The sequence below is a fragment of the Neovison vison genome, chromosome 12 (assembly GCF_020171115.1).
Source record: "Neovison vison isolate M4711 chromosome 12, ASM_NN_V1, whole genome shotgun sequence".
In the NCBI taxonomy this organism is placed as follows: Eukaryota; Metazoa; Chordata; class Mammalia; order Carnivora; family Mustelidae; genus Neogale; species Neogale vison.
In genome coordinates this window covers 104,623,078-104,761,201 of record NC_058102.1, presented here as the reverse complement: position 1 = coordinate 104,761,201, position 138,124 = coordinate 104,623,078, and the positions used below count along the sequence as shown (strand labels likewise).

General features: G+C 48.9%; 1 protein-coding gene and 1 pseudogene across 1 annotated transcript; both read right to left on the bottom strand.

Annotated features, from left to right (window-relative positions):
• Nucleotides 1-18,814: 18,814 nt before the first annotated feature.
• Nucleotides 18,815-121,133, bottom strand: CRACR2A (calcium release activated channel regulator 2A). Its single transcript, XM_044226772.1, has 18 exons — nucleotides 121,001-121,133; nucleotides 88,338-88,546; nucleotides 79,877-79,988; nucleotides 78,545-78,728; nucleotides 74,998-75,144; nucleotides 60,978-61,068; nucleotides 57,252-57,347; nucleotides 55,099-55,286; nucleotides 49,908-49,979; nucleotides 47,119-47,164; nucleotides 45,096-45,202; nucleotides 41,154-41,472; nucleotides 37,105-37,237; nucleotides 31,539-31,620; nucleotides 31,326-31,440; nucleotides 23,202-23,303; nucleotides 20,926-21,002; nucleotides 18,815-19,568 (listed from the first exon to the last, which is right to left on the bottom strand). Exons 2-18 carry the CDS (start codon nucleotides 88,509-88,511, stop codon nucleotides 19,484-19,486), a joined length of 2,130 nt encoding a protein of 709 aa, XP_044082707.1. The 5' UTR covers nucleotides 88,512-88,546; nucleotides 121,001-121,133; the 3' UTR covers nucleotides 18,815-19,483.
• Nucleotides 111,745-111,850, bottom strand: LOC122892697 (annotated as a pseudogene).
• Nucleotides 121,134-138,124: the final 16,991 nt, after the last annotated feature.

Below are 138,124 nucleotides of genomic sequence, written 5' to 3'. Positions count from 1 at the left end.
GAATCGAAGTCAGTGTGTGAGATGAGGTCTTCGCATGACAATAGGGACACTGCAAAGATGACTTCATGTATGAAACCTCTTCTGTCCCTGACTGTGCTTTTTAAAATTTTTTCTTAGAGACTGTACAAAACCTATCAGTGGTACTCCTGTCTTTTTTCTTCCCTTCTTCCTCTTTGGGGGAACTCCTCCCTTCCACTCCCAGCCGACTTCTCCCCAGACCCACAGCCCTGGGGCCTCTTTGGAGGTCTTATCCAGGCTGAATCACTTTGAGGGCCGTTGTGTGCATGATCCCTTTTCCCCACAGAACGAAGGATCTAGGCACGGGAACCGGCCTCTCTCTGTCCATCCCCTTGAACAGCATGGGGCTGCAGGTGGGAAAAGACAGGGCGACAGCTGGCCAGCTAGACATCATGGAATGTGTCCAGCGGCCGTTCAAGGCCTTCCTGTCCTTCTATCTGTGCCCCTGGGGAGAGGCAGACATTTTCCTTACTCGTAAAAACCACCCCATGGAGGCTCTCTGCCCTGTGCCAGGCCCTCCCTTCTTCCCTGTCTCTGCTGCCTTCCTCCCTCTTGGCATCACAACTGGCACCTCACCCCAAAGCCCAGCCTGATCCGGACCTCTGGCACACAGTGAAATTAAGCTGGACGTCTCAGCCCATTCTCGTGCCTACGATGGGTCACCCGGTTAAGAGTCTGTCGTCGGCCTAGTGGCCAGCAGTGATCATGGGGTAATTTCCTGCCTTCCATCTTTGATCTATCTGATTCTCGCCCCCCACCCCATCCCCGCCCCTGCACAGAGGGAGGGGGCCCACCCTGGGTTCTGGAGCCCTGTTCCTGAAGACAGATTTTTTTCTAGGTCCCTGCCTGGAGTCTTGAATGGCACCCCCTGCCCACCCGGCTCCGCACACCACCCCATCCACGTGGCCCTCTAGCTTGCCTTTGACCCTCGGGTCGCCACAGGCTGTGCCCCAATCCTCAGCCTATGGTCTTGGGGCTGCCAGGATAAGCCTGCTTGAGGATGGGTGATCTCCTCACACCTATCTAACCACATCTGGAGCCTTCCAGGCTACCCGGGGCCCAACCCATGGGAAGTGATGAACTCCTATTCAACTAAGGCTCAGACACATCATGTTCGATGACCAGAGGGTTGGCCAATAAGCGTCTATCAGCTTCTCAATGGGCTCCATCCTACCACATCCATAGTCTGAGCCCAGCTCTCTGTCAGGGAGGATGGTGAAGTTTTAGCCTCCTTATTATCTCTCCGTTCTCAAGCCTGTGAAATGGAAGGAAAATGTGCTCTCTGTGAATCCCATAGAAAGATCCAACTGCCCTTTTCAGAGAATGGAGCATTCAAGTAAGTCCTTTTCGATCCTAACCATAAGTAATTTATCACAGCAGAAGTGAAAAAGGTTTCCCAAATTCTAGGCACCAGCTAGCGTCTCGGCCTCAAGGGCCGAGAGAACTGGCCAGAAAAAACTCCCGGGGTGCTGGGTCACTTGGCCCAGGCCCTGTTGTCCCCACTTCCAAAGGGAAGCATCAGTCACTGGACAACTCGGCAGTACACCGTAAGGGTTGGAGCCAAAGAGGGAGGCAAACCCCAGGGGGGCTGCTTCCTGACTGTGTGACTTTGGGCAAGTCACTCCACCTCTGTGAGACTCAGGAAGAGATGACCCGGATGGAATGAGGTTAATATAAAGCATGTTTGGAACTGTAAAGTACCATTGGAATTCCAGTTATAATTGCTATTTTAATCATATTTCTGCCCTGTACGCTAACTGCATTATTGAGAAGACTGTCTGGATGCCAGTGCCTGCGGGCCTTGGAAGGTTCTGGGGCGGTAGGCTCTGTGGTCAGAGCCAAGGTCAGCAGCTGGAGCGGCCCCCTGCCTGCAGGCTTGTCACTGCAGGTGACACACATGTAGGGTTTCTGCCAAAAGCCCTGGGCAGAGTGGTCCGCTTGGTGGCTCCTGTCTGTTAGCCCTTTAAAGGCCTCACAGGTGGTTTGCGGAGATCTCCCAGACCCCCAGCAGGAGGTGACTGACTGACACCAACAGCACATGTCCTTCCATTAGAACGAGAAGATCCTCGATCAGTGAGATGCCATAACCCCACCCAGGGCACTCCGGGCAGGCCCCCTGTCCTTCCGGCTCTCTCCACCCACATTTCCAGACACAAGGACATCCTAGTGACCTTGAGACAGAGCCTAGAGCCTACATCTAAAGCCTGGCTCGTGTCCTGTGGAGAACAGCCATAGCTAATCCAAGAGGTTCTCTCCCCTCTACAATCTGACACATGGTGCCATTCCCAGGAGAGTTTTCCTCTAGCGGTATTTGGTTTGGATCAATAAGGTATTGAGTTTGTGTACTCAGAGGACCTATTCTTTTTGAGGGCAGTGTGGTAGCTCGGAAGCATCCTCTGGGCCTGGCAAGAAGGTTAAGGTGGGGACCCAGCTGGCAACCTCATCTGGACACACCACAGACATGCTTCGATGAGAGCTGTCTGGCTCCACTTAATCGGCAATAACCAGCCACCTCCCCAGTGTCACAGATTGTCATTTACGTGGCCGAGGCACATGCCACTGTGGCATTGCAAGTCAGAAGGCAATAGAAGAACAGAACAATAGGAAGCCTTCTCTGTGCCCAGGGCAAGGATGGAGCCTCCCAAGAGAACATCTGTGCAGGGAGGAAGGAGCAAATCTAGAGATGCAGAAATATTTGTTGCACATACTGTTGCGTGTTGCCACGAGACGTGGAAGATCTACCTTCGCCACCTGTTGTCTGGAGACTGGGCATGGCTTTTGGATCAACCACGAGAAGCTACTTCGTCAGCAGCACGAGGGCTGTGGGTCCAGTCCCAGCTGGAAGGAGAAGAGCCAAGCAGGTAGTCGTTCCTAACTTCCCCCGTTCCACAGAGACTTCTCCAGTCCCTCCCACGTAGCAGCCACGACACTAGGTGCTGGGAACACAGGAGTGAGCACCACAGATGCGTCTGCCCCCCCAGAATGGACAGGCGACCGGAGGAGCAGAGCCTGAATGAGGATGACAGATACGATGGAAGAGGAAAAGCAGAGGCTGCGGGAGGCTGTGGTCATGGTCATGATCTCACGGTCATGGGATCCAGCCCCATGGGGGCTCCACGCTCAGTGGGAGTCTGCCTGTCTCTCTCTCTCCTCTGCCCTCTGCCCCTACCCTTGTTGCACTCTCTCTCCCTCTGAAACAGAAAAATCTTTTTTTTTTTTTAAGAGAGTCTCTCTGAAGATATGACTTTAAGCAGGAACTTGCAAAAACAGAGACAGGGGCAAGGCAAGGGAGGGAGGAATGGGGAAGCATCTATGTCAAGGCCCAGCTCAAAGGCAGCCAGAGAGCTGGACACATTTGGAAAAAGAGGAAAAGAGAAGAGCAAAGGCCAGGCAGGCCAGGGTAGAGCAGTGAGAAGATCCGGGGCCCAGGGTCAAGAGCCCCAGGGACCACCGTGTCAGAAAGGTGTTTGTCTTGGACACTGAGAAGCCGCTGAGGGTTTAATCAGGAAACCGACAGGATAAGATTTGCACCCCACACATGCTCGCCATTTAATGAGCTCGAGTTGGCAGTTCTTTCTGGAATCTGGTAATAGACTTAACCCACTGCCTACTTCAGAAAACCACAGACGACCACAGACAAGGTCAACGTAAATCAGGCAGAGCCTCTAGGAGCCACGAGCGGAGGGTGGAGATTGAGGCTTTCTCTGGGACGCTGCTGTGGAAAATGGTTCGAATACAAATTGCTTCATTGTAGGATTGCCTTGTTCACCAATCAGGGATCCACAAAGGGGCAGTTTGTGCCACTCTGAGATTATTTGCGTTATCCTTTCTGGTGTCATGTCATACTGTTCTCCCCACAAGGATGGCTTCCCTCAGCTCAGAGGATGTAATTGTATGGGAGGCGAAAGGGGGTGGGTAGGGTTTGTACGAGGCAGGCTCTGCATCTCGGGTTGGTTCTGCGGCCTCCGAGCCCCAGCAGCAGTTTACAGGGGAGCAGAAAGCTCAGCATCGCTTCCAACTCACAGACGGATTCTCAAAGCGTCTTTCTGAGGCTTCATGGGTCATAATAGGTTTCTGATATTATGACAATTGCTTCCTGGCCACGGTTGGTTAGCTCAGTTGGATACAATCTTGTGCTTGAAGCCAAAGACGCAGGCTTCCCAGATTCCCCACTCAGTTTCATGGTCGTGGATGATGCCTTGAACTCCAGCCAGAGTTAGAGATAAACAGACCTGGGGCAGAAGGCTGACTCCTGCAGCCAGGGGCTCTGGGACCTGCTGCGAGTTACTGGGAGTCTTTGTTCCTGCGTGAATCCTTCCTCTGTTAAGTGCAGATGAGGGGACCACCTTTCTGCAGGGTTTACAAGTGTGGATAAGATAGTCTGAGATGGCCTGCTGACTCACCCCACATAGCACGCAGCCTGCGGCAGCTGCTTATAAACAGGGGTCCCTGTTCATTGAACCGAGGGCCCCAGATGAGGACATGCAGGTTCTCTTAGGAAAGGAGGAGGGAGAGAAAACTCCCAGCAGAGTCTCTACCCACAGTAGACGGGAATGCTTGCTTTGTGGGGCCAAAGAGAGAAGGCACGCGATCCTGTTGCTTGGAAACAATCCTGAAGGTGGTTTTGCAGAGGTCTGGATGAGAGACACCCTGGGAGGTCAGAACAGGGTCAGGGCTGGGGGAAGCTGAGGTCGTTAAATGTGACTCAGGCCTTAGGCCACCAGCTGCATGGGGCAGCGTCGGACCAGGAGCTCATAGTTGGCCGTAGCTGCAGGAGGCTGCCCACAGTGTCCTAACCGAGGATCCACAGTCACCTGGGAGCAGAGGAGCATGGGTCACGCTGGAGTGTGGCCTCTGGAGCGAGGACCCCAGTTCCTCTCCTGGCTGTGTAACCACAGACAAGACAACTGGCCTCTCCTTGCCTCAGTTTCCTTGACCTGTAAGCTGGTGGTACTATTCTCCACGGAGGAAGGTGGGAAGGATGAAACGAGCAGAGTGCCTAGGACGCAGTCAACAGGATGATGTCCTCTATCATGGTCGATTACAGGCTAAGGCTCAGACTCATGCCGGGCTCTGAGGGCCTCCGGGATTCAGACACGTTGGCCTCTGCGAGCCTCCCCACTTGGCTCCCTGTGTCTCTGGGCCACTCTCTGTGCCCACATCTACGATGCTGTCTGTATTAGCAGTATCTGGTTTCGTGCCTGGTCCCTCGGCCCCGAGACAGCAGTGTCCTGGAAGGAAGCTTCTAGAGCTCACTTAGCTTTGTGCGTCCACGTTGAGTAGAGTCCCGGGGCCCATCAGAGACCTGGGATCAGTACTTGCCGCAGAGACAGAGGATGACTTGCTCTTGTGACTCTCTTGCCCGTTGCCAGTTACACTTGTTGCTCCTGCTCTTGGGACCTCCTGTGTGGCCCCCTCTAGGCCTGAGGGTTCTCGTCTATGTAACCAAGGTGCTCTCTGGGCATGATCTCCTGGGGCCCCCCTCCCCGACCCTCCCAGGGGCCTGAAAATCTGACTATCCCTTTCTGCACTTCCACGGGTCTTATTTTGTGACCCTGGGCTCAGAGTTTTCTGAGAATATCCTGTGCCTGACCTTTCATTGGGGTAAAGGAGGAGGACTGCTGGCCTTTTTTGCGGGGTCCAGGGTCAGGGTGAGAAATAAAGCTCAAAGGGAAAAATGAAGGTCCCCTCAGGACTGCAGACAGACCGCACAGATGCTTTGCCGTTGAGCAGCCAAGGGAAACAGGACAAGAGGCCCGGGAGCGGGTCTTCTCCGGGCGCCTGACTGCACTTCATTAGTCTGTGACTTTCCTGCAGTGGGACTATCTCTTGGAAAATCATTTTAATAACAAAGAGGAAATGGAATTAGGGGTCCTGGCTGCCTGCTAGCTGGGGCTGACCAACTCTCATCCAGACGGGGACTTCCTCTGGCTCTGCTAATATTGCTTATTGACGATCTCTGATTAGATTTCGTGCATCGCTCCCCAGAGTGTCCCCAAACAAGGAGGCCTTGGAGAGAGGTGGGCTTCTGAGGAAGGTGAGGGAAGGGGTTGGAGGAGGAGGGCTGCAGAGGAGTTCGGGATCTGGATTGAATGGGCAGGGGGTTGGGGGGGCACTGGAATTGATAAGCAGCAGATGGAAGTGGAGGGCCAACAATGGGGTCACATCTAAGTGCGGTGACTCTGGCCCCTAACTTCAGAGTTGGGGGGCTGGACATGTCCTATAGCTCTCTGCTCACAGCCTGGTCCTGGAGGAGGTCCTCATGCTCACTAACTCCCCAGTTCCACAGACAGAAGATGATCCGCAGAGGGTGTCGTGGAAGAACCTGGTAAACTCAAAAATTCTGGGTACTCCTGGGTTTCCTGTTACTCCTGCCCAGTCCCCAGATCACATCTAGCTTTGACTATTTATGTGCGTAGGAGGAAATCTGGACCTGGAGAATTCAAAGTAGTGGATGACACAGGATCTACTTTTATTTGGTTTGAGGTTTGCAGGGTATAATCCCTAAGCTCCCACTTCCTTCCGAGAAACCACCTTTCCTAAAGCTCGCTGGATTTAATCGGAAAAAATCCGTGGTTGAGATTTAGTGACTCAGGGTATGGGGTTAAAGCAGGCTACCAGGGACCAAGGACACAGCCGGTAGGGTCCAAGGTCCTTGGCTAGGAGCAGAATAGAAATCAAATGCAAGCCAGCAGGAAGGAAGAACAGAGTTTACTGAAGTTACAGAGAGCAGATACAGACGGAGCATGTGGGAGACTCCAAGAAGAAAAGGAGAGAGTCTCATCTTTGCTTGGGGCCTGGGGTTTTTATTGTGGATTGTGGTCCAGTATAAGCGTCCTCTCAGGCATCCTGGAACTGGTTTGAACAAGGGCCCGGGTGTCCGCTGTAAGTCACTCATTCCTTGGAGCCACTCATCTTGGTGCCAAGATGTCCAGCACCCGTGGGCTGGAATATGCACATGATGGCTTCATGGAGGCATTCTCTCCCAGTTCTTCCTTAGATGTGATCTGTTGTGCTCCATGACTTCCAAAGAAATCATTAACTCCTTGTCCCTTACAAGGAGGACACACATTATTTGCACTAAGAGGCACGTGTACAGTGGGGGTGCAAGTCCTAGCAAGGGTAGAAGCAGGACAAGGAGCCAAAGTCAGATTTTGATGGAGCTCTTCAGTTTCCCTATCCCAGAAGGAAAAAGGAATGGCCAGCCTGGGACCACACTGGGCTGTGGGAAGGTAGAGAGGAAAGGCCAAGGTTGAAAATGTGGTCTGGCTCGTGGGCAAACACAGGTCATGTTGAAAGTTGAGGCGGTTGGTTATGAAGTTCTTTCTCCCTACTCCCCACACCCTGGTCCTCTCAGCACAGGGTCCTGGGACCAGCGCCAGAAAGCCTCACCTGTCTTCCTGCTCCGAGTCACAAATCTGACCCTGTCACTTCCCTGTTTAAAACCCTCCACAATTTCCTCATCACTGACCAGGTAGCATTTAAACTTCTCTGGTCCAGGCAGGCTCTCAAGGTTTGGCCTCATCCGCTTTCATCCCCAGATTCTTTCTCCACTCCTGACCCCAGAATCCTCCTCCCACATCTGCCCACAAGTCGGGCAGCCAGCCCTGCTGGATCCCCAAACTGCCTTCCCTCACTTTCTTCCTGTCATCACTATTCCCCACTGTTCCCCTTCCTTCTTTGCCTGAGGGCACAAAAGGCAGCTTCTCCCCCACTCCAAACCCAGGGACAACTTAGTCTCACTAACTTCCCGCGTCCCAGGGCATCCTGCCTTGTCCCTCTCATTTCCCGTCTCTCTACGAGGTAAGTCCCACTGACTTTGGGCTCCTTGATTTTTTTCTCCTTTTTTATGGTCCAAGGGCACAGTGTATTGCTTGGCACAATGGCACATATTCAAATTCTCATGGAAAGTATTTCAAGCCGTCAATGGTGGGAACTATTGGGGAAGGAGTTGGGATGAAACCAGAACGGGTAGAGTGTGAGGTTTCCTCAGTGTGTGTGGTGTATTTGTGTCGGATACAAGCATGAGTGTGTGGGGTCTGAGTCTATGGTATGTGTGGTACATGGGTGTTTAGTGGATGTGTAGTGTGTGGTTGTGAGGGTGAGCGTGTGGTGTGTCTGAGTGTGCAGTGTGTGTGGTACATGTGTGAGTGTGTGGTGTCTGAGTGTGTCCTGTAGGGTGTGTGGTATGTGTGTGGTGTGTGTGATGTGTCTGAGTGTGTGGTGTGGTGGTGTGTATGTGGCATGTGTGCTACAGGCATGAGTGTGTGTGTTTGAGTATCTGAGTGTGTGGTGGATGTGTATGGTTCTGTGTGTATCTGTACGTGTGTGAGGGCTCTATAGCACAATGGATTCGATGTCGCTCCTGAGCCCCAACTGTCCCTCTTGAGTGTCGAGCATCAGCACGTGGCTGCTCTCAAAGGTCTGGTCACTGAGAGGGTGTGTAATGCCACAGAGGCCTCAGAAACTCCTTAGGCCACTGGCCTCACTGAAGGCCTGCTGCGTGGCCATCAGCAAATCCTTTAAATTCTCTTCGAGAATCCAGCGAGAGGGGAACAGCATGGGCAAAGGCACGGAGGCACACCAGAGAGATCCAAGGTGAAGAAAATGTTCACACATAAGTAGAAGCTTTTTCACTATTATTCCATGCCATTATTTTTTTAAATGAGGGAGAGAGAGACCGGAAGAGAGGGAACACAAGCAGGGGGAGTGGGAGAGGGGAAAGCAGGCTTCCTGTTGAGCAGGGGTCCTGATGTGGGGGGTCGATCCCAGGACCCTGAGATCATGACCTGAGCCGAAGGCAGACGCTTAACAACTGAGCCACCCAGGCGCCCTTCCATTCCATAGTCTTTTACTGTTAATAATGGTAGTATTAAATTTTTTAAAGCTCTTTTAACTTCTACTTACATCGGAAATTTTGATGTGTGTGTAGGGGGAGCGAGGTTCGGCATTATTTTTTTTTAAATCCTAAAACAAGTAGAAGTAGCATAAATAAAAATAAATAAGCTAGTAAAGAAAAAGAAAAACTGCCCAGGGGATCCGAGTGGGCATCCAAGGTTGAGGACCTCCAGCCGGAACCACCGCATCTGCCTGAGCCATGGGCAGAGTGGTAGGGCCGTTTCCAGGTGAGGCAGCGCTCCTTGTCTCCCCACTGTAACCCCAGAGCCAGCTGCTGCCCCCCAGGCAGAAGACATGCGGGGGGTGGGAGGGCATTTATCAAGTCTCAAAGAGATGACACCCAGGGCCTAGAGGGACTATGACTTAAATTATAGCTGGAGAAAACTGGGCTAGGTCAACCAAAGTGAGACAAGGCCCCAGAGAGGGTCCCCAGTGAATAACGGGGGAGGGGCAGAGCAGGTACCCTGCTGTGACTGGAGCCTGAGAAACTCTCATGTGAGGATTACTGGGAGCCGTAGGGCTCTTGGGTAGCAAATATCTTTCCCGGAAAGCTGCCCCCAAACGCTTGGGAAGGCGGGCTGTGGACTCCCGGGGCAGTGGGCCAGGAGCCAGCACAGCTGCTCACGGACCTCTGAACCCAGCAGGTCACCCCTTTTGCCTGGGCCACAGCCTCCTCATCTGGGACAGGAGGGAGGTGGGTGAGCCCGTTCTGGGTTCCGTCTGGGGCCGCATTTGCACACAATGGCCCGTGCAGAAAACCACCCCCACCTGCCTCCCGCCAGCCACACTGGGAGTGAGGGTGCCAGTGTTCACTGCCCAGTGGCCTTATTTGTGTCCCACTGAGTTGAGGCAGGAACGTAGACCCTGGAGGCTCCCAGCCATTGCTCAGGCTGAAGACTGCAGTGCCAGCTAGAGAAGGGGAAGGATAGGGAGGGGGGAGATGGGCCTCGTGAATGAACACGGCCTTGGGAGGGGGCAGAAGAGAGTGGGAGGAAGGGAAGAGGGTGGGGTGGGCACAGAGGGAGGAAAACGCAGCCTCATCTGCTTGTTTGTGTTTCTTGTACTTAAGATGCTGACTTCTAGCATATTTTTAAATCCATCAGACATGAAAGCCTGATTTAAATAGACCCGCAGTGTGAAGCTGGTAATTTCACTTGCCACAATAAAGGAACTGGCAGGACGCGAGCAAAGACGCAGCACCTCTCCCCATGCCAGGCAAGCTGCAGAAGCATGGGGAGACTTTTGGGCCAGGTGCTTCCAGCTCCCTGCCCCAGGAGCCGGCTGGAGGAGGGGGTGGTGGAAAGAGAGGAAGATAAAGAAGATGGGAAAGGGAGGGAAAAGTAGGGCAGAAGTGGGACAGGGGAGAAAGTGGAGAAGGGTGAGTGGGAAGACGAAGTACAGAAATGGACAGGCTCAACATTCTCCTGGTCCATGGATGCATCCTGGTCAACTCATCTAGACTACCAGGCACGCCTTATCCCATATACTTTTACTCTAGTCTCGGTTCAAAACAATCTCAGACTCTCAGGTTTGGTGGGGTAGTGGTAGAGGGAATCTTAAGAGCAGAGTGTTCAACATCTGCTTGAATACCTCTAGTGTTAGGGAGCTCACTATCTGGTGAGGCAGCCTATTCCATTGCTGGGCAGTGCTCACAGGGACAAACTTCCTTAGGATAGGTTGCAATCCCCATGCTCGGTGCTGGCTGGTCCTAATCTGGCCTGTTAAGTCACTCAGAACAAGCGTAACACCCAAGTCAGCCCTTCATCATGGAACACAGTATTCGGGTTCTCTCCTACTTCAGTCCTCTTACGCTAGTTCCTAGTGTCCTTACTATAAAAGATTACTGCATCAATCTTGCTAAACCAAAGTATTTCTGGATGCTAATGGATGTATTTCCCACTGTAGTCAATGCAACAAAATTTCAGGAATAATAAAAGGCTTTTGCCATTCATTTTTTGTGTCATTCAACACATTCTTATTGAGCCCACACTCCGGGACCACGTTAGCCCTTCCTGTTGGCACAGAAGATATGGAAGTCCTTTCTCCAGGAGCTTATCTACAAGGAATGGAGCCAAATTCCTAAAGAGAAGGGTGAGCAGGGGCAGAAGTGTCAGCAGAATACAGGGTGGGGTGGGGCTGGTGGAGACCCTTAAGGGAAAGGGATCCGGGGGATTGTGGTCACGGCATTTTTATGAAATGCTACTGTATACTTGTGGCTTTCTAGGTATTTCTTCCCCTTGAGCACACTGAAGCATCAAGGATGTTAAGTAAGCTGGTCTTCCTTTCTTGCTCCCTTATCTCTGATAAAACCCTCATTGTTGGGCACTGAAGAGAGAATCAGTCCTATAGTCATTCATGGAACATAATTGTTTGTACAAGTGTTTTCTGAAAAAATACTTGGGCATTGAAGAGAGTGAATCCTATATTCATTCATGGAACATAATTGCTTGTGAAAGTGTTTTCTGAAAAAAAATGTATTATGGTAAAGTATACAAAACATAAAATTTGCAGTTTTAACCATTTACTACTTTACAGTGACATTGAGTACAGTCACAATATTGCATGGAACCATCATTCCCCTCCAACTCCAGAGCTTTTCATCATCCCAAAATGAAAGAGTCTATAAACCATATATGTAAAGTGGGTCAATTAGTGCACTATCTGAAGTCTGGACTGGGCAAGAAATCTACACACCTAGCATTTATGATGTAAATAGAAAACTGAATGACACCAGAACCATGCCAGTGAGAACCCTGTAGTCTGCTATGCTGAGTTCCTGTCCCATTTTAAGGCAGAGTGGAAAGATACAAAGCATTCTTAGACAGAAGTCTGTAGCCTGAAGGAATGCAAGTTTTCCTTATTCTGCTAGCCCAGAGAAATGGGAGATGCTCTCCCCTGAGGCCCCAGCTTCTCCTGGTTACCAAGAAGTGTGGAACTTTCTCTCTTGCTTATTCTGTTTTTATGTCTTTTGCACAGAGAGACAGATGATGTAATAGCTGACATTTGTCTACAGGTTTTCAGTTGACTTAATCCTTCCCCAGAGTTCTTGTTTGACCTTCACACTAGCAGACAGTAGGGCAGAGAACACTATTTTATGGATTTGGAAGCTAGGGCTCAGAGCACCAAGAAGTTCCAGGTTTTGCCCAAGGTCACACAACTGTGTTCATGTTCTTATTCTGAGCAGATCATTAGGGATTAGAGAAAACATCTGGGAGAGGCACAGCCTAGGTAAAGTTGGTCAGTTTCATACCAGGAAGGAAGAAAACCAGGCAGGGAAGCATCTTTTATGCACAGAAGCATGGAGCCTAAGTCAGATTAAGTTGTTGAGCCGCCTGGGGTAATGGATTGCTACTAGCAACAGCTGGGGAAACTGCTGGGGTGATGAGATGGAATGCTTTGATGGGCATCACACTGTCTGAAATGCAATTGAATCACAGCAGCTGGAATGCTTCTCAGAACTCTGTTTTAAGAGCCAGAAGTAGCAGCTCATTTTGAACCAGTGAGGCAACCCCATGGGTCTACCAGACCCCAGAAGCCCAGCCATCTAGCCTCTGGGAACTGGGGCTCCAATGGACTGCTCACCAAGTGGTGGGCCTTGTTCTTGAGAAATGATGCTCTGTTCTCAACTGCTTCTATAAGGCAACCATTGTTTGTCAGACACTGTACTAAGCATGAGGCAGAGATGAATGCTCCTGCCCTCGGGAGTTCAGTCCAGTGCATTTCACTCATTATAGCCCTGTGGGCACTGTGTATAAATAAGCACAATACAACACCATTACAGAATGGCCTTGGGGAGCCTATACACTGGATGTTAAATCATATACCCTGACACTCTGTCCTTGACCTGGTGCTGCACATACTCAATGAATTCTACTTCCATAGTCATCTTACTCAAATTCATTAGGAGGCTCCTTGAGCTGTACATGTTTCGATTCCAAGTTAAAAATAAAAAAATCCCATTTCTTCTGTCCATGTTCTTTGGACATTTTTGCTTAGTAGTGCAGGGTTTTTATGGGTAGTATTTACTTTTATAGGTCAGATGGATCCAGTCATAATTCATTATGATGGCACATGCCTCACTGACCCTAAGTGTCCTCATTTTCTGGGTGGAGAGTCTCCTGGTGGTACGTCAAGAGCCTGCAAGTACCACTTCCTAATCAGAGCCAAAGTGTTGATGAAGTTCCAGCCCTGACAGAGGCGTCTGTTCTTGGACTTGACTCAGTCCTGCCCCAGGATGATAAATGAACACAACCTCATTAATGAACAAGTGCTTCTCAGTTTCTACATTGAGTTCAGGTCCTCAGCCAAGCACCATATGGTTTCCCAACCCCCATCATTTCCAGGAAGTTTCTTCCTAAGTAGGACACTTTACTGAAACTGGCTCCACTGAATTGTGTGAAAGTTGGAGTTATGATGTTCTTTGTTACTGTTACTGTTTGTAATTAAAATATTTATTAATAGGGACATTAATGGAGGTAGGAAGTGGGGGAGCTTTTGAAAGATCCTATATCATGTTAACCATCATCATCCTTATCCCTCACTCTGACACACACACCCCCAAGGAAAGAAGGGAAGAAATAACAAATAAAGGGTAAAATCTTATTGATTTTGACTGAACTTTGTTGGGATTTGTGCAGTCAATTTCTTTTCCCACAGATAATAGGAGGAGAGGTGACAGTGCTCTTAAGCCCAGTCAGCAAGAAGTTACTTAAATCTTTGTTTCTGTATGTTTGCGTACTGTAATTTCATTATTTTGAAGTAATTAAATACTTCTGATCTGTAGTATTCTCCCATCTATCCCTTCTGAGTGAAACTTTGTGAAATATCTGACTTCCTGGCAGGAAAGGGAACACTGCCTGAGGGTTTTTGGCCTTCTTTCACTTCGTTAAAGAGGTGGATATTTTCTTGGGCAGCTCGTCTGCAGCAGGATATCCAGAGGCTCAAGGTGGAGGGGACAGTTCTCAGACCTGAAAGATTTCTTAGTTTCATATCCCTCCTCCAATCCAGAAGATAGGAAAGGCTTTAGGGAGGAGGTTAGAAGTGGAGCTAAGGCACGAGACAAATCCTGGGAATGTTGTGTGAAGTGTGAGGAAGGAAGCAAGAACTGGCAAGCAGAACTTGTTTTGTGCACAGTAGATATGGCTAGTAAAGTGAGGTTTTTGAAACTTTAAACCCGCTATGTTAAATATGTTCAAAGACCTAAAGGAAAGTCTGAAAACAAGGTCCCACCAAATACAGAGAATCAATAAAGATATAAAAATTATAAAAGGGACCAAACGGAAATTCTGGAGTTGAAAATACAATAATGGAAATGAAAATTTCACTAGAAATTCTCAATAGCATATTTGAGCAGGCAGAAGAAAAAAATCACTGAACTTAAAGATAGGGCTATTGAGATTATCCAGTTTGGGGAACACAAAAAATAAAGAAGGAAAGTGAACAAAACCTCAGAAAACCATCAAGCATATCAACATATGCATCCCAGGAGTTCTAGAAGGAAAGGAGAGGGAGGAAGGGATATAGAAAATATTTAAGGAAATAATGACTAAAACCTCCCTGAATTTGATGAAAGCCATCAATCTACCCATCCAAGAAGCTCAACAAACTCCAAGTAGGATAAACTCTAAGAGTTCTATAGCTAGACACATCAAAATCAAACTGCTGAAAGACAAAGACAAAGAATTTTGAAAGCAGCAAGACAGAAGCAACTCATCACATACAAAAGAACCTCAATAAGATTAACAGCTACTTTCTCATCAGAAACCATGGGGCCAGAAACAGCAGATGGTTATATTCAAAGTAGCAAGGGGAAAATAACCCTGTCAGGCAAAAGTTCAATATCTGATAAAACTATCTTTCAAAACTGAAAGATAAATCAAGACATTTTCATCTAAATGAAATTGACAGCAGTGTTCTTTAGCAGATCCTCCCTACAAGTAATACTAGTGAAGTGAAAGACCCTAGATAGTTACTTGAATCAACGTGAAGAAATAAAAAGCACTGGCAAAAGTAATTATGTAATTAAATATAGAAAATAGTATGAATGCATTTTTTGTAACTTCTTTTTAAATCTGATTTAAGAGAACTGCATAAAAATAAATCTATGTTGGTGGGAAGAAAATGTATAAAGATGTAATTTGTGACAATATCAACATACAGGAGAGGGGAATGGAACTATACAGGAGCAAAGTTTTGTGTGGTATTGAAATTAAGTTGATATTAATCCAAACTAGATTGTTATAAACTGAGGTATTAATGGTTACTTTCAGGGCACCAACCAAGAAAATAAATTAAAAAAAATACTAAATGAAACAAGAAGATAATTAAAATAGTACATTAGAAAATAACTAACAAAAGAAGGCAGTAATGGAGAAGCAGAAGAACAAAAAGACATACGAAATACAGAAAAGATATAGCAAAATGGCAGGCATAAATCTTACTTTACCCAATATATTAAATGTAAACAGAGTAAACTTCCTAGTGAAAGGGCAGAGATGGGAAGAATATATTAGAAGACATTATCATACTATATGTTGTCTACAAGAGATTCAGTTTAGATTCAAAAGCATAAATAGGGAGAAAGTACAAGAATAGAGAAGGTTATAGCAACAGCAGCCAAAAAAGAGCTGGAGTGTCTCTACTAATATCAGACAAAATAGACTGTAAGACAAAAATTGCTACCAAAAGCAAGAAGGACACCTTATAATAATAAAGGGTCAATTCATAAAGAAGACATAACAATTATAAACATATATGAACCCAGAAATAGAGTCCCAAAATCCTTGAAGTAAACCACTTTAGGAGAAGGCAGCTCTGTCCTAAATACTTGAACCCCATGACCACTAGGATTTATTCCCTTGAGCTAGAATTTTGCCTCCTTTAAAGTTCTTTCTTAAAGTATACATATAGCCCTTAAGCCACAATTTGCATTAATACTTTAGCTGAAATTGGTTTAAGATCCTTTAGAGCATTGGCTGCTAGTGACAGGACAAAGGGTTGTTATTTTTGATAGAACGTGCAGGTGTGACCTGGAATGGGCTCAAGTAGGGAAGAGTGGAGTCCAAGATTGGGTTGAAGTGTTAAGGAAAGACAAAGAGTATCAGATGGAGAGAGGTGGAAGAAAGCTAGTATATTACAGAGGAACAGAGAAGACCCCCCAAAAGACCATCAAGCAAATAAATGGTAGACAAATAGCAAAACAACTGGGGCAGGGCATCTGGGTGGCTCAGTTGGTTAAAGCATCTGATTCTCGGTGTTGGCTCCGGTCATGATCTCAGGTCGTGAGATCGAGCCCCACATATGGCTCATCAAGGAGTCTGCTTGAGTTTCCCTTTCCTTCTCCCTCTGCCCCTCCACCCTGTGCATGCTTGCTCTTTCTCTCTTGTGCTGTAAAATAAATAAATATATCTAAAAACAAATATCACAAAAAACAACCAGAGTTTTGGTTCGGTGCTGAAGCCCCTGGTTTGGCAACACAGGGCTCAGGGCAGCCACAAATGACAGAAGAAGTGAAAGGAGTCAGAATAGGGAAGAAAATGTGGAGCCAACGATGGTGGTGAGCAGAGTTCATTCTTAGGTAAATACCCTAACAGTAGGTCTCAGGTGCTGTCTGTGGACTGGAGAACCACAGACAGGGAGCAGAGTGAATTATGTGGATTATGCAGAAGCAGACCACATACACTGCATACATACACATACATATGGTACTGACTGGAAAACCAGGAAACCCACAGGAACAAAGGAGAGCAGAGCTAAGAGCAATGCCAGAAACAAGCTCATATGCCAAGGAAATGGGCTCAGCAATTGAGTACTCAAATAAGGTAGTGTTTATGAGAACACCCACTTATAGTACTTAGTAAGTGTTAGCTGGTTCTCAATCTGAAATTAGGGCAAGGTTAGTGGTCTGGGCAGTGACTCAATGTTGACAACAAAGGTAGCCCCTACCTGTTAGCACCTATGTGTACTGGGCACTGTGCTAAGTATTTCACATTCATTGCCTCATTTAATATTTAAAGTGTCCATGTGAGGTAGACATTGAAACCTCCAATCTACAGATGAACAGGAACCCTGGCCAGGTGACGACTTCAAGGTCATTACAGCTATGTAAATGGTTTGGAGCCAGAGGTTTCTCTGACAGCACTCTGCCAGGCCCTGGGACAGGCTCACAGTCACGGGGGTGACTTTGATCACCTTGATAGCTTAAGAGGAATTTGGAGAGAAGGGGAGGCTCTGACCTTGGCACACAGAACTTCTCAGAGGCTCTCTGAGGTCCCATCCTCCATACTTGTTTCAAGTGGGGTTAGAGAAGAAAGCAGCAGGGGCCTAAAGACCCTCGCTGCCCTCTCTTCTCTGCCTGGACTTTTGAGGTTTTGTGGGCTGTGGGGTCAGGCACTAGGATCACTCCACCCTGTTCTAAATGCTGAATGCTCTTCTCCTAAATGGAAAAATGTAGCCCCAAGCCAGGGACTTGGTATAGGGTATAAAACCATCTGCGGGTTTGGGAAACTCCAGGTATAGCCAACTTGCCCCATAAGTTCCAACCGTCATCTCTGCTTTTTTGTTTTCAGAAGCAGGAGATTCAGTTTACTTTCTTTATGGTGATCCCTACCTTCTATCTGCCCCTGCCCTGCTCAACAACACATATTCACACAACAACACACACCCACACAGATGCTGGAGGGCCACTTCTGGGTGACCCATCACCCCCTGCATCCCAGGAATGAGACAATTGCCATGGTCCTTTCTTAGAGAAAGGAGTTTCCTGTGAGTTCCCTTCAAATATGGACTGAAGGCAAGGCCAGCCTAAGTTAGAAGATAAAGTTATCATCACAAGGACCCTGAACAAGAAGAACCAGAACCATCAAAGAGCCCAACATTCATTTTACAGATGAGATGGGAGATCAGACAGGGAGCTGGCTTCCCCCAAGATCATGGGGCACCTCCTGGGGCTCAGTGCTGGCTTTTGTGCTATACCATCCATGGGCTCCCTGGTGCCTCCAAGCACCAAATGAGGGAGAGAAAAGCCTGAGAAAAGGAGGTAGGCACTTGCCTGGTGACCCATGGAACTCTGACACTTCTAGGAGTCTGGGGAGGAGGCTACAGGGAACACCCTTAGGAACTCTGACCAGCAGACACTCTACTACCAAGCTGGCTGTATACGGTTGTCTTGAATCTTCTTGGAGGCCTGTGGACACTTTGTGCTCCTCTCCCTTCCTATGTTGTGCCACTTAGGTATGGATACCACTCACTTTCCTGTAGGGCTGGGCCTGCAGCCCATGAATGGTAGGGGGCGGTGAGCTTTATGATCTTTTCATCCAGGCTCCCACCCAGGGTAAGAATGCCCTCCCCTCGCCAGCCCCCCTGAGGGCCAGCCAGGGATGCTGGAGCCCAGCTGGGGCTGGGAACTCATCACCACCCAGATGAAGGGACCACATACGGGCCCAGATCATGCCCCTAGTGCAACATCCCAGGGATGGTGAAGTCTGCAGCTACACTCTGCTCACTTCTGAAACGTCAGCTATATGTCCACAACATGGCCACACTTTCTTTTTTTAAATATAGTCTTCTGGAAATAAAATAATAAAATAAAATGAAGTCGGTAACTATGGACCCAGTGCTGGGCCTCACTGCCTGCATGTCAATCTACCCCATTAATCATCATGTACAATTTTTCGAAGAGTTATTTTGAGAAACATTGGAAAATGGCTTTTACAGAGCTATATATACCTTATTTATACACCAGAAATGGTCGCTCTGTTTAGCAGCAGATGGGTTTTTCCCCTCGTTTTCTTCTCATCTCTTAGTCAAAGTTAAGTAGGAACTAAGCCCACTCATTCACCCCAGGCACACATTTATCACCCACAGTCCACCTTGGAGTCAGGGCTGTGGGTGGGGGGTTGAGAGGATAGGGTGTGGGTTTCTCATAAGGCATGTTCCAGAGACTGCGAGGGGGCAAATACAGGAGGCATGGTGGCTGCTGAGACACGGGGTTCTGCAGCCCAGCAAGGAGCAGGATCCCTGCGGGTGGGGTGTGCAATAGAATGTGGATGCTTTTCTCAACACCACGTGGGCATCTCGAGGTCTATGAAGCATATGCCAAGAGCATCCCACTGATATCCAGAGAACAGGAGCCAAAGGAAGACCCACCGCCCTGGTCCTGTGTCTTTGGCCTACAGGAAGCAGCAAGTCTGCCCTTCGTGGTTGCCATGACAACCACGGTGCTGCATTTCCTAAGGGCAAGGGGAGCAGAAGGGAGGTGGGGAAGGCATGTGGTGATTTTTCTGGAAAAGCCCATCTGTTTCTTTTCCCCACAAAACTAAGCTGGGGGAAGGGGTGGGAAATGGGCACCTGGGTCTAGAGAGAGAAGATAAAGAAGATTCCAAAATGCTCCAGGAGCAGCTTTCCTGGCTGGATGTGCTTCCCCTCCTGTTGGTGGAGGCAAGTCGCTGACAGAAACAAGGGCTTAGGCAGGCTGTGGTGGCAGCATCCAAGCAGGAGCCCATGTGCAGGAATCAGGGTAAGTTCTGTGACCTCATGTCCACATGGAACAGGGCTGGGAGGACTCTTATCAGCCACAGCAAGATTTCTTTTTGGCAGGGCGGTCAACTTGTATTGTGTCCTCCCTGGCTGTATCTTCTTGTTTCTTGAGGATCCTGAAAGAAGGAAAGGTATAACATCAGTAGTGGAGAGCACTAGGTCCTGGGGTTACAGGCCATTTGGATGATAAGGAAGGAACTCAGCCTCACCAGAGCATCAGAGAATTCAAAGTGTCCCTCCGGGAAGTACAGGTATGTAACCATAATTTGTAAAGACAACGTTTAGGCAATATAGATCTTTCGTGACACCTCTTCCAAGAAGCCTCGCCTGATTCTCCAGGTGGTGTAAGTGTCCCTGACAGCATTCCAGCCATTTCTCTGTTATAACCCCATCACCCTGCATCAGAAGGTGCTTTCACCCTTCTGAGGGTGGCTCCCTCAGGTGAGAAATCCGCTTGAAGCCAGGACTGGATGTTTTGTCTCTGTGTCTCTGTAGCCTATCTAGTACCTGGCACACAGTAGAGACTCAGAAAGTATACTTTTGCGTTATTAACCCTATAGGAGGTCTGTCCCATGTCGCTACAGTTCCAGATTAAATGTAGGAGGTGAAGAATTAAAAATACTGCGAAGGATCTTATCCCTGCATGATAGCCTCAGTGTGTTTTCACCTTTAGCATCTCTCTGGATATTTACAACGACCTGAGTCAGCAGGGATGCTCTGATGGATGTTCCTACGTTAGACTTGGCCTAGGAATCAGTGTCAGAGAAAAGCCTATAGGGTCTTCCATGACTCCACAACCTCTCCAGTGCATAGATAAAGTGGTTCTGGATAGAGGGTCGGTGACTGGCTGGATGGGTGGTGTGGGTGGGTGGGTAGATGGAATGAAATGAATGCCTATAAATAAGTGAATACATGAATGAATGTCCAAGTATTGAGAATAGGGCCTTCTTCTATGGGATTTTCGGGATTTTTAAAATTTTGGTGTAGGGAGAGGCTTATGAAAACAGTCTTTAGATGGAACTGACCCTTTAAGCACTGTCCCCTTGGTGCCTCTAGTTCCTTCCAAACAGCGCCTCCCTCCCGGGCTTCTGCCCTCTCCCCTAGAGTCTGTATTATAACTGTTGTTGTTCCCAGCTAGATGCCAATGATTCCCTGCTAAGATACTGGCCAGTGTTCAGGGACCTGTGATGTGACCTTTCCCAGAAGGATTTGCATTTTAAAAGAAGATCCCTAGGGAAAAGGCAGCTTTTAAGCTGCAGAAGAAGGCGGCAGTGGGGGTGAGAGGCAGGGGAGCGTTTCCTTTTTGTCCCTATTGTATTTCAGAGGGCTGTCCCTGAACCCCACACAAAGGCCTAAGCCTCCAGCCCCTTTACCCAGAAGGCTCCAGAAGACAGAGGGCGGGTGTAGGGACCGCACAGAGGTGAACGCAGGTGCTTCCCACCAGACCACGTCTGCGGGGATGCACCTCTGTACCTGGCTAGATGGAGCAGGGACTCTTTGGTGTTGTGACCGGAATAGGCACTGCATTCATAGAAGATCAGATTGTTCTCCTGGAATCATAAAGCAGAGGGGACAGAAAGAGAATGCTCGGGGAGCTCGACGGAACCGTGGGAGATGGGAAAACATGCATCTCTCGGCATCCCTCACTTCCCCTCGAAGACTTCCCTATCCCTCCTCTCCCCATCCCTACTCTGTATAAGAAAATTGATTTCCCTCAATGCCCTAGGCTCCCTGTCTAAGGCAAGTTCTGTATCCATCTCCCAGGTGAGCTATAACAATTGTAAAACACAAAACAGCGTGCCACCTTAGTGCTTTACATGTTCCCATAATTGCTCTCAGGTATGTACATGCTTGTTTCCTTTTCACACCAGCCTGTGATGCAGGCAAAGATACGAAGGCTGGGATGGGCCACGTTCTTCCCACTGCACAGGCAGGGAAACTGAGGGCACAGTACAGACAGAGTCTGTTCATTCAGTGACTTATGTAGCTAATGGCGGGGCTTTTCGCAGGACGCTGGCCCTGGGGCAGGTGTCCCTAAGGCACTCCAGTAGAAAATCTCCTTCACACCAGTTAATGAATATTCCAGCTGCCTAGGCTGCCAGTGTTGGTGCCACAGGACAACTGTCCATCACCTCAGTAGGCAGAGGCCATCCTGCCTGCACGGTGGGGGCTCTTGGCCAAGGCTCATCATTATGCCCATTTATCAATCCTGTTAGTAGATTTCCTGCTTCCTTGGTAGGGACAGTGCTAATGGCAGGGAGGCTGATGCCCTGTGGGGATGCAGGCAGCCGAGGGAGGACACTTCTGCTGAGGTTTGCAAATCAGGGGACTTTACGGACACTGGGACACCGGCTCCCAGCTCAGCTTTCCTGAATCGCTACCCCAGGGACCCCTGCTCCATCCTTGGTTCTATTTACCCAGCCCCTGTAGGCACTGCTGTTGGTACAGTCTTCGGAAGAAAAAAACCTCCATGGTGGGGGGAGCGAGAGTTCACAGGATCTAGAATTCGAAGATGAGCTTTGCCTTGCCTTCCTGACTCCACCAGCAAGGACCCCTGTGAGAAACTGGATCAATACTAGTGGCTCAGAGCCTCGTTTTTGTTTGTTTGATTGCTTTCAACTGACCAAAAAGAGACAAAAGGGAAAAAAAATGGGGTGATAAGAACACAAGCCTGCTGTTCATTAATCAAAATCTTTGGATCCAGATGTATTTTGGGATGCAGAGATTCTGAGTCTCAGAGACACAGCAGATGTCTATACTGTGTCACTGTCCGTGGGTCTGGGACAGCACCTTATAATCAAACATATTAATACTTCTTTGGTAAAATATTTGAAAATTCATTCAAGCAAGGTAAATGAAGACCAGCTCCTCATCAGTTCTGGTCCGAGTTTTCTGCCAGATGAGACATGAGAAATCTGTAGGCAGAGTTCTTTCGAGTTTCAGTACTGGGGGTCAGGGAGGGCAGGCAGCTAACTACCTTGTCACCCTTCTTCCTCCTTTTTTCCTTGACCCTTAGCCTCTGTGCCCGTTTGCCCAGCCTCAGGGGCCGTGAGTCCCTGTTTAGAGCAAGCACACTAAAAAGTATGGAACCCTGGGCCTGGAAAGCACCCCCATTTTCCCAGACATAGAGTTTCCTGAAAACCACTCGGAGGCAGGAGAGACAGCTGAGGAACGAGCACTGTTTGCTGTCTGATTTCCATCGAGCCTTATAGGTCCCCAGCTTGGGCAAGAGGGCTGATGCTTATTTTAATGCTGTGTTTTCGAGTGCATGCTCTGAGTTTATCTCAAGTTCACAGCTCGGGGCTCAATCTTGATAGAATGGATAAGCTCTCTAACAGAGCTGTTCAAAGAAGAACAAGCTGTCTTACAGATAGTGAGTGTTTCATCCCTGGAGGTGATCAAGTGGAAATGCAAAAGAACGGATTTGAGTATCAGATAGGGGATTTAAGTAAGTAACCTATTACTATCTAACAATTTATCATTCTGAGTCCCAAGGAAGAGAGTCTGGGAAAACTCCCTCTACCCTAGTCATCCCTGGCCAACTCTATCTTGCAGTGTGTGGCTTTCTACAGAAAGTACCACGTGTGCAGGACATGGGCCATTCCCATGACGCCAGGACACCAACCCTGCCCGCTTGCTTCCTTCCCAGGGGGCTTCCAGAGAAAGTTCCTTCCCAGGTTCTTGGGGACAGGCCTGACTGCCCTCAGGGTCCCACCCTGTCCAGAGAGTCAGAAACGTTTGCTCTTTACCTTGGCAAGCCGCTCTCCGAGGCCTTGCGGGACTTCCCGCTCTTTCTCGTTGTCAATTTTATTGCCCAGCAGAAGAACAGGAATATAGTTTCCCACAGCTTCCTGCAGAACAGATAATCCCCTAAATGAGAGAAGCACCCATAAGGAAACCCCAGAAGGGCAGGCTTAAAATGCTGGTGGGAAAGTTACAGTCTGGCTTGAGAGTTCCCTGCTGCCCCAATAGACCAGGCAAGAATAGGGTCATTCCAAAAGCGGAAAGGGAACATCACCTTCTCTGATAGCCTCAGTTTACAAAGCTTCTGCAAGGTGCCTCAGGCCTGCCTCCCGGTGGCCCCCAGACTGGGCTGTACAGTGACTCCCTCCCTCCTCCCCCACTCATCATTGCTGGGTGGGACATGCAGGCTCCCCAGGTGTGCTGTGGGTAACAGGATGAGGGGACAGCAGACACGGGTGAACTATGTGTCCCTTTCCAGGGTTGACAGCATCCCTGAAAACATTCCTAAGTGACCAGACTCGTCAAAATGAACCAGAATGAAGCAAAGGAATTAAGACAATGTGGTTCGGAACAATTCTAGGGGCTGCTTATACTGGGGCCTTATACTGGGCACATAAGCTCCCTGAGGGTTGGGTCCAATTCTGATTCATGGTACTGGGTCCCCAGCACCCAGTCTATGATTGTTGTGTATGGAATCTGAGGTGACCGTGCAGTACAGACCCCCGCTGCCGGGCACTCTGGCTTGGATAGAAACCCGCGTGGGAAGAGCTCAGTGCCCTAGAAACTCCACTTCTGGGGCCACAAGTAACAGGTGTATTCACAGGGTCAACTTCCTTTACTCCCCCGGTGACCGTGATACACCAGCCATGGGCCTGCTCCCTGGAGTCCTGCATCCGGGGTGTCCTCCCTCGTGAAATGTGTGTACTTCATGCGCCTCTCAGGAGGGCAAACAAAGGGCCCTCGGCGCACAGCTATTAAGTGAGTTAATATGGTAATATTCACATGTAAGCAGGTTATTTTTACTTAGCGAGATATTTAATTAGGGGCTTTTAATAATAATTTGGTAACCAATAGTTATTCATTGTAGCTAAAATGTTTTACTGAATAGAGGGTTGGGGGATGGCAGAAGCCGACAACCGCTTATAGTTTTGCCAAGAGTTAAACCACTAGATTGCACCACTTCAAATACATGTCCCACGTCCATCTGAGAGGGGCGCGTGTTTTAAGTTTGAATGCAATTAGATTCGAAATTAAGCCTCCACGTTTTCTCAATGTACACGTTCCTTTTTACTGCAGTCCCGTAGTGGGAAAAAAAAAATTTCTCATTTCCTCCATGAGAACGTTAAGGCTCAGAGAATCCGAAAGAACAATAGCAAAGTCTACTGAGTTATGAGGACCCTACAGTATACAGGTCCACGATTCTCCAACGGTTTTCTCTAAATTCTGATTTCCAGGGAACTCTCTGCTATTTAGTGTCTTCTTAACTAGAACCCTCTCAAAGTGGTATCTCCATTTACCCATGGTCAGATGGTAACTCATGTGGCTGATGATGGCGCAAAGGCGCTGCCTGATCTGGAATGCGTCTTCCGACCCATCAGACATAGATCAGATTATGTACACTGTAGCTGAGGCGCTAAGGGGATCGCACTCTGTTCCAAGTATCTGCAAATGAGAAATGACTTCCGGCATGGAGACCTGCTGTGGCTCCCTATTACCAGAGTGTTCGGGAATGGGAATAGCCCCATTTTCGGACTGTGTGGTGCCGCAGAAACTTGTGCGAGGACTTTTTCAGAGAAAAGGAAAAAAAGAGGAGGAAGCAGGGAAATGGGCCAAAAGGCTTGCTGTTGTAGAGCACATGAGAGTTATTTGTAGATTTATGTGTGAGGGATGACTAAGGCTTGTGGGATTTCTTGACATGGAAACTCTGAAAATATGAGCATCGGACTTGAAACCCCCAGGCAGAATTCGAACCCGGATACAGGTATTTTAGAATGAGTGATGGTTTCAGTCTCCCCGCTGGCCAAGGTGGTGGTGGGTGCCAAATGGCCACATGGGGTCAGATAGGAAAGAATGACAAGCCCAGCATCTGAGCCCTGAGCACCACAAACACAGGGGTGCCCCTGAGGGAAAGGGGGACAGTCTTCTTTTTTAAAGCAATGCCTGGATATAAAGATAAAACACCTTAAAAGGAGTGGAAAAAAGCTACCTCTCTCCCCACTCCACCCCTACCACCTAGCTAGAGTTGTGGCTTCTGTTTTTCCTCATTGTTCCTCTCTAATGCGAATACTGTGGACAACTGGCTTCCCCCTCCACAGGCCCTGGCCCACCACTGATGAAGAATTAGGCATAGCTCCAAAGAGATGGCAAAAATAAGTAGGCACACGCACAAGGCCAGAGAGTGCTATCCATCTTGGGGGTCAGTCTTCATCACCAGGGTCCAACAACAGGCTTTGATACAAGGCCAGGGGGAGGATGGGGGCTGGGATAGATGTCTCGAGGTCCTCTCTGACTTGAAACTCAAGTCTTCAGCTCTCTGCCCAAACCTTATGCTTTTCACGTACCCAGCTAGTTGTTCTGCCTGTGCACCGCTTGGCACAAAGAGGCTCGATCTGACCCACCAGAAGAAGCAACGTTTCCTGTTCCAAGTCTAAAGTCCAAAGGGTTAGGGTTAGGGTTGAAGGTCCAACCTCCTGTTGAAGGTCCATCCCACCTCTGGTGACATTTCTATAGATGCCATTGGCAGGGCAGGGCAGAGGGAAGGCATCGAAGTTGTTTAGCTGGACACACAACCTCTGTGGTGAGGGGGGCCCCACCCCTTTTCAAAGACTCTATTGAATGAGCTATGAGACGGACCTATGCAGCAGGTTCCTACTGCTGACGCCCGGCACAGAAGCCTCCCCGTAACTCCAACCGTCTGAGTTGCCGTTCTTTGAACTTGAGCTTGTTGGAAGACAGACGTGTTGAAATTCACAAGATTACCCACCTCTGACTTTAAATAACATGAGCTGTCAACTTGGAGCCGAGGACTGGCATTCAGCTCAGAACGTGCAGCTGTTGGGTTTGCTTGGCTGTAGCGTGTGTCTGTGTGTGTGTGCATGTGTGCGCGCGTGTGTTAATATCCATTTGCTGGGAGGCAAGAAAAAGCACTTAGCCAGGAGAGTGCTGCTAGCTCCCTGGAGCCAGAACAAAAAAATTTCTCAGCACATTAAAGCATGTAGTTATGCTAAGAAAAAAATGACTGCAAAATTATATCTTGGGGGTTTCCATATTTATCCACCCCCTGGACTATGAGTCAAAACAAGATTTATTTGTGTAGTCGTTTTAAACTGCCAGCACTTCAAGCTCAACTTGGAACATGGGGGAAAAAAATCAAACTGCTATTTTTTGCTCTGTGCTGAACATGGCCACCAATGACAGAGATTCTCATTCGAGAATTAGCTCGTGGTCCGTGAAGGGAGAGGAGAGGGGGCCTGGCCCCTTTGAGCTATAACGGAGCATTGTGCTTTGAGGCGAAGTGGGAAGGATGGAAAAGAGAAATGAACACCTATTTTTTAGAAGCAGATTTCAACCACAGACCATGTGACTCTCTTGTCACATAATGTATAATGCAGCATAATGAAGTGGCAAGGCCCTAGATTCTAGCTCTGGCTGGGTGTCTGGCAAGCTGGGGGTACTTTTGGAGAAGTCACTTCCTCTCTCTGGATCTCAGGCCTTTTCATCTATAAAACAAGAGGCTGCATTAAATTAATCTCCTTTTTTTTTTTTTCCCCAGTTTGAAGATGCAGATTCTGTTGGCTTAATGACTTCTGTCATTTTCCACTTCCTTGACTTACAGGCCTAAGAATACAGGGGCACCAGAGTGACAAAAGATTGAAACAAGAAGTTCAACATGCCCGGACTGCAGACATTGGGGACCTACAAACTGGGTTTGAGGAAAATACCAGCCCATTCAGGCTTGTGCCAAATCTGATTTGCCCTGATCCAGGCCCCAAAGTCTCCAGATGTCCAGTTGGTCCTATGGTCTAAACACGGGACACTGAGAGTGCCACCTGTTTCTTCTCTAGATTAAACCAGTCCTCCCCAGCAGAGATGAGAAGGAAGTAGGGGAGGGCTGGGGATACCCAGGTGGCTGGAATGGCTACCTGTTTTGATTTGCTATAAGGTATATAGGGAATGTAAACCGACAGAAGGCCTGGGGGCAAGGTAGGGCTGCGTAGGGGGAGGAAAAAACGAGGGTAGGGGGGCAGGGGACCAGCCATGGGTGGGGAGGGGGGTAGGTAATTTTCTCCCACCTCATAAAGTAGCACAAGCCTTAGTCAGTTCTCTCTCACGGGAAAGGATATGGGTTCTGTAGGGACTGGAAGGATCTTCTAGGGTCCTTTCATCTATGCCTACTCCTCCTCCATCTTGACCCCCTCCCCCAGAGGATCAAAGGCCATACGCTGTAAGAATGTGGGGGTCAGGAGGAATCTTTCAGAGCCTCCGTTCCACTCTGTCATGGGTGACTGGCCAGTTTCCTGGGAGCTGGGATGATAAGAACTTCTTTTTCAGGGACCAAAGCGTCCCCCACCCCCACCCCAAGCATCTGTTCCCACCCCACACAACCTCTTCCAAGAGTGAGTCTTCGGCACGTATAATCTGTGGCAATTTAAGCCCTTTCTTCTTATACTGCTTTTCAGGTTGCGGGAGGAAGGGGCGCTGCGAACAGCTGGCCAGCATTCACTTAATAATAAGGCTTCAGGTTCTGAAGCCTGTTATTAAAGCTCCCCCTCCACCCCCCCTTCTCCGGGCGAGGGAGTTCGCAAAGTGCTTGGAGTTCTATGGAAAAATAAGGTGCTCCGCAAATACAAAGTACTTATTATTTTCAGTTCTCTCTGATCAAATGAGGTGTCAGGTTTTAATCTGTCACCTGACCCCCCTGATTGCTGGTTGCCAAGGCAGAATGACTTCAGCTTTTCAAGAATCTCGAGAATAATTGCATTCATGATCCCACTGTTCTGCACCTTCGACACACACTCCACTGTCTGACACTTGTTCACGTGTTCACACAACCGCCCCCCAACCCCCCACCACACTTGTCTCCAATCCTTGGGCCACTGGGCTGGGTCCCCACACTGGGTCCCCCCAGCACCTCCCGTGCCAGACCAGGTGGGGGATGTGCGGCAGAGTCTTGGGGGGACACGCGGCAGAGTCTTGGGGGAAGGCATGCAGACGTCTCTGCAATGATTCAGAGCCTCACTTCTCCAAGGGTGGTACCCGGCCTAGCTGGCCGCGCGGGCCTCCCTGAGAACTTGTTAGAACCTCGGGGCCTACCTAAGGTTTTGTCCCTGCGGAGTCAGATTCTGTATTTTAGTGAGGCGCCCAGGAGATTCCTGTGTATATTAAACTTCGAGAAGCACTTTTCAGGCTTGGATCATGGCAGTTGAGAAGCCAAATCACCCAAGGGACGGCTGCTTTTTTCTTTTTCTTTTTTTTTTTTTTCTCCCCCTTCAATGTATTTCCAGGCCCTGAATCATTCTATTTAGGAGATAAGGCCTGGCCTCTGTTTTGTCTGAAAGCACCCCAGGTGATCCTGACCATCCGGGTTTGGCATCGCCATATAGAGTTTACCCGAACCTTCTGCTTTTACTCCCGAGAAGGAACATTCAAAGTCCAAACGATACAGAAAAGTCCCACCCTCACCCTTTCCGTGTGGCTTCCCCAGGGGGCCATCGAGACACTAGGGTTTCCCTGAGGTCTCTTGCTGGGTACATGTTGACAGTGCTTTTCAGCCCTACCCCACTTGGGAACACGCCGGACAACCAGGGCTTGCCCGGTTTTCGGGAGAATGACCAAGCTTGTGCTTCCAGCTGCAACGGTGGCCCTCTGTGATTTCTTGGCCTCACTGCTGCCAAATTCAACCTGATATTCCACCTCTCCAGCGAGATCCTGGGCTCTGGGTGCACAACCAGGGCCTCAGAAGCAGCAGCCCCTACTGAGGGCAAAGAGCATGGTTCTGTAAGCTTGCCTCCTCTCTCCATCCCTATTCATCCCAGACTACTTAAACTGCCTCTACCAGGGTCCAGTCTGTCTCAAGATGTTGCTATCTGGGGACAATGGGTACATAGGTGGCTGGGGCGCCTGGGTGGCTCAGTGGCTTAAAGCCTCTGCCTTCGGCTCAGGTCATGATCCCAGGGTCCTGGGATCGAGCCTCACATCGGGCTCTCTGCTCGGCAGGGAGCCTGCTTCCTCCTCTCTCTCTGCCTGCCTCTCTGCCTACTTGAGATCTCTGTCTGTCAAATAAATTAAAAAAAAAAAAAAACTTAAAAAAAATGTACATAGCTGGGAAGAGAATGGGTGGTACAGAGGTCACGGCCTCGATGTCTTCCTTTGAGAATGAGGTGGCTGTTTTAGATCAGTAATTTTTCACAGGGAAACACTCTTGTCTAACAAAGTTGGGCCTGGACTTCCCGTTGAGAAAACTGAATGAAGCAGAAAGGGCTCTCAGTGATCTGGGGGATGAGCTCTCCCCAGTTCCTGGGGGGAGTCTCTATGTTCCCAGGGTTCCCAAGAAGAAAGTTTGAGAACCAGCAGATAGCTAATCCCCAGTGTCACTCCTGGGGCTTAGTTTCTGTGAGGAAGATAAATGGGCCGCACTATTAAAAAAAAAAAAAAATCATGTCCTATTACTTCCAGATTACCCATCCCATTTGCCTCCTTTGTTAGCTTGGCCTGAAGCCATTCGCTACATGTCAAAACTTCCATTTTCTCTACTGTAAGTTCCTCAAGCACCATCATTTTGAGAAATAATTTGTATGAAGTGAATTTCAGAGAAACCTTTGAATCTTGTTTCCACTCTTGTTCCTTCTTTTTCCTGGAAATGAGAAGGATGTGGATTCACAGAAGAAAGGAATGGCCCAGCCAATCCAAACTCCAAGAGAAACAGATTTTGGTGGGAGGAATCACAGATCTTAGGGCCAAAAGGATGAAGAAATGAACAACTCCAGGATTCTGCCCGCCCAAGGATACAGTATCCATTCATGCCTCCCACATCTGTTGAGCGCTAGTTCTGCGGGGCCCCATGCCAGGTGCCTGTTACACAGTGTGACAAAGGCACAGGGTCAGTTCTCAGGAGACCCAGAGGCAGGGAGCTGGGCTGGCAACTGTGTCCTTCACAGCGGTGTTACAGTGTGGTAAGCAGGTAAGGACTATGCCAGGTCTTCGGGGCTTGAACAGAGGGATGAAGGTAAACTCCACAAGGACCGGAACCTTGTCTCTTACCTGCTGCTATCATTCCCAGAGCCTAGAACAGTGCCTGGCTGTGCTTTAGACAAATGCATGAGCAGCGCATGGATACTGCAGGGGGAAGGAGGTGGGGCATCCTAGCTGATCGTTTTGTTAAAGAGTCCTTGGAGGCCCTCTCAAATAAGTATGTGCCTTGTCCACCCTAGCCTTGGCTTTGAGAAGACTACATCTGAGTGGTCGAGGAAGAACATGCAGATGGCCAGAAAGTACAAAACACTTGCAAAGCAACTTCCTGCGAGTATAAATCAAGGGAGTTGAGTTTTACAGCTAATCCAGAATTCAAAGAACAGGGCTGTTGCCTGTGGGTCCTGCCGAGGGTGGCCTTGCTGGTGAGGGCGGTGGGGGGGGGGAGACACGACTCACACTGTATGTAGATTAGCCTCCCCTCTTGCTGAGGGTTGTGACAGAGGCCCCAAGACATTGTGTGGAGCCCCTCCTGGGCTGGGCATAGCTGGGCCCACGGGAGCCAGAGCAACACAGAGGGCCGAGAGAGGGAAGAACATGGGTTGGACACCGCTTAAACACTGGCTTCTTGCCATTCTGAGCCCCTCCCCAATCCTAGCCCCTTCCCTCAAGGCACTGATGGCGACGGTAATGACACAGTCAGGGGTGTGATCTGTTTCTCAAGTCCCCACCTCTGTGAAAACAGGGATCGAGTCAGTCTCGTTCACCCCAGTACCAAGGGCTGGGCTTGGGTGAACGGCCATATGGACAGGGGAACCGGTGTGTTGCTGGAGAAAGTGGGTTTGGACTCAGGTTTTGGAAGTGCGGGGGGCTGGGCAGGAGATGGGCGGGGACAAGGGGGAGGCAGGAGTCCGCGTCAATGCTTTAGGTCACCAGCTCACCTCCACGCTGCTCAGCCACTGCCGGACCGACAGGAACGACTGTCTGGCGGTGACATCGTACATGACGATGACGCCATCGGCCTTCCTGAAGAACTGCTGGGTGATGCAGCGGTACCTGTCACCGAGGGCCACATGTCAGGGGCTGCAAGGCATCCCGGCGGCCCCCTCGGTGGGCGGTGGAGGAGGCAGGGTTGGGTCAGGGGCGCTCCTCACCTCTCCTGTCCCGCCGTGTCCCACAGCTGCAGGGCCACGTATGAGCCATCAACGTGCATCATTTTCACCTGATAGTCGATGCCTGCAAGGCGGAGGGAGCCTATCACTTCCAGATCAGAGAACTATGCCCAGACTCCCCGAATGTCCAGAAGCCCATGAGGCCAGGGGTGACAAACCGCCCTGAGCAGGTGCCCCCCGCCCCCAGGGAGGGGATGTGGGGACCTGGACAGGGAGGTGCAGAAGCTGAGCTCTGGTCCTGTCTCTGCCACTGAGCAGCTGCGGGGTGTGGATCAAATCGCTTAACCTCTCTGAACTGTAGTTTCCTCGCTGCAATGTAATTCACACCCTCTTTAGGGACTCTTTAATAAGGCTCAAGTGAGATCCCATATGTAGAAACGATACACCAAGGTGAAGGTATTTGTTATTTTTCATGAATTTACTCCCTCATTGCAAAGATGAAGGAGGAAGAGACCATCCTCCTATTTCTTTCTCCTGCTACTCCCTAAAATCCTTTTCAAAGTTCCCATAACAAAGTTCAATTATTCCTGGGGGATGGATCATACTTTCAGACTTCCATCAGCCAAAGCAAAGGATAGGAGTGGTGGAGCCGTGGCAGGTAGAGGGAGGGTCAGAAGAGAAGTGGCAAGGGAGGGAGTCAAAAGCAGCATTCACCCCTGAGATGGGTTTTGAGCTCCTAATCTGAGCCCCTGGGCCAGTCAAAACCATCTCTCTGTGGCCTTGACCTTACCCAGAGTCCTGCACCAGAGAGATGAGGTCTGTACCCCACAGTGGCCCTCAGAGAAAAGGACTTTAATGCAGTTTCTCTAAGAACACATTCCTCTTTCCTACATCGTGTAAGAGTGTTCATAAATGTTTAGCACTTTTCAAAAAGTCTTGCTCCCTCATGGTATCTGATCTGGGTTCTAGAGGGCATCCCCTGCCACCTTCAAAAAGAGCCAGGGGGAAGGAGTTGGACCATCCTAACAGATTGCTGTGGAAGGCTCAGTAAGGGACAGCAATAGAAGCTTGGACACAGAAACAAAAGAGATGACAGAGAGGCAGTAAATAGGAAAGGGCATCCCAGCAACTGTCTCCAGGAAAAGCCGAGGGCACTAGGGGCCCAGGAGTGGCAAGAAGGTGGGAGGGAGAGTCGTCTACTTCTAGAATGTCAGACCTAAGTCCCTAAGCAGGGACTCTGATCACCCTTTGCTTCACAGGCATTATCGAGTTACAAGCCCAGCTCTGAGGCTCATTCTTTTTGCAACGGTGCCCTGTACCCAGGGACACCTGGCAGCCTCATTTCACCTAGAAAGCCCAAGGCTTAGTGCTCCCAACAAAACAGATTATGACTAGCTGTGTTGATTCTAGGAGGCTTGCCCAGTCTGTGCTCTGGGGGACTGAAGGAGCTGCCTCCTTTCCTTTCCTTTCCTTTCCTTTCCTTTCCTTTCCTTTCCTTTCCTTTCCTTTCCTTTCCTTTCCTTTCCTTCCCTTCCCTTCCCTTCCCTTCCCTTCCCTTCCCTTCCCTTCCCTTCCCTTCCCTTTCCTTTTCTCTTTTTAAAGATTTTATTTATTTGACAGAGAGAGACACAGCAAGAGAGGGAACACAAGCAGGGGGAGTGGCTTCCTGCCAAGCAGAGAGCCCGATGTGGGGCTCAAACCCAGAACCCTGGGATCATGACCTGAGCTGAAGGCAAACACTTAACGACTGAGTCACCCAGACACCCCTTTCTGATAACAACTCAGGAGAAAGTCAACCATTGTTGACATACCTTCAGGGTCTGATCTGAAAGCAGGTGATGGTCCAAAGCCCCCAGGACAGAGCCCTCTCCTGAACAGAAAGGCAGGCAGGTGGAGGGGCAGGTGGTGCCCCATGGGTCTTGGCTGTGGTCATGATCTTGCTCTATCTCACTGGCCAAATACTTTGCTGGAGGACAGGGAGCTTGTCTTACGGAGCAAAGTGGTTTCTGTGCCCTGGGGAGCTTGCTGGGACTCCCAGCTGGGTACATGATGTACTTGTCTCCGCAATTTCAGACAGAGAGGCCCAGGAAACTGAGAAGCCCAAGGGGGAGCCCGGGGGCGGTGGCAGGAGACACAAGGAGTCCGAGACCAACAGAACAGGCAACACACAATGACGTAGGACCAGAGAGCCTAGAATAAACTGCTCTCTAAGACCACAGGCAGTTCTAACATTTCAGGAGCTGGACAACCCACACTGTGTGTCCCTGTCTCAGTTTTGCCTTGACTCGCTATGCGACCTCGATGACATTATGTCATTTTGGGGTGTCTTCACTCCTCATCTGCAAATGAGGGATGATGGAGGGTATAGAGGACTAGATCAGAGGTTCATAATCTTGAAGTTCAGCTGTAGCACTCAAGAAACACATGGCAATGACGCCCAACTTGCAACCTGTCTGGTTCCTGAATGACAGTTAGACGTCAGGGGTCCCCATCACTGAGAACTGCGTTGTGTCTTGTCGGGGGATAGTGTGGGTTATAGCTGGGCTGATGGACTCCAAGACTGATGTTAACCCTTCTGGACAGGACAGGCTCGAGATATTATTTAGAGTAGGGGGATTTAGTGGTGGTGGTGGTGGGGTGCTGAAAGTTGTGGTAGAGAAAAACTCCAGGATTTCTCTGCAGAGATGCAGAGTGGGATAGAAAGGCTGGTGGCCAAAAAGGGCGGAGTGCATTCTGTTAGGAAAAAACTTCTGGAAGAAACCTCTTGGGCAGTGGCCTGTGACTGACGGCAGGGGGCTATGAACCAATGTAGGGCAGTGGAAGGAGCACAGGACTTCAGGGAGAAGAGTTTCCAGGAGGGTTAGCTTCTATTAATCAGTCCTGTCACGTACAAAATGAGCTCCAGCGTTCTACAGAAACCATCATTTGACATCTCCAGGACACCCACGGGGCTCAAGCACTTGCCTTTGAAGGAATCCACTGGTCCTAAAGTGGGGTGGGCAGGGACCTCAAATCACACTGCCATATTAGAGCATTTACATTGTGTTCAAGCCAAGAGTCCAGGAGGGATCGTGTCCATATGAGGGAGTGGGAAACCTGAAGTCCCCTTTGATGGGGCTGGAAAGATTTAGGGAACTGCTGAGTCTCTCTTAGGACTCTGTTTATGCTGGTGGGGTTGCTCTTGACAGGGGGTGGATGGCCGGAGCCCCAGGCTAGGGCGAGACAGCTCTGTCCCCCTAGAGCAGAATTCTGTGGCTCCTCTGTCTCTTTAAAGGGAGCATCTTTCTGGTGGCTGGTGTGACATCTGTTACTGACATGTGTACCAGAACAAGGCACGTTGTGTGGCAGGGAGACTAATTTCAGCTGCTGTTCCAGCATGTTCTGCGCAGTGTGATGAAGGGCATTCCTGATTTGGAATCTTTGATATTTTTCCCTCCCTAAATTGTAGGTGTTTCCATAATTGGTCTCCTGGGAAGTGCAAATTAGTCTGATTTTTCATTTTTCAGAGGCTTCCAGCACAGGGGTACAGGTTGGAAATGTAGCGGCCCCTGATTCCTTGATTTCATCTACGGGGGAGGTGCGCCGTGCGCGTCGCTCAGAGGGACACTCCTGAGGGCCGAGGGGCTGGCACCCATCCCATTTCCCACAAACCAGTGCTGGAGGGTTTGACTTGTGGGGGCCTCCCCCACGGAACACCCCCAGGAAGGTGAGTCCTCCTCCGGCAGCCATTGGTTCCTGCAGGACACTGGGCCACTCAAGGCCAGCAAGGCCAGACTTCTCCAGGCTTGGGTCATAGGCTCCCCTTCTTCCTGTTAGGGGCCTGATTCTTCATCTGGGGAGGGGGGGGTCTCAGTCTTTGGGTGGAATGAGACAGGAGGGAGGGGGGACAGGAGAATGTTCCCCAGATGTGATACCAATGGAGGAAAAGACCCAGCAGTAAGGATGGGATGCCTGAAGCATGTGGAAAGAGACCCTCCTCCAGGTGCAAATTTGGAAGGAAGGGAAAGAACAGGAGCCTCCCCAGGCAGGGTTCTGGAACAGGGGAAGCCTGTCTTATAGAGCCAGCCTGTCAGACAGCCGAAGGTCCAAGATGGTCTGAACAGAGAACCAGGCTTGGAAGCTGTCTTCGGTGACCTAGTTCGAATCTTCCAGGAGGAAAAACTCGAAGCACCCACGGGTAACATGTCCTCCTAAGGTCACACAGCTGATCAGTGGCAGAACCAAGATGAAAGTCCCAGGCTCCTTAAGTCCCACTGAACCTCAATAGCCTCCCCTGCCTATACCAACCCGTGCCCACCTCTCAGCATGGGCAAGTGTCCTTACTCCTCCCCAGGTGCTGAGCACACACAACTCCGTATGCTCAGGAGATACTGCGGAGTGGTACAGAAGGGGCCAGTGAGGGACCAATATCAGCACTGAATGAGCTGAGGGAATGTGACAAGCTCTCAATCTCTCTGGGCCTCAGTTTCCCCATCTGTCTACTGGGCTGATAACAGTACCTTCTTTCCCCTCGGGGTTGTGCAAAGACAGACTGAAGTGATGAATACAAAAGCCCCATGGTAAATATGCTTATCACATCAGTATGTTTTCAAATTCTGGAACAGCTGCCTTATCACTGTGGTTAAATGGTACATAGTAATCTCTCAGTGGATTTATTTTTGGCTTGAGTGATTCAAGCAAAAGGTAGAAGCTAAAAAGTCAGTACGCCCTTGGGTCTTGTCACATCTTCTAATGCAATGAGCAACTTTGGGTGAAGAGAGCAAAGGCCTCTATCGGAATAAAATATTACTCGAGTGTGGGAACACATTAAGCCAGAATCATCCATTAATAGCTAAGCCTAATGAGCTTCCACGATGAAATCCAGCTGTCACCCAGCAGGCCTGGGCCGCAGATGGGTAACATGTGCTGGTAAAAGGAGTCACCCAGGGCACTGTCCTCCACCGCACCCCTCCACACACACGCACACATATGTGCACACTTAGGGAGGGGCAGGGCAGGAAGCTGCTGGCCCACTGGGGAGGCAGGGGTTGTGGTGTTGGGGTACACAGTTCAGGAAAAGCATAAAGCCGTGCTGAAAATGGAGGAAAAAAATGATAAAAAAAAAAAAAAAAAAGATGGTCTTAGAGGTGCCTGGTGGGCTCAGTCGTCAAGCGTCTGCCTTCAGCTCAGGTCATGATCCAGGGTCCTGGGATCGAGCCCCGCATCATCGGGCTCCCTGCTCAGCGGGAAGCCTGCTTCTCCCTCTCCCACTCCCCCTTGCTTGTGTTCCCTCTCTCACTGTGTCTCTCTCTGTCAAATAAATAAATAAAATCTTTTTAAAAAAGAGATGAGCTCAGAGGGGAACGTGGGCCCAAAATCCACCTTTGCTGGCTGCAGTTCCCCTCAGGCTGGACGAAGGAAGTGTTCAGGGGCTCCACTCCGTGTGGAATGAGCTTAGCAGCTGGCACTGTGCAGGAGGAGGACTTGACCTTGCCCTTTCGGCCTCGCTGGGGAATAAGGCGGGTGAGGGCCCTGTACCAGCAAGGCCCCATGGCTACTCCCACCGGACCCCCAGTCCCTTCCTGGGCTCTCTTCTCCTTCCCCTTCCCAGAATGGCGCGAGAACTCACCCACAGTGGCTGCCAAGCCGGGGGCAAACCGGTCCTCACAGAACCTCCTCAGGAAGGACGTCTTCCCCACAGCGGAGTTGCCCACAAGCACAATTTTGAAGAGCCGGTCTGGGATGGAGGGGGAGGCTTCCTCCTGTGGATGGCAGACAGTCCGGCCAACTGCTGGCATGGCCACCAGCCCCACCTCCTGCTACGACCTGTCCTTCGACCAGTCCCTACAGTGTCCGGGGGAAGGCGGGGATCTGGCCTGTGGACCAGCACAAGGAAGGGCACTCCAGTATTGGGTACAAGGAGCTTTGGGCTCTAGGCATAAGGTCTCCTTCTAGTATCAGCAGGAGGGAAGAGAGACACTCATTCAAACATTTGTGGTCTGCCTACAGTCCTGCAGACCCTGGGCAGAAGTTATGGGGACGGGGAGCCAGGCCTGGGTGGCCGTGGATGGATGGAGGCAGCCACAGAAACAAATAATTCAACACAAGCTTCCAATTGCTCTAGGAGCGTGGGGGGAGGGGGGTCCAGGGTCCATGGCCGAAGCGCGGGTAGACACACTGCGAGCGGAGGCTTAAAGAGAAGGCAGAGATTCTCTGTGCAGGGGAAGGACAGGTGGGATGTCTGCAGGGGGAAGAGGAGAAAGAAGACATAGGTAAATCACGGGGCAGAGATGGCCCAGGCTAGGGGGGCCTTTATCTCTGCCCTATCACTGAAAGCCTGGGCTGAATGGAGCACGGTCTTGCTTGCCTCCCTGCACAGTGCTCCTCCTTCCGCCTCATCAGCTTCCAGTTAGGGCCCCGTCTGCCGGGGAAACAGGCTCTCCACTCAGTAGGTTGGGAAATCCACCAGGCTGGATCAGACCCCTGGGCGGAGCTTTCCAGATTCAACAGTCCCTGGGCTCTTTCTCCTTGCCCTAGTGGCCCGCAGGGCCTGGGAGCATGTCGGCCGGTGAGTTAGTCTGGGACCCTAAAGCCCAGTGGGGAACGGACTTGTGCTAGGACAGCCGGAGCCGCAGAGCAACCAGAGTCCTCTTGCCCGCAGGATCGCTCCTTCCCCTGACTGCTTGTTGGCTCGCCCAAATCCTGCCTCCAGGCCCAGCCCAGCCCTGCCTGGCCAAATGAGGAAGCTCTTCTGGATCTATTTAAAAGCGGATTTGGGGGAATTAGCTCCTCTAGTTCAGCAAATACTATAATGGAGTGGCGGCAGATATTTGCAGTACTTGAGCCTTGGAGAAAAGCCATTAACAGCCTTTTGGGGAGAAATCAATTCCACACAGTACTTAAGAGGGAATTCAAGGTCAATTACAGGGGTTTAATCTGAACTTAAAAAAAAAGACCAAAAAACGGGCACCTGGGTGGCTCCGTGGGTTAAGCCTTTGTCTTCGGCTCAGGTCATGATCTTGAGGTCCTGGGATCGAGCCCCACATGGGGCTCTCTGCTCGGCAGGGAGCCTGCTTCCCCCTCTCTCTCTGCCTGCCTCTCTGCCTACTTGTGATCTCTGTCTATCAAATGAATAAATAAAATCTTTAAAAAAAAAAAAACCCACACTCGTAAACTATACCCTCTACCCCATTTTTTACATTCTTTTAATGCATAAGGGCATCGACTCTGCGGGTCCCTGCTCAGCCTCAAGCCTCCTGTTGTCATTTGTGTGACTAAATCTCAGGGCAGCAATCTGTGTATCCCTAGGCCTGTCACCAGAGGGAGAATTGAAGCCCAGAGCAGGAGGAGATGGTTCTGGCTGCAGAGGCTGTGTCAGCCCTGTTCTAGAAGGAGCAGGGGGTTTTGTAGGCCAGAGGAGATCAACACCCTGATGGTCCAGCTCTGGGCAGGCCCCACCCCCCAGGCACTGTGAACTCCAACTCATGTCCACTCATAGGCCCTGTGTCCCCTCTGGGGGACAATCCTCAGCGTCATAACCAGATTGGGGGGAGGGCGCTGGAATAAGATCTGTTCTCATTCTCTGTCCTGCCACTTTTAAAAGAAGTAATAATAAGCTTTAAAAAAATAAAAGTAACACATGGCAATTTTTTAAAATTAGGAGAAACAGAAAAGTACAGAAGAAACTAATAGTTACTCATAGTCTGTCTCGCCACCCAGAAGTGGGCACTATTCATATTTCGATGCATTTCTTCCAGGCTTTTTTCTATGTGGATGAATGAATATATGTTTTATTTAAAGCGATTTGAAATATTATACACAATTTTACTTTCTCATATATTATTAAATTATTAATATGTCTCCAAGTCAGAAAAGTTTCTTGAAAATGTGATTTTATATTTTTTAGATTTTATTTATTTATTAGAGAGAGAGAGTGTGTCCCTGTGCACACACGAGTGGAGGGGCAGAGGACAGAGGACAAGCAGATCGCCCACTGAGCACAGAACTGGACACGGGGCTCCATCCCAGGACCCTGGAATCATGACATGAGCTAAAGGCAGATACTTAACCGACTGAGCCACCCAGGTGCCCCTTGAAAATGTGATTTTTAACAGTGCTATAATATTCTATTGAATTTTTTCAAGTATTTGCTAATATACATGACCATTTTTGAGTTAAATTTTTGTCTGAACTTGGTTATTAGGAAAGATTGCTAGGAGTAGAAGTGCTGGTTTAAAGGATGTGGAATTTCTAAGTTCTCAATTCTTATTATCAGTCTACTGTCCAGAAAGGCTATACCAATTGATGCCCCGCAGCCTTGCAGGGGAGTGCCAGCCTCACAGAGCTCTTGCAAAGGGCAGACCCTCTGGGGAAGCTGCCCCGTGATTCTCTGAGAGCACACTTCCCGTCTGCGGCAGCTCCTGTCCTGGGCTAGTTGGTAGCACACGTGATCGAGTCAGCACCCATGTGAGAGCACAGGGCGAAGAGGCTGTGCTCCTGTCCCTGGGGGACCGGACCAGACCTCACTCCTCTGGGCTTCTACTTTCCCATCTGCCACAGGGGAAGACACTGCTGATACACCCCATCTGCTCATGTGGCCCAGCACCCCTGGAGGCTTCGTTCTCCGTTCACCCTATCTCTTACTGACCTCTCGACACTTTTACATTTGGGAGCAGAGCTTGGGTATTTAAAATCCCAGTGGGTCCCCTGCCCGCACGTGTAGGTCTGTGTGAAGGGAACGTGGAAGGGCGTGGAGGAGGGAGAGGTTGCTACCCATCACTGGTGCCATCCAGCTCTTACTCGTCCCCTGGCCCAGGGTCCTTTGGAGAAAGGATATGTAGGCATTTTAATCCAGGCCCAGGAATGGCAACTGGCGCCAAGAAGTCCCCGCAGTGGTTGGAAAGGAGTCCCGGTACACATGCCCCAGTAGGACAAGTTCTTGCCACATGAGTTGTTTGGAAATGCCCAAACACCCATTTGGGCCACCTGTGTACAGGGAGGAGTCTCCTTCACACTGTCATGGGTGTTTCTGTAGACTTTCAGAGCGCCCAGTGGGAGGTGAGGAACTGGAGGGGTCTATACCTGGGCCTGGGTCACAAACAAGGTGGGGAACATCATCACCATGAACCAGAAGAAGATGGTTACTATGGCCTCCTTCTCCCACAACACTGAGCAGGAAGCCCTGGTGGGGAGTGCAGGCGGGATGAGGGACAGGAGGAGCACCCTCTAGGGAGGAATAGGCAGGGCATTTGGGAATGAAAGGATCGTTAGCCAGTTGGGATGACGACGTAAGCTTTACAGAGCAATGATTGGCCTTGCTGAGAACAGTTACAAAATATAGGAAGATTTATAATTTTTAAAGCATGTGATATGTTATGCTAAGAGCCAGGCAAGGTGTCTGTCTAAACTAGTCACCCAATAAATGCTTCTGATCCGAATCAGAAAAAGAGAACACAAGGGCAAACAACAGAAGTTATAAAGAGAATTTACTAGGGCCCCTGAGCCTCCCTGGTGACACTCAGTTCCACAGGGCAAGCTGGTATCTGATGGAGGCAAATAGGGTGATTCATAAGACCAGCCACATCTGACTTCCTGAGCTGCCTTTGAGGCTCTTGAGTTCAAATGCAGGGGACAGGCATAAAAGTGACATCAAGAAACCAACATAGGATGCGTCTTTACCTTAGACAAGGCTTCTTTTCCAACAGGCTGCCTTCGGGGAGATGTAGGCATGGGTTCCAAGGGTCTGGCCTGCTGGCTTTGTGCTTCCACCCTCTGCTGGGAGACCTCCTCCTCTTTTGAGCATTTGCTCAATGGCTGCTCAAAGCTACCATCCAGGAGCTGGGGCAGGGGGTCTTCTTCAATGGAAATGATTCTGCGGAGTGCCCGGGGGAGCGGACCCTCAGCCCCTGGCTCCTCTTCTGGAAGGGGATATCCACCCAGGCCAAGGGAGCTTCTCCTCCTTGGGAGGCCAAACACATCTTCTTCCTCCTCTGACTGGCTATTACGGGGTAAGGAAGAAAGAGAAATGGGGAGAGTATCATAAAATATGTGCATATGGAAACTAGAGAGATGTCTAATAGCTCTGTGATAAACAACTAACAGAAAAGCATCACACCTTGAGGGTGGAAAGCTCCAGGGAAGGAAATAAAAACAGACTCTGCATTCTCTAGCTCATTCACCCAACACACTTCTGAAAGTGTTTAATGAATACGAAGGTGATAAGGTGGTGGTGATGATAATGATGGACGTGGTGGTGATGATAAGGAAGGTGGTGGTGATGATGATGAGGAATGTGGTGGTGATGATGATGATAGAGAGGGTGATGATGAGGAAGACGGTGGTGATGATGATGATGAAGATGGTGGTGATGATGATGATGGAGGTGGTGGTGATGAGGAAGGTGGTGGTGATGATGATAGAGAGGGTGATGATGAGGAAGGCGGTGGTGATGATGATGATGGAAGTGGTGATGTTGATGATGAAGATGGTGGTGATGATGGTGATGGAGGTGGTGGTGATGAGGAAGGTGGTGATGATGATGATGATAGAGAGGGTGATGATGAGGAAGGTGGTGGTGATGATGAGGAAGGTGGTGGTGATGATGATGATGAAGGTGGTGGTGATGATAATGATGGAGGTGGTGGTGATGAGGAAGGTGGTGGTGATGATGATGATGGGGGGGATGATGAGGAAGGTGGTGTTGATGATTACGACCAGGTATTTCGCTAATGACAGAGTCGAGCACAGATGGACAGAGTCCTGTCCTCACGGAATGCTCAGCTCAGTGGGGGGGCTGAAGCAGTAATGGCACAACTAAATACACTGCAACAAGCTGTGATAAGTGCCACAAAGGAGCAGTAAAGGATGTGACAAAAGGAGTATAAAAAATCTGGAAATAAAGCATCTTCAATTAACAATCAGGTGGCCTTGGCTGTGGTCCCAATACCAGCCCTTACTGACTATGCCACTAGGGAAAACACTTCAACTCTTCCAAGCTTCAATTTCCTCACAATAAAATGTGGCTCCTGTGGCCTGCCTACGTCACTCATAAGACATTGCACAAAAACAGATGTGTTCAAAGAACAGCCCTCAGCTAAGTGAGTGAGGGGGACTGCTGGTCCGGGAAGAGCTCAGAAGCAGCTGCCCATTTGTGAATGGGCGAAGAAGCCAGGCTGGGTACCTCTACCTGCCTTTCTTACCTTCCTCTTTCAATGTCCCTGCCGCAGGGTCAGTGTCAGGAGTAAGTGACCTCGGAGGCCTATGTGCATATTTGCTTCCAGAAGCATCTGACCATTAAGAACGAGGAAAAGCAGAAGGAGGTGGAGGGAACTGGGTAACCAGATGTGAGTCAATGCTCAGGCTGTATTTTCAGAAGGTTTTCAGGGCAAAAGCCTTGTAGCCCTTCCTGGCACAGGAGTTCAGGTCTCTGGAGACAATTAAAGCTGAGAAAGGTTTTAAATGTAACTCGAGTTCCCAACGGAAACACGCAGGCACACACACATGCAAGGATTAGAAAGGAGAACAGAAAGCAAATCAGGTGAGGAGGTGACAGGGCCAAAGGAGACAGAAAGGAGGTGAAGGTCACAGAATATGCAGAACAGGAGGCTCCCCTCATTTTGGCCCCTGGCTTAGACTGTTTACTCTTCCTAAGGAGCAGTAATAGGAAGGGAAAAGAAAAAAAACTGCATGTATCATTGTTCTGAAGTTAAGTGCAACTCTGAAAGATAAATTAAGATAGAGTGCTCACAAAAATGGTGACTTAATTTGGGTCCCTTGATACAAAATAAAGAATTCTGTAGCAATTCAGGGACCTTCCCACTTATTTATAAAAATCATGGTTTTTAATAGAAGCTGACTGTCTTCTTCCCAACACATTTCTTCTACAGTCTAACAAGCCTACGGACTGCTTATCCCCTGCAGACACAATTAGTATTCCAACAACTTCCACTCCGCGTACACACACGAGTGCATGTGTGCGTGCCCAAGCAGACAAGAGTGCACATACACACATACCATGTTTCTCGAAAGGCCTTGCAAACAGAAAAAAGAAACGGCCACTGAAACAGCCCTAAAATGAAGCATTTCTTGGAAAAAGCTTTGGATTTGGGAAATTCTCAAACACCGTTGACATCCCCTAGGACCCTTAGATCAGCACAACAGCATTTATTTTTGGTTTTGCCACCAAGTGCTACATATGAGCAGCAGAGAGCAGTGGCCTCTGCCAAAGTCTGTTCTGGAATCCAGGGTGCACGATTTGTAACCTACTTGCTTCTTGTCTGTTTCCTTTCCTCCACCCGAAGCTCTACAAAACCTAGGGTCTCTTTTGCTCACCACTGTATGCCTTGCATGTAGCATAATATCTTGCACATAGTAGGCACTCAATAATGGATGTTGATGGCAGAACTCATGTTTAATTTACTTTTGGAGACTTCACAGAATTCAAAGAATGTCTGGTACAGATTAAGCCATCAGTGAATGTTTGTTGAATGAATATTTTCTGTGCAGAGCAAGCAACAGGCCAACCATTACTGCAGAAAACTGGATCCCAAATTGTATCCTTCTGTTGAGGATACAATTTTTTTTTAGGATAGATTTTATTTTTAAGGTTGATTTTATTTATTTATTTATTTATTTGAGAGCGAGAGAAAGCAGTGGAAAAAGCAGAGTGAGAGGGATAAGCGGAGTGTGGAACCTGACACAGGGCTCGATCTCAGGACCCCAGGATCATGACCTAAACTGAAATCAAGAGTTGGATGTTCAACCAACTGAGCCACCCAGGCCCCCCTCTTTAGAGAAAGAATTCAGGATGATTGCTTCCAAAGACTTGACCAATGAGCCCATTGACATCTTCAGGGTCACTTTCCTTCCTTCCTCGTATTGTGTATTTCATGCCTACTGTCCTCAGGGTCTCCTGGATGAGCAAATTCATGCTCTTTCTCCCTGGCTTTGATACTTAGGGGTCTGGTTGCCTTTACCTTTCTGTGGCCACCTATGTGGATGGAACACATGCTAAAAAAGAAGGGACGGTGGAAGACTTGGCTCGTCTCTTTTAGGGACAATGAGCCACCCCCCTGGGGATTCAAACTCGATTACTGTGCTGTCTAATCACAACAAAAATTGTCATCTTTGAGATAATTAAATGTGAAGCCTTGAGGGGGATCTGCCAAATACAGGCCCCATTCCTGTTTGGAAAGGAGCTCAGTTTGCAGGGGTGGGGGGCCTTCCCACAATTCAGTTATGCTTCAGAGCCAGTCATGTCCCTGAAAAACCAGCTGCATCCATTCTGCCCAGCAGAGTCTCTTGCAGCCACGCTCCATTCCCCCCACCCCCTTACCCCCCTCCAACCACGTTCGTCCTGCCTGTCTCTCTCCTCTGCTGATCTACGGCACCTCCTCGGTTCCCATCTGCAAACACACACAAGAAGATGATGTCCTGTCCCAGGGGCCCGCCCTGCACAGTTCTCCTTCCACCTGGATGTCAGAATAAGAGGGAATGTGCCCTCTGAGACTTGAAGGGAATGAGTGCAACTGACTCTGGGCTTCCCCACCTTGGGCCACTTCCTGAGAGCTCCTGGACTCAGAGCCCAGTGAGAGCAAGACCAAGGAACACATGATGACTTACCTCCTCAGAATCCCTCTGCCATCCATGTATTTGCCTATCACAGAGCCAGATCTCTGTTTCCAGTTCGCCTTGGAAGCAGCTGTGTTTGCCTTGGCTGCCTTATCTTTCTGTAGAAACACAAAATGCCCTCAGACCCGCGCCTGCTGATCTCTCCCAATGTTTGAGCAGAGAGGGCTTCACTTTCCCACCTCAAAGCTCAGGCTCGAAACCAAATTCTGAAGCAAGAAGCAATGTTTCATCTCCCTGTTAGCATTATCTTACTCTTTCCTTTTGCTATTGTTTCTCATCAGGATCCCTCCATCTCCCACCCAATAATCCAATAGAACAAATCAATGCACAGTTTAGAGCTTGGGGTCCACCTTGTGACCCTTCATACCAGCACTGATGATTTGCAAGATGACAGGAAGAGATTACGTGGAATGCATTGGAAAGTATGTAGGGGTAGAAAAGATGGTGCATCTTTAAATCCCACTCATTTGTGTGGCTCCCACTTCTCTTTATTTCCAAAGCCCCAGAAATGAGAAAGGGACCAGCTCAGAAGATCAATTAGCCCGGTGCCCTGCGGCGGGTGGGGGCTTACAACCCAGCTCACAGCACTCCCCGGCAGGTGTCTTCCGGGAAATGAGGGGGAGTTAGATCATAGGCAGAATCTCTGGCTAACCAGCCTTCCCCATGATTCCCAATGATTCTTAATGAGAGAAGGAGGGGCTGCCGTGCTCCCGGGGCCCCTGAAGTCACGGCTATAATGATTCCAAATTAATCTTTAATTATTATTCAGCATGCACATGATGTTATCCCTCTTTCTTCTATTCCCCACTAGGGTTCTTAATTCCATTTCCTTTTCAAAGCAAAATGAGTTTGGCAGGTGAAGGGAAGTGAGGTTAAAGGATTAGGGTGACCTTTGGTTGGACGTTTTCAAATAAATTCAGTGTTACTTCTAAAACAATTATAACCATTATCATCATCAAACAAACATGTGTAGGCTGAAGCCTCGCTCTGACAGTACACGGAGGTGGGCGGTAGAGAAGTTTCCTGCCAGTCAGGGACAGGAAAAAAGTGGGGGTAGAACTCTTCCACACACCCCCCCACCCCCTCAGGGATTTGTAGTTGTAAAACAGCTGCCTTATGCTGACCACTGTCCAGCCCAGGGCTCAGAGCCTATGATCCTCCTCTTTCCAAGAGTTTTTCTCAAAAATCCCTATAATCTAGAAAAAGAGGATAGGAATTCCCTTTCCTTGTGTGAGAGCAGGGGGTATGTTTGGAGAGGCTAAGCACTTGCCCCGGGACACAGGAGAAATTCACAAGGTACTAGATCCTGATGATTAGGAAATCGCATTGGTGAATCCTACCCCCTTTCCCCATCCCTTCGAGCATCCAGTGGTTCCTGTCTAAAGGGGAAGATGAATAGAATATGGCAGCCTGGATTTTGTTTAGTGTGGCTCCACGTAAAGACCTGTAAGTCAGCAGAGGATTCTCCGCTCTCTGAGAGAGTATGTAAGTGCAGCATTCAGGCACGGAGGAACAGGGGTCCCCACAGAGTAAAAATGTATACTTAGATTCAACTATGTTAATAGCGAAATATACATTTTTAATTTGTTCTATGATGGTGTAAAAATGCAACATTTTTCATCAAGAGATTACAAATGTTAATGAAGAAAAAAACCCAAAAACGTGTGAGCATTTTGGTTAAAAGGGATTGCGGTATTTTGACTGCCATCTCCTCGATAACATCTACCATGTCCATGTCCACGTGATCTGCGACCTTCCCAAACATTTTAGTCTCTATACTCCAAGAGGAAAGTGCATTACTTCATGGAAATTTCACACACTGCTACTCAGAAGGCCACTCTGTGTTTTTATTATTCTCAAAAAAACCACAAAAAACAAAAAACAAACTATGCCATCGTCTGCTCCCCCAGAAGGGAGGAGCCAGACATCAAGACACTCTTGGGCCGGTCCCAGCATGGGCTCTGGGTGCCAGGGGACCCAAATCTTGTCCGGAAAAGGAGCACAGGGCAGTTACCTGAAAACGTATGTCCTGTTCATCCCGAAGATGTTTGTTTCTTTCCCTGCAAATGGAAAAGGGGAATCTCTTTAGACATGGTGTTTGGGGTTGGTAGATCCAATAGCTGCCGGTTTGCCAGGGAGGAGGGTGCGGAGAAGAACTTGACATGGAAGGCACAGGGAACGTGTGGAATCTCTTTCCTTAGGGACAGTGACAACGGGTAGTTTGTGTAGCCGTCAGCTGAAAGCAGGGGGACAGACAAGATGACTTTGTAACACCCATAGCCCCTCAGGATGCTACCACTAAGGAAAGCCTCCCCCAGAGGGCAACCAGAAGTTCTAGGTGCACCTGTGAGCTTGCTATTGGGGGCACCCTCTCTCTGAGCTTACTATTGGGGGCACCCTCTCTCCGAACTGTTCATTTCATGCAATCATGCAGTCACTCAACAAACGTTTCCTGAGCACCCTCTCCAAGCGGAGCACAGCTCTAGCTATCAAGGTTACAAACAATGAATAGAAGAAGGACTTCCTATTTTCAGGGCATCTTATTTTAGTGCTGGGGTCACTGCTATTGAGAAAGATAAAGCAAAGACATGGAAAAAAGAGTGTTAGAGGGCACAGTGGTAGCTCTGTAGGGCGGTCATAGAGGGCACATCTGAGCAAAGACTGGCAAGAGAGGGGACCTGTGATGATATTTGAGGGAAGAGTGTTACAGGCAGAGGAGACAGCAAGGGCAAAGCCTGGAGTCAGGCTCTCCTGGACGTGTGTGAAGAACAGAAGTGAGGGCATCAGAATGCTCAGAGGAGAGCCATTAGGACATGAGAGCAGAGAAAGTCAGGGAGGAAGTACAGCCCTGACCATTTGTGGTCTTGTGGACCATTGTAGGAACTTGGGATTTTACTCCAAAAGAGATATGAAGCCATGGGGGGATGGGGAGTGGCAGGAAAGTGACCTGATCTCACTCAAGTTTTATAAGGAGCCCTACAGTCTAGATGCTGTGTTCCCAAGCACGTGTTCCTGAGTGTCCTCAAGTTGTTTCCACTCATCCCTTCCTTACCCCGTCACATCCCTCCCCATTGTCCCAATGCCACCCCCTTGTTCCCCCCAATCTCCGGCTCCACATTTCCACTATGCCTTTCCCTGGCATTATCTCGCTATTGACTCCGTTTCCCCACTGCTCTGTCACTACCTGGTGATATCACTGTGGAGGAAAACTGCCACATCTGGGCTGCCACCAGCTGCAGAATCTAAGCTTGTAAAACATGCGGCAGCATGGAAAGGCTTCAGGCATGTGAATCTGCACCAATGCTAGCCTCCATCAAAAAGAACCATGTGTACAGAGCTACCTTGTTATTCTCCTCTGCTTGTTCGCTTGAATCTGTTCTTTTCTTTTGAGTACAATAGAAAAAAGGAAAAAATATCTCAAAAACTTGTCCTTGTACATCTTGTTCTCTTCTTTCCACTAAAGCCTCCCTAAGAATCAAGACCTGCTCTCAAATGGATTAGAACTTGGCCACATCCCATTGAGTTCCAAGCACTTTCTCATTTGGTGGCGTCCCAGATGCCAGACATGGTAACCTCACTTGGCTTTCCAATAAAACAAAGTAAAAACTGGCATGCCTGGGTGCAGCAGTCCGGCAAGCATCTGACCCTTGATTTTGGCTCAGGTCACGATCTCAGGGTCCTGAGATGCAGCCCCGCATCAGGCTCTGTGCTCAGCGCAGAGTCTGCTTGGAATTCTCTCCCTTCCCCTGCCCCTCCCCCTACTTGCTCTCTAATAAAGAAATATGAGACTGGACGCCTGAGTGGCTCAGTTGGTTAAGCAGCTGCCTTCGGCTCAGGTCATGATCCCCAGCGTCCTGGGATCGAGTCCCACATCAGGCTCCTTGCTCGGCAGGGAGCCTGCTTCTCCCTCTGCCTCTGCCTGCCTCTCTGTCTGCCTGTGCTTGCTCTCTCTCCCTCTCTCTCTGACAAATAAATAAATAAAATCTTAAAAAAAAAAAAAAAGAAATAAACAAAACAGAACAAGTCAGGGTGTTTCTGATTCAAGACCACTCCGTGCACTCTGAAAAATCACCTCACGCCTCATCACCGTTCCCATGAGGTGCTGGGCAGACAGAAGGTACAGGAACTTGGAAACCTCACAGACAAAAGTGAAAATCCCACCTTTCCACACACAGGGTTTGTTTTGGGTTTGGTTTTGGCACATCCCAGGACAATGAGCTTTGAATTTACAGTGAGTCCTAACAAGCTGAGGAAACTCCAAGTCCTTTGCTCTGTTTGTGCTCTATCCGTGATTTATCTACTCATTCGACAGACATTGCGAGAATACGGCAGAATCTAGAGAACCAACCAGATACCAATCTCAGTTCCGGCTTCCGCAGTGCGTAGCTCTGGCTCTTTTGGTAAATGACTTCGTTTCTCTGCTATCAATTTCCTCCTCTGTTAATTTCTCTATCAGCCACTGCCCTCCTTTCCTTAATTTCATTGAAGATGAAAGGGGACCAAATCTGCCACAGGGTAGCAGCTCGAGAAATCTGGTTCCCCTGCTACCGGACCACGCACGGCACAAGGTGATGTGAAAAATGCCACGAACACGAGGCAGAGCCTACCTGCCCAGGTCCAGACGAGAGGGATGCGAGCGTGTGTGTGGATGGACCAAACGAGATACGCTGGGGATCAGGGGAACGAGGGCATTCTCTCGGCGGCTCTGACTGTCCAGAAGGGAGGCAGGGAAGACTCTCAGATTGGCCCTTCCCACCAAGGCACCTGGAATGTGCTCTCGGAGCACACATGGGGCTCACGCACCTCAGGAAATCCAGCTGCTTCAGGAGCCCTGACTTCTCACGCTGCAGACTCTCCGTCACGCGGTATACTTCCCTGAGGAAGAGCAAACACGGCATTTCTGAGCTTCCATTCTGCCACGGTGGGAGGGGCTGTGCCGAAGTTGGATGCCCAGGACCCTCCCACTGGAACCCAGCAGGCAGTACCCCACTCTGGGGACCGGGGGGTTTAGAGGAATCTGTCTCCTCTCAGCCCCCGGGCAGCACCTGCCGCATGCACATGGTTCCAGCCGTGATCTCACTTCATCAGTACAGATATCCTGTTCGGAAGGTGAAATTATCCCCGTTTCAGAGACACACACCGTCAGAGCATCAGCAATTCTCCCCTTGTCACACAGACAATCCATGCCTGAGCCAGGGTTCTAATCTAGACTAGGACCTCCTACTCCCAAACCTATGAACAGGGCGCCCTGCCCAGGTGCTCCTGCACAGCCCAGAATTCAGGAATTAGAACAAATATTCTTCTCCAGCCCCATCTTGGAGGATAAGAGCAGAATTTGTATTTTCTCCCCTAATGCTGGTTGTGTTCATTTCCAGGAGCTCCACAAGAATCATTCCTCCTTCCCTATTTTCCCCTGGAAGTCTCCTGTCTGTTCCTAGATCTCTGGAATTTCCACTGTTGGCCATTCATTTCTTTAACTTCGGATTTCTTATCTCTAGCCAGCAAGCAGAGATTAAACGTATCAACTACAATCAGATGCTTATATCTCAGTGTGAGGGTATCAGTCATATCCAGAGTTTTGAGGAAGGGGAGGGAGAAGCTGAAATGTAGCTGGGGCCTCTGGAGAGTGACTCCGACAGTGAAGCAGGTTTGGTCCCCTCGGGTTTGGTCCAGTGTGTTAGCATTTCTCTATGCAACCCAGGGCTCTGCCTGAAGGCACAGTCAACAAATAGCAGCAAGAAACAAAAGAAGAGTGGGGGAGGGAAGAAGGAAGGCAGGGATGGAGCAAGGAAGAGAGGGAGGAAGGGGTGAGTCGGGAGGTATTCAACACTACCCAGGGAAGAAAGGAAAAAAAAAAAAAAAGCAGAACGGGGTGACATCAGAAAATAAGCCTTGCTGAACTTCACAACTTTGCCTCCATCCTTCCTCTATGCTCTGTACCAGTTTAGAAATGTTTAAATCACTCCTAAGCTTACTGCAAAAGGTCCATAGTTCTAGATTTCCAAACCACTTTTAGTGTAGGAAGCATCTTTCAGCCTCAGAAATGTGTGCACTTCCACAGGCTGTCTGGGTTCCCGGGATCATACCCACACCAAGGCTGGGAAGGACCAGTTACCTCGTCATCGTGAGCCCCAGCCCCCCCAACCCCAGCCCCAACCCTCAATGTCATTACTGAGCTGGTGAAAATAGCACCTGCTTGTTCGATCCATCCAGACTTGGGCCAAACTCACCATAATCAGATTCCTTAAAAGGTATCGGTGTTCCCCCTCCCCCTTATGGAATAATTATAAAGTCAATGCACAACAAAAACAGACTGCATCAAATCCTAAGTTCACCTCAGACAATCCTAATTAAGCAACAAAACTTCTCTTGCTCCTGCAGAGCTGCAAATTCCTAACATTTTATTACCAATTATATTTAATTTCAACTTGAGGGAAAACAATGTATTTTCCATTACCCAAACCGGGTCCCCAAGTCCCTGTCTAGGATTCTGCTGTGATGAGCAGTACGTGAGCGCAGCTGCCTGGTGCGGCTGCTCAGCCTCGGGGAGCTGAGACAGCTTTGTGGCTCCTCTGTCCCCGCGCTGAGCAGAGCTCGAAGGACACCAGGAGCAGACAGCTTCACCCTGCTAAGGACAATCACTCCTTGGGAATCGGAGGTCTGTGCTCTCACAGGGTGTTTGTTAGGAGGCAGTTCCTAAAAAGGAAGGCAGTCTGGTCTCTGCCCTGTTTACAAAGCGCCCGTTGGCCACTAAGCCACATAAACACGCACGTACATACGCACGTATGCTTCACATCGACGTGAACATATGTCTACCTATTTGTCTGGGAAACTATCTATTTAGATACCCACAAATACTCGGGCTTTTTGTGTGTTAACAAAAAGAAGGGCATTCCTGAAAAACCAAATGACACTTGGAAACATGACCAAATGACCTTCAAAGTCCTTTTAACTAGACGTCATAAAGGTTTATGCTAGGCAATCCGTGGACTGAGAGGGAAAGAACTTGGCATTTTTTCATAGGAGTGACTGGCGAGAGGTTTACAGTCTCTTTAGAGAATTGCTTGCCGTTGGCTTTGTTTTCTGGAGAGGGATGAGATAGGGAATGTCTCCAAAATACATTGTCAAGCGAAAATCCAGGCTAATGCAGAACAGTGTGCTACCACTTTGTAAATGAAAAGTGTGTGTGTGTGTGTGTGTGTGTGTGTGTGCGCGCACACGCACGCACGCGCGCGCGCATGCTTGTGTATGCATAGAACATTCTGGAAGGAAACCAGGACTGCTGGCCTCTGGGTGATTGCTGGCCCGGAGTCATGGGCGGGACAGGGGGCACGCAGGCCTCTTTTGGGGTGTATATCCTTTCATGCCTTCTGAATTCTGTGCCTTGTTATAAACTACCTACCCCAAACAGAAATTCATTAGCAAAATAGAGAGGTAACTGCTTTTCAGCTGACCTTCATCTTTATATTATCTCTCCAGCTTGATTGTTCCTTCTTTATCTTATTTTAAAATCAAGTTCTCCTTCCTAGAGCATCTTCAGAGAAGAGAAAAATTAATTTGGCCCATTCAGAATCCTAGCTGATAAATGACTAAGTCTTTTTATCTCCCAATTCCATCCTATCCCTTCCCAGCTGCTCTGGTACAACATCAGGCAGCAAGATGTTGGAGGTGGGGGGAGCGCCTGCTGCTGGGACGACTAGGCTCGGTCCCTGTTTTCTGGTACTAACCATGTGGCTTTATGCCTCACGGAATCTCGGTTTCTTCGTTCATAAAATGAACAGTTGGGCTAGAGCACTCGGGTTCCATCAATACCATTAGTCTGGGATTCTGCTCTACAGAGAACAAGCTAAGGCTCTCACTGCCCTTGTCTCCTGACCTCCCTAGATGGGACACTCCGGGGCTCTGGGCACGCTCTCTGACTGCAGCATTCAGCGCTTTTTGAAAACAAGCCACGAGGGTTCTGAAATCATGTGTCTCTCCCTCCTAACCCTCCTTTTCAATTCCCAACCTCCAGAGATTGTGTCTCTGGCTTGGTTAATTAAGATAAGACTTCAGAAAGATTTTAATCCTCATGCTGTGATTTGATACCCCAGCACTGGCTGCTTATTTCCATTTGCTGTTCTAATGCTTGTGCCTTCAGATGTTTGTTGTTTTAGAACTTGATTGAATTTTTAAGAGGCTGAATCCTTAATTCTGTTTGTAAAGTTAAATGCCTGCGCCTTGTTGGCCTGCACTCAATGAGGAGGAACTGATTTTGCTCGTTTGCAATGAAATACACTGTCCTGCCACAGGTCATCCAAGAATTTGAGTGAGGGTTTTGCTTGTTTGAAGTCAGCTACTCGGAAAAACATTTTTTTTTAACTAGAGAAATCTTATTTGGGTAAAACTCCACATGCAAACACATTTCCTCCCTCTCGCCCCAGGCCATCAGTCCCAGGCTGCACAGCAGAACAATGGGATTTGGGCCCATGGACCCAAATGTTGCCAGTGTCAGAGGGAGGGAGGGCTTTCACTTAACAAGGAGAAAGTGAAAGTTTCTACAACTAAGCACTGCTAAGCAACACTGCCCTCGGAAATTAGAGCCTCAGGAATACCTGGCACAGGGCCAGGCACACGTGACCTTCTGCAGAATGAATGAAGGGAACCAATGGGAGCCTGAGCGAGTAATGCGTGAGTGATGGCCAGTCCTACTCTCGAATCAAGTGTTTTCTGGCTGACTCATCATGCGCTGTGGGGAGGCAGCCAGATGCATCTAGCACTGAGCCTTGTGTGCCAGTTCCTTAAGACCCCGGACCCTTGGCTTCCTCATCCGTGCGGTGGATACTCACAGTACCTGCCACGGCAGGATGCTATCAGGTTCATAGGCAATTATGTCGAATTATTGACATGGGGGCAATACACAGAATGCACAACACAGTAACCAGCGCAGAGAAGTTTTCAATAAGTGTTTGACAAGTGACTAAGTAAACGGATGTACGGGTAAATGCATGAATGAATAAACAAGGGGGAAGCCCCCATCCCTGGGCACGCCAAGGAGTGCACTTGTTCTCAGAAGCCAGTGCTCCCAAGACAAGATAAATAGCCAGTCCTCCAGCAACTGCTCAGGCTTAGCACGCGGACCCAGCCCCGGGTCCTTCCTCGCACCTGCCTCTGTCCAATAGGTCATGTCCAGTGCAACTTAGTGGCAAACAGGACCCTGAGAGACGTGGGGCTCCCACACGCTGGACCCACATGGAGGAGAGAGTGAGCAGCCTGGACTGAGGATTCCTGGGCACCGTCACACTCCAACAGATTCTATGCTGACCTAAGATGCCTACCTGCTTCACTCTTGTCCTGGCTCTTACCGTCTCTCAACTATGACAGTCACCTCTCTCTCCGCTCTCAAATACATCTTTAAACATTTAAAAAATAAAATAAAATAAAAAGGGGCACCTGGGTAGCTCAGTCAGTTAAGCATCCGACTCTTGGTTTCGGCTCAGGTCATCATCTCAGGGTCATGAGATAGAGCCCCTCGTCAGGCTCCATGCTCAGCGGGGAGTCGGCTTCTCTCCCTCCCCCTCTCTCTGCCCCTCGCCCTGCTCTCATGTGTTCTCTCTCTCTCTCTGTCTCCCAAATAAATAAATAAATAAGTCTTTAAAAGAAATAAAATACATGATGACAGTCACTTGTGCTCCGTCTGCTCATGCAACCTTTTCCCGAGGACCATCTTATATTTGTTGGTTGGATAACACGTCTCTCTCATCGCATAATAAATTTTCCAAGAACAGGGTTGTAGATGTCCTATGCATCCTAGATTATGCTGGCCACAATCTGCTTACCGGCCTCAGCATCCCAGCAGAGATGTTCAGGGAGCAAGGACCACGTCCCCCCCCCCCCCGCCCGGGCCTCATGGGAGAGGCAAGGCGACAGGGTCTCCAAGAGAGGAGATGGCATGCTCAAAGGAAGCGGGTAGAGCCGGTCAGCAGTGACAGGAGCCTATGAAGGCCGGACTCACATCTCCTTCTCCTGGTGGAGCTGGGAGGCCTCTTGTTGGAGGCTTTCCAGCTGCTGCTGGGCATCCTGCAGCTCCCGGGACGTCCGTTCCAGCTCCCGGGCCAGCTCCTGGTTTGTGACTTTCAGCTTGGTATTCTCAGCCTTGGTTTCATGCTCATCATTTTGGAGCGTGGCGCACTGGCCTTCCAGCTGGAACAGAAAGTGGGGGAGCAAAAGGGAAAGGTAAGCAGCCACCATCCAGTCTGGCCTGCCCCCGCCTCCCCTCACTTTCTCCACCTACTGGGCGGGAGCCCTCATGGCCAGCCCTCACGGCCAGCCCTCACGGCCCCACAGCCTCAAGGGGTTTTGTCCTGCTCCTTAAATCACACGGATGCACTTCTGGAGGCAGCGGGAGCTTTCAGAGCACTTCTCATCTCTCCCCTGCCTCCATGGGGCTCCTGAATAGTCCAGAGGGAGCGGCACCATTCAAAAAGACTGCTAGGAAAGGAAGGTCAGCACTCCAGCTGCGTCCTGCATCCCAGTGACGATAATGCTAGCTGCGATCCTCTCATCCGTGGTCTTGAGAGCCAACCTCGCTCCCTCGTACCCTTTCAGCCAATGGTCTCCCTCAGCCCTGACAAACATGGAAGGCAGCTAAGTGGCATTTTCCCCAAAACCATCTTTCCCAGTTCTGAATGCTGACAGTAAGTCCATTTGTCCCTTTTTCGTCTCTCAGCTAAATAAGGCCAATTCCTTTAATGTAGAGAAACTTTGTAGGGTGGCCAGAAACCCTGGAAAGTCTTAGGAAACAGCAAAAACAGGTCAAACCAAACACATACCTTGCTTCCTGTCCCTAAAGCAGCTAAAAAAAACCTCTGCATTTGTGTAAGTGCAGCTTTTCTTGGCTGGTGGTTCTGCTTTGCAGAGCTTCCAACCCTCTCACCAGAGGAGGAATCAAACCAAAGCAAATATATCATAATAAATTTAGTTTAATGAATGTGGCCAGGAAGGGGAGGAGGAGGCAGCAACAAGGAATTTTGTGTGATTCTCAAGAGGCCTGTGTAATCAGGCAAGCATGCAGTAATTAAATCAAGTGGCAATCATTCATTTGAGGGATAAGTCTAATTGGTAAGAACGTAATGCATAATAGCGACGAGGAGTAGGGGCAGGAGAAGGTAGGGCTGCAGCAGGAGAAGGGGAAGGCAGCCGGCCGTTCCCCGAGTGGAAATGATCTTGCTTGCAGAAGGAAGAAATCAAAATCCATAGGCTGGGTAGCAGCAGGAGTGGGACAGTGTCTAGCTTCAGCGTGGGGCAGCTTCAAGCATATTTTAATGTGTCGCTAAAAATAGCCCTTTCTATGCAAGCAAGAGCAATATGTCTGGGTCTGTCCAGGGCTGGATTCCTTCCAGTGCCAGACAAAATAAAACGGGAGGCCAAGTGGCACCCTGGCGTCTCTCCCCAATGGGCCCTTGCTTTGGGGAGGAGGTTGAGAGCGTGAAGTTTGCCCAGGGAATGAGTCTTCCCGGGGTCATTAGCCAGCCCTATACTGTGCACCACCCAGACTACCTCCTGGGGGGTCAGGTGCATCATAGGCCCATCTGGTGTCTGCCTCCATCCTGGGGGGTGATGGGAGCAGCCACAAAAAAAGGCTGATGGACATTTTGAGGGCACAGAGGAAGACAAGGGATGAACAAATGGATCTTTGAAGAGCTTCTTCCTACTGGAGGTATCTGTGTCCATGGGAGGAAGGAAGGCAGGAAGACGTCACTGTCTGCAGCCTTCCCCAAAACATCAGCGACTATGTCCCTTGTATCTCAGCATCCCCCACTTTCCTGACACAGGAAGCAGGCAATGAATGAACACGTTGGCATTCTGGTGGCTCCCGGGCATAATTATAGGACGATGTCTTCAGATGCCTCGAGGGAGAATTCTTGGCAACATTCCCAAACTGAACACCTGGCCCAGGAGAGGTGAAGGCTTTATCCTGGCATCACCTGTTATTTCAAATGCTATCTTTCACGCAGCTCAATAGTTCTTCTCGGATTAAAAACAGACCAACAAACCAACCAGCCCCAGGCCTCGAGCAAGAAGCAGTGTAGCGGAGGGGCAAGTGGGCAAGGGCCAGCAGGGGAGGGGGTGGGGAACCCATGCTCCGAGGCGGCCAGGGAGGCATACCCGTTTCTGCTTCTGGATGAGCTGCTCCAGCTCCTGCTCCTTTGACAACAGTTTCTGCTCGAGCTCCTGACTGTGAGCCTGAAACCGCTCCGTGTCCTGCCAGGCCGGAAGGAAGGACACGTGAAGCCCAAATGCACGTGGGATGGAGATTTCTCCCTCCCTTCCCCCTGACCTCGTATCTGCTCAACAGCAGGGCCCACTCATCCTTTCGGCCTTTGGGGCCCTTCCCACCACATTCCAGGGCTGTGGGGCCCTGCCTGGCCGGGCAGTGAGGCCCAGCGAGACAGAGAGACCGCAAGTGCTCCGTCATCCATGACACCAGGTCCCACCTGGTGGACTGTATGCCACGCCTCCCCTTCCCCCAAACCCTCTCCAGAGAGAGGCAGTGTCTGTTAGCAGTGGAGTCCTGAACACGGAGAACAGAACAGGGGCCTGAATTTGAATCCCAGACCTCCACCTCCCCCTCTGTAAATAGGGACAGGGGCAGAATATCCTTCCAAAATGGATATTCTCTTCCACATTGGGTACTATCTTTTGATCCCTTAAACTGCCATTGCTGGGGAAACACAGGGCATCACTTCTTCCCCCCGAGGGTCTAGGTCCTCGCTGTTTCCCACCATGATGGAGGAGTCCCAGCCCTGTTCTTCAGGAAGTCGCTGCCCCTGTGCTCGACAGCCCCTCGCCTCCTGCCCTACGACTGGGCTTCCCTGCTCTGGAAGCTGACGACGCAGTGTGCAGGGGCTTGGGGTAGGCAAAGAGAGAGCCATGTGGGTTGTTGGGATGGCTGACACTCTCATGGAGCCTGGTCTGGTGCAAAGACCCTTGGCTGGGCACCAGGACATTGGGGTTGCAGCCCCAGCCTTACCCAGCTGTCCTTATTTCTTTGCTCAGATGGTAGAAACAAACACTTGCAGGCCCCCTGCAGCTCTCCACTCTCCCGAAGGCAGAAAGGAGATGCAAAATGTGCAGGAAGAGAAGAAACCATTATAAGGTCCATATGACTCACTACCGGAGCCCCTGGAGGGCTGCCGGCCCAGGAGGACAGAGTGGGATGCTGCTCGCTAAGGGGACTAGGAGGGTTGGGCACGATGGCGCCCCTAGGGGAGTGGAGGGCACACAACCACTCCCAGGGGACAGGCCACTGGACACCTGGGTTCAAAAGCTCAGGATTTGGCTGGGCTCATCCTCTATAGGTGCCACCCGGCTCCTGAGGCAGGTAGAGAGCTCCAGGAGAGCCTGTGATGGTCTCCTGTCAACCATAGGCAACGGAAGGAGCAGGATCAAACCAGGCAGCGCCTGCTCTCAACCCTTCCACCAGGAATCCTGCTTCATTCAGTTTGGGGCAGTGCTCCCAGAGTGGGCACCCTGTAAACCGGGCTGGAGTGAGGGGGGCCAGGCGGGCAGCTCCTGAATTCCAGTACAAATGCTGCCATCCCCACAGGGGCCGGCGGAGCCTGGACGGAGTGTCTTACTCCGGAGCTGGAGCCTGCAAGCGATCACACATTTCCCTCACGGTCAAACTGCTCTGTGTAGCGCCAGGCTCCAAGCCCTGTCCGGAGGGGTCAGCCCTTCCCATGCTGTCCTAAACTGTACCACCACTGTCCTCCGCCTGGGACCAGGCAAAAGCCGGTGTCTGCCAAGCCAAAAACATCTTCACAGTTTCCACGTTCCCGTACAAAGTGTAGCTCTAAGCACTGAGTCTGAAAGGCAAGGGGTACTCAGCAGGGGAAGGAGGGAGCAGAGGGTGGGTGAAGGGGTACAGCAGCGTGGTGACATCACCTTACATGACACAAATGTGTCCTTGAAGCTTCTCCTCCCACCTCCTCCCGTTCCCAGTTCCCATGCTTTGGCCCACCTTCCGCTTCTGGAAAGCATGCTTCTTTCCTTAGCTAGGACCTTTGACCTATAGTCATGACCCCACATAGATCATGTGGGGTCAAGAGAGTGGCTTTCCCACTGCAGGGAGGAAAAAGTCTGCTGTTCTCAGAAAACTATCGTAGGGTCCACTGGGTGACAAGTATCTGGGTACTATCTTTCTTATACTTACCCAACTATGCTGAAGGTCAGGGGACAGGCCAAATATTTTAAAGCCCCCCAAAAGGGGACACCTGAGTGGCTCAGTGGGTTAAGCCTCTGCCTTCAGCTCAGGTCATGATCTCAGGGTCCTAGGATCGAGCCCCACATTGGGTTCTCTGCTCAGCGGGGAGCCTGCTTCCTCTCTCTCTCTGCCTGCCTCTCTGCCTACTTGTGATCTCTCTGTCAAATAAATAAATAAATAAATGAAAATCTTAAAAAAAAATTTTTTTTTTAAAAAGCCCCAAAAAAGAGGAAGGGGAGAGTCTGGAAATACTGACAAGCCTTCAGAGGGATCTAGTCAGAGAATATGACTGGCTTTTTCTGGAAAGCATTCCAACTCCACCTCAATGTGAATGGCATCTGTGAGAAATAGAACTTTGGTGTGGATAATCCAACCAGTGTAAAATTAAAAATTCAAACCAACTTGCATTGAGGAGGAGGGATGTTGTTGTGATAATGGCCCAGGTTTGGTTCTGAGAGGCACAGGGTGACATGGTCTCTATGTTGTATCCCCGGAAGTCACATATTGAAACTTAATCCCCAAGGAGGTGGGACCTTCGGGAGGTGAGTGGGTCCTGAGGGCAGAGCCCTCACGAGTGGGATTAGTGCCCTTATAAAAGTGACCCCCAGGCACTTGCCTGCCCCTCCGCGCTGTGAGGGCACAGGGAGAAGGCCACAGCCAAACCCAGGAAGTGGGCTCTCATGAGAGTCCGGCCATCACCCAGCCCCCTGAGTTGGGACTTCTGGCCTCCGGAGAAATAAATGTTGTTTCTAAGCCCCTGCTTATGGGACTGTAATAACAGCCTGAACAAAGGCAGAAAGCTACCCTTCAAAATTAAAGACTTTTCTGCCGAGAACCCACCAAGTGGATAATCCAAAAATAGAGGAGAGAGCTTCCTACAGCTTTGTTTTATAAATATGTTCCCAAAAGGCCCCTGCTTAGCTTGGAAAAGGGGTGGATTTCACCAGTTCTGACCCCCTCAAGGCAAACAGCAGGGCTTGCGAGGAGGCCAAGTGCCAACTAGAAACAAGGCATGTAAGTTTCCAAATGTTCTCCCACAGTGTCCGAGAAGGGGGAGATTTGACTTGTCTTGGGTATGACATTTTCTAGGTGTCTAAGGGAAAGGATGGGAAGCGTAGACTCTAATGTTGGCCCCCTGAGGGGAGTTGCTGGGCACGGAGTGCCACGGACCCCATCCGGTGGGCCTGTCGCATGGCTCTGGGGAGCAGCCAGCGTCAGACCTGGTCTTCAAGCTGCTGTGATGGGCAACGTCTGTGCCTTCACCTTTTTGTTATTTATGCGTTCCTTCCTTTGTCCCTTGTTCATTCATTCAGTGATTCAGCACAAGTTTGCTGAGGACCTACTGTGCTCCAAGCACGGCTGCGGGGCTGAGGACACTTCAGCAAGTGAAATAAAGATTCCTGGTCTTAGGGAGCTTTACGTCAGTAGGAGGAGACAGACCCCAATCAACAAAAATAAAGATGGAATTTAAATGCCACATTTGAGGGGGACAGATGCCTTGGAAAATCTAAATAAAGCAGAGAAACAGGGAACCCACGGTGCCATGGGTGGGGGAACCCTGCAGTCTTGAACTGGGTGGGGGGCAGAACAGGCGAGCTTTCCACCAGGCCCTCAGAGAAACTGCTTACTTTGAGGAGAAACTGCTCCTTCTCATGCTTGATTTGCTGTTCCATCTCCTCATAGAGATGCTGGATTTCTTCATCATAAGCAGCAATTTTCCTGCAGAGGTGGCAGAAGGAGAGTCTGATGAGGTCTACACCCAATTTCCCTTATCCCACAGTGTGAGTCCTGGAGCTCGGACACCAGGACCCCGTCAGGAGCCTGGGGTGGTTGGGGGGTGGTAGGTCCCATCCCCCAAAGCTGTGGGATCAGTTCCTCAGGATTAGTGGACCACATAGGCCTTGCGGGACCTTCTTCTCCTCCCAGGTGAGGAGGCCATCATTTCTAGATGACCCTCACACTCCTCAGTGAGGTTTCTCTGGCTCCGTTTTCCTTAACCTCACTTTATTTCAACAAGAAGCCCCAATCTCTGTAGATGGACCTCCCTAATGTCCGCTAGTCCTTCCACCTGTAGTGAGCCCATAAAGTTGTATTGTGTGGGCTTCTTTTCTGTCTGGGTTCTTGGCTGCTCTCCTTCCGGGTTGGGATGCTTTCTTTCTACTTGGCTACATCAGCACTCTCTGAACGGCACTGTCAGAGGGCTCTCCGAACCGTATGCTTGTGGGATGCACATTTCTCAAAGGACGTCAAAGGATTCCATGACACTGACAACCACTGACACCACGCCCCCTCCAAAGGAAGGGGAGCCACACCTGCCCAGTGCTCATGCCATCTCAGATCCAGGGCCCCAGGCAGACAGCCTGAGAAGGGGCGGGCTGATTCAAGGTGCCGGATGTCCTCATCCCCCCTGCCAGCATATTCTCCCTACGCCGAAGAGCCCCACAGGACGGAAAGTAAATACCCAGAGACTCTGCTCCTATACAGACACCAAGACAAACGTGGCTATGGGAACGAAGGTTATAGGTCATCCCTGGTGTTGTTCCTCCTTCTCTCCCCAAATAGGTCCTACTTAAATGCCACACACACACATCCAAAATCAAAGAGGAAGGCTGAGCATTTGAACTGAGATGGAATTTATCTGGCCAAAGCATCCCCATTTCCAGGGGACTGCACTGTGACCCCACTTCTCTGCCTGCCAGTGAAATCTTTGGCTCAGTGCACCCTGGGCCTCTCTCTCACCTGTTAAGGGGAATCCAGGCCCAGGAGCAGGCTGATGTCTTGGATCTCAAGGTCTGATTTGAACATACATATACTATAAACTTTGGCACTTGCCATTCTAAACTCAAATGGTGGCAGGCCCCCTTTTCCCTTTATTCAAGGAAGGAGACTTTAATTATGAAGGAACGGGCTTTTCAGTTCTAAGAGGTACTCGAGAGATTTCTGAACAAAACATCAAGGACAGCAGCGCATCTATTCCTCCAGGCCCTTCATCATTCGAAGCCCCACCTTCCCAATGTCCACGCAGGACTCTGATCCAGGCCAGGCCTTTCCCGCTACCCAAGGAGTCCCTTCCTCACTTGCTACCCGTGTCACATGCACAGACAGAGCCTGACTAAGGAGCCATATTGATTGGCATCCTTCCAGTTCTATAAGAACCACAAAACTGACCCAGACAAGGAACTGGTGTGAGTCTTCAAGACCAACGTCACTCATATCGAAGCAGAAGCCTCTAAGTTCCCTTTTTTGGCTGGACCCCCCCCTCCCCCAAAGCCAGAAACCCTTGGAGTGGTGTGGTAATGGCCTCAGGACGCACTCAGCGAAGGGACACTTCCCCGAGCTGGAGTCCTGGCTTTACCACCAAGCTGGGCGTAGGAAATGTCTGGTTGGCTAGGAGTAAGAAATTTCTTGCTAAGTGACAGATGCTTTGGATTGTTACTTTTGTTATTAGCCAGCTCGTAACAAATACAAGAAAATCTTGGCGAGCAATAAGGAGCAAAGCTACCTGCTGTTGAATAGGGACACCTCAAGGGCAGATGGGAACACTGCCTGAGACTTTCAGAAAGAAAGTCTTCTCTTGGTCCCTGGAATTACTTCCTATGCTCAAAGAAATCCCAGTGCTAGATGGCAAGCGGTATCAAGGACAACTTTACACAGTGATTCCAGCTATATAAATACTGAAGGACTAATAAAGTGAGATGAGAGAAACTTAAAAATTTGCTCTGATAAAGCAATACCAATTACAGTCATCCATTATATGGATAAACAGCTTATAGCTGTTTACCATTTATGCTTAATAACCATACAGGGCATCAATTCTATACCATCATTAAATGCGTTATATTAACTCTGCTCTAAGTTTTATTTGATTACATTAAACTCTTTTTCAGGCTCGCATGTCAGCTTGCTTATCATAAAGTAAGTAATTTTGCAGACGGCTAAAAAAGACAAATTGGGGGAGGGCAGACATAGCCTCCGAATGGTGCCTCCTTCTAGCCCTCATTAACAAAGGTTGGGTCCATTGCAAAGAAGCCCTGCGGTTCCAGGTGGGCATCAGTGAGCCAGAGTCCAGTCTAACCAGACTTATCCGTGGAACAAAACCTCTGGAAATGCTTTTGAATAAAGCTGGTATCCTAGGGGACTTGGCCAGGCTTGAAGGTCTTCAGAGCATGAGTCCCCTAGGACTGAGCAGCTCATGACCAGCCTGAGTCAGACACACGAGCCCCAGGGATGGAGAGGGAGCGGAGGGCAGCTGCTGCTGTTCACACCACTCACACCACTCGACTAGCTCAGGACTCTAAAAGACTGGGTTCTGAACCCGGAATCACTCATATCCTCAGTGTGACCTTGAGTGCTCAGACCTCCTTACATCCAAGCAGCACCTGCCCCGAGCTCCCCCACCCCCGCCCAGCATGATGAACCAACAAGAGAGCGGGAATGAAAAGCATTTGGAATCTCAAGGCCCTAAATAAATATGAAGGATTGTTGATATCATCATTACAGTCAGGGAGAGTGGAGGGCAAGAGCCATCGTTCCCCAAGGGGAGGACGGTCTCGGTTTCAAGGATAAAAGTGCTGCCGGGCTTGGAAAAGGTGTGAGGCGATCAGGAAAATGAAGAACAGACAGCTTCGTCAATGAAAGCTCCTGTCTGATGCGTCTGTTAGAGACGCAGGCTGCGTGTGAGCGGGAGCTGCAGAGCCGGAAGCCTGTGTCTGCAGGGAGCTCTGCAGTGGCCACGGGAAGGGTAATCGTGAGAGACACTCTAAAAAGGTCCGCGCGTGCGGCATGTGGCACACCAGCAGGCACGTCGTATTCCTCCACCAAAGGAGAGAAGCTACCTGTTACGTTGGCTTAGTACATACATCTCTGTTACCACAATTTCAAAAACCACTTGCGTTGCCCAATGCACACATACACCTTTTTGTCTTCTCTGTGAGGATTTCTCCACCTTTGCAAACCTCGCTGAACCCTTCTCTGAAGACTTAGAACATCAAATGTTTTTAATTGAATGTTTCCTTTTGAAATCCTGAAAAAAAAAACGGTCTCGTCTGGGCGGATACTGTCACCATGAGGTTAGGACACCCGGATGCTTTGTCATCCACAGGGTCTATGCTCAAAACATGAATGCAGAAAATCTATACAAAATCCATTTAAGGCTTTACTGGGGGAACACCAGATTCCAGAGGAATTGAAGAATTTCAGGGTGGGAAGTTCTGTCTGATCCAACCACCTGTTTTCCCTGGGGTTAAACTCCTTGCCACAATGTCCCTGCCATGTATTTACCCAAACTAGGTTAGAACACCTCTAGTGAGAGGAAATTTGGCTGGATCTCTAAACAGCTCTTTCAACTTTGGAGTGTCCTGGCTCACAGAAATATATCTTTCTATGGCTCTGTCCCTCTTCTGCATAAAAACCCTTTATATATTTGAAAACAGCACTAAGACTTCAAGGACTTGCCTTGGGTTTATGCCATGCCTCTTTTTTCCTCCAACCACGGCTCACATGGATTTTTTTGTTTTTGTTTTTGTTTTTTGGTTTTCGGTTTTTGTTTTTGTTTGTTTTGTTTTGGTACCTCCCTTCACCTTCCTCTTTACTTTTCTCTGAATGTGCCCTGATTTAGCATCCTTGAGCCATGGAGCCCTCAACCGAATGCCCAGTGTGTGAAATCTGATTAGCACAGCTTAGAACTAGACTAGGCCCGTCCTGCTCTACACACTGCCTATCTGTTCCTGTAGCCTAAAATCACATTAACTTTTCTTGGCAGCCGCATCACACTTGATGAATGCCGAACCCATTTGTCAAGTAAAACCTCTAAATCTTTTGTCTGTGTGATTGTTTTTCTTTTAAAGATGGTGCTACTGAATCATCTCTCTTCCGCCTTGTGCTTCTGTCATTGGCTTTTTGGACACCAGAGCAAGATCTCAGATGCAATTCTGTTAGGGTCAGTCCGTCTTTCCAGCGTGACATTATCTTAATGGATCCCAACTGGTCATCCGGTGTCCTCAATGACCTTCCAAGCTTTATTGGTGTTTTAAATGTTCAATCATAATAGAAGGTAAATAATATATTGTCTTAGTTTGTAGGTTTTGATGATTTAATTCATCTGAAAGTTGTTTAGAGGAGTGTTTTTATCTTTATTTTTTTTAAAGATTTTCTTTATGTATTAGAGAGAGAAAGAGAAAGAGCACGAGTGGAAGGTGGGACAGAGCGGGCGGGGGAGGGGAGAGAGAGAGAGAGAGAGAGAAATGGGCTCCCCATTGAGCAAGGAGCCTGATGCAGGGCTGCATCCCAGGACCTGAGATCATGATCTGAACTGAAGGCAGACATTCAACCGACTGTGCCACCCAGGTGCCCCTAAAAAAGTTTTTTTTTTTTTTAATATAAAAACTACTGGTTTCTAGTTTATTGTATTAGTAAAATATATACATATACATACATATATATATATGTATATATATATGTATATATATATATATATATACTGGTAGGGTATGTACTTCTTGGAATCTATGACCTTTCCTGTGCAATCAAAAACATTATCACATTTTGCATAACGTCCATGAGAAAAATGTGTATTCTAGTGCAGGGCACACAGCTTCGCATTTATCTCTTAAGTTAACCTTGTCGCCTGGTAGTCCTAAATATTTTACGTACCTACAGTACTTTTTGCTGACTAATGTGTCAAATCCTAGATAAGTTTGCTAAAATCTTAAGTCTTGTTTTTTTTTTTAATCAAATTTTCTTTGTTTTCCTCAAAGTTTTTTGCCTTACCTATTTTGCTGCTGTTATTTGATGCCTAAAAATTTATTTCTGTTGTATCTTCTTTAAATACATACATACATACTTTACTTTACATACTTCACATACTTTACTTTACATACATACATTTAAAAAATTATTTTTTATGACTACAAAATATTCTTCCTACTCTCCCTTTGTTCCTGCCACTGGTAAAAATATCGAATAAAACAAAGACAGCAGTCTGTAATAGAGCTCTCTGAGCTATTAGTACCATGTGGGCATAAATATTCAACCTATTTCTGTTAGCCATTCTTAAAACACTCCCCCACATCCCAGGGCAGTATTTATTTCATTATTCCCTTGTTTGCTATCTGTGCCTAGTTATTTGGAGATGCAGGGGGAGGAGGGACAGAGACAAGGGAGAGAAAGAGACGTGAGCTCTCGGTGAGGCAGAGAGACAAATGTAGGAAGGAGGCAGCGGAACAGTCGTGAGCACCAACATTTATCCTCACTTTCTTGCCTTTGCATATAACGGCTGGATAGTGCCTCTAGCATATTCCAGTGTAGTCTAGGTTCTAACCCGTTGACAGTTACGGTTGGCTCAGAATTCCTTAGACCGAGAGTAAAAGGCTTTGGTTCAAATCCTGATCCTGACATTTACAAGCTTTGTGGCCTTGGACAAGTCCCATGTCCTCAGTGACCGTGAGGTTTTCCGTTTCTGGAAAATCAGATACCAATGCCTACTGCAGAGTGAAGTTGTGAAGTTTAAATAAGATAATGCATGTGGAATTATTGAGTACAATAGATAGCTGATAGGATGCATTTAATAAATTCTAAGTAAATGAGTTCTCTGATTCTCCAGGGGCTTGTGGACTCCCTTTTAAGAGTTGCTGCTTTATGATTCCTTCTGATTTGAACCAAGAGGCAAGTAGCAAACGAAGAGGAATCAGGCATCAGCAGACATGTGTGCGAGTGGGGAGACATAAGGAACAGAAGGCTTGGGTTAGAACAAAACCTGAGGCAGATCAGGAAAGAAGAGAGAGCCATGACGTCACCATCCACATTAACTAGTGGTTAAGCCCTTTGCAAAGTAACACGCTGGGTAAAATAATTTAGACCAATGGGATGGGCTCTGTACACCAGGATTTTAGCACCTAAGAACACCAAGTTCACTGCTAACGTGGCATGGAGGGAAGGAACCTGTGGAAGGAGCCACATGCTGTGCCGTACACCCCACCCCACTGTGCCTCCCTGGCTTGGGCTGATAGTAACTTTGGGACCACAGAGCCTTACCTGGAGGGAAGTGGACAGAGCCCCCTACTCCAGTAGCGGGAAGGATGGAAGAGTTCTCAGGGGGAGAGATGTTGAGTCCAGAAAAGGGAGATTTTCAACAGTGAAGGGAAGAAATAACAATTATATACTGAGGATACCATAGGGCAGTGATGGATCTGAAAGAATGAGTCTTATTGGAAGCCAGAAGGAAAGCTCCAGGTCCAGCTTAGAGGACAGAACGACACCCAGGGTGTCTGACTGGGGCAGACACCTGCTCCATAAAAGAGAATTATAAGCACGTGTGTAGCACTGGAGATTTCGGAAGGGATGTGTGGGGAAGGAGTAGGGGTGCAGACACAATACAAGGCATAGTTCTGAGAAGCCTTTGCAGATCATTTGCAGGGAACTGGAAGGTGAGATGTAGCTAGCAATAATTTACCCTGCCAGGCTCCCACAGGGACTGTGAAAATTAATTAACCTTCCTAAAGTGATCTGCACACGGAGGTAAGGTACCACACTGGAGTAAATCTTTAATTCAGTACCACTGGGGTTCCAGCTAATGACAAACAGGCCAAAGCCTTCCTACTATAGAGTATGGCTTGGTCAAAATATCCTTCCCCTGTTTCCTGTTTCCATTTGGCCTTCATTTAGGAACAGAATCTGTCCAGATTTCAGAAGTTCTCAGAAAGTTATCTGGTCAACCTTCTAGGTTCTAGGCAGAGGTGTCTGAAATCATTTCAAGAAAAAAAGTAGTTCCTTCCTTCCCTAAATGAAGGTGTCATCTTGACCTTGGACAAATGGCATTTTTCTACATTTTAGATAAATTACAGGAGCTTGAAGTCAAGACAGAGCTTAGAAATGCCTCTGGCCTTGGCAGTGGTCTGACACATCTCCTCGTTTGCACAATCTGGTGAAAGACTGTTGTAAAGAGAACAAGAGTCTCCCTCCCCATAAGAGACTGGGCTCATGTAACCCCAACCTCCTTGTTTTGCACGTAAAGGAAAAGAGGGTCAGAGCAAGGAAGGGACCAGTTTGTGGTACCCAGGGTCTGAGTACAGGGGAGATCCCGGCCTTGACTCCCAGTCTCGTGTTCCATCCATGTCACCAATGTGTCCTCCCAGACATCCTAAGTGCTGACACTGGAAATGCCATACGTCTGTGTTCAGGATAGCCAACAGTCCAAATTCCATCTGGGGTCTGTCAATTGTGGAGCTGAGCAGGAACTGAAGCAAGGAATGTGGCCAACAGGCGGACCCACCAAGGCTAAAGGGCTAAGATTGCCGGAAGGGCTTGATCCCTTTTCCCATGTCGCCCCCACCCTCAACCCCATGGCACTGAGCCCAGAGTGAAAACCCTGGGCCTGAAAAGTCTCCACGAACCTGCTATTTGCCAGAGAAGAAAATGGAAGCACGTTCAGGCTCAGCCTGCTTGGTGGCTGGGGTGGGAATGGCAGGAGCGGTGTTCAGACTCACTGCTGCCCCCTGCCGCCTTCTTGAGGCAGCTGCAGACTCTGGACAGCAAAGAGAAGCTCTTCCTAGAAAAACCCTGTTTGGTGTTTTCCAGTTCCCCTGAAATCAGTCTCTCTCAGTCTCTCTAATTGCCTCCCTATCTCTGTCTCTGTCTCTGTCCCACACCCACATACATGCAGCACACGTGTCCCCCCCCAAACCCTCCCCACCCCGACACAGGATTAGAGTAAAGCTGAATGAAAGGAAACCATAAGAGTTTGTGTGAAATTCTGCAAAGACTGTAAAATCTCCAATTGGATTTTCAGGATGGATGGTTTCTCCCTAATTAGATTCTGCTGCCTGTAATAAACCAGCTTTGCAGCTTTATCCCATCCTATAAAGCGACCCATTTTTCATTAGTCAGGTGTACAATCACGCTCATGGTGTACACAGAGCACAGATCGGCCTCACCTTTCAATTTGCTTCAGATAACACTGTGTTTCTGCCTCAGATGGTAACATACCAATAAAAAACATGTGTTGATTAGGCCATACCATCATTACTTAAATGCCTCACCAAAAACTTCTTCTCTTCACCCTAAGAACAACACTAAAATTCCAGACTGGAAGGTCACCCTGGAGTGTACCTTTTGCAGACAGACGCATTCTGGAGAAACAGTCTAGCATTTCTCAAAGGGCAGTGTGTGGCCTGCCTGCGTCAGACCCACTGGGGATGTGTTGCTAATACACACATTCTTGGGCTCCCTCCCTGAGACATACGGATTTAAACTCTCTGGGGGCGATGCTGGGTGGCTCAGTCGGTTAAGCATCTGCCTTCAGCTCAGGTCACGATCCCAGAGTCCTGAGATTGAGTCCTGCATTGGGCCTCTTGCTCAGTGGGAAGTCTGCGTCTCCCTTTCCCTCTGCTTGCTGCTCCCCCTGCTTGTGCTCTCTCTCTCTCTCTCTCTCTCTCTCTGGCAAAAACAAACAAACAAACAAAAACTCTCTAGGGAAGATACTTAGGAATCCATCTGTACACCAAGATCCTCTGGTAATTCTGAAGCAGGCTAACGTTTGAGAACCACATAGCTCAGGTCCTTCACAGTTGGGATGCAAGGCCCCCCTGCCATATATATGATGCCTTATTTGCTGCCCTATCTGGAGACAAGGTCACCCTCCTCCCCCAAAGGTTCTCATGTCTCTGCAGCTTCATATTACAGAATCCCAATTCTCAGGCTATAACAGGGCAGCCAGTATTATAGACAGGCTGCCTGTCAGGCTGTAAGACCCATTCCCTCCTGGTCTGGACACCATCTCAGAGCCTAGGGTCATCACTCTAGACAGCCAGTGCCTGGAGAGTGGTTGGGCAGGAAAGTGCCGGAGGCCTGACCCAGCTGGACCAGAGAGACTGTGCAGATGAGGAACTGATTCCCACAAGGCCCTGGGGAGTGTTGCTGAGCTTGTCAAAGTCAAGTGTGGTCCCTGGATGACGTGAAGCAGGCAGCCTCGGTGGTCTTCCCAGGATGCTGAGCTGAGCAGCAGATGACTGAGCACGGCCCATGGCCTGTCTTTGATCTAGAAAGCACTTTTCCTCCAAGACCCCAAAGCACTCTCCAGACGCTACCTAATTCATCCTTACCCCCAGTCTCAGGGTTAGATCCTGGTAAAGAATCCATCGAGGGCCATGTATCCAGCAGATACCAACTCGGGTCAAAAGTCAGAATCCAGGCGTCTGGGTGGCTCAGTCAATTGGATCCGACTCTTGATTTCGGCTCAGGTCATGATCTCAGGGTTGTGAGACAGAGCCCAGGGATGGGCTCCACACTGGGCATAGAGCCTGCTTGACAGTATTGCTCTCCATCCCTGGGAGAGCTGAAGCTTGGTTTTTTTGTTTTTGTCTTCCAGGAAAAGACAATTGGAAAGATGTTTTCCATGGCAAGGGAATCTGTAATTGTCTTTCTTTTTTTTTTTTTTTTTTTTTTAAGATTAGTTTTATTTGTTGGAGAGAAACATGCATGAGCGTGAGCAGGGGAGGGGCAGAGGGAGAGGGAGAAACAGGCTTCCCGCTGAGCAGGGAGCTGATGTGGGACGCGACCCTGAGACTCCCCGATCACGACCTGAGCCAAAGGCAGAAGCTTAACCAACTGAGCCACCCAGGCGCCTCAGGAATCAGTAACTCTGACGGCCCGAAGTTCTTCTTAACCCTAAACTGTAAGCGTCCTGCTAAATGTAAAGTTCTCCGAGCTACTGTGTGGTGAACACAAGGGAGCTCCGCTCTGTCACAGTCTAGCCTCCACGCCCTGGGAGAGATGTGGAGGCTCCTCTAGATTCTGAAGTTCAGCGGGAGAACCGGGCTTCAGCCCGACGTTCCTGCATTTGACTTTGTCCCCACCATGCCCGGTGAGGCTGTGGCTACTTCCCGGTGGACTCTGTACCCAGGATTCTGACCCAACCGCCACCCCAAAACAAGGGGGTGGGAGACTGAGCACTCGCAGACTGGCCTCTTTCCCCTCTTCCCAGCATGCAGGTAAAAACCAAACCAAACCGAACAATCCAGGGCAATGAGCTGTGGAGGGCCCCCGAAGCTGGTGTCAGGACAGGAGCTATCTGGAGCTTTCCCCAGGCACTCAAGCCCGCTGCACACTCCTCCACCACAGAACCTGGAGAGACCCGAAGGGAAGCTGGAGTAGACCTGGTTCACTCAGGGCAACAAAGCTCTAACCCTGGGGGCAGGGTCCGCCCCCCACCCCTGCTCTCAGTCCCATCTTCTCTGGGCTCCACTGGAGACAGAAACAAGATGTGTGGTCTGCAAAAGGCGGAGGAGGAAAGAAAAGCCTCTGGGACCCCAATGGCAACACCATCTGGACTCTCCACGGTACAGAAATTCTCAGCTCAGCTTTGTGGCAGAATTTTTATGGGTATGAGCTCGACCTTATCAGTGTGATCATCAACTCCCTGAAGATGGGGACTCTGAGTTCTACGTGCTCAACTTAGAGCCAGGCACAGAGCAAGGGCTTGTTACAGGTGAGCAAGAGGGACAGCGTCCTGGGTCCCCGGGGGCTCAGGCCGGATGCCCAGCAGCAATGACAAGAGCCCTGTCTGGGACAGGGGCTCATTCTCTGGGTGGAGTTGAAATGTCATACCCTGCACTGAAAAGCCAGCCCGTGGAGGAGCCCGGGAGATGTTCAGACAGTAGCCAGGATTCCCCCAACTCCAGCCTGAGTCAGGCCATTTCCAAGGGCTCTTCCTTTCTCCTCCCTCTCTGATGCCTGCAAACACACAGCCCCAAACTCCCCAACTCATCTCCTAGAAGATGTTTCTGAGTCACTTAACCTCACCCTGGGTTATCTGTCAAGACTCCCATTTAAATATTCTAGATGCCGTCAGGGTTTCCAGTTTCTTCTTTGACTGTTGAGCTCCGAGGACCCTTACAGATCATCTGGTCCAGTCATAATCCAGAAGCCGGATATGACCAGCCTTTTTGTTTCTTTCATAGAAGACAAGAGAATAAAAGAGCCTTTAATAGAGAATGTCAGAGTGTGTCACGTGTAGTAAGGGTGAGCTCCATTTCAGGAAATTTTCAGTTATGTTAACATTGACGTGTCTGGGACTTAAAAAAATGCATTTCTTCTAAAGAATCACAGTCAGAAAAAGTTTGAAAAACACCAAGCCCGTTTTCTCATGTTGCCAGTAAGAAAACTGATGCACAGAGAGGAAAAGCTAGTTGCCCGAGGTCACACAGCAGTCAGTGGCAGTGCTTGGACCGGAGCTCAGGTTTCTCCTGCCTTCTGTTTTAGTGCTCTGCTCAACTGCAGCCTGCAGGTTTCTGGTTTTGCACCCAGAGAATACCCCTGAAGTGGGTCTGGCCAGGGAGCCCCAAGAATCCCCAGTCCTACCACAGCTGCCCAGCCAGGAGTGGGACTCCCTCAGCTGACCCAGCGCAGGTGCACGTAGCAAGGATATCGGTGGAGGATGGGTATGGATGGCTGAAACCTATGTCCAAGCTTGTTTTGCGCATGCAGGAGAGAGTGACCTTGACTTTCCTCTCAAGACCTTTTTAATAATCATTAAATTAGGGCAAATCACTCAAAGAGGCCACTTCAGGGTGAATATGAGGGCTCACCGGTTCTGCAACAAGACAAGGGCATGGCTTTCTCCCTGTGGGAGTGCAGGCCAGCAGACAAGCACCTTGCAGCAAAGATTCCAGGCTGTGAGTTGGGTCACTGCTGCCCATCTAGGCTGTGGCCACTCTCATCCTCAACCAAAGAGTATCCTCCTCTCTGCGATGTGCTACCTGACTGTGTAGCCCCTTGGGATGGTCAATGCTGGGGTCAGAGGAAAGTGGGGGTGCAGGGAGGGTCAGAAATGAATACAGGTGAGAAGACCAAGGCTCACAGAGGCCGAGAGACTTGAGCAAGGTCACAGAGCTAGCTGGTCACAGAGCCACACGTGACTTAAGTGCAAAGCTGATTCCCTGCTCCCCACTTCTCAAATCACACACGAAGCACCTGGACATCTTGTCACAACGCAGACTCAGTACGGGTTGGGGGAGGCTTGAGACTGTGCATTCCTAAGAAATTTCCAGGTGATGCCAAGCCTGCTGGCTCTACACCACATTGTCTGGAAAGACAGAGGGAACTTTGAAGTTTACCACTGCTCGTACCAAGGCTCAAACGCTCCACTTGCACCAGCGAATCGTCTAAGACTGACAAACAGATTTACTTAAAATAATAAGGATCATTATTTTAACATGCATCCAATATTGATTTTGTTCTCATCCCTATGTTACACATAAGGAAGCTGAGACTCAGAGAGGCTGAGGAGCTTAGCCTGAGTCACACAGCTAGTGAGCGGCAGAGCCAAGATGTAAACTCCAATCTGTCCTGACTCACAGCTTCATCAGCTAAAAGCCGGGCAGAGATAAAGCCTCCACCCTTCCTTTCTCTGAGCTTTGGGAGCCTCACCCGGAATGCTCACGATTCTCCTCCAGCCAAACTGTGCTCTCCCCAGCACTACTTGGCCACAACTTCCTCATAACTCAGGCTCCTGAAGTTTCTTTTTTTCCAGACCTGTGTATACACAGTGGACCCCAACAAGCTCTTTTTAGAGTTGACCTGGAGGAAGCAGGAGAAGCAAAGGAACTAGGGGCAATATGTGGATAGCGGATCTATGTGGTAAGACACGTGGGGGTCTCCTTCTAAATCAGGGCCTGTGTGCTCTCCACCAAGGCCGTGTCAGCGAGGACGCCGAAGTCTAGCTGCCTGGGCGCTGAAGCCCTACCGCCAGGAGGCAGTGCTGGCCACCAGGAGTTTTGCAAGGAAGGGCTCATGGTCTGTGTTGGAACAGTCAAGGACTCTGTGCAGGGATGAGAGCACGTGCCAGAATTACCCGGAGGACAGCTTCCAAGGGCTGTCCAGACCCACCCCTGCATTTTGGCCGCACCTTCAGGATAACGAACATCCTTAGTTCTACCGTGTTTCACCAAGTGCGGGCTCCCATCGCCAGGTGCATGTGAGGACTACTGACACGCGCAGCACCTGTTCCCACAGCGGGATGAACATCCATGTGGCGGGCCCCACGTCTGCGGCTCAAGGATGGCTATGCCAGGCTTCAGGTCAAAGCTCACCTTGCTGGGGCTGCCTCCTCGAGGAGAACTAGAAATCACGAACGACTGCAGAGGCCCTGGTGGCCAGGAGGCAGCAGGACCAAGTGAGGCTGTAAGGGTCCAGGGAGTGGTCAGGAGGGGACTCAGAGGAGACTCAGCCCAGGGCTGGTCTCCAGTTGGGGGGCAACCCCAGGGTGTCGGGGCCTCACTGTCTAATGGCAGGGAGAGAGGTTTTCCAACCAGTCTCAGAGCTGGGCTATCTTGCTTGGAGGGCTGACTCTGCCACTTACAAGCTCTATGTCCAGGGCATGTCATTCACCCCTCAGAACCACGACATTCTTGTCTATAAAATGCACATAACAGTGAACAGTCGAAATGAGCTGGTGTATATGTTTAAGTAGTGCCTAGCCTATGGTGAGGACCTGATCGATGTGAGCAAGGGCTTACAAACCCACATCCCATGACAGCCACAGGTCCCGTGCCCACGCTGGCAGACCGCGACAGGGAGGCCTTGCGGAGTGAGAAAGCACACTTCACGCTTCTGCTTCTCCCACACGTGTACAGCCGATGGCTGGATGGGACCTACTTTTTCAGGGCACACTCCAGTTCGTTCTTCTCCTCGTGAGCTTCTTGGAGCTGCGAGAAGGTCCTGGTCAGGAAATCCTCGAAGCTGGACAGTAAGTGAGGTTCATCCTTCTTCAGCCGTAACCAGAGCTGCTTGATGTCACTTTCACTACAAGAAAAAGGGGGCGTTCTTATCCGAGTGCGGCAACACCATGGTTCCTGGATGTGAAACTGACAGCCAGAACGAATGGCTAGCATTTATTGAGTGCTGGCTGTATGCTAGGTACTCTAAGCCTATCATTTATTGAGTGCTGGCTGTATGCTAGGTACTCTACACCTATCTGCTTATTTGACCCTCAGGGTAACCTGTGGGGCTGAGGCTCTGCTAACCCTCAGAAGAGGGGGGAAGGGAGCTGGCTCCGATCTCTCGGCTGACAAAGGACGGAGTCAAGAGTCAAACTCGGGCTGCCTGGCTCCTGCGTCGGCCCCCTTCACCCAGCGCTCCCCTGCTTCCACTCTCTGGTTTTTCCCGATGGGCAGGTGGCGCTGAGCGTGCGCAGCCGCGTGCTGGGAGCATCAAAAAATGTCAGGAAGAGGAGAGGAGGACAGGAGCCTGGTGTGTGTGAGGACAAATGCCGTGAAGCTGAAGGAGAGAGCTTGTCGCCCCAGGAAGGACAGGCTTCACAGCTGAGAGGTAAAGACATGCCATCTGATGGATGGCAGAAGGCAATTGTCACCATGGGGAACGGGAGAGAATACGCAGCACCCCGCTGGGGCCCGGTGGCACCGGGAATGACTGACAGGCAGAAGGAAGGGAAGGCGCAAATCTGCAAGGCGCATGTGTGCACACACGGAACGACAAATAGAAAGTTGGCAGGGACACAGACAGGCAGACAGACAAAGACACAGAGTGACATGTCCCCTCCCCAGCCCCAGCCCCAGCCAACTGGGCAGATGCGTATCGCAGAGCAACAGAGACAGACGGGGCCTCACTGATTGGGGGCAGGAAGGAGGCGGCGGCACACACCGGGGACCAGGCGCTCCGTCTCTGGAGAAACTCGAAAATCTACGGCCAACCATCACGCAGAGCCTGAGAACAATCTGGTCTGCAGCCCATTAAATTGTGAAACCACTACGATCTGAGGGTAGCTACCACCGGGAACCCTCAGTATAAAGAATAAAGTACTTTCTGTTCCTGTGTGTCAAGTCCTATATTTGAGCAACTTTCCTCAGAAGTGATACTTGCCCCATGGATACTTGGATACTTGATCCATTGCCCCTCCCTCCTTCCTTCCCTTGCTATCCTCCGGCTCATCTGGAACACTCATCCACCCATCACCCAATGAGTACTTCTTATTTGTTGGAACCCAGCGCTGAGAGGACAAGAGGTGATCCAGGAAACAAGGGATGGGGAGGGAGGAGCTTTTCCATTCCCAGAACTTTGCTGTCCTGTAGATACAGTGGAGATGGTATGATACAAGGATCCCAGAGACATATGACGATGGCCTCCCATGGCTGCGGCAGACTGATGCCCTCATGATGTACACAAGTTATAAAATCAAGGTCCACCTCGGTCTGTCTGTTCACATCTGTCAAGCTCCTGCCGGGACAGACAGTTGGCTAGATCCTCCAGTGAGAATTGCAGACCCACCCGACCCTCTTCCAAAGCTCTCTGAACCACCTCGTCATGGCCACACTACCTCCCCCCCGCCCCCAGATTTCTGGAGAAGGGACGAATCTGTCAATTCTTGATGAAAAATAAGTCAAGTTCCATAAGTTGCCAAATCACTCCACCAGTCGGACCACCGGGAGTCCAGACACCTGGTCTTCAGCTTCTGCTCCTTGTGGAAGGGTGTAGGGGGCAGGGCTAGACAGGATTCTAGGAGGTCAGCTGACCCATCTGCCTGCTTCCAGAACAACACACAAGCCATTCTGGGGAGTGAATCTTTGAAGACCTCCGAAGTCTTCACAGCTTCCTTTATGTTCTCTGGGGCCTGGTGGTCTTGCCATCCCCCTCTTGCAACACCCGCCCCCTGTCTTCCATTTGGCTTCCGTGGGGATGAAGAGTGCTGGCCGCCATTTTCTGCATATCAATTTCTGTGACCAGCCTTGAAGCCTTCCCTAGAGCCTTCTCTTCCAGGATGCCTCATGCTGGCTCAGTTCCTCACTGGCCTCTGTCAGGCCCTCTGAGGAACATCGGGTGAACTCTGTTTTGAGAGCCCTGCCAGGAAGGGGGCTGGCCCCAAACGGACAGGTGGGTGGAGAGGTGCCTCTCTCTCATGATAGTGCCATGGCTTGTGCACACTGCCCTCTCCTCCTGCTCCTCTAGGAGGAGGCTTCCCAGGGTTGTTGAGTGGTCCCTGGGCTCTAACATCTTGTCCTCAGAGAAGCTGAGTGGGGTGTCTGACTACCATGCTTCCCACCCACCTGCCCCCGTCCATGGGCTCAGATGGTTAAGCGTCCATCTTCTGCTCAAGTCATGATTCTGGGGTCCTGGGATGGCCCCCCACCCCGCCCTGGGGGCAAGTGCACTGCCCATCCAGGGCCTCTCCCTGGGCTCTCTCCCAGGCCTCCGCCTGTCCTTTCCCAACTCTGACGCAGTCTACCGAATTGTTGGTTCAAAAATCCACAGAGCGACAGATTCTTGCTCTGGCCTGCGTGTTGTGTGCAGGCCCCTCCTTTCCCGCCACTTCTTTATCATCCTCAGCCACAGTTCCTTCTTCTCCCAAGCTCGGGACACATCAGAGTTCCAATCGTTAGGCCATTCCCGCTCCGGCAACACACATCCAAGCCAAGACGAGAAGCCCAGAAACAGAAAGGTGCAAGGCAACAGGAAAAGGGAGAAGAGTGTTCCGCGTTTTTAGGCCACTGGTTTCCACCAGCTGCAACCTCACTTTTTATTTTATTTCGTCCTATTTTTATTTCATTTCATTTTAAATGTCAGATGCATTTTGGAAAAAAAAATGGGGGTATTATGTTTTATTTGATGTTCCAGCCATCTGAAATTTTCAGCTGAGTTGCTGATTATCCAAGCGGTGGGCTGGTAAAAACTGGTTAATTTCCCGCCTCGGCTTCCTGACGGGTTTGCTCTGGCTCCGGAGCACGGTGGGCAGATGCGGCCACGTGAGAAGCCTCAAACAGGAGCATGCCACTGCAGGGCGGGCTAGGTTGTCCTGCAGCCCCTGAGACCCGGGGCTGGCTCCGGGGGGAGGAGGAAATGCTAGTGAGCTGGCAGGAATGGGGGAACCCCAGCAAAATGCACAGAGAGCCCCTCCAGGTCTGGCACGGCCCTCTGCTGCCCAGCGTTCCTCAGGGAGCCAAGGACTGTGCTGATGCCATATGGTAGGAGTGAGGAGAGTGGGAAGGTAGGGGCTGAGCACCGTTTCCCAAGAGAAAATGAAAAAAGCAGAGACAAGTGTTGGCCAAGGGCAGGCTTTAGGGGCAAGTCTTCTAGCTGGCTGCCCAGAATCTGGGGCCTGGCTGAGCTCTGAACAAATGTGGATGTTGCATGGGCAGATGAAGGTGGCTCCTGGGTGGGGCCCCCTCCCCCGATCACTGTTGCCACTTACTCTTCAAAATCCTTCTGGGCTCCAAGTCTGTCCATCAGCATTTGGAACTGGGTCTCCTCATCTTCATCCGTGTCGCCCACGTGCTCTTCCCCCCTGGACTGATACACCTTCTCTTCCTGGAGCCGGGCCACCTGTTCACCTGCCTCTTCCTGACCCGGCTTATTCTGGCTGAAGAAGAAGTGACCTGGGGGATACACGGCACAAGGATCTGAATCGGGCAATCCCTAAATACTCACCCAGGAAGACCTTTTCCTTCTTAGTTGCCGGAAATCACCGGAGGCTCATTTGAGAGAAGAAAAGGGGAGCTGCCCCCCACCACCACTACAGCATACATTTTGGACACCATCTCTCGGGTTTGGGGACTTTGTCACTTCCATGGGATTCTGAGACATGCTAGAGCCTGGGAATGGATGTCAGTGTTATCGCACCTCTGTGGTCCTCAAACCTTTGAAGTCTGGCTTAGAGCTCATGTCTTCCTTGATTTCCTCTCTACACAACCGGAGCCTCCCCTCCATCGACCTCCAGCAGCAGCCTGACTGCTCCATGACATCATCGAGCCATTCCCACCACCAGGACCATGGTGGTCCACGTTTACAAGTGACTCTGCAACTCTGGATGCACCTTCTCCATACTCACACCGCCTGCAACACACGGCAGTCTCTCTCATGCTCTCGAGGTGACTGCAAGCTCCTAGAGCTCAGGAGGAGCCTCGGGTTCTTCTGGACAAACTCTACGGTACTTTGTGTAAGGCAGATGTGTGGTGAAACTTGTCTGTTGACCCATACTGGTCCCTGCTCTGATCAATATCTGATCAATATCTGGTCAATATCTCATCGGATGGTGTATCTGGTTCATCGATCTTGTTCGTGAATTTCTGTTCTCCTTCCTCCTGGGTACCTTGAGAATGACTGCTCTATTCAAACACTCCAGAAATTCCTCTGGTGGTGGGCTCCCCTCAACCTGGAAAACTCAGCCAGACCCAGGTTGAAATGAACCAGGCAGCCATCCCACTGTGTTGTGCACTGGTGTCATCGAAAGAAAAGGAGATGTAGAGGCTGGAAATCTCATTTTGGTTCCCCCTTTTATGCCAAACTTGCCCTTCTCAGGTGGGAGGGGATCTGGCCGTGACCGTGTAGTGAGCATGGAGAGAACAGTGGTACAAACAGCCGACGTGGACGCAGAAAGGAGGCCCAAATAATCCAGAGCCTGGAAACTTCCAGAGGGCAAGGAAGCCTGGGCTATACAGACCACAGATCTGGCAGTGAATGCGGGAACCTCTCACAGCTTTAGGTAGATGAATACCCTGGGGCCCCAGAACCCATTGGAACTTACTAAATCCAGTGGTGAACTCCTCTGGCGTCAGAAAGCCATTGCCATCAGCATCCAGGGCATCAAATACATCCTCCAGTTCCTCCAGGCTGAGTGGTAACTCTTCATGGAGCCTCTGCAAACAATCCAGACTGCGGTGGTCAACATTCAGATCATCAGGGAGGGCTGCCCTGGAACTGCAGAGCTTGCTGCCGGAAGGGTCTAGAGTTGGCCCTGTCCTACAAAGACCCCGTTACCGCCCTTCTCTCTCCCTTGAATGCTTTGACTATTTATTGGGTGCCTACTGGTGTGCAAGGCAGTTTGCTAGATTTATAAATATGTGTTTATCAATAAGTTTATAAACAGGTGTATTTGTATTTAATTCTCATGATAATCCTTTAGGCGGGCATTATTATCTCACCTTATAGATGAAGAGTGAGGTTCAAGTTCCCTGCCCGAAGGTCCCCCAGCCTATAAGTAACAATGCCAGGAGTCAAATCCAGGTCTGACTCTGAAGTTGTCCCTCCTCATAACCATAAAGGATGGAAAAGGTTCAGAACTGACTCCTGTGGTAGGATAATAGCTGCGTGACATAGTGTCAGGTGAAACAAGGGAGTAAACATAAAGAACAAGGCCCAGTGCATGTTCAATAAAAGGTGGTAGAGAGGCAGAGAAGGTGAGAGAGACAGAGAGATCCACTGACCCACTAAGGCCTCTCAGCAAGTGAATGCCAGAGGAGTGAGGCTTCACTGTCAGTCTTCCCTACTCTCCCCACGCACCCCCTGCCGCCCCGCCATGCCAGCTCCCCTGCTAGGATGTGGGTAGGCTTCACACTCTCAGAAGCCTTCCCTGATGGAGGCACTCACGATCCCTGGGCCCTAGCATCAAGTTTGTCAGTTTCTGTGGACACACATTTCGATCCTTTAGCTCCGAGGGGATGCTGGGTAAGCCCCCTTCTTCCATGTAAGTGACCCACACCCGTCACTCCAGGCTGTGCTCCCTTCTTCTGCTTCCTACTGGTTCTCAACTAATTCCCAAAAGGATGTTAACTGCCCCTGGCTTAAGGGATCAACCCCCACAAGACCATGTGTGTTCTAAAGGGGAAGTGGACAAGACAGTGTGCAAGGAAGTTATAAATCAACACTGAAGATGAATCCTGGCCTGACTAGGACCACACAGGATGGGAGGGCAGGGAACAGCTGCTGGTACGAGGAGCCAGTGGCTGAGTTCCTGATGCTTCCCTCTGGCCTTCTGCCTGATGTGCCGTGGCCCCAGGCCAAGGCTGATTTGCATCGTTGAAGCGAGTGTTCTCTTAGACCCTAATAACCTAAGATTCCAAACGAGGACTCCCCAAGGGAGTTCATTATGGCCCAGCTGACCCTCCCCCTTCCTCCCTGTTACCTAAGGGACAGCTACACAAAATTGCCCTCATGCAAGTGACTGACAGCTGAAGACAAGGAACACGGGGCTGTAGGAAGGAAGATGTATACCCATCTGAACAATGAAAACGAGCTGGCAGGTGTGAAAGCCCATAACATAACTTGCAAGAACACTTGGCTTGATCCGATGGCAATCTTCTAGCTCATAAGCCATAAAGTTTATTTTGGCAGGTCGTACATTAAGGGAGACTGCGATGCATTACAAAGTGGGAAGCTAGGATGATGCGGAAGCCATTTAGGGGAACTGAATTAAATATGAATGAGTTTTTTTAGAAAGGAAGGGAGTGAGAGTGTGTGCAAAGATTCTAGAAGTGCCTCTGCTTAGCATACAGCAGAATCGCAGGCTTATCAACAATCCATAAACCAACGGTCTCAAAAGCCACAATAAGAGAATGTGGGGTGAGGAGTGAGTCAATTTTACAAGGAGGAGGCTTATTAGCTCCACTGGAAACCAAAGGGTTCACATGGGAGGGAGAGTCAAAGCCCGAGCGACTCTGGACTCTGGTTCATTCCTCGGGGCCGTCCTCCCTCCCTCCCCGCCGTCAGCCTGCGGTCGCCGAATCTGATCCATGGTGTGCTAAAGCTAGAAATGGCTGCAAGGGGGCTGCCGAGGTTGGTGGGACCCTCCCTTTGCCTTTCACCAAAACCACCCCACATGTGGGGACCCTTCCTCTCTTTAGCTGTCATACCCCACCTTTAGGCTCCATTCCTGAGTCTAGCACAAATCCCTCCATCACCAAATCCCAGGCTCTCTGGTCTACAACTCAGGCTGGTTTCCTCTTTCTGCTGTCAGTGAAGCTGGGGAAATGATATTAGATCCTCCCTGTAGTTCTTACCCTTCCTGTGATTCTTAATCACCATAATCATCTCTTATTTATCTCTGTTCTCAGGACCTGTAAGCCGTGTAAAACCAGCTCATTCTGGTCTTGTCCCCTGGGCACCTGGTGTCTACATTTTCAACTGAGGTAAGCAGAGTGAAGGGGGACAAGATGATTCATTCCACCGATCGGCTAGCCTGCAAGGCTCCAGATTTGCCTAAAGTCACAGTGGAGACCAGCGCTGGGATTAAAGAGTTGATTTCGCATTCAGGGCCTCAGCTAGAGTCAAATGGTACTCTACCATGTTCTCTCTGGAATTCCCTACTGGGCATGAACCATTCCCCGCCTACCCAGCTACCACCCAAATTCTCTCTCGCCAGCAGCGCCGTGCCCCAGGCTTCCAGAGATCCTGTTTCCTTTGTACATCCCGTTTCACTTCCATTCCCATCCGGAAAGGCAGGCAGGGGAAGGAGGAGCCATGGGGAGGAAGTCAGCTTGCCCTCTTTATGCCAACACGCCCTATGCCCACGGAGCTCTGTAGAACCCCACTGCTCCTTGCAGACCTGCCTCCCTCCACTGCCGTCAAGCTGGCTCTGAATTCCTGCCCCACTGAGGCTCTGCAGCCCCTGGGGCAGGCCAGGCTGTGTGAGTCCCCCAAACACAAGTTCCTTTTCACCAGTCTCGGGTCAGCTTGTATTTTGTATCCTGAAAGATGCGACTAGTTGATGAATGTCTGCTCCTTCAGTGGACTGGAAGCTCTGAGGCAGGGACCCTGTTCATTTTCACTCACTATCCTGTTCCCGGGGAGCTCAGTGCTGACCCACGTGGAGTATTCAGATACTTGTTGAATGAACGAGTAAACAACTGAGTGCTAAGAGTGATGGCAGGAGACCCCAAACTCTTATCTAGGGAGAACTGGTGTGGACTCTCATGCTTCCGATTGTGACCAGGAGCACACCTGCTGATTCTCGGCAAGGTCTTGTAGATAGGACATTTTCCAGGACCTGGAACAGGAAGCAATCCTGCAGCAGTGCCAATGGCTGGGACTCCCAGAACCACAGAGAAATGTTGTCTTCTGCTGCTCATCAGCCAGAGCCCCTAACCTTCCTGGCCACAAGGCCAGTAGCACGCATTTTGCGGCTGAAAATGAATGGGTGCACAGCCTCCAACGTGTCTTTGGGAAACTCATTAAAGAGAAAACCAGGGGCACCCGGGTAGCTCAGTGGGTTAGGCGTCTGCCTTCAGCTCAGTTCGTGATCTCAGTGTCCTGGGATCGAGTCCCGAGCTGGCCTCCCTGCTTGACGGGGAGTCTGCTCCTCCATCTGCCCCTCCCCCTTGCTTGTACGTCCTCTTTCTCTCTCAAATAAATAAAATCTTTAAAGAGAGAAAGAGAGAGAGAGAACCAGAAGAAATCCAACTTTACAGCCAGAATTAAAGTCTCCCTCCTTTGGAGGCTTCTATGACATCCTGTTCGGATCTCCATCTCAGCACCAACCATTCTCTTCTCGTACCAAACATCTTCAGGATGCGAATTCGAGGTACAAGAGATGAAATCTACCTTTAAAGCTTTGTGCTTTCACGTGTTTGGTTCAGGCTGTTCGGTGTAGCCTAGGGTTTCTTAACCTCCACCCTATTGAGATCTTGGAATGCTTCCTTCTTTGTTGCGGGATGGAAGGGGGTTGTTCTGGGTATTATAGGATATGCAGCAGCAGAGGCCAGAAACACCTCCCTCCTTAGTGGTTTCAGTTGAAAATATCTCTGGACATCACCAAATGTTCTCTAAGAAGCAAAATGGCCCCAGTGGTGTGGACCAGACACAAACAAACACAGCACCAGCTGGGGACAAGTGGACGGCTCCTTCTTCAGCATGAGCGCCTTTTCCTTATCTCCAAGGAAGCATAAGACAACTTGCACTTAAAATCAATGTATGATGTTTTAGCTGTTCTAGAAAATAGTATTGTGGTTCTTCAAAAAATTAGAAATAGAATTACCCTGTGATCCAGCAATTGCTCTTCTGGCTACATCCCTAAAGCACTGAAATCAGGGACTCCGAGTACTTCACACCCTTGTTCATAGCAGCGCTATTTTCATGCAAGGGCATGAAGCAACCCAAGTGTCCACTGAGGGAGGAAAGGATGAGCAACGTGCGGTATTCAGACAGGTACAATGAACTATTAGCCAACCTTACAATGGAAAGAAATTCTGAGCCTTGCTACAACATGGATAAGCTTTGAAGACATCACGCCAAGTGAAATAAGCCAGTTGTAAAAGGTCAGATACTGTGTGACCCCACTTATACGAGGAACTTAGAGTAGTAAAATTCATAGAGGCAGAAAGTAGAATGGTGGTTGCCAGGAGCTGTGGGCAGGAGGCAATGGGAGTTAGTGTTTAATGGGCACCGAGCTTCCATCTTGGAAGATGCTAAGAGTTCTAGAGATGACCATGGTGAAGGGTGCATAACGTGAATGTGTTTAATGTCATTGAGCTGCACACTATAAAGGGTTAAGATGGTAAATTTCATGTGGTGTGTACTTTGCCACAATTTTAAAAAATCACAGTGTGGAGGACATCAAGGACTGAGATGAGACATGGGGCGCGAGTCCCCACCTCACTCTCCCAACACACATGCATGCACATTTATGGAGGGATTTCCAGGTCCTAGCCTCAGGGCCAAGTGCTCTCGTGCACACACTCATTTAATTCTCTTCTAACGCTGGGAGGCACTATAAATAATTCACAAATGAGGAACTATGGCCCAGGGGGCTTAAGCGACTCACACAAATTCACATACCACTACTACGTGAATTTGCAGATTCAGGGTTAAAACTTGGTTCAATTTGCTCTAAAAATCCTAGAAAGTCTTCTTGTTAACCTAAACCAGGAACCATGGAACTTTTTCTGTAAAGGACTAGATAGTACATATTTTAGGCTGTGCAGGCCCCTGGGTCCTTGTCACAGCTCTTCAGCTCTGCCATTGTAGCACAAAGCTGCCGGGGATGCAAATGAAGGAGCAGAGCTGCGTTCCAATAAAACTTAATTTGCACAAATAGGACCTATTTGGTTGGTTTGCCAACTCCTAGATGATTTTTAACAGTTTGGCTAGTCTAGGAACTCTAGGCAGTGTTGGGAGGCAGGTACCTGGCCTTGGTAGGTCATCATTTCACTTGGGAAAATCAAGGAAACAGAGATTTTGAGGCTCTAGGTTTCTTCAGAGAGATCTCCTGCCCATGCTGACCCCGTCTCCCTCTCTGGGCTGAAAGAGTTCTTTCATGCCCTCCAACCTGGCTTCTCATGTCTCTCTGTCCCTTGGAGGCTGGACCGACTTCTGCTTGGGGCCCTCAGCCTCATGACTCTGCTTGTCTAGGACTGTAGTAGACTTCACTCCACAAAGCAGTCTTCACCCCAATTCTGCCCTGGAGTAATCCCCATGAAACCCAGAGAGGTTCTTCCTAGAGGATGGAGGGAGATTTCTCAAACCGCTGCCTCCAGTCTGTTCACACAGACTGGTTCTGCCATCCACCGACCCTACGGTAGAATGTCTGCACTTGGGGCCTGAGCCTAAGGCTTGTACCCCTGCCCTCCGTGCAGCCTGCCTCAGGTCCCTCCAAGTTGCACCAGGGTCCTCAAAGGAAAAAGTTTCTCCTGGACTCTGCTCCTATCCTTCTGTGGTCCCTGCTCTATCCGAGTGGGCTGGCTCCATACTGCCGGGGCTCAGACACTGTGGCAGTCTTGTGGAATGGGCTTGTTCAACTCTGCTTCTCCACCCGCTTCGTCTAGCCCTTAGGTTGGTCCTGCCAGGTAGCTCGTGGCCTCTCCTTCCTTGAGAGCCATTCCCTGCTTCAGAGGGCTTTTCCTGGTGGCTGGATGTGTGTGTGTGTGTGTGTGTGTGTGTGTCTTCTGAGCTCTTCTCCCAGTTCCCGTGAGGCTGGGCTGGGAGCCGAGGGTGAGCAAGGTGGTGGCAGCCAGATCTGAGGAGCTGGTCACCAACCAAAGTGGGGTGACCTCCTGGCAAAGCAGCTTTGTGCAGGAGTGATGGGCAACAGACAGATGCCTGGAGGTTATGCCCAGGTGGACCGGGGGGCACACAGAGTTCCCACAGAGAGCCCAGGATGGCTAGGAGAGGGTTATGATTCTCCCCGTATTTCTTTCCAGCCCATCTTCCCCCAGACAGAACAGCAGCAGAACTGCTCTTGATGGCACTTTCTCAGCCAACAGAACTAAACATTACAAATGCTTCACTGTCCACAGTACATAGAAGCTTCGGGGAAAAAAGGAGATGGTAGGAATAAATGCCACGGATGCCAGGTAGGAGGTCTCTTCCCTTTTCCTGCCTGGGTCGGGAGCAAGGACTGAGGAGGAATGCAGCTGAGTCTGTATCTCTGAAACTCCACGTTTATTTCAGCTTGATTCCTCCGGGTCAAATACAAAGGATGTCTTACAATTTACACTTTATACCTTAAATTTACCACACCTCTTCCTCCCTTCATTAAAAAGTGGGCTTCCGCGGGCTTAACTGGGATATATCCAGAGCAAAGTGCTGAGCTGCACCAGGCATGTGGCCCAGAGCTGACCCTTGGCAAATGTGAATTCCCTTTTCTTTCCAGAAGGGATAATCAAAAGTTGAGCACGCCATTAAAACTGCCACCACCAGCCACCACGACCGCAGACCTATGAAGGCGATTACAAAGTTCACGGACAGGTTATGTCAGATCAAGATTTCCTCAAAGCGCATTGAGTCTGACTTTCCATGGGGAGTGCGATTTGGGGAATGAGTTCCAGTGACAGAAATACACTGGGGGGTCAACTACTGAAAACAAGGGTGTTCTGAGCTCACTTGCAGGCTAAGCGGGCCCCATCCTCCTGGTCTTTTCCCTCATTTTGTGCAGCTATTCTATGGTGGAAGAGTTCTGGGAGCACCCGAAGCCTGAAAACACCATCCTGTGGGGCCCAGGGGAGAAAGACCAGCCGCCTTTCTGCCAGGTCACCAGCTCAGCTCTTCACAGCTCCCAAGTGTGAGCCCACACGCGGCTGGTGCCCACTAGGGTCTACAGTCCCCTGCCCACACTCAGCATATTCTGAAAAGCTAAATTTTAAAAAAGGAAACTTGACCACTGCAAGACTTCCCTTCCAACAGCTTGGCTATGTATCCCTTCCCCGCTCCCCGAAATGCTCTTGACCAAGCAAATGATGGGAAGGCTGGGGAAGGGCTGCTCGCAGCCTGTTCTGGTTGAGGATGCATTTTATTTACTCATGTCAGTTGAAATCATGACTGCAGCATGAAGGACTTAAGTAAGACCCCAGAGTAAGCTTTTGACACGAATGGTAGAAAGGCGCTAGATGAGAGGTTGGCAAAACTAGGCCCCCGAGCTATACGTGGGACCCACCACCTGTTTTTTTTTTTTTTTAATGGCCATGGAACTAAGAATGGATTTTATATTTTTATTACATTTTTTATTCAAGTATAATTAACATACCACGTTGTCTTAGTTTCAGGCATACAATATCATGTTAAATGGTTGAAAAAAGAAGCAGAATATTTGGTGACACGCGAAAATCATATGAAATTCAAATTTTAAGGGTCCATTAATAAAGTTTTATTGGAACAGAGCTGAGCTCATCTGTTTACATGCTGCTTGTGGCAGCTCGAGGAGCAACATGTTGAGCGGTCATGGCGGTGCTCACAGCCCACAGGATCTCGAATCCTTACTCTCTAGCCCGTTACAGAGAGGTTGCTGAGCCCTGCGCCAGGCAATGGTGTGCACTGGGCTTCGGCAGTATCTCTCTTGGGACCTACTGACAAGGGGCTGAGTGCGGTGGGCATGAGGGCGAAGGTCAGATAAGAGGAGCTGCAGAAGGGCCTGCCTCTCCTGCTGTTGCACCTGTCACTGGGTCTGCTCCGAACGCACACATAGCTCGGGGCTCTGTTGTGAAGCCGCGGGCTGGTGCCTTTCCACTTTGTCTCCAAAGGTTCTCCTCCATTGTCTTACTCAAGTCCCTTATGATGCTGTCGCCATTTCCCACAGTCCTGGGAGTTACTGAGACAGAGAGGGAAAACAATCTCGGGGTCTGATGGCAAGCAAAGGCCAGAAAGGGAGCGAACCCAGAAGATCTGGCTCCCAGCAGAGTTTGGTCTAACACCTCCTTCCAGGGAAGAGTAGACAGCCTCTTTTTCTGCCCCTTAACCCAAGACCCATGCCATTTGGCATTCCAGGTGGGCAGGCCTCTTACCTGCATGTCCCTTCTGGCGATGAAGCCCTTGCCTTCTGTGTCGCAGGTCTGAAAGAATTCCCATGCCTTGCTCTGCAGTGCCACCTCGACGGGACCCAGGCAGGCCCCACTCTCCTTTGCACCCTGGCCAGGTCTCGGGGGTCTAGAGACCACTCTCCTGTCAGGGGTAGCCATCCGGGTTTGTCAGTTCCTTCAAGTCTTTGCAGAACCTGAACACAGAAGATGAGAGAGACAGTGGGTGTGGTGTGGATGGAGTGAGGGTACCCGCCTCTCTTAGCAGCCACCTCCTCATTAGCAGCTCAGGACAAAGGGGAATGTGCTGTGATCACAAAGAGATCAGCCAGCCCATCAGAGAAAGAAGAGGGGGGAAAAGAAAACAGACATTTCCAGATTGAAAGGAGGTGGGTGGGTAGAGGAAGCCTGAAAACAATTTCTCTCCTTTTAAACTGACAGCGATGAAACAGACCCTGCTAGACGAGCTACCATTTATTGAGTGTTCAGTCGGAGGCAGGCACCAGGCCTCGGTCTTCTATACACATTTTCTCACTTACTTCTCACATCCTTCTGAAATAGATATCATCATCATCCCGTTATTGATGCTCAGACATTGGAGTGACTTGACCAGGGCCAAAGAGCAAGGTAATGCAAAAAAGATTTAGATCCAAGCTCATTGAATGTGGATTTGCTCTTAATCCTATATTGTCCTGACCCTTCAGCAATCCCAAGGGTGGACAACCCTCCTCACTCAGATGCAGCATCTTCTAGGTCATTCACAATCAACAAGCTCTTGGTGAGCCCCTAGCTCATGCTGCAGACCTCCTTGGTGTCTGTGAGCCTGCAGATGAGAGCTGACGGATGGAAGTGTGCCACGCCTGCAAGGAGCTACCTGTTCTCCTGGACTTGCCAGGTGTAGTTAGGGGACACCCAGGGCTGTCTCCAGCCAACACAGAATCACAAATCCTATGCACTGATCTGATTTTGAAAGCCCCTCCAGGAGTCTTTTCAAGGGGTGCATTGTGATGTGATGCTATAGAAGAAGGTTTGCAGAAACCTGCTTCTGGTCTGGACTCAGCTGCTTAGATGACCTTGAACAAGTCAGTACCTGTCTGGTTTCCGTTTCCTCATCTGTGTAATGACAAGACTGGACCTGTTTGTATTTAAGGTCCCTTCTACCTCTGTCTGTGAGTTTATGAAATTTCAACTGAAGAAATTGTTCTTAATACAAAAATTGGGTTAATATGATGAAAGGCAATATCACAGTCCTTGGAGTTTTCTATCTCAAGACTTTCTGGAAGTAGGCTAGGTCCACATTTTCAGTATTTGATAGTATTTGAATGTTAAAATACAGATACACACTATAATGCACTTAGGGGAAATGCAGAAAATGAAGTTCTAAATTGTGTCTCTTGTGCCACGCTCAGAAAAAAGATGGAAAAGTCACTGCATCAGCAGGGGAATTTGTCTGATTATCTGAGCCCAGAGGTCTGGCTCAGTTACACCATAAGTCCAAAGTAATCTATGATTGCAGTCAACATTTTCCACCTGCCAGATGTGTCAAGAGCTGTGGGCCCAGAACTAGAAGATGACTCCTGGCCTTAGGAATGCACTGTGTGAAGCAGAACCCAGACAAGGTACCGCAGACTTCATCTTCTCTTTCCATCTGGCAGGATGATGGGCTCCCATCGGACTCCTCTAACCAGCCGCCCCTCTCCTTGGGAACTGAGTGTTTCTCTTCATCCCTACAAAGTGTGAACTGCCCGTTACCTAATCATAGACAGATTTAACATTCTTATTCTCTCTTTCCCAGAGGGAACTAACTGCCTTAGTTATCAGTCCCAAGAGAGTGGGGTTGTTTCTGTTTAGCTTATATGTATCGCCCAGAACATCTACGTGCAACTCTGAGCTTAGGAAGGGCTTTGGGATAATAACAATGGTTGCATCTGAGCTTCTGTAAATGCACAGCATGAGCAGAGTTGTCTATGTCTTCCTGCTACCTAGCCAGGACCATCTCAAGGTCTTTGCCATCCAGTAGTCCCTACCCCATTGCCACCTGCTGTTCTCAGAAGACTGGACTAATAACACCCCTCATTCCTTGAGGGTTTTCTCTTGCCAGCCCCTTAACATACTTCATCCTGATACAACCTGATATCTCTCTGTAAGGTAAGTATGATTAAAATTCTCATCATACAGATGAGGAAACTGAGTTTGGGAAAGGTTAAACAACTTGGATCAAGGTTATGTACTATACCACATTGCCTTCCTATCATAGGTCCCAGCTAGGCCTTACTCTTGATGGTCTGTCACCAACAGATAGTAACCTAAATCACCTCCCAGGGACATATTCATCATTTTAACATTTATCACTCATTCCTTCACTCATCCATTCATTTTTTTCACTCATTCATTCTCATCTATTGATTACCCTGTAGCAGGCTCTGAGCCAACACTGAAAAATGGAAACACAAAGAAGACATGGACCCCTCCCCGCCCCCCATTAATGAATGTGCTTCCAATGGTGGGATTTCAGTCACAGTAACTGGCAGTAAAGGAGGGTATTTTGGGTTAGATCCGATCTCCCTCAAAATAAGACTACATAGCAATGTGAGCTTAAGTAAGCTCCTGAGCCATTCTGGACTTGGCAATTAGTAGGGGTGATCAGTCAGTTCTACGTCTGACTGTCTCTGGCTCTCTGCCTTCCCTGACCCATGTCACAGATGATGTGTGGCAAGAGACAGCCAATCCAAGAGTTCCAAAGCACCAGCTGTAAGCAATGCCTAGATGGGCACCAAGTCTTATTTGATGTTAACCCCAGTTCCTAGCCCAGAATACGGTAAATAGTAGCTCCTCATTGATTGTCTATTGAATAAAGGAAGACCAATTTTGGCTGAATTCTTTGCAGGGATGCCCCCCAAAACATTTCTGTTTCAATCAGAGAGCTCTATAGGTGGGATTTTTATCTCATGAAGATCAAGTTCAGGCTTCCATTTCCAGAAAAGGTGGAGTAACAGGGACTGCATTTACTTTCCCAACTGAAATAATAAAAAATCCAAACAAAATAGATTTTTAAAAAATGCTTTTGAAGACACTGGCCATCGGGTAATGAAGGACAATGAGCCTTCGGCAGGGTCAGGACTAGGCTGAGCTAATGACTCTCGGTACTAGCCCTGTAGTTGCATAACTCTGCAAGTGTCTTCTTAAGGTTGAGACACCGAAGATTTAAAGAGATTTAAAGAGAAATCCATTATGAAAACTGTGTATCAGAGAGCAATTATCTTCTTAAGTTTTGTACCCTAGGGCCCTTACTCATCTCACCCTAGCCCAAATCCTTTCTTGTGACAGATGGGAAACAAACAAAAGGCACCCTATTATTGCCTAAAGAGTTTTCAGGCCAGGACACAGGAAGGGGAAAGTCTGGCAGACTCTCCAAGGCAGAGTCTGGCAGACTCTCCAAGTTGAGGTAACCCAACTATACGCTGCCTATAAGAAGTATAGTTTAAACATTATGACACAAATAGGTTAAAAGCAAAAGGCTAGAAAGATATATACCACCTTAATATTAGTCAAAAGAAAGTTTGCATATTAATATCAGGCACAGTCTATTTTAGAACAAAGAATATTAATGAAAATTTAAAAAATAATTCACAATGATAAAGAAGTCAATTCATCAATACGATAATAATAATCCTAAATACTTATTACATAAAAACAGGGCTTTAAAATGCATGAAGCAAAAATAGAACTGCAAGGAGAAATAGACAAATCCACAGTCCTACTCAAAGACTTTAATATCTGCCTATCAATAACTAATAAAACAAGTAGATTGAAATCAGTAAAGATACAGAAGTAAACAACACTGTCAATCATCTTGACCTAATTGACATTTGTAGAATACTCTATCCAACAAAAGCTAAATACTCTTTCTTTTCAAGTGCACATGCAGTATTTACCAAGATGGTCCATATCCTGATCCATAACACAGTTTCAATAAATTTTAAAGGATTCAAGTCATATAAGCTACGTACTTTAACCACAGGGAACTGCATTAGACCCAATAACAGAAAGACCTCTGGAATATCCCCAAGTATGTGTAAACTACATAATATACTCCTAAATAACTCGTGGGTCAAAGAAGAAACAGAAAGGGAAATGAAAAAGTATTTTGAACTAAGTGAAAATAAAAGCACAATATATCAAATTTGGTAGGTTATTGCTAACATAGTACCCAGGGAAAAAAATTATCTAGACACACGTATTAGAGAAGAAAGATCTCAAATCAATGACCTCAGCCTCTACCTTAAGAAACTAGAAAAAGAAGAGCAAATTACACCCAAAGTAAGGAGAAAAAAATACTAAGAGTCTAAGCAGAAATCAATGAAATAGAAAACAGAAAAACAATAGAGAAATAGCAGAAATTTGAGAGGTGACACATTGCAAATTCTATAGACATTAAAAGGCTAAGAGAATGTATGAACAATCTTATGGCAGAAAATGTGACAATTTAGATGAGATGGACAAATTCTTTGAAAATCACTAAATATCAAAGATGAGTCGAGAGGAAATAAGTAGGGGCGCCAGGGTGGCTCAGTAGGTCAAGTCTCTGCATTCAGCTCAGGTCATGATCCAGGGTCCTGGGATCAAGCCCTGAATTGGGCTTCCTGCTCAGCAGGAAGCCTGCTTCTCCCTCTCTCATTCCCCCTGCTTGTGTTCCCTCTCTCGCTGTGTCTCTCTCTGTCAAATAAATAAATCCATTAAAAAAAAAAAAGAGCAAATGGGTAAAATGGGTAACACAACTAAAGAAATTAAACAGACAGTGACAACACTTCCTACAAGAAAACTCATGGACCAGATAGATGGCTGTATTGAAGAACACTACAAATATTTAAAGAATAATTAATACTGGTTCTATGCAAACTCTCCAGAAACCAGAAAAATATGACATACTTCCCAACATACTCTATGAGGCGAGGATTACCTGCTACCAAACCTGGACAAAGACATTACAAGAAAAGAAAAAGGCCAATATCCTTCATGAACACAGATGCAAAAATTCTTCAGGCAATTTCAGCAGATTGAATCTAACATTCCTATATAAACAGAATAAATACATCCTGACCAAGTGGAGTTCTAGTCCAGGAATGCGAAAATGGTTTAACATTTGAAAATCAACAATGTAATTCATCATCTTAACAAATTAAAAGAGATAACCCTTATGATCATCTCAGTAGATGCAGAAAAAGCATTTGACAAAACCCTACATCCACTCCTGATGGGAACTCTCAGAAAACCAGGAATAGGAAGGAGTTTGCCCAACCTGAAAAAGGACTTCTACAAAAAACAACAGCTGATACCATACTTAATGGTAATAAGACAGATGCTTTTCCCCTATGATCAAGAAAAAGACAAGAATGTCTACTCTTAATGATTCTATCTAACACTATGTTGGAGATTCTAGCCAGTCTGTTGAGGCAAGAAAAGAAATAGAAAATGACCAGATTGGGCATGGAAAAAGTAAAATTATCTTAACTCCCAGGTGACATGATTGTCTATGTAGGAACTCTGCTGAAATTCACAAAAAGTTACTAGAACTAATAAGTAAGTTTGACAAGGCTAAGAGTTACAAGCTTTCTCTACAAAAATCAATTGATTGATTTCTGTACAGCAGAAACAAAAACTTAAAGTTGAAATAAAAATGCCATCTACAATATCATAAAAAATACAAAATACTTAGGGATATAGCTGACAAAAATGTATGATACTTATATACAGAAAGCTTCAAAATATTGATGAGAGAAATTAAAGAAGACCAAATCAAGTCAGTAGATATTCATGTTCATGGTTTGGAAGACTCAGTACTATTAAGATGTCATTTCTCCCTAAATTCATCTCTAGATTTATCTCAATCTCAATCAAAATCCCAGCAGGCTTTTTATAGAAATTCATCTCTAGATTTATCTCAATCTCAATCAAAATCCCAGCAGGCATTTATAGAAATATTGACAAGCCAATCTAAGATTCATATTGAAATGCAAGGGGCCTAGAATAGCCAAAATAATTTTGAAAAAGAAGAACAATATTGGAAAACTAACACTATCTGATTTCAAAACTTATTATAAATCTATAGTAATAAAGGCACTGACTATGGTACTGGTGCAAAGATAAGAAAAAAAGATAAATGGAACAAAATAGAGAATGGAGAATCCAGAAATAGATCTATATATATATGTAACTGATTTTTTACAAGAATGCAAAGGCAATGCAGTGGAGAAAGGATAATCTCTCCAGCAAATGGGACTGGAATAACTAGATATCCATTTGCAAAAAAAGAATGTCAATGCGTACCTTATACCACATACAAAAGTTAGCTCGAAATGGATCACAGACATAAATGTAATGGCTAAAAATATAAAAATACAAGGAGAAAACAGCCTTGTGACCTTGGCTTAGGCAAAGATTCCTTAGGTAGAACAACAATAGCATAATACTTCAAAAAATTGATAAATTGGACTTCATGAAAATTGAAAACTTCTGTTGTTCCAAAGATATCATTTAAGTATAGAAAGGGAAAAAATAATTGCAAAGCATGTATCTGACAGAGGATTTTGATCCAGAATACATGAAGAACACTTAGAATTCATTACTGAGAAAACAAAGAACTCAACTTTATAAATGGGCAAAACACATGAACAGCCACGTCATCAAATAAGATGTATGGATATCAGATAGCTACATGAAAATGTTCAACGTCATTAGCCAGAAGGGAAATGCAGTCTAAAGCCATAATGAGACACTGCTACACACCTATTAGAAGGGTTAAAATGAGGGGTGCATGGGGCGCCTGGGTGGCTCAGTGGGTTAAGCCGCTGCCTTCGGCTCAGGTCATGATCTCAGGGTCCTGGGTTCGAGTCCCGCATCGGGCTCTCTGCTCAGCGGGGAGCCTGCTTCCCTCTCTCTCTCTCTCTGCCTGCCTCTCCGACTACTTGTGATTTCTCTCTGTCAAATAAATAAATAAAATCTTTAAAAAAAAAATGAGGGGTGCATGGGTGGCTCAGTCGGTTAAGCATCCAACTCTTTTTTTTTTTTTTTTTTTAAAGATTTTATTTATTTATTTGAGAGAGAGAGACAGTGAGAGAGAGCATGAGAGGGGAGAAGGTCAGAGAGCGAAGCAGACTCCCCATGGAGCTGGGAGCCCGATGTGGGACTCGATCCCAGGACTCCAGGATCACGCCCTGAGCCGAAGGCAGTCGTCCAACCAACTGAGCCACCCAGGCGTCCCTAAGCATCCAACTCTTGATCTCAGCTCAGGTCTTGATCTCAGGGTCATGAGATCAAGCCCTGCGTTGAAAAGAATGGCTTTAAAAAATGGCTAAAATGAAAAGATTGATATGCCAAGTCTTAGCAAAGACGTGGAGCTCTTGGATGGACCATTCACACACCATCACTGGGAATGGGAAATGGTACAGTCCTTTTGGAAAACATCTGGAGGTTTCTTTAAAAAAGTCAAACAAACTTCTATCCTGCCATTCCACTCCTAAACAGTGACCCAAGAAACTATCCTGCCATGCCACTCCTAAATATTTACCCAAGAGAATAAAAAATTCTGTCCACACAAAGATTTGTACATGAACATTCACAGAAGCTTTATTTGTAGTCGCCAAAAACAACACAAATACTCATCAACGGGCGGATGGGATGGGCGAGCAAACAGTCACATACACACATGATGGAACGCTACTCTGCATTAAAAGGAATAAACTATTGATCCAAGCAACAAAATGGGTAAGTCTTGAAATTGATTATTTCAACTGTGAGCAAAACAAAACAAAACAAAACAAAAACGTGGTATGTGAGCAAAAAAAGCCAGACAGAAAGAGTATGTAGTTTTTGATTCCATTTATATAAAATTGTAAAAATAAAGACTAGCTTATAGTGACAGAAAAAAGATAAGGGAGGGTGAAGAAGGATGAAGAGAGATTACAAATGGGCAAAAGGGGAGTTTTGGGGGGTGTGGATACATCCACAGTCTTAAGTGTGATCATTTCGTGGAAATATATATATATGTGCATATATGTATGTGTGTACATCTGTACCTATGTGTATGTATGTCCATATACAGGTATATGCATATACACATAGATAGCCATCCATCCATACATATGTACATAAAAATATATATCAGATCTTACCAAATTGTATAATTTTTATTTTTAAGAAAGAGGGAGCATGAGCAGAGTGTGGCAGAGTGGGAGAAACAGAGAATCCCAAGCAGGCTCCACGTGCTGAGTGTGGACCTGGACACGGAGCCCAGCTCAGAGCCAAGGTGAGGCTCGAGCCCATAACCCTGACATCCGACCTGGGCCAAAACCCAGAATCAGATGTTCTACCCACTAAGCCACCTAGGTGTCCCTCAAATTGTACACTTTAAATATGTAGTTTTGGGGCACCTGGGTGGCTCAGTGGGTTAAAGCCTCTGCCTTCGGCTCAGGTCATGATCCCAGGGTCCTGGGATCGAGTCCCGCATCGGGCTCTCTGCTCAGCAGGGAGCCTGCTTCCTCCTCTCTCTCTCTCTGCCTGCCTCTCTGCCTATTTGTAATCTCTGTCTGTCAAATAAATAAATAAAATCTTTAAAAAAAATAAAAAATAAATAAATATGTAGTTTTTTGTATGTCCATAGCTGAATAGATCTATTTAAAAGGAGAGAGATGATAGGGGCAGGTCAGTACCTTGTCCTATCCCCGGACTTGCAGGTCTAACCCCGCCTACTGTATCTATCCCCAGGAGCCTGATTCTTCCTTCTAAATGCAACTCTGAGAAGCAGAAAATTAAGTAATTTCCCTGAGAAAATCTTCAGTCCCTTACTTTAGGGAGCTCAGTGGACTCTGCAAGTAAGAGGACGGGGCAGACCATTCATTCAGCCCCCTTTCTCTTACCCCTTCTCGCCTGGCTTGGCCTGTGATCTCTGCACAGCATCTGTGGGTTTTCCAAGGGAAACAGAAAACAAAACAACAGAAGGGCTTCTGCTTTTGTTTCAAAAAATAAAATGGCAGCCGTGTGACTGGCTTGACTGTTTCACACTTGGGTGAAGCCCAGCGTTGCTCTGGGCTCAAGGCTGCACCCAGCTTCCTGCCTCGAACACTTATTAGACCAATGGACAGTACAGCCATACAGGGGAACTGGTGGGGTAGATCCCAAAAGGAAAGGGAAAATGCCATCGCCATCACAAGGGGAACAGTTCGATCTGAACTTGCAGACCACTCTTCTCCCTCCAGAGTGGTTCCATAAAAGCCTTTATACAGATGGAAATAATCCAGCTCTCAAACATTTCCAGGAACATTTCCCAGATTTCCGAAGTCATTCTAGCCGCTTAGTAACTGCTACAGTCGGAAAGGTCATAGATCAAACTTAAATCCCTCCTAGAGCTTCTGAGCTAATTTCCCCCTTACTCAGGACTCGGTAGAGATGGAGGGCAGCTGGTACCCCCCACACACTGCATGCCCGCTGAGCCCTTGAAAGCAGCTACTAAATCATCCTGATCCCCCCCGAATCTCTCCTGCAGCAGGCAGTTGGGAAATCGAAAGCACAAAAGGCATCTTGGGGATCCGCCGGAATCTCTGTAATCATCCCGGCTTCAATAGAGGTGTTCTCCATACATCCAGGGGCTCAGCCATTCACTCTGAGTGGACAGAGTCAAAAGAAGTTGGGGGGGGGCGGGTGGGCAAGCAGGTGTCAAACTGCAGAGGGCGCAGGAGGGGCACGGATCAAAGCACCGAGTACTAAGATGCATAGAATGTCAGGGTTCCCTTCGCAGCCCATTTCAAGCTACCAGCAATCAGCCCTCACTGAGAAGAAATTGTGAGGCTAATGTTTCTGCACAGGGTGTCCTGATTTTCTGATCTTCCCCAGGACTGTCTGCATAGGCGATGGGAGCTGATGTCTCCTTGGGCTCTGTCCCCCCACCTCCCTCCTGCCTGAGACTTCAGGGACACAGTCCACTTCAAATGCATCTTTTAAAAAAAAAAAAAAAAGATTTTATTTATTTATTTGAGAGAAAGAGAGTAGTGGGGGTAGGGGGCTAAGGAAGAAACAGAATCCCCATAGAGCAGGGAGTCTGACGCTGGACTCAAACCCACGATCCTGGGATCATGACCTAACCCACTGAGCCACCTAGGTGCCCCCTTAAATGCATCTTAGTACTTGGGGAAAACATGCTGTGACCAAACCTCAGGGTTTCATAGGTGGCCTGCCCATTATCCATGTGTGTGGCCCTCCCCTCTTCCGCACAGCTCTAGGCAGACCCTCTGGTGGGACCAGGACAGTGAGGTGGGCAAATGGCTCCTTTTGGTGGGAACAAAGATGCCGCTTTGCAGGACCCCTTTCAGCACCGCACGTGCTCAAGACTAAGGATTTAAAGCACAAGAACCAGAGCAGTCTGGAAATGGCATCTTCCCAGTGCTGCACGCCTTTGTTACCTACTTCTTGGACACAGTGCAGGGAGCCTTTGCACCAAACCCACCCCTTCTCCAACAGGCCTCTTATTGCGGTGGATAAGAATGCAAACTCTAAGGCCAGGCTGCCCACAGCACGAGCTACATGGCCACAGATACGTTTCTTAAGCTCTCTATGCCCTGCTTTCCCATCCGTAAGATGTTAGCTATGGTTATTATTATTTTTTATTTTTTTTATTTCTTTTCAGCATAACAATATTCATTGTTTTTGCACATTATAATTTTTTTTTTAAGATTTATTGTTTAGGGGCGCCTGGGTGGCTCAGTTGGTTAAGCGACTGCCTTCAGCTCGGGTCATGATCCCAGGGTCCTGGGATCGAGTCCCACATCAGGCTCCCTGCTCCATGGGGAGTCTGCTCCCTCTGACCTTCTCCCCTTTCATGCTCTCTCTCACTGTCTCTCTCTCACATAAATAAAATATTTTAAAATTTAAAAAGAAAATTATTGTTACTCATCTCTACACCCAGCGTGGGTCTTGAACTCACAACTCCGAGATCAAGAGCCGCGTGCTCTGCCGACTGAGCCAGTCGGGTGCCCCTGATTATCATTCCTATTATGGAACTCAGGGGGCTTGCTCCCCTCCAGATCAGGAAGCCCGTCCATCAACCAGTGGCTGCCAGAGCTGGGTGGGACTTAGTGCTGTAATGTCACCCAGCCAAGGTCACTGGGAAGGCCACTTGCCTCATCAGCCCGCATAAAGGGGCAGGTATAGGGAAGGAAGCGGCTTTGGGAGCGTCCTCTTACCACTCCGTTGCCTGCTGTCGCTTATGCAACAGCTCTATCCTGCCTCCTCTTCCCTCCAATTAGGTCCAATTTCCTTGTTCTCGCCTTAAGGGAGACAGGGAACAGCTGTCTCCTACCTCCATAAAATAACTCTTCCAGGTCTGGACAACTATTATTAAACATCCCCCTTCACACGTCTCTTGCTCTATTATAAGATACATGAAAGGCCCCGATAATGGTTTGAGGTCTCTGTGAGATGGTTGCTGTTCACCCCAATTCCTCTAATAATTAGTGGTTGTAAACCACTTTGGAGATAAAAGGCATTTTATAAGAGCTAAGTCCTATTATGATTAGCTTTCCAATATTTCCTAGCTGATGTTGATGAGCACATGAAAGCCAAACACCGCCCCAGCGTGATATCGGGTGGTTAATTAGATGGAGTTCAAGGCGGCTGGTGTATATTAAAGAAACTGCTGCAAAATTTAACAACATTAAAAAAGTGCCTGCTTTCTTTTTAGCACAAACAAGCTCTTTTCAAAGGCTGTCAGGGTTGATGCCTGCGAGACAAGGGCCCGGTGAGGATCAAGAGCTCATCGACCCTCTGAGCCTGGAAGAGAAAGACACAGTGATGACACCTGACTTTGTATGAAGGTCCAGTGTCAGCAGGAGACTAGGGACCCTGTCTCATTGTACCAGGTTTGGCTATCCTTCTGTGATATGAACAAGCGAAGTAATGCCATCCCCACTTTGCAGACGAGGAAGCTGAAAAATGGATTTAGAGGCACAGGGCAGCGCGTACAGCGGGACAAAGTTGAGGCAGAAGTGATGGGCTGACACTGTTGATGCCCCGCCCACATCCCTTGGGATATTTGTGTCCTTCCCCTCAGCGTCCTCACGCCTTTGCTTCTAACTCCCTGCATCTGTGCCTCTTAGAAGGCCGGCCCTGGCTTTGCCCACACAGACAGAGCCAGAAGGGTGCGGGTTCCCTGGTCACCTCGAAACAGTGGGAAGCCAACGACGGACTGGAGGAGAGCGTGAAAGCCCAGCGGGGACAAACTCTGAGCTGTGATTTACAGCTTAGATCACTTCTGTGGGACCAAGCTGAGACTAGAACGCCACCTGACATGGCCCTTTGCCACTTCTCTCTTGTCCTGCTTCCCACCCTTAACTATGTTGTCCCGGGAGCATTGCCTTAATTCCATCAGCTTGCATGTGGATCCCCTCTCAGGATCTGCTTCTGGGGAACCCAGACTAAGATGACTCTTGACTCAGCATTTATGAGAACATTAAATACATTCTCCCGGGTCTCCTCAATTCCAAACCTTCCTTTCCAGACCTCCAACCTAAGATATCCATGGATCTCTGTGTCCCACCTCCCCTCCATCCTGCCCTCCTCCTCCCCCCGCCCCCCACCGCCACCAAGGCCCTTTACTCTCAGAGTCTCGGTTTTCCTTGGGATTGTGATGTCCTAACTGCTTCTAGAAAAACTAACCTCTGGGCTCTCTATGGGTCCATGCATGGAAAGCCCTGAACCAGGCAGACGGTGTGAGAGGTACAAAGATATATTTAAGACTATCCCTTTTCTCAATGAATTTACAATTTTGCAGGAGGACAAGATACAAATACAGGAGGTAGACGATGAGAGCCACATGGGTGTACACGAAGAAAGTTGCCTGAACAAGCAACTCTGAGAATGGGCCCCCAAAACAAGGCAATTGTCCACAGTGCTTCATGCCACCCAATTCTGGCTTTTTCATTTCATCTTACATGTTCAAGAAAATGGAGGTCAGCTCTGGCAGAGATAATCTGAATGAGTAGGTAACTCAAAAAAGCCCAGCTTGCATTTAACTCTGGTCTGCATTATTTTTTTTAAATAGTACTTCCTTGGGGGAACAGCTTCAGAGAGGTCAAGTAATTTGTCTCAGAAAAACAGCTAATTAGCGACAGAGTGTGAATTCAATCTTAAGCCTGCCTGACTCTTTAAAAACCTCAGTTTCTCTACCTGTGAAATGGGACCAATGATTCCCATCTTACCGAATTGTGATAAGAATTTTAAAAAAATAATATACAGAGGGTAAAATAATATACAGAGGGTAAAAAAAAGGTATAATAAGCAGGATGTAGTAGGTGATAAGTATAAGTATATAAGTATTATTCCCAGAGGTGATGTTATTGAACCTCAGGGTATGAATATTTTTACATGCATACTTTAAAATTTTTTTTATTTTTTAAAGATTTTATTTATTAATTTGACAGACAGAGATTACAAGTAGGCAGAGAGGCAGGCAGAGAAAGAGTAAGGGAAGCAGGCTTCCTGCTAAGCAGAGAGCTCAATGTGGGGCTCGATCCCAGGACCCTGAGATCATGACCTGAGCCGAAGGCAGAGGCTTTAACCCACTGAGCCACCCAGGCACCCCATATGTATATTTTAAAGGCTCTTAATACAGACTACCAAACTGCTTTCCAATAAATAAGTAAATAAATAAACCCCCCAAAACTTCAAACACAGTTAAGCAAGGCATGACAGCATCACCAAGGGGACCTGACCATGCCTCCTTTCTGCTTTTAGGATAAATCTGACATTGGCACGATGACCACCACCTCTTTACAGACCTCTTCTCCCACCTTCCTCACTGCATTTGCTGCCCTCAAATGATTTCCTATCCTCTCAGCAGCGGAATGCCTCAGCATCTTCAAACATACGTTTACTTGCCGGGCATGCCCCTCCCCTTGTCTATGCTAAGTCCCACGAACACTGAAGAGTTCCATTTAAGGGTCACCTTCTCTGAGCATTCACCTTGACCTCGGCACAGTCTTTAATGCTTACATGCTCTTCCTCAAGGCTCCCAGAGCGTCCTAGACTCAGCCTGCTGCAGGAATTAGTCATGTAGAGATTGGCTTGTCAGTGCTCCTCCATCCCTCTCTTTCTCTCTCTCAACCTCTCTCTCTCTCTCTCTCTCTCTCTCACACACCACCTGCAGATGCCTTGGAAAGAATGGATCACATCTCATTCCCTGCACTTAGCAAAATATCTGGCTCACTGGCAAAGCTAAATGGAAGAACATCTACAAAGAATAATTAAAAAAAAAATGTGAGCCCGTGTTCTCGTTTCTGATTGAAGCTGTAGCAGAAAAGAAAACCAAGGGCCACGGTGCCATGTATCTTCTACCATACTCCAAGAGCTAAATTCAAACATTTTCTCCCAGGTCACAGTCCTGCAGGAATCATGATGAGTTTGGATAGCATAGTCTTATCATGAACTTTAATGGCTGGTAGAAAAGGAAAGGGAAAGAAGGACAACGATGACTCCTGACTGCAGAGATAAGCCTACCCTGCAGCTTGGCCAACGGTCCCTAACCTTGCCTCCTCACACCTCTGTTCTTTCTCTGGTCTTTCTCTGTTACCCGTTCTTGCTCGGTCTCAAGCTTCTCTATCAAGAGGTTGGCAGGAACCACAGTGTCCTCAAAGGTTCTGAGCAGGCCTCAAAAAATCGGATTCAAGTGCTGGGAAAATGGGTTCATTTCTCTGAAAAGGTACAAATAACCGTTTCTTACCCATTCCAGCGGAGGAAGGTCAGATGAAACACGAGATGTGAAAGTGAATTCCAATGCTATATACAAACACAAATATATCCTTATCATTGTGAGGGGAGAGGCCAGAGAGCAGAGGAAGGACAACAGAAGACAGCGGGCATGCTCCATGGGGGCGTCGGCTCCTGCGAGTGACTGTGGAACAGCAAACCACACACACAGACCACCAAAGTTTCCAGGCTTTTCTGCCCTATGCAAAAGAGTTGGAACAAATGACAAACTTTCTCCTGCAGAGGCATTGCTCAAACAAATGTAAGCGATATCTACTTATTTCACCAATTTCCTCAATGTTGGAGAACTGACCTCTGTCATCTAGGTTTTAAGGAATGGGGGACCCGGGGCACCTGTGTGGCTCGGTTGGTTAAGCGGCTGCCTTCCGCTCAGGTCATGATCCTGGAGTCCCGGGATGGAGTCCTGCATCGGGCTCCCAGCTCCACGGGGAGTCCGCTTCTCCCTCTGACCTTCTCCCTCTCAGTGCTCTCTCTCACTCTCATTCTCTCTCTCTCTCAGGTAGAAGAATAAAATCTTAAATAAAAAAGAAAGGGGGTACCCATGTCCCTGATGAGTACGGATGTAAAAATTCTCAACAAAATACTAGCAAAGCAAATTCAGTCCTGTTAAAAGGATCAGACACCATGATCAAGTGGGATTCATCTCTAGGTTGCACAGAGGGTTCAACATATGCAAATCAATGAATATGATACACCACATCAATGAAATGAATTATTATAAAATCATATGATCACCTCAATGGATGCAGAAAAAGCATTTGACAAAATTCAACATCCATTCATGATAAAAACTCTCAAAAAAATTGGGTATAAAAAAGGCACCTCAACATAATAGAGGCCATGTATGAAAAGCCCACAGCTGACATCATACTGGTTGGTGGAGGATTGAGAGCTTTTCCTCTAAGATCAGGAACAAGACAGGGAGCCCATCCTCACCACTCCTACTCAACACAGCACCAGAAGTTCCAGCCACAGCCATCAGGCACAAAAAACAGGTAAAGGGGATCCAAACCAGAGAGGAAGAAGTAAAATCATCTGTGTGTTGATAACATGATTTTACATACAGAAAATCCTAAAGAGTCCACCAAAAAACTGTTAGATGGGACCAAAAAATTCAGTAAAGTCGCAGGATACAAAACAATACACAAAATCCAGAGTACATTTATACACTAACATTTATACATTATACACGTAGTACATTTATACACTAACATTTATACACAACTCTCGAGGGTGTTACGCTGAGGGAAATCCATCAGAGGAAGACAAATACTGTATGATCTCTCTTATAGGTGGAATCTAAAAAAATAGAACTCATAGAAGCAGAGAAAAGACTGGTGGCTGCCGGGGGTGGGGAGCGGGGGCAGGGGAGGGGGTATGGGTGAAGGGGGTCAAAAATCACAAATGTCTAGTTATGCGATGAACAAATCCTGGGGATGTGACGTACAAGTGTAATGTACAATATTGCATATTTAAAAGCGGGTGAGTGAGCAGACCTACAAGTTCTTATCGCAGGAGGAAACCGTAACTCTGTGCTGTGATAGGTGTGAACAAAACTAAGTGTGCTAATCATTTTTCAATTATACATATAGGACATCATTCTATTGTACGCCTTAAACTTATGCGATGTTATATGTTCATTAACGTATTTCAAGAAAGCTGGAATTAAAAAAAAAAAAAAAAAAAGACAAAAGAAACTGTCCCCAAGAAGACATGGGAGAAATGGCCTGTCTGAAGACTCGGGTTTTCTAATCGAAGCACTTGCCGATGATTCCCACAGATACTAAAAACAGGAGCAGCGGAACCACCCCAGGCCTGAATCCAGATGACCGGGGATGCAGTCTTCCCACCTTTGGTTTTTTTCACTCACTTCGCGGGTCCTGACCTGGCAGAGGATGTGTGACTCCTCACGTCTGGAGGGCACTTGCTACTGGAAATCTGAATCCCGCCTGGAAACACACAGAGATGAATCACACCTTGTTTTCCACCAGGGGGCCACAGAGGAAGGGCAGGTTTTGTGCTAATTTGGGGAACATTGGAGGAAATGCCCCTCCCAGTAGAGCGGCCAGTAGAAAACAGGCCTAGTTCCATCTTTTTCCAGGTTTTAGAGAGGAGGAGAAGGGGAGGGGTAGCCGTGGGAAGTGTGTTTAGTGGCCTGAGTCGGGACACTGTGTCCAGCCAGGGAAGGCAGATCATGGGAAGGGGTAGCCTAGAGCCAACCAAATAGCCCCTCCCAAAGCCCGAGCTCTCAGCAGTGCTCTTGAAGCTCCTCCGTACCCACCTACAGATGCCATCCGCACTGCCGAAGCTCCTCCCTGAAACACACATGCAGAGTTGCGACCAGTATCACTGTCTTACCTAAGAAGGCAAGGCAGTAGTGTTTCCAAGAAAAGCCTAAGAGCCCCACCAGGAAAGCAAGCTGAGAGGTGCTGGAGGGAGAACGGGTCTGGGACAAGGAGAAGGTAGGCGACCTTATCGACTGCAGTATGGGGATGTTACGACCGTGGACCTGGAGAGGATATTTGCAGAAAGTACTGGCCACGAGCTAAATAGCACGGTCCGAGAGTGAGCTTGAAATCACTGAGGTAGCAGTGGTGATTCCATGGGGCTAGGATTATCTCTCACACCCTGCTGAGGCCCCGTCTCCACTTAGAGCTGGATTTGGCAGACCCGATGTATCTGGCCAGTGAATTTGGCCTCTGTACAGCTCATACGCACAAGTCATCCAAAGCGGACGTTTCCTATTCTACGAGGGGTAATACGGCACTTGGGCGCTCCTTCCCTCATCCAATACATATTTACTATGTGCGGGTACTGTCTGAAGTGCCAAAAGGCAGCAGGAAGTCAAATCCAGCAAGCTTTTGACCTTGTGGAACTTACATTCCAGTGGAGAGACACAACACATCCATAAACCCTGTAAGTACTTTCAGATAGTGACGAGCGCCGGAAGACGATACCCACCCACCCTAAGTCACCTCTCCGTACCCCTCACTGACATCGCTGCCAAGGGTGCTGCGAGCACCCGGAGCTGGGAGGCTCCACCCTCTAGTGGTTTCCCAGGCAGCAGCCTTCGCAAAGTCTGCAAGTGGGAGAACAGGAGGGAAATGTTACCCCATCTGCCCCCAGCTGCCGGTACCTGGGAAGCTTAGGTCATATCTATTTAGAAACGAAAAATTACTTGAGCTGTACACAGAGACATGGATAGTATTATTGCTAGATGGTAATCTTCAGAGAGAATTTATTTTTATTTTCTTCTGAATTTGCTAATGCTTTTATTATTACAAGGTATTAGTCTGGCAGTAATGGAAAAAAATCTCTTTTTAAATAAGAAGATTAGCCTCGCCAAATCAAATTAATAAGAAATACAATGGAGAGGGCGCCTGGGTGGCTCAGTCAGTTAAGCATCTGCCTTCGGCTCAGGCTATTGTCCCGGAGTCCTGGAATTGGGATTCAGCCCAGCGTTCTACTCAGTGGGGAGTCTGCTTCTTCCTCTGACCCTCCCCCTGATCATGCTCACTCTCTCTCTCTCTCTCTTGCAATTGAATAAATAATATCTTAAGAAAAAAAAAGAAATATATTTGGACAGCTAGGCAGGGACCAGATCTCAGGATGGTAAATAACATCTTACCACACCACTTTGTGGTTTATAAAGCAATTGCACCAAATTGTCTCTCAACCCTCACGAGACTTTCTCAAGGTTACGCAGAAAATAAACCTCAGTGCAGGAGAATACTTGACTGTTAGGTCCTTGACTCCTCGGCCAGGATGTTTTCTCATTATTCCACCTGCCCTTTGGAAACTGACCTCATTTCTCTTTATAGCTGAAGCCTCCAGAAAGCCTCTGAGCACCCCAGGTCCTAACTCCCTCTCCCTCTGCCTTCACCCTCCCCTACAGGGACCACACTGACTTGTTCGTTCAAATGTGCGTTTACTGAACTCGTCTTTACTGAGCCCCTGCCAGGTTCTGAGCATCGTACTAGGCGCTCAAGGTACTGTGGAGAATCAAAAAGGTCCCCCAGGGCTGGGAAGAGGCTTTAACTAATGAATGAATATATGATACAAACGTAACCACAGTGAAATAAAAGTGAAGAGAGTTAGGCAAAAAAATTAGCACCAAAGGGAGTGGATTGGGACCGTGGCACAACTAGCCCTTAGCTCAGTAATAAGCAACACACTGTCACGGAGTCCCCAAGGAAAGTCAGGCAGACATTCTAGTTGGAGGCCAAGATGACAACAGCCCAAACCTCAGAAAAGGCATATTCTGGATGGAGAGGCAGTGGGCAAAGCCACGTGAAAAGTTAATTAAGGGCTTCATGCATGCTAACAGTAATGAAACAGCCCCTGAATCCTTCTCTGGGACAGAGAAGAGTTGACCTACTGCATCATCAGAGCTAGAGGTCATTCTCAGAAGTCTGGGAACAGGAGAGAAGAGCAGGGCCATACACAATGTGCATTTAATCATACAGGAAGGGGCTTCCCTGTCTGGGTGGCACGGGCTTGACCACGGGACTGCAGGACGTTACAGGTGGGACAGGATTGGAAGGGGCCGGCCAGCAGGAAAGTCTTCCGCCCAGAAGGTGGGAACTGAGTGGCCTTGGAGAGGGAATGGGATTTGGGGTAATCTCATTTAGCAAGGACACCAGGATATCCGGGAACCTGGGGAACAGTCTGGGCCACTTTCTCTTCCAGACCCTGGAGGCTGGCATCCTGGCCTCTCACCTATCTGGGAACTGGAGCGGGAAGGCCCCTCCAGCATGTCTAAGCATTTGAAGCGTCCCCTCTAGCTGTGCTCAAAGGAGCACTGCTGGCCACACAAGGCTGAACATAAAGACTGATTTCAGCACCAGTCCGGCTGGCAAATGAGCATGACTGGCTAATTAGCACACCCATGCATGGGGTTTTTCTACAATATATCCATACATGACGCTCAGAAGCTCCCAGGCGCTGGGAGGCACTGGGGACATAAGATTCACGCCAGGTTCTGTTCTTAGTTGCCGTTTGCTATCACAGCACCGCAGCGGGGATCTGGGCTCTGGGGACTGCCCTGCGCACACCAGCCACCGAAAGGTAACAGCAGCAATAAATATTTAATAATGGTAGCAAACTCTCATATGGGGCTTGAGAGTCCAGAAAGCCTTTTGTAACTACTGCTGCATGGATTTCGAAGGCTGTGCTGCCTTATTTGTGGTAAGGACAGGCCATGCCTCCTGGACAAGACGTATCCCCCAGACACCTCTCCGTGTGACACTGAGGCATCTTCAATGACATCCGCATCTCCAAGGCACTTTGGGCAGTGTGACCTGTGGGTAGCAGAGGGGAGCCTTGGGCGAAGGTCCTGGGAAGCTGTGCTCATCCCGGATCTCGTTCTGTGCCTTCTCTGCTTGAGAAACCCAAGTCTGGGGCTTTAGATGGCCCTGGGTTCAAGTCCCAGCTCTGTCCCTCACGACGTGGGTGACCCTCAGCCAATTATCTGACTTCTCTGGGCCACCTTCTTGCTCCATTAAACATGGGTAATCGGAGTCTGTCTCATAGAGTTGTCCGGAAGATAGTAAGATACAGAGCACATGAAGGGCCTAGTACCGGGCCTACCCTTACTTAGCGCTCAGTGAGTATGGATTCCATTCACTACGGAAGCTGCAAACCACAGGCGGCCCCTGAGCACCCAAAAGGTGGCCCGTCCCCCTCGAGAAGCATTAAGAATAACCTTGTGCAAGAAAAAAAGGGATGTCGAACACCAGATTGACACATTTGTAGACTGACTACGTGTGAAACGATATTTGGGCTATAGCAGGTCAAATGAAATGTTAATAAAATTAAATTTTCCGCTGTTCCTTTTCCTTTTTCCTGATGCGGCTACGAGAATATCGACAAGCACACGTGGGGCCCATGTCCGATCCCTACAACACAGCACTGCTCTGGCCATAGGAGTTCCACGAAGGCCGAGGCTTTGTGGCTTTGGCTCACTGCTGTGTCCCCAGCATGTGGAACAGGGCCTGACTCGATGAGGGAGCCTCCAAGCGTGTGAGGAGCTGAAGACCGGGCTTGAGGAGGTGGGGACAATCCTGAGGCAGTCTGGGGGCAGTGTGGGTTTCATACTGTTGAGTAACCTGAGTCTGGACAAAGTACTCACAATGTGTCCCCAAAATGGCCAGATTCAAACCAAGTGGGACAAGGGGCTTTGCCTCCCTGGGCCCTGGGCTCCTCGTCTCTTTTGAACTGTGGGAACCACGAGCCTGCATCAATTTCTTTTTCCTGGCGGGTAGAGAGAAGAAATCCCAAGCCAGGAGGTTGAGCCCTAAATATTTTCTCAGTCTCCTTTTCTGTTCCCAAAGAGGCTCTCTGGCTGAGATTTCTCCATATTGCCCCAGTCAATAATTTGTTTGTTTAAGGGTCCGCTTTGATTTTACTTAGTTTTAGATGCTTTTCATCAGAAGCCAAAACCTTGCGATCTTTTTCCTTGATCTTGTAATGAAATTCCCTCAGAGAGATTTAATTCTAGCTAGAGCCTCCCCTATGCCACAGATCCTTTAAAGAAAAAAAGACATCTAAATAACAAACATCCTGCCATCTTCAAATAAAAATCTCCGAAGGCAAACGGGCTTGTCTCCCTTACATCTGCCTCCACTCTCTTGCCAACTATACCGACAAATTCCCTACATTTTGTTTCAAAAAAGGGAAGGTACTCAACATACCACAGCCTCTCATGTTCCCACACATGCCCTGAAGGGATCCTGCCGCTCTGTGAACATTCTCGGCCGTTTTTATGTCAGTCAAACACGCTTGTGTGATCTGCGTGGCTCTCACCTGTGGGCCGCTGAGTGAATTCTCCTCCTGACTTGCTCCCAGCCTCCCTACGCGGAACTTTCTGGAATAGAGCCGGTGCTATTTCCATGCCCAACCCTGGCTCCAAGGGCTCATGAATTTTAACCTAAGAAAAGAGTAGTTTCCAGGCCAAACTGATTTCTTAGAGAAGATCTCGCCCACCTCTCCCCACCCCGGGGTGGAACGCCAACACTATTTTTGATCAGAAAGGATAAAAAAAGATTTACCAGACTCAACCGTGTCGTTCCAAAGCAAGAGGAGGGCCTCCGCCAGGTACCAGGGGTAGAGCTGCCTTTTCGAAGCAGCAGACACAGGGCACAGAACACACTTCATCACCCACCCGTGTCGCAGCCACTTGTGGCTCTTGCCTTCCCTGTCACCCAGCAGACCTGTGCTTGAGGAATGCACACCAGTTTTGAGCAAGCAGCAAGCAACAGGACAAGAAATCTGCTTTTTTCCAAAGAGGGGTATGCTGCATTCCAAAGCCAAACAGATTTCACCTGGAGGTCCTCTTCAGCTGACACTCACGGAGGGACCCCTTAGAGCAAGACATGGCAGGTGCCAGGAATAAAAAGTGAGCAGCCCATTACTCGAGCCCTCAGAAGCTCACAGTCTAATGGAGATAGATGTATGTGACAAAGTTAAACGTTAAGGTTGAATGAGGAAAGGTAGTGTGTGTGTGTGTGTGTGTGTGTGTGTGTGTGTCCTGAAAAATGATGGGAAGAAATATACCCCAGTGTCATGTTATGTTAATGTTAAGTGAGCACCTCTGCTTATCGGTTCTATGCGTAATTTTTCTCCTCTTCTTTACTATTTGTTATATTGTTGGATAGTTCTTTTTATAATAAACATACATTGCTTATAAATACAGCATGTTTCTCAAGAAAAAACGTCAACAGATTATTATAAAGGACAACTATTTGGATGATAGGCTTTGTGGAGAACAGGGCACATCTATGGGCCCTGTAGTATAGGTAGAATTGGGGAGTCCGGTAAGGGGAGACGACCTCAAGCAAAGGAGCAGCATGAAATGGGCCCCAGAGCTGGAGTGATGGAGAGGACGATTTGGGAAGACGTGAGTAAGAAGACAGTACGCATAGGTACTCACCTAGAGTGAGAAGTAGGGCTTCGGTGCTGGGGGGCCTCGAATGCCACACCAAGTAGACTCGGTGGCTTATGCTTTGTGTTCCTATGGCCCTTCGTGTTGGTTGCTAGCATACCACTCATCACACGGCATTATCCTTGGTTGTATCCACGTCTCTCCCCCACGAAATTTTTAGCCCTCAGAGGTAGGGGATCATGGATCATTCCTTCTGTAACCATAGTACCTAACATAAAACAACTAGCACATTAACAGGAGTCAACAGATGCTTCCTGGGTGAACTGAATTCTAAGAGGATTACTCGATTTTGTAGGTTGTAAGGAGTGGGAGTCACCAAGAGATCCAGAACCGAATGTATTTCAGGCAGTTAATATGCGCCAAGCCCTCCGCTAGCTGCCAGACTACATTGTCTACACGGGTCCTACCTATAATCCTCTGCGGTTTTGTCCACCCTCGTTCACACACAAGGCTCGAAGAGGTGGAGTAACCTCCCGCAGGACAAACAGTCAGTGGCCAGTCTGAACAGAGTGGGGAGGATGGGGTCGAACAGAAACATCGCAGAAACAAGGAGACTACAGCCGCTCGAGGTTGCAGAGACCTGAGTTGACCCAGCTGCTCAGGGCGCAGAAGTGAGGAAGTGGGGCAGGGGCACTCTGGAGGCGGTGCTCAGAACGGAAGGCTGACTCTTCCTTAGCTGCCTCATTTATTAAACTGATAAGAACAGATACTACACTTGATCTTAGCCAAAAGGCCGAGAAGCGATAGCTGCCTCATTTATTATTTCTGATGTGAACCCAGGGACACACAGCACCCACGGGGACTCCTCTGGTATTTGGGAGAGCTCTGGCCCATCAGAAGTAGGACTTGGGAAAAGAGCCCCTCCCCAGGCTATGCTCTGCCTTAGGGTCAAGGTGAGGTGAGGGCCTTGGCACAGGAAGGGGCAACTGAGTGCCCCTTGACACCAGCCGTGGTCCTCCATCCCAGCTCCCGAACGTTGGCCCCACATCTCATTTGAAGATGCTCTTCCCCTTCACAGTCCAGGCCAGGGATGGGTGCTCAGCTTCCTGGAAGCAGGCAGCTGCCCGGGATGCCCTCTAGCAGGACATCCTATCCGGCGGATCCCAGAATTACTCCTGAGGCTAACAGCTTTGTTTTGACCGGCGCCCAGCGTTTTGGTGCCTCTCCGTCAACGTTAAAAGAGTAGCCACTGACCTAATGGTGCCCGAGGTGGTGTCCATAGAAGGAAGTGACCTCCTTCCTTTTTAGGCATTCATTCCCAGAAAATAAAATGAAAGAGTTCTTACGCCCTTTGCTCGTTTCTGGGACAGTGGGTAATGTTACATCCCCAACAGAGCTGACAGTTGAAGACCAAGAATAACCACAGGTCGGTTGCTCTCCTCTGTTTCCTCTTCTCTCTGCCCCAATCCAGGTGCCCACATTCCCCCCACCCCCCAGGTCAGGGCACTGCAGTCCCTTGATGGCTCTTGCCAGGCTGTGTGTGATTGCTTCTTTACCCTGAAGGCGACTGCACTCAGGTGACCTCCCTACTCCCACATTACTGGTCCTCCCTGAGTTGGCCGTTGAGGACGATGCCTGGGAAATGCTCACACCAGATCCAGCCATGTGATCCATGAGCCTGTGTCTGGGGCGTCCCCCACCCCCTCAACCTCAGCTTCTGCGCGCCAGCCGGGAAAGTCAATGAGGACACCAAGTTCGCGGGCATTGTCAATGAACAACTTCCCCTGCTTACGTTTGTGGACCGTAGGGCATGGAACCCTGTTCCGTTGTGCCGTGCCCATGAAGATGCCTTTGCATCTGCAGGAGCCTTGAGGTTGGTGGCTCTCCTTCCAGGGCGGAGGACTGAGGATGGTCCCCCCGGAGTTCATCAGGAGTCATATGACTGCACTGAGAGCTCTGCAGTGGGATCAATGGTCAAGGACCTTGGCAGATCCAGCCCGGAGCAGGAGCAATACCGTCCAGACTTCCAGCACTGGAAAACAACAGCTTTGCTCCCCTGTGAAGCCCCCATTATAGGGGGCACTGCTGGTGCGGGAAGAGGTGAGAGCAGAACGGATTCAGGGACCAGTTATAGGAATCCAAACGTGAGTGTTCAGGGACACGTCTCCAGGCCAGGTAGGAGGGTGCCCCTAAAACATCGCCCTTTCCCTCCTGCCTCAGCACCCCTCAGCGGCTCCCACACATGCAGAAGGAGATGCAAACTCGCTTCCTGGGCTTCTGGTGCCTTTTGCATTCCTAAGAAGCACAGAAGGGTGATTTCCTCAAGTAGGATGGACCAGCACAGAGAGGAGGGCATCTTTCTCAGGACAGGAATCGTCCATGCCCAGGGATTCTGTGATGGGCTCCCTGCAGAATTTGTTCTACTCATCTTAGAAGGCCATTCTCTGTTCTCACTGTCCTGCCATCTGTCCTCCCTCCAGCCGCGCCTTCTTGCTCTCACTCATTTTGCTGCCATTTCTTAAAAACTCCTGAGAAGCCCAGGGGGCACAGGTGATTAAGTGGCCAACTCTTGATTTCAGCTCAGGTCATGATCTCAGGGTCTTGGGATCCATCCCCGCGTTGGGTTCCCTGCTCAGGAGGGGGTCTGCTTGAGGATTTCTCTCCCCCTTCCTTTGTCCCTCCCCCCCTCAAATAAATACATTAATTTAAAAAATTAAAAATTAAAAAATTTTAAAACCTCCTATGTTTCTTCCGTCTTACCAAATGTTATCGGCCCTTCAGGCAGTGTCTGGGTTTTCTAGAGCTGCCATAACAAATCCTCAAAAACCAGGTGTCTTAAAATAGCAGAAATGTGTTCTTTCATGGTTCTGGAGGGTGGAAGTCCTAAATCTAGGTGTCCACGTGCTGTGGCCTCTCCAAAGGCGCTAGGGGAGAAATCAGTCCTTACTTCTTCTGGCTTCTGGTGGTTCCATAAGAACAGTCTGTGCCTCTGTCCTCACATGGCCTTCTCTTCTCCATGTCTGTCCTCTGTGGGCCAAAAGGTCTATAGGGACACTTGTCACTGAATGGAGGGCTCCATGCACAGCCCAACACGATCTCATCTGGAGATCTGTGACTTAATTACACCTGCAAAACCCCTTCTTCTGATAGTGTCACATTCCTAGGCCTGGTAGGTTAGGAGGCGGACCTATCTTTTCACCGTTCACCCCACTCGAGACAGTGATTCTCAACCCTCCTCTGGAGACACCTGTAGACTCTAGACACCCGGGCCTCAATCCAGAGATTCAGTCACCGATGATCCTGGGTGGGGTCAAGGCGTGAAGTGTATTTGTGGGCTTTTGTGTTTCTTTTTGTTGAAGTTACCTGGTTTCTCTGGACCAGCTTGGGGAGAACCGCTGTTCCAAGTCCCGAGGACTCATAACATCTCACCCAAGCAGACACTAGGAGTGACATAGACCTTCCTGCTTTCTCCTCCAGGATTATTTCCATGGAGTCACAGATCAGACTGCCATCTACTGGTATTTTCATGCTGCACAAAAGTCAGAGACCTTAGAGACCTCCACACTCTCTGATCCATGCTGTTATAGAATAACCCTGTTCCTCTAACGAATATTTGGAAACACCTTCCGTGTGGCCTGAGGTGACCCTCCCAGGTTGCACTAATGAAGCAGTCAAGGCGTACACCTGCTTACGATGAATAAGATTAGATTATTCACTTCATATGAGGAGTACACAGAAATTTAAAACAAAACAACAACAACAAAAAAAAACAGAGGACAAGAGAATTAAAAAAAATATTTGGAGGAGAAATAACAAACCCGCTTACCGGTTTGTATCTGACGACAGCAAGGAGGAAACAGCCTCGACTGAGGTATGGACAACATGTCAGGTAAAATTACTAACGTGAAAGTAGATAGAACAAGGACGTGTGTTATTCTTGCGAACGAGTTAAACTTGATACAGGGTCACAATAATTGATGATGTCGATACGGGACAGGGCAGTGACGAAGAATCATGGAAAACATTGTCTCCAATCTGGAAATCCCACCCAGAGGGAGGAGGCACACATTCAGTCTTGACCATTGCCTTCCCCCTGTTCATGCTCTCTCTTTTCCATTCTCTCTCTCTCTCTCTCTCTTCTGTCTCTCTCTCACTCTCCCTCTCTCTCAAATAAATAAAATCTTTTTTTAAAGAAAATGTTTGATACATCTCAAAGAGGAATATCAGAATTAAAAGTGAACAAGAAAGGCAACCCCAAAGCAAATCATTGTAATGTCTACTTTTTGCAAGACGTTTCTCATCATTGTCCTACAATTGCATATACATATATTAGATCTATTTTAAAAGCAGTTTCTAGAAAGTAGGTTACTGACATGGTGACATGTCCCATGCCTCTGCTTATTTAATAACGTGTCGTCCTGCAACTGTGTGTGTTAGATGAAGTCCTAATCGCCTGTTACAAATCTGTGGGTGGTCTCCTTGCTTTTGCAGTAACTACATGTTGCACTGAAACTCTTGTCAGTTAAATGTATGTTTGGAAATGCTCTAATCTAGAGAGAAGGCACAGAGTGGGGAAATTATCTAATCATTTCAAGATTTTGTCTTTATTTCACTTTATTTCGCTGAGGCTTTTCTTCCTTGAAAACGAGCTCTTCAATCACTGGGCTTTGGGGATCACTTCCTTGAAAACTTCTCAGTATGACTATGTAGAAAAGTATTACTAATTTCTATTTAGTTGGGTTGAGTTTGCGGGGCGGGGCAGGAGCCAGTGCTTCACTGATTGGGTTTTGCACTTGGAATCACGACCGGCACCCTCAGCCCCCACACAGGAAATTCTCAGGGCATTTGTCAAAGCCACCCCACGGATTTACAGAACACTTTCTAGGGCTTCTGTACTCAAAGCACTGTGGTCTCTGGGCCTGCAGCAGCCCCTGGGAGTCCCTTGGAAATGCAGAATCTTAAGCCTGGAACTAGCTTTACTGGATCAGAAGGTGCATTTTTAACAAGACCCCTAGGTGATTCCCATGCACACTGAATGGGTTTGTAAGCAGCCTTCTGGGGGTAGTACTGACCCTCCATCAGGAATACTGACCAAAGCCAGCCTTCCTTGCTTCTCCAATGACGAAGCAGGCCCAAGGAGGCCGGTTGACTGCGTATTGTGCTCCTGTTCTTGTCATTAAGCTCCGTGACATGGGGTTCTGCTCTCGTATCTGCACACAGCCACCAGCACAGAGACGTACACACAGCTGTGGCCTTGGAAAGGGCCCGAATCTGTATTCCCTCAGGACTGAATACTGCTTTTTACCCAGAAGACACTGGCCTTCCATGACACATCTGTAGATGCACAAGCAACAGATCCCTAGTGCTCGCGGGGCCTGAATTGCGACACCTCCGTTTTGAAAATTTCGCCAGCTGCATGGAGGACCGGTGTTTGAATGCAGAACAACTGGCTGCCTCCCCACGCCCTCTGCCAGGAGGCCGCTTGGGTCAGCCTCCCGCGGAGAGAGAGAGTGAAGCAAAGCCAAGCCCCTCGCTGCTCTGTGGTAACTACAGAGACATTCGATGCTGTCCCATGCAAGCTGAGGGGAGAAGAAAAATCAAGGGCAGCAACAAAAGGCCAGGAAGGGAGCGTCCCTGCGACAAGAAGCCCCAGCAGGCAGATCCGTCTGCTGACCTGTGACTTCAAAGGTCAGATTCAGGGGCGCCTGGGTGGCTCAGTCAGCTGAGCGGCTGACTGCTGGTTTTACCTCAGGTTGTGATCTCGGGGTCTTGAGACGGAGCCCCACATCGGGCCCCACACTCAGCATGGAGTCTGCCCGGGATTCTCGTGCTCGTTCTGCCCCTGCCTCTGCTCATGTATTTTCTCTCTAAATAAATAAAAGCTTCACAAATAAATAGATAAAAGTATGCCAGAGCCAATGACCTATGAACTACACCCTCCTGGCCCATCCCCCCACCTCAAATGTTAACCCACCCTCCCCCTCACACTGCACCCCCTCCCCGCCAAGAATGGAGAAAAGCTGCGATGGGAGCAGCAAAAGAGAGAGGAGGCTTCCTTCAGGCGGCCTTTCAACTCTGACTGAGGCTCCCCACCAGGGGCCCCCTGGGCTGCAGAGCTGCGGCCACTGTCAGCTTCCCCCCGGGCTGTGGGCAGGAGGATGGCTCCATATCTCTGCCCACAGTCTCTACTTCCGGGCCCTCACTTCCTCCCTTCATCGAGCAATGGTAAAGACTCAAGATGACTGGAAGCCACCCACCTTCTCACTCCGCGGCTGTGAGTTTTTTTCTTTTATCACATGGAGGCCCTCGCCCGACCCCTAATGCCGTTTCCACACCATACTGACCAGGTGGCCCAACTAGGCTCCTAGAACCGGGGTGCGGCTCGTTCCCCTTACCTCACACATCTAGCACGCCACCTCACCTTCAGAAGCGGCTCTGTACATGTCAGGGGGCCGGAAGAGCAAAAGGGGCAATGGAGCCGATGACAGCATGACCACAAAGGACGAGCCCTCACCTTCGTGAGGAGAACAAACATGCATTCTCATCACAAGCTTTCTTTAGGGCATGTCCCCAACTCGCCCCTTTTCAGAGCTGCTCCCTTACCGTTGTCAGGGTTGTCATCACCATGCCACCACTAATGGCAAGCTTAAAAGGTGAGAGGTATAGCTCTAAGTCACACTTTTAAAATTTGAAAGGCAGCATGAAATACCAGCGAAAGCATCAGGTTCTACAGCCAGAAGTTCTTGGGCTCAAATACTCGTGCTGTGAGTCCTGGTGAAGCGACTTCACCCTGGCACTGTTTCCTTGTCTACAAAATGCAAATAGGACCACCACAAACTCATGGGGTCCTGGTGAACTAGGGCATGTAAGAGAACAACTGTCGAGCTCATTTTTATTCCGGGTCCCCAAGCATTCCTGGGTCTACCCAAGCTGTGCTAAGACAACCAGCGAGCAGAGCTCCTTCCCCTCTACTCTGCGGCGAAATGGCAGGGACACATAGGTGAGCCAACACGTCAGGAGCAAATGAAGCAGAATCACACCCACACAGACATCCAGACATCCGCCCTCTCCTTTTCTTCTTGAAAAAGACCACCTTTGGCTTTCATTTGCCAGTTTGAAGAGACGTGAGTACCTGAGTGATTTCTTCTTTCTTCTTTAGCCACCGTTGGAAGCACAGTGGTGATGCTCGGTGGCCGTCAACAGACTTTTTAGACGACAGACGTCGGGGGAGGGTGGGGAAACATTAGATGGGAACAGGCTAGTCCCAATGTCAGGGATCCTTACAGACAGCAGTCACTCAGTCCATACCCATGGTTATTAGAACCCACTGTTTCCAGTCCTTTTGATAATTCAAAGATAGTTCGGAATTTTTCAGCGTTATACACATTTAGTCATGGGCTGGAATGACGGGCTTACTCACTTCACCATTACCTATAATAAATGCCAAATGACTGAAAATGATGACCTGTGTCCATCGGTAGGGGCTTGGTTGAATTAATCAGGGTACATCCCTATAATGGAGCACTATGCCCCCATCAGAAAAAAAAAAAAAAATCAGAAAACACTCAACATACTCATAGGAAAGGAGTGCCAAGATAAATTAAGTGGGGGGTAAAAAAAAAAAAAGCAAAGTTTAAAAAAGTGTATCATAGGCAAAAACAGGGTAGAGGTATCAGGTATATTTGTACGGACTTGTATTTGCAAAATGAAACTCTAGAAGGATGTACAAAACTAATTTAAGCTGATTACTGTCCCAGGAGGGGGAAGGGAAGACAAATACAGCCCAAGATAAGATTTCACTAGATATCTTCCTGGAATGATTCTGTTTTTGAACTATGTAAACATATTGCCTATTCATAAAAGGATATAAAAATATCGTGTAAAAAAAATACAGCAGCCGCTGTGAACAAAGGACGTCCTCAGGCTACACATGGAAAGGCCTGCAGGCCTCTGGTTTATAACTTCTGTACTGATGGGCCATAAATTGGGGAAGGAGCAGCTGTTAGCAAAGGGAACGAGTTCTCCTAGGTCTGGAAACAACCCGGTTGTTGAGCGTCTGTTATTTGGGATTCCCTGTGAATTGCCCGGCAATGAGCTGGTTGGATCCAGAAGCTGCTCCTCTCCATAGGAAAGGGATACATCTTCTCCCAGGGTGAGGTGGGACTCCCCCACTTTCCTTGATAGTTAAGGCTGCCTGAAACCCAAATGGTCTGGTTTTTCCCCTCCATTGGGACTTCTCCCCTATTTGTCCTATAAAAAGGGAGAGTGATAGGAATATGGAGGTTGTCCCCTGGAGCACAGTATCCCAGTGCATCCAGCCAAGCCCCAGGTCACACAGACTCCCCTGGAGAATGTCAGAGGAGAGAGAACAGAGGACATGTGCATAGTACCAAGAGACGCTCAATATTCACGCCTTCCGTATGTGCTTGTCTTGCCACCCTGAATGAGCTCACTTAGTGTTCTGGGTTGAATGGCGATCTCCAATAAAGACGGTTGAAGTCCTCACCCCAGGACCTCAAATGGGAGTTCATTTGGAAACAGACATTGCAGATGTCACTAGCTAAGATGAGGTCATCTTGGAGTGTGGTAGGCCCCTAGTCCAATAAGAAGGCAGTCATGTGGGGGCCGCCTGGGTGGCTCAGCTGGTTAAGCGTTTGCCTTTGGTTCAGGTCATGATCCCAGGGTCCTGGAATGAAGTCTGCTCGCTCTCCTTTGCCTGTCGCTCTCCCTGCTTATGTTCTCAATCTCTCTCTCCCTATCAAATGAATGAATAAAATCTTTAAAAAGTCATGTGAAGATAAAGATACAGAGGGAGAAAGCCATGTGACTATGAAGGCAGAGCATGGCTTACATGGCCACAAGGCACGAAATGCTGAAGATGGCTGAAAGACCCCCAGAAAGTGGGAAGAGGCAAGGAAGGATTCCCCTACAGACTGGGGAGGGAGCATGGCCTTGACAACACCTGGACTCTGGACTTGAATCCTCCAGAAGGGGGAGACGATCAATTTCTGCCATTTTTAATCGTTTGTGATACTTTGTTATGGCTGCCATGGGAAATGAATAGCTCCGGCCAGCTCACCAGCAGAGGAAACTGAGGCTGTCTCAGCTCAGTAGGTGGTTGGGAAGGCACAGAGGGCAACTCTGACCCAAAGGATGAAAACTCTGGGACCTGGGCTGATGGAGTTCAATCGTGTAGGTATGCAGTAAAAACTCAGCCAGTCAATCATTACAGAGCACTGACCTTGTAAGGAACTTAGGAGAGAGAAAATGTTCCATGACTGCCCTTGAGGAGTTGAGAATGTGATGGCAGATTTAAGACACACATGAAAAGTATAATACACACAAATACATACACACATTATATATATATATATATATATAAAATACATATAATACAACATATTTCATGTGGCCAAAGAAGAATGACCTCACCCCCAGGCCGATGCCACAGATGTCACCCCTAACTCCCTAACTAAATTCCCACTGGACGGCCATCTGGCCTCAATCTTCTACTGTGTTTCATTTTAGCTGCTCCTGATAAGTGTGTCTGGAAGACCTGGGAAAGCGGCAGCATGTCAGGCTAGTAGTCAATTTCTAGAAGTTATCAGCCTGTTCCTTGCTGAGCCTAAACTCCTTGCCCATTGTGGATATCCACTGCTGTCCACGATCATTGTCTGCTACCCCTGGTCAAAGACTCTCCCACCAGTTTCTTCTCAGCCCCCTTCACCTGTTCAGATCCTATTCTACAGTTCTCCACGAACCAGACATGCAGGAAACTCAAAATCCAGGCAGGTTAGCAGGGCAGACTACAAGAGTTTTTAAGAGGGGCTCCAGAAAATCAGAGACACCCCCCGCCAGCAGGAATACTGCATCATCATGCAGAACCTTTGCTTATTTGGCCCTGCCTTCTCACAGGTTCCCACCACACCTGGCTCAAGGAACCTCTGATTCTTACCGTAAGCAAGCTGGGTGGCCCGTCACACGCCTGGGGTTGGGGAGGCAGCACTCCAGGCTTGAATGCTCCTGGAGATCTCTCTGAAGTCCAGGCCTCTGGGTCGGACAGCTGCTCCAGGAGGAAGAGACGTGGTTGTGCTGACTGCCAGGTGGACGCCCAGGCAGGGCTCATGAGGAAAAGCTGCAAGTCGAGGCCACTCCACCCCTGACCAGCAGCCCGATGACGTGACGTGGGCTCCAGGCCAAGCTCCTGAGGGACAGCTGTGGTCCGGGCATGAACTGCAGATGGAATAGACAGGGGAAAGGTCTCCTCGCTCTGACTTCAAATAATTCATTACAGATATTCAGAGTAGAAAAGGCCTTTGAAGTCATTTAATTTGTATCCTGTTGCTTTTCAAATAAATTTCCAGCTGGGATTTGGGTCTGGTTTTGTAGCAGACACTGTGCTTAAGCAACATCCATTTCTCCCTTGCTCCTTTCCAACAGAACTCTCATGGTGTTACCACTCACGGCAGGCGCCTGTATGCCCAGCCCATGGGCCCTATGCCGTCCTACAAATGCAAGGCCCCTGACCCATGAACAAGTAGGGGGTGGGCTTTCCACCCCCTCTAGTCATTGACACATGACATGGTTTTCTGAGCTATGAAAAAGAGAGAGGCAGGAAATCTTCCTCTGCTGGATGTTGTCTTTGCCCAGGCACTTCGTGCCCACGATGGGGAAGCATAAGGGAAGAGCAGGTGAAGAAAGAGCCCAGGGGTCCTTGAGGACATCGCTGAACCACTCAGCTGAACAGCCCCGATGCCCCCCTTCCTCCAGACTTCTCACTATACACGTAATACATATCCTCGCTGTTGACATTCACTGAGTTGAGTTTTGGGGCTGTGTTTTGACTGCTGAGAGCTAAGATTATCCTAAATGATGTGCATCCAGATGTTCCCCAAATCATGAGTCCATATTCCTGAAGCATAATCTCGTAATCCTGACTACAACCTCCCGCACTTTCCACGTTCTCTCCACCTTTTCTGGGTATCCAGTCCTCTCCCCGGATTTGACCCGTGTCACCGCCTTGTCAGCACAGTGTTCAGTTCTACGGTATATGCCAATTTGGTCACTGAATCCGTTAAATATTTTTGAGTCCCTGTGATGTACCAGACAGGGACATCATCCTCACAAATGAAGCCCCGGAGAGCGCATGGTGGGGGAGACCCACTCCTGGCCAGGAGGTAGGTGAGCGCCAGCGGCAAGTCCCTCGATGGGAGGTGCGTCCCGGCCTGGGCACGCATCAGGAAAGTGGGGGTGGGGAGTGCTAGCAAAATCACCTTGGAAAACAAACTCATTCTCTGGGGAAGAGCAGAAGGTTGTGAGCTGCAGACCTTCACCACCAAGGATATGAAGATAAACGATAATGGCGGCCGCAAGCATTTCCTGAGCGCTTATAACGAACCAGGCACTGTTTCTCGGGCTTTCTGAGGATTAACACATTCAGGCCTCCACCAAAGCTGATGAGGTAGCTCATACTATTCGCCTCATTTTATGGAAAAGTACACTGAGGCTTAGAGAGGTTAAGTGACACAGGAAGTGAGTGGCAGGGGCAGGATTTGATCCCGGTGGAAGGACTCACACTCTTGACCCGTCTACACCAGTGCTTCTCACAGTGGTCACCACCAGAACAACAGCACCAGCGGTTCCTGGGACCTGGGACAAATTCAGATCTTGAGCCTCATTTCAGACTTGGGGAATCAGAACCTCTGTGGTTAAGACCCAGCATGTGGTGTTTTAACGAGCTTCCATGTGATTCTGGAAGCCCCATAATGTTGGGGAGCCCCTGCTCGACACCGTACACACATGATGAGAAAGGATGGCATATTCAGAGGGAGGTGAATGGTGGGAAGAGAAGCAAAGCCAGCAAGAAAGATGGGGTGGGGGTGTGCAAGAACCTTCCGTATCAGCCTAAGGAATTTGGGCTTCCCTGTACAGGTGTTTCGGAGACACGTGGGGGGTGAGTCAGGGAAGCAGCATGATCAAGCTTTGTGCTTTGAGACAAGATCTCTGGCCCTGGTGTTAGGAATGGACTGCAGGAGAAGAGGCCAGGAGGGAGCCCAGCTAAGAGGTGATACGAGCAAGAACAGGGGCGGCACTAAGCAGATGGCAGAGCAACGAGGAACAGGCTTACAAGAGACGGGCTGTGATAATAGCAGGGCGTGGGATGTGCAGCTGGCAGAGGTACCCAGGATGCCTCCGTGGCTTTTAGCCTCAAAAGTTAGGTTGGTGGGGAAACTATTTAGCCAGGTTAGAAATAATGGAGGAGGAACATGTTGGGCAGGAAAGATTAAAAAATGTCCATTGGTAAAATGTGAAGACCGAGATGTCTGTGAGACATCAGGAAGAAGGTATTTCAAAATGCAATGCCTAAGAAGGATCTGGTGCTCAGGGGTGGAGTCCAGACTGGTCATATGGGTTTGGGGTTCACCAGCATAAATGTGATGCTTGGAGGCAAGATAAAGCTAAGGCTGATCACAGATGTCTAGGGAGGAAAAGATAAAGGCTGGATTTATGCAAGACACTAATTTTCTTTTTTTCTTTGAAGGGGGAGAGAGTGCACACTTATGTGCAAAAACTGTAGGGGAGGGTAAGGGTGAGTGGAGCAGAGGGAGAGAGAAAGACTCCACACCCAGTGCAGAGCCCAATGTGGGGCTTAATTCCATGACCCCAGATCACGACTTAAGCCAAAATCAAGAGTTGGATGCTTAACCAACTGGGCCTCCTGGGCACTCCAACACGAACATTTAAGGGACACAGAGCAAGAGAACAAAGGAGACTCAGAAGCAGAGCTTAGAGGGGTAGCTAAAAACGAAGGAAAGAATGCTGCCTCAAAATCCAAGGATAAGGAAAGTTGGAGAATGTTTAAAGATGGAGGGTTGACAATGGTTCCAAATGGGAAGTCTCACATTTCAAGACTGAGAAGAAACGCTGGCTTTAGTAATGAGGAGGTCGCAGGTGAACTCAGTAAGGGCAGTGTCAGGGGAGCGAAGGAGACAGAAACCAGATCCATTCACAGATTTATTCTCTAGATGGGCAATAACTACCACATGTCAGGCTTTGTGCTTTGTGTTAGAGATACAGAGATGAGCAGGACGTGCATGAATCCACCCCCACCAGATGGTGGAGGAAGACAAAGAAGAGAAATTACAAAAAATCATGGAATCACAATTGAACTAAGTGCTTTGATGAAGACGCGAAGGGATATCCTCCCCATAGGAGCATAGGGAGAAGATGAGGGAAGGGAAGGCACATTAAGAGGCCGGGTCTTCCAAGATGAACAGGAGTGAGCCAAAGAAGAGGATGGAGAACATCCAGGGAGAAGGAACGGCAGATACAAACACTCGCAGAGAGAAAGAGCTTTCATGAGTCCAGGAAATGGAAGGAAATCAAGGCGAAGAGTACAATTTTAACATGGCAAGGACTGGCCAGAGGTGAGGTTAAAGAACAATGCTCTGGGGGCTAGGTTAAAGATCTGGGACTTCACTCGAACCGTGGGAGGAAATTACTGATGCTTAGCCTAAAAGTCTGGGAGAGTCATGATCTGATTTGTATTTTTTAAAAGATGACTCTGGCTACTTGTCAGGGAATGAAATGGGGAAGGGAGAGGAGGGACAGGGAGTGGGTATACTGAAAGCAGCTGGGGAAATGTTATGGTCCAGATGAGAGATAGTGATGTCTTGTTCCAAGTTGGCAATGAGTACATTCAGGTGTATGGATCCTAGAGCCACTTAGTCGGGGAGATCAGGAGGACTGAGGGGTTGGGTGTGGTAAATGGGGAGGAGAGGCTGAGGCCTTAGAGTTTGGGCTCTATGGTCCCCTCTACATCTATTTTGGATTCATCCAGAAGACCACTGGGATGGAGTAACACGGACCCCTGAATTCCAGGCAGAGGTAAGACAAAACTAGAACTCAGCAGCAACTGGGAGACAAGTCTTACCAAGCCCTCCTCTCCTCAGGGTGCTCCTAATCCCTTAGAGATAAAATGATCCCTCAGATAGGAGGTCCCTTGAAGACCCCCTTCTCTGGCCATACTACTTCCAGGGTCATGTCCTCTGGGGATAGGGCCCAGAGGAGAACAAGCTTCCATCGCTCTGCCCCTGCGCTGGGCAGACACGCTGACTGGCTTCTCTTAAGGCGTGCATTCACTGTTCACCACATTCATAAATTCAATTCATAAAACACATTCAGTACAGTATGGACAACTCCAAGTCCCAAAGGCCAACCTCCACTGGATTACTTTTTCCACTCATAATTTTGTCAATTTTATTTTAATTTTTTATTATGTTCATTTAGCCAGTATATAGTACATCATAAGTTTTTGATGTAGTGTTCAACGATTCATTAGTTGTCTATAACATGTGCTGCTCATCACCACACTTGCCTCCTTAATGCCCATCACCCAGTAACCCCATCCCCCAACCCCCTCCCCTCTGTAACCCTCAGTTTCATTCTCAGAGTCCAGAGTCTCTCATGGTTCGTTTCCTTCTCTGATTTCCCCCCCATTCAGTTTACCTTCCCTTCCCCTATGGTCCTCTGCACTGTTCCTTACGTTCCACATGTCAATTTTAAATAAATATGCTAGACTTCTATTTCTAACATTATGGCTAAGTACTTTGACCCTCCAACTCAAAACAACCAAAAAATCTTGTACCAAAAAAATATTTTTTAAAATGTTTCTAGCAGCATTGATGAGCTAGCAAGAAAGGAAGGAATTCAGAGGCCAGGGACTCCTTCAGATAATGAAATATCCAGGTTCTGACTATAATAATGACTGCAATGTCATTGAAGAAATTAAAGACAAGCCTGTAAATATGTACAAGGAATAACAACAACAACAACAATGAATCATGAGAAATAATCAAGACTTGAAAAAAAAATGGACCAAAGGGAATTTTTAAAAATAAAAATTAAACAACTGAAGTTACAATCTGTGGACAGACTTAATAGCACATTAGATACAGTCTGAGAAAGAAGTAGTGAGCTGGGAGTTAGGTCAAAATAAACTAATCAAGGGCGCCTGGGTGGCTCAGTGGGTTAAAGCCTCTGCCTCCGGCTCAGGTCATGATCTCAGGGTCCTGGGATCAAGCCCTGCCTTGGGCTCTCTGCTCAGCAGGGACCCTGCTTCCTCCTCTCTCTCTGCCTACCTCTCTGCCTACTTGTGATCTTTCTCTATCAAATAAATAAATAAAATCTTAAAAAAATAAAATAAACTAATCAAAATGCCGTAGAGAAAGACAAAGACTCAGAGAAATAGGAAAGAGAGCTTAAAAGACATGAAAAATGGAAGCCAGCAGGTGTCTATTGGGAATCCTAGAAAGGGAAGAGAGAGAGAAAGCATTTAAACAGATAATGGCTACAAATGTTCTGAAATGGGGCACAAGGCTGGCTCAGTTGGTTAAGCATCTGACTTTGGCTCAGGTCATGATCTCAGGGTCGTGAGATCGAGCCCCGTGTCGGGCTCCATGCTCAGTGGGGAGACCACTTAAGATTCTTTCTTCCTCTCCCTTTGCCCCTGCCCTCGCTCACACCCAGAGGCACATTCTCTCTCAAATATTAATATTTTAATTATTTTAATAAATATTAAAACGGAGGAAAGATACCAATACACATATTCAAAAATGCCAATGAATCTCAAGAAGAATAAATAAAAGGAAATCCACAACAGTTATATGTCAACGAGACTGCAGAACACCAAAAACAAAGAGACTATCTTAAAAACAGCCAGGGAGGGGGCTCCTGGGTAGCTCAATCAGTTAAGCATCTGACTCTCAGTTCTGGCTCAGGTCACGATCTCAGGGTCTTGAGATCGAGCCCCACGTCGGGCTCTGTGCTCAGTGGGGAGTCGGCTTGAGATTCTTTCCCCATCTCTCTCCCACCCCTCTGTTGCTCCCCTCCTTCTATGCTCCCCCACTCAAATAGATAAAAAAAAATTTTTTTAATTAAAAAAAAAACAGCCAAAGAAAGAGACAAGTTACCCTGCAATGATTACAAGCCAAAAGATGGGGGTCAAATACTCAACATGCTGAAAGAGAGTAAAACCATCATCTGAAAACTCTGTGCCTGAAGGAAACATTCTTTATGAATAAGAGAAATGGTAGCGCCTGGCTGCCTCCGTCAGTAGAACATGCAACTCTGGATCTCGGGGTTGTGAGTTCAAGCCCCATATTGGGTGTAGAGATGACTTAAAGATAAGAAAGGAAATAATCAAAGAAAAGGGATAAGAGAGAGGAAGGCATTATCCATGGACAAAACTCTAGTCTGCCACAAGCAGACGCTCATGAAAGGACATTTGTAAAAGGTGTATTTCTGACAGAAGGGAAGAGAGTCTAAGCGGAAGATATGAGATGACAGAAGGAGTGGAGAACAAAGAAAATGAAAATGGGCTTTCTCAGTGCACCGGTGAAAGCACGCAGATCTGGAGCCAGACGTGCTTATGCTCATCTCTTGCTGTCTGATGTCTTACTACCTGGGAAACGTGAATCTTCCTCTTAAAAATTCATACAATAACACCACTTAGGCGAGGTTGTTGTGAGGAATAAATGAGCACATGCACACAGATGCTCCCAACACAGCTTCTGCATCTGGAAGATGTCAGATAAATCCCAATTTCCTACCTCTTCCGAAAGCAGTAATTAAACGGGCAAGGAAGACACTGTTAGTGACGGAGAACGTCGGCCTCTGCCTGGGCGTGAGATGGGCGGCGGCCTACCCGAGTCAAGGGGTCCGTACCGCGGGAGGATGCTTAGGACCTGTCTTGTTATCTATTCAGTCTCGAGCCCAAGACCATTCAAACCCATCATCTAGGATGTCCGTGTTTTTAAAATACCGCATGTGTACCCACACGTTCCAGGCATATATACACCCTAGATTTCCATTTAACTCACAATTTTAAAGTAATGTGTGTTGACAGTTTTATGAGGTCATAACAAGCGTGCTGGCTCATCTATAGGGCAAAATGGTTCATGTCACCCACTATCCCTGGGCTCTTCTGCCAATGAGGGAGAGTGAGCGGCACACAGACGACCCCTCTAGAGCTGCTTCTGCACCCCAGTCCTCATGCGGAGAGACACAATCCCTCACTCCACCCCTGACATCACCCCGTTTCATAAGGTCTTCTAAAGAAGAGAAAAGGCAGCTAGGAAAAATTAGCTTGGACCCGTTGAGGTTCTCTGCCTAATTTTCATTTGGCAACAGTTGGTGGGTAGGGAGGGAGGGGGCTGCAGGGAGGGGCGACAAAACCAGGGAAGGGACAGATAAATCCAGAACCAGTCTTCCTTTGACGGTGTCAAGGAAACAAACAACACCAGTCCCGAAGTCCTAGGACCCGGGCTGGCATCCTTACTCTGTCATCTGTTCCCATGTGTCCTTAGGCAAGCCACCGAACCTCTCTGATTTTATTTTCCTCCCCTGTAAATTGGAGACAATAATTATATCCTATCTGTAGAGCAGTTTACCATTTACTAAGTGTTTCCATAGTCATCGTTTCATTTAACATGCATGTACTCACCTCACTGCTCTGCTGTGAAGACTTAAAAGCAGAGTCCAAAGAGCTTGTCAGCCCAAGGGAACATCACCAGGGTGCTGGCCTTCCCTGCCAGGAGCAGGGGACTTGCTGTCCAAGCAGCTGCTCTGAACTCTGATTCTACACTTACGACCCTGCTGATCTTGAGCAAGTGGCTTCGCTTCTGGGGTCCTCACCTCTAAGCTAAGGAGGAGAGTCCAAGTCCCAGCTCCTAGCCCAGCGGCCTGGGAGGTGCTCAGTGAATGAGTTGACTTGAGTCCACACCAAGTGAAGCTGACAGGTAACTGACCACAATTACCTGCGTTCACCAATATCCTTCATCCTCCAAGCTTCCTTCTCCACGGTTACCTCTGCCCCCCACACCCCTGGGCAAATATTGGCGCAGGCAGAAGCTGTGAATGTCAGGACCCACTGAGGATTGTTTCTTAAAGACGACAAAGACTCCAATTCACACTCGACTCGTGGGGCGTTCTCCGTGCTGTTTCAGATGAAGCAGAACCCCGGCTCCCCAGGGTGTCACTCAGCCTGGACACTTCCCACCTCTGCCTGAGAGTCTTGCCGGGTCTCGGGTCACTGGCCAAGCCTCCATCCCCTCCCAACGAGGCTGGGCAGCTCACCCTATTGATAAAAGTCACTGAGCCCTTATTTTAATGACCGATGGACTTATTTTAATGACCTACGAAGCCAACAGCTAATTCAGCCCAGCCTGGTCAGCCGATGGAGACGGCTTGACTGCAGAAAGCATCAGCAGCCTCCATTCGAAAGGTTTTATCTTTGTAAAGTGCTGTCACATGGCCACTGCTTCAGCCCATCGTTGTGACATGCCGTAGAGATATGATGAGGAGACTGGGGACCACAGCGAACAAGGGCCATGGACTGGCTGCTGACTGCCCCTGCTCCGTCCGAGCTTTCTGGCCTGTCTGTCCGCCTGCTCTAGCTCCTGGGGAACCAGGTCCCAAGATAGCTGCATCCTAGGAGGACCGCATCAGGACTCCCATCAGACGGGCATTTAGCTAGGACAAGGCAGGGGACACGAGGCAGGGCTTTGTCACTAAACTTGTGTCTTAGGCTAAAAAAGAAAGCGTGCTCAGGAGCCTGAATTTGGCCCAATCAGCCTGGACTTCCTGAGCTAACTGCACGGAGCAGGGGAATGGGCACGTGTGCTCCCTGGGGGAGGCAAGGCAATCAGCCATGACCGTCAACTGGGCTAGTTAGCATCTCTTTCTAAAGGGCGTCTGGGACAGCCCAGCCCTGACAGAGCAGGGCTCGGCTCCAAGGAGCGAGAACCAGTCGTGGGGACCCAGGCAGGCAGGGGCAGAAAGGATCTCAGATGTGAGGGGCTGTGGTCCTATGACCAGGGCTGAAAAGAAATCAGGCGGCAGATGTGAGAGAATTCAGTAGTGGGGCTACGGTTAAAAGAGTGATCCCCCAGGTCTCTCCTCAGTCTGCTTTGGTTCACTTTCCTGATGGGTCACGTCATATGAAGAGAGTGAGATTGTGTGGGTGGCCCTGCCTGCTTCCACGTTATAGCCCTACAGAACCTTCTGCAGGGGGCCGAACACATCTCCATTCTCACGGAGCACGGTCCATACACCACCCCCACATCCGTGCAGATTCTAGAAACCTCCAAGCATAGACACATAAGAGGCCAGGCAGGGCTGGCTGTGTTCAGTTCTGCATACAGCAGCCCTGTCTATGTGAGAGAGGAAGGATCAGAGGGTCCTGGTTCCCACATCTTTTAGAAGGTAAACTGGGTCAGTGATGACCAGAAGAAGGATGACAAGGTAGCCCTTAAAAATACTGGTAGGGTTAAGGCATGGCTTATGGCGTGGACAATACTTCGGGGGGTTAATTTGAAGGCAGAAAGGCCCTCAGACACTGTGAAAGTGAACAGAAGGACCCTCACAGAAGATTTCTTGCAGGACTCCTGGGGACCCTCTATCTGCAGACCATGCTTGAAGGCCCAGCTCTGTTCTCACATCCACTGTGATGCCTTCTCCAGAGCCCATTTCCTTCTAGAGCACAGACACACGTTGTCCCACTCTCTTGCTAACAGGCACTGTGCTGTCCAAACAAGCACCAGGGCTTCTGTTCTTCCTCCCCTCATGACATGCTGCACACAGGCATACAGTAGGTGCTCAGTCCTTATCTGCTGATCCATTTGGTTGAGGTTTTGGGATCTGGTGGGGGGGGTGGGAATGGCATTAATATTCAGAAAAACCACATTGATGGAGCCCCTAAAGTGTATCCGAAAATTCAGATGTGGTATGTGGTATAACATGATTGTTATTCAGAACAAATTAGAGCTCTTTATTCTATTTCTAACTCCAGCAAATAGGGCTTGTGTGTTTAAAAAAAATATTTTTAGTTTGCAGTGTGTGATTACATAATGGAGGCCTAGTAACTTCTCTAATTAACATTCATTTCCCTTAGCAGTTCGTTTTTGCGTCTTTGTTTCTGATTCAAGCCATGGTCCAGTACATTAAAATGGCTTTCCTTGAAAGGAATTTCTAGAACAGACTTGTTAGCTGGCCTTCCCCACCCCGCTACTTCTAACCGGCCTGTTCCTGCAACGGCTTACCTAGTGTGAAGTCAGGGGATTCTGCTCCCCTGTTACAGGTGTGTCAGCAGAGCTCTGTTACTCAGCAAACCCCACAGCCCAAAGGGTTAGACTTTGTAGGGAGCCGGTTTGGGGCAGAAGGATCAGCAGCAGCAGGGTTGGGGATAGGGGGTGTCAGCGATGGAGTGTCTACACCAGAACTAGATGTGTGAACTCAGATAAGGTGTTTAAGCTCTCTGAGCCTCAGTTCCCTCATCTGTAGAATGGGGATGCTGAGTCCTTGATTAGAAGCAGTGCCTGGCACACGGTAACCACTCAGAAATGATCTTCTGCATAGGGACCAGGTGAAAGGCTTACTGGACACCTTCCTGCTTTTCCAGCTGACGGGACTGGAGAAACCCAGAACCCAGAGCCCCCAGCAAAGACAAACCCCAGAAATCTGAGTAGGGGGCAACACAGCAAGGGCGGGCCTAGTTCAAGGAGGGGGATGATGTACGCCAGAGACCCACTGCAGAAGATAAAAGTTCTAGAAAGAATGTCTGCTGCAGAAACGGGAAACAAATTCTAGTATATTTGCAGTCAGGACAATCATGGCCGTAGGGATACATTACTTTGTCATGAGTAAACACAGAGTCAAGCTACAACAGGACACCAGAAGGGGACAGAAAAGCACAACCCATCATGAGTAAGAATAAGAATTGACAGGGTGACCAAGGGCCTGCCTCCCGAGGGGACTCGCCATCTCCCCGCTGGGGGAAGGACTCATGGTCAAAGCTAAACTCACACTTCATGGTACGTGTGTAATTAGTTGAAAAGCTTAATTTAGCAGTTTGGTAAATTCCATTAGCAGTTTATCTATGGTATATAATTAAGTTATTTTCAAGCAAATCCTTTTTGGCTAACGGCTCCGGTTAAGAATCCTAATAGAAGATGGTTCATGTAATACATACCCAAATCTATGCAGATTCTAGGAACCTTTGGAATCAACACCAACGTGTGATGCAGGGCTGGCTGTGCTCGATTCTAGACAGTGACATTCCCACCTTAGGCGAAGAAGGAAGGTCAGAGAGGCCAGCATCAAGGTCTGCCTCCGACATTCCCACGGCGGTAGAATGCTGCATCTCCGAGTCCCTTCCTCACCTTGAGGGGGTAACAACTACCACGTAGGATTGGCGGGAGGAATATACGAGGTGCTCTAAAGTGCCCAGCACAGAATCCAGCCCAAAGAGGGGAGACTCACAGAAGCTCCTGCGGCGGAAGCGGAGACTAAAAACAAAAACCAGCACAAACTCAAAAAACCAGAAAGTAACAAGGAACCTCAGCATAAAGATGGCCCACGTGGAGGGGCATCTGACGGCTAGGCCACTGCGGGAAAGGAAGCTGAGACAGAGCGAGACTGTGGAACTCGCAGGGGTCAGGGTTAATACCAAACCCCCACAGCTGGGAAGATGAAGAAAGGTCTGGTGGTGGTGGTGGCCGCACGGGAAGGCGAGTGCTCCTAACGCCACCGAACTGCACACGTGCACGTGGTTCAAACTGTCAACCTCGTGTTCTGTATGTTTTACTCCATTGAAAAAAAGACGGAGTTACCACAAAAAAATTCAAAAAGAGCAGTGCCTGGCTGGCTCAGTGGCTTAAGCATCCGACTCTTGGGTTCCACTCAAGTCACGGTCTCAGGGTCATGGGATGGAGCCCCTGGTCGGATTCCGTCTATGGGTGGAGCCTGCTTGAGATGCTCTCTCCTTCTCCCCCTTCCCTTTCCCGCTCACGTGCTCTCTCTCTCTCTCTCTCTCTCAAAAAATAAATAAAGCAGTACCCTAAAATTCACCTCTCAGCCCACTGAAGACATTAAAACAGAAGTAATATAAAGGAGAGTTGGGGGTCAGCTTCTCTCTGGGGGATTCTGAGGGAAGACAGCGTCGGTGCACCCAGACACCAACCCAAAGGCTACCGCCTCCACCACTTGGAGCTGATCCTTATCCAGGACATCTGTGTAATACAAGCTCCCAGAAGCCCTGAAACCCCACATCTACCACGGACCGTGGCATCAGAGAAAGATCTAAGATTCTTATGCAGAATAGTTTGCCTTTCCTAACAGTATCTCCCTGATGGTTATTTCTGGCCATAATTCAGACCAAACAAAGGTAACTTCCAAGGATCTCCTCCCCTTTCCCGCCAGGTTCTCTGGGCATAGCAGAGCCGCTGTCTTATTCAGAAAGAACCCCTGCCTTTGGGAAGGTTGTCCCTAACTTTCAGTCATGCTCAGGTAATAAACAGAGTAGCTTTGACACCCCATTTCTGCCTTCCTCGCAAAAAAACACACCCTGGCTAGAGGCACAAGTAGCCCCTCCAGCCAATGTCTCTGACCTCCTTGGCCATGACCTCTCTGATGTCCACAGACAGGCATGCCAGCCTGGTCCTGCCATTCCAGAGAATAAAGGGCTGGCCTTGTGCCTCAGGGTGCTGCTGAAGCAAATGTCCCGTGGTCTAGGCCTGGCCGCACACCGGGGCCCAGTAACATTTCCCAGCTGTCCTTAAAAGCCCCAGCAGCAGCAATGGGGTGCAGAGTTCTGCTGGAAGCTCAACACAGAAGTTGGTGACACAGACCCCTGCAGGGTCCTTCTGCCACCTACCCACATGCCTCTACCCTCTGGGCTTGTGCCCTGTCCCGGGCCCTACCTCCAGCCTCCACTTTCTCTGTGCCTTTCCAAAGTGGACCCACTCTTCTGTGTCCAGCTTGAATCCCGCCTGTTCTGTGAAGCCATAAGAAATGGACAAGGGGGAAGGGTCCCAGCCCATAGAGCTCAACACCAAACTCTCAATGAGTAACGCCACCCCAACCACAGGGACCATGAGAGCCTTCCCCGTGGTGCTCTTCCATGCCCATTAGCTCACCCAGGACGGACTGGCAGGTTTCTAGTCCCATTTCCCTGAAGAGAAAAAAAACTCAGGCTGAGGACATGTGGTTGGTTCAGGTCAGAACCAGCGTGTTTCTGGTTCCGGGCTCCACAGTCACAGGTGTATCCTGAGGAATGGTTTAGGCCATGGCCCTGGGGCCAGGCTGCAGGGATTCAAAGCCCAGACTGGCCTCTTATTAGTGTATGACCCGTGGGCATGTTTTACTCCACTTCTCAAAGCCTTGGCTTCCTCATCTATAAAATGGGAAGAATGTAATAATAGTACCTATCTCGTGAGACTGGAGTAAGTCTTGAACAGGTTCATTCATGCCCAGCTCTTAGCCACGACTAGTGCATTTCTATGCACCCAGCCTCCCACTACAGGGGCAAGGGGCTTCCTGAATCTCCGTGTTTGTTCAGGGTGGGGCTCCAAGAAGTCAGTCTTCCTCCCCTTCCCTCCTACTGGGTGCAGATGTGGGGTTATGTGGATTCAACGTGGCAGAGCTCCGTCCGTGTACCTAGGCCAGCTGCAAATCCCGGAACTCAACACGGAGCAACCTCTAAAACAAATAAAGTGAAAATAAACCAATCGCCCAGCTAATGAGAGATTTTCTTCTTGTCTTCCCTGGTAATTGAGCCCCTATAGCCAGTCTCATACTTCCCGGTACTGCTGTGAGTTTTTTAAAAAGGGGGGGGTAGTTAAAGAAGCTGCTCAGCCAGAAAGGCAAATGCAGGTCCCCTGCTCCTCGGGAGGAGGGCAGCACACTGGGGCAGGTACACCCCAGCCTCATGCTAAGCCCTGCCTTCTCACCTTTCCTCAGAGCCCAGTAGGGCCAAGAATTGCACAGACCCAGGGAGCACCAGGAGCCAGTGCTGGGTGCTGAAGCAAGCCGGACAGACCTCAGGGAGCTCCCTCACAAAAGGAACATTTCCTTTCCTCCCACAGTTTCTCAGGCCCAGCCACCAGGGTTGGGCAGCTCTCTTCCATGAATAAAGGGTCTTTAGCACAAGTTCGGTGATGCAAAGCATAGCGAACCTGAACCTGAACCACGTGGGAAGCCTGGCTGCTCCTACTTTCCTTCATCTCCTATATGTGCCTGGGAGCATCATCCAGGGTCAGGCTCTGGCCAGTGCTTAGATGCTGCCCCCGTAAATGCCTCCCTCTGCCACCTCATCCAGCATGCCTCAACAAGCAGGCCAGGGAAGAAAGAGCCTCCCTGACATTTTGAGACAACCGGGACTGGGAGCCAAAACAAACCAACAAGGGAATACATCGTCTCCACAAGAATCTGTCACAGCAGAAATCCTATACTCCTCAAGCTATGAGAGGCCCCTGAATGTCACTTTGCCCATCAGACGGGGACCCCTCGGGTCACCCCAGGCAGACAAGGCCTTGAGGACCCCAGTCCCAAATGGGCCTTCAAGAGGCTCTTCCAGTGTCTAACCGAGTCCTTACGTCCTCAGGGACCTGGTCTGGTTACCAGGCAAGAATGAATCAGAACCTAGAAACTGGGGGCCAGGAGCCCCTGAACAGGGTACAAGCCCACAGAATCCTTCCTTCCCCCCACCCCAACTCACTTCGCCTTCAACCACAGCTGTCCTGTTATCCAGATAAAGTCAGGCTCTGGGGACCATTGGAGCAGCTCTTAAGGGGAAACAAGGAGTCAAAATCTTCCATGCTGAGTCCTGAAAGGGGACAGAGGGATCCCCTCTACCCCAATGCTGATGGTGAGTGGAGGGCCAGGGTCGTGAGATGCTGAAGGTCCAGGCTCTGGAACAGCCACACCGTTCCAATTCTGCCTCTACCACTTCCTGGCTGTGTGACCTTGGGCATGACACTTCGCCTCTCTGTTCCTCAGTTAATTTTTCTATAAAATGACAGCAGAGCAACTGGGCTGCAGCAAGGCTTAAGCCAGGAAACCCATGTCTGTCCCTCCCTGGATGTGTACTGGCTGTCGTGAGAATGACTGGTCTGTCCCACATGTCCTGCCAGGGGCATCGTGGTGATCACGCTCCCTCTCCCTCTCAAAAGTGAAATGGATTGCGTGAGAAATTATCAGGCTGACTAGCTCTCATCTCTCGTTACGTCCATCCGGTGACCTCCCTGCTTCGCGCTGCCTCTCTGAGCATGGGGGAGCCCCAGTCCCGAAGTGCGGGTCCCCAGAGAGAGCTCTGCCCATGCCTCTGAGTGGTCTGCGCCATGGGCTCAGGCGTTCCTTTTTCTCTTCACCCTGTCCCCCTTCTCTTCTCCCACTGCTGCCGCCTCCTCTCTGCTTCCGCCCTGTCCCCCTGCCCTTGCCTCTACAGGCTGGCAGTGTGTGCTGGGAGGTCTGGACTTGACTAGCAGCTCCCATGGGCCCTGCACCCCCGTGGACAGGATACTTTCTGGCTTGAACTCAACTGGGCCTCACCAAATTTCTCTTACAGGAAAGGAAACAATCTGAGATGTCAAAGAAATCACCTGGTCACTGGATGGGTGAGTGTGTATGTGTGTGTTGTTTAAAGGAAATTATTAAAAAAAAAAGAAAGAAAAAGAAAAAAGAACAATAACAGCTTTAACATGGTCCCTTCGATGCCAGAGTCTGTCTCTAAAAACCTCAGAGTCAAACACAGGGCAGGTCCCCCACAAGTTCACTGTGTATAAGTGGACAGACATGGGACTCTATGGGCTCCCCCAAACGCTCAGGGGAGACTGGCTACATTGTGTTGCACAAACACACATACACACACGTGTACGCACACACACACACACGCATACAAACAGATGCGCGTGTGCAGGCACAGGCACAAACACCTGGGCCAGAGCCCGCACGGCCAGCCAGCGGCGTCACAAGGCCACACCACAGCAGGAACAGCCAGGGAGGAAGTGCAGCCCCGGTATCAGCCCATTTCCTGACCCTCTTGCTCTGCTCTGGGAGGTTCTCTTTCTCTCTTTGTCTTCTGTCTATCTGTCTGTCTGTCTGTCTTTCTCAGTTCTTTGTTTTTACACAAGGCAACAGCCATGCTGCTGTCCTGGTCCACGTGGCAAGAGATCCCAGCAGCAATGACCTGCAAGTGAGTTTTCCTTTCTAGATCTGTGACCTTGGGCTAGTCACTTCCCTCTGAACCTCAGTTTCCCCATCTGTAAAACAAAGAGGCTGGGTGTGGCAAAAGGGTCCCTGAAGTCCTTCCTGATCTCAACCCCCGGGGTTCCTGAGTCCTCCTCCAGTGCCCTCTGGGATTTGTGTCCCCAGGGAGCAAGAGCCAGGTCAGGCCTGGGGGCAGGGCTGGGGAGCCTCTCTGTTCCCTTGCGGGGCACAAGGTGGGGCACAGATTCCCCTTCCTCCTCTTCCCCTCCCCGCCCCCCACTCCATGTGCTGCACACACAGACGCAGGCATTTGGCTGCCCCAGGGGATCAGGGTGGAAGAGCCAGCCTCAGGGCGGGCCCCGGGCAGAGGGGGCAGGGGAAGAGCGCACCCTGCAGCCCTCCAACCCTCCTCCACGTACCTTGGGCGTCGCCGCCTTCCCTCCTACCCGCCCGCGCCGCGCCGCGGGTTCAGCTCACAGCTGTCCCGTTGCCTCTTGCCAGGCCTGACTGCTCCACTTTCTCCGCCCCAACCCGCGCGGGCTGGACCGGCCCCCTGCTCTACAGAAGTGGCAGAGACTTGCCTGGAGCCCCAGCTGTCTGCGCCGCCGCCCCTTGGGCGCCCTCCGGGATCCGCACGCGCAACTCAGTGGGGTCTGGGCGGGCGGGAGGTGACCTCAGACTGCCAGGGAGCCTGGGTGCCGAGGGCGGGGCTGCTGCTGACTTAGCCTGCCTGACTGGTCAGACTTCCCGCGCCCCTCTGTTCCTGAGTCGCCCTGGGCCCCTTGCCGTGGTTCCAGAACGTTTATAGGCTACACAGCCGGCAGGAGCCCAGCTTTTCTCTCCTCCGGGGCTGCACCCCTGAAACCCCCACCCCCTCTCGCCCTCCCAGGTCCACTGTTACCTGCATGCATTTTGTCCTTTATGCTTTCCTGCCTCTTCCATACAGTGAACTGTGGGCATGCATGACCCTATAATAAAAATCCAATACATTTATTAATAAAGCATTAAACAAATCTCCAGAGGCCCCCCCCAAGGT

Excerpts from the sequence above, each read along its gene's own strand:
- CRACR2A (XM_044226772.1), bottom strand. The coding sequence starts at position 88,511 with ATGGCTACCCCTGACAGGAGAGTGGTCTCTAGACCCCCGAGACCTGGC. Across the intron at positions 78,729-79,876 it reads GGAGTTCACCACTGGATTTA|GTCACTTCTTCTTCAGCCAG; the intron begins GTAAGTTCCAAT and ends TGTATCCCCCAG. Across the intron at positions 23,304-31,325 it reads AGTGGCTGAGCAGCGTGGAG|GAAGCTGTGGGAAACTATAT; the intron begins GTGAGCTGGTGA and ends TCTGTTCTGCAG.